Here is a 142,081-nt window from a genome sequence, read left to right on the forward strand (position 1 = left end):
TCTGTTTTGCCACCATGCATCCTTGCTCCTCTTCCTCCTCCTCCTCTTGGCTGTTGACCCTGTTCATTTCCTGGTCCATCCATTATTGGAAAATTGCAACTCTGTGTTTTTGGTCTGTCTATATATTGCCAATTGATTCTTCATGAGATGCACCTTTGAGAAATTTAGACAACTGGTTGATTGTTGGTTGAACTAACACTTTACATTCCTTCATGAGTGAGGGTCAATTTCACCTGCACGATTCATCAATTCACGTTTTTGTACAAAAGGTCTAATAGAAATGTGTAAAACTATGCTTGACAGTTTATGACAAATAGTTCAACAATTTTGCATGTAATGGCTTATGCAAGGAACTAATGCCTAGATGTTTTGAGGGGTAAGACTATTCAACAGAGAACCATCTACTACATTTTGATCAACATGACATGAGCAATTGATAATGTGGAAAAAAGCTGACACGTGTACATTATCAATTGCAATTTGCTCAAAAGGAATAAGAAATTGCTTTAATGATGTGCACAAGTGACGAGATGATTTGGAATTTGTACAAGTAGTTTCAAGAATTGCACTTTTGATCTAAGAAATGCACCGAAGCGACTGAGAAAAACTGTAAAGGGGCTCTGCCTATGTATGCAACAGTTGTACTGTCGTATTAAAGGGGCTCTGCCTATGTATGCAACAGTTGTACTGTCGTATTAAAGGGGCTCTGCCTATGTATGCAACAGTTGTACTGTCGTATTAAAGGGGCTCTGCCTATGTATGCAACAGTTGTACTGTCGTATTAAAGGGGCTCTGCCTATGTATGCAACAGCTGTACTGTCGTATTAAAGGGGCTCTGCCTATGTATGCAACAGTTGTACTGTCGTATTAAAGGGGCTCTGCCTATGTATGCAACAGTTGTACTGTCGTATTAAAGGGGCTCTGCCTATGTATGCAACAGCTGTACTGTCGTATTAAAGGGGCTCTGCCTATGTATGCAACAGCTGTACTGTCGTATTAAAGGGGCTCTGCCTATGTATGCAACAGTTGTACTGTCGTATTAAAGGGGCTCTGCCTATGTATGCAACAGTTGTACTGTCATATTAAAGGGGCTCTGCCTATGTATGCAACAGTTGTACTGTCGTATTAAAGGGGCTCTGCCTATGTATGCAACAGTTGTACTGTCGTATTAAAGGGGCTCTGCCTATGTATGCAATAGTTGTACTGTCGTATTAAAGGGGCTCTGCCTATGTATGCAACAGTTGTACTGTCGTATTAAAGGGGCTCTGCCTATGTATGCAACAGCTGTACTGTCGTATTAAAGGGGCTCTGCCTATGTATGCAACAGCTGTACTGTCGTATTAAAGGGGCTCTGCCTATGTATGCAACAGTTGTACTGTCGTATTAAAGGGGCTCTGCCTATGTATGCAACAGTTGTACTGTCATATTAAAGGGGCTCTGCCTATGTATGCAACAGTTGTACTGTCGTATTAAAGGGGCTCTGCCTATGTATGCAACAGCTGTACTGTCGTATTAAAGGGGCTCTGCCTATGTATGCAACAGTTGTACTGTCGTATTAAAGGGGCTCTGCCTATGTATGCAACAGTTCCACCTGCACAGGCCTTCATGTCTTTGTCCGTAGCTGTAACGGAATACAATTCCACAAAGGAAAAATTGAATTTCACAAACCATGAGGATCAAGAAATGTGATAAATATTTGAGTAAAGCACTTTTAAGTGTGATCAGGTGGGTCAAACCTAGAGTGTGTCTCAATAGTCTAACGAAGTGGCTTGCTGACACACTGCATTTGGGAGACTGAATTAGTGATGCACTGGCGCAATCCTGTGGACGTTGAGTGAACTACATCCACAACTCTCAACCAGGAGACCAGAGATCACTAGGTGGCCTCAGAGAGCTTTAAAGTGGTCTCTAGTACTTTGTGATTCGTTATCATCCAGAAGTTGAATGTATTTATGACAGTTAGACAGACAGACAGACAGAGACACTGTGTGTGTGTGTGTGTGTGTGTGTGTGTGTGTGTGTGTGTGTGTGTGTGTGTGTGTGTGAGAGAGAGAGAGAGAGAGAGAGAGTGACTAGATTGCTATGTGGCCCTAAACAGAGAGTACACAGTGGCAGAATACCTGACCACAGTGGCTGACCCTAAATTAAGGAAATCTTTGACTATGTACAGACACAGTGAGCATAGCCTTGTTATTGAGAAAGGCCGCCGTAGGCAGACCTGGCTCTCAAGAGAAGGCTATGTGCTCACTGCCCACAAAATGATGTGGAAACTGAGATGCACTTCCTAACCTCCTGCCAAATATATGACCATATTAGAGACACATATTTCCCTCAGATTACACAGACCCACAAATAACTATTGTTACAACACTGTATGTAGACATAATATGACATTTGAAACAAGTGTAATGTTTACTGTTGATTTTTTATTGTTTATTTCACTTTTGTTTATTATCTATTTCACTTGTTTTGGCAATGTTAATATATGTTTCCCATGCCAATAAAGCCCTTAAATTGAATTGAGAGAAAGAAAGAGACAGAAATATAATTGAGAGAGATTTAATTGAGAGAGAGAAACAAAATGAATTGAGAGACAGAATGAGAGAGAACGAGAGATAAAGAAAGAGAAATAGAGATAAAGAGAGAGATAAAGAGAGAGAGAGAAAGTCGTTTGGGGTTTTCAAAATGCGAACCAGGCGCGCGCTGAGAGAGACGTCGATTTGAGGGACGCGCGAGGGAGGGAAGGTCTCCACGCGCTGGAATAAAAGCGCTATTGATTGTTGCTTTGGATTAAAACTCCACTATCCAGAGAGGGATACAATCGCTATAAATGAGGGAAAACGACGAAAAAGATGGATATAACCAACCAGAAGTGTGAAAATTGAAACAGAAAAGTTGTCAAGAAAACCCAAACATTGATTAACCTCCAACGTTTAGGTTGAAAGATGAATATGGGTACCTTCATCGGATAATGTTTGGAGAGTCGAGCCAGGAGGAACATTCAGCAATAGACAAGTAGACTATCTGACTGATAGTTAGGCCTATGGGTTTAACGAAACTAAATTGGACTTTTCTTCGGGACAGGTGTTGGTTTTGAGCTAGAATCAGTTGTTGAGTTGTTTTTGACTAGTTGTTTAGACGTTTGAGGTGTTAGTTGCGCACAGGTTAAGGTAATAATTTATGGCACATATTCAGACCCACAAATATTTAGATAGTTTAGGCTACTGTTTGTCAAAAATAAAATAAACCTAGAACAACCTCTGTTTAATTCATTAAAAAGCTGTCAACATATCGTTAAACCTGATAGTGGTTACAGCAGCAGACAATAACTAAGTAGTCTGTTTTTCCCTGAATAATATGTGAAGCAGGGTTGTCGGAAGCAACACAACACGGTTACATTACAACGCGCCCAAGCAATACCAGTGGAACTGTGTTTTTACGGTTTTCACGGATCCCTGGGGAACACATCGAGTTGAAAGACTCGTGCCGGAGCACTGAATTTAAACGAACTCTAGGGAAATTAAAGCCCAAATCCGGAACAGAAAGAGAGATAACACGAAGCCCTTCCATCCTTTACAACATGGAGCTGCACAAATACCTGCTACTCCTCAAGTTCATAGTTCTCCTCAAAGGTAAGTTTGTAACCAGTTGTCACGTTGTCTATCATCTCAACCTTTCTAGAGCTGTTTTTTTCTCACGAATACCTTTAAATCCTTGACCCCGACCATTACCCTTTACAAAGTCACTTCAATGACAGCATTTTGAAATTTTAAGTAGCCTATACAAACATGTTCATGAAAATTAGGCATTTTCTAGTTCGAGATTCATGTGTGTGTTCGTTATCCCAGTGGCATTGTAGGACCGACAACCTCTGCAGAGAAGTCTCTGGAACTTTATGGCACAGCCAGCTAATGCACCTACAGTACATCATAGGTCCTAGAACATAAACCCCGATCCTGTAAACCAGTTGAAAGACCTCTATAACCACTACAGTGTGCAGGGTCATTCTCTATGCTGAGACTTGGCCCAGCTATTTACTGTGTGGGCATACAGCTGTTTCCCTGGTCCCCCCTGCTGCTGCTCCCCTGTCCAATTGTATGATATGGTAATCAGGTTACCTACTGGAGCTCCCTCAGTGGACTCACTCCTTATCTTCAAACAACCATGAATAATGAATCATGTGTTATATTTATACACAATATGGCTTTTCTCCAGGTTTCAAAGCTCAAAGAACTTGAAGTTTAAGTGATTCACCGAAACAACTGCAGGCATCATTCTCTAAGGTACAAAGTCTGAGGCAGGGATATTCAGAAAGCTACATATAGCCTCCCTGTAGGCCTACATCATGTGAGAGATAATGCCCAGCCACTGCCATGGGGTCTAGACCTTTATGGCACAAGAGGTTTTCCACTTTCACCTCTAACCACAGGGTTACTGGTTCAAACTCCATTTTGACTGCCACATTAATCACTACACTGGTGGCAGAAGTGGGATTCTGCAGTCTGGCCTTTTTTGCCCTCCTGCAAGGTGTAACTGTACAGTATGGTAATTAACTTACATAGCTTCCTCAATGTGTAGGGCTTCTTCTCTCCTGCTGGTTGCTGGATCAAACCCCACCCCCTCCCCTGAATTGCTACACTGGTGCCAGTGGGAGGGTTAGAACTAAATTCTATCAGTAATATCCATCTCTCCAGAATTCACCTAGAAGCTCCAGTTATAGTAATACGGTATTTCCGTCAGACGAACCACACTCATTTTCACGCTTGTTAATGTCGACTACCCCACCTCCCAACCCCTGCATGTTACCTGTACCATAACACACCTCACTCACTGACTCCTGTTGGATGGCAGGAGAGGAGAGAAAATAAATACTATTATAGTTTCACCAGGAATGAGTGTTGACACAGTCGATAAGCAGGGAGTAAATTGCTACGTTAGTGAGTGGCCATGAAAATAATGAAGATATGCTATTATTAGACAGGGCATATTCACTCCTATGGTCTATTTATTGCCTACCTCCTCATGCCTGTTGCACACACTGTATATAGACTTTCTTTTTTCTACTGTTTACTCCATGTGTAACTCTGTGTTGTTGTCTGTGTCACACTGCTTTGCTTTATCTTGGCCAGGTCACAGTTGTAAATGAGAACTTGTTCTCGACTAGCCTACCTGGTTAAATAAAGGTGAAATAAAATGAATTTTTAAAAAAAGGGCAGAATCACGGTAATCTATTGCAAGGCATGATACAGTAAAGCTAGACCCTGTAAGATTTCTCCATCCCACTCTAGTAGAGCAAGTTGAGCTCCATGATGATCCTGGACTGTTCAGACGTATGTCCACAGTGTATAACACTGTAATAAGTAGGCAGTAGACATCTTACTTAAAGGTGGGGTGTTTAGAAGTAGCTTTTTGGATCTATGAATCCATACACTGAGTGTACAAAACATTAAGAACATCTGCTCTTTCCATGATAGACTGACCAGGTGAATCCAGGTGAAAGTTATGATCCCTTATTGATTTCACCTGTTAAATCCACTTCAATCAGTGCAGATGAAGGGGAGGCAGGTTAAGTAAGGATTTTTAGGCCTTGAGACAATTGAGACATGGATTGTGGATTGTGTATGTGTGCCATTCATAGTTTGAATGGGCAAGACAAAATATTTAAGTGCCTTTGAACAGGGTATGGTAGTAGGTGCCAGGCACACCGGTTTGAGTGTCAAGAACTGCAATGATGCTGGGGTTTTCACACTCAACATTTTTCTGTGTTTATCAATAATGTTCCACCACCCAAAGGACATCCAGCCAACTTGACACAACTGTGGGAAGCATTGGAGTCAACATGGGCCAGCATCCCTATGGAATGCATTCGACACCTTGTAGAGTCCAGGACCTGACGAATTGAGGCTTTTCTGAGGGCAAAGGGGGGTGCAACTCAATATTAGGAAGGTGTTCCTGTCTGAGTGGGAAGTGGGATCCCTGTATGATGTCAAAATGATCTGAGGGAGACCATGTACCAGTCCAGCACAACACAACACTGCTGTCTGTTCAGGCCATGTACAAGTCCAGCACAACACAACACTGCTGTCTGTTCACGCCATGTACCAGTCCAGCACAACACAACACTGCTGTCTGTTCAGGCCATGTACCAGTCCAGCACAACACAACACTGCTGTCTGTTCAGGCCATGTACAAGTCCAGCACAACACAACACTGCTGTCTGTTCAGGCCATGTACCAGTCCAGCACAACACAACACTGCTGTCTGTTCAGGCCATGTACCAGTCCAGTACAACACCATACTGCTGTCTGTTCAGGCCACGTCTGTCTCCTCCTGCTGATCCTGAGGAATGAATGAGGAAGGAATGCATTGAAGTCACCGTAGTCAGACGCTGTTTGTGGTTAGTCTGTACTACACTTCATTACCTGTTTGAGACATGCATGTATTGACTGTGTGTGTGTGATGTTGATGGTTTGAGCAGGCCTCCCCAGTGTGGTAACCAGGCATACCAGTACTGTTAGTTGCTCTGTTATGTTTTACTGAGATGTAGAACACAGGTGTGTGTATGGGGGGATAGCTGGGGAATTCCTTCTCTTCTCTCTCTCTCTCCTCTCCCCAGTCCTTCTCCTACACAATCTCTCTTCTCCCAGTCTCTCCTCTCCTATCCTCTTCCCAGTCCTTCTCCTACACACTTTCTCTTCTCCCAATGTCTCTTTCTGTTTCTCTCATTGGTCCCTCTCTCTTTCCCTCCCTCTTGCTGTCCATTATATCTCTTTCCTTCTCTGTCTTCCTTTCTCACTCCCACTCTCTTCCACCCCCATACCGCACTAGGGACAGATAGAGATGGGAACAGAACATGATGGAGGTGAGTCAGAGAGCAAGAGAAATGGAGGGGGGGGGGGGGGGGGGTAGAGCGAGAAGCCTTGTAATTCAATGAATACTAGAGAAACAGCCTACTGTGGTCATCATTGCACGGACTACCAGAGAGGACCAAAGTATAAGCCAAGAGGCCACTGCAGACATGTGAAGACAACAAGAGATGAAGAGGAGAGCAGATAAAGAAGTGGACAAGATAAAATGATGGGAGTGAGTGGTAGAAAGATTGGTAGATGGTATAAGTATAAAACGTGTGTGTGTGTGGGTGAGAGAGAGAGAAGCTGTGATAGAGAGACAGTGGTCCATTTGAAATGCCATAAATCAGAGCCATATGTAGTCTCCATACTTAACACACGTCTGTGGTCAGGCTGCCATTCATCTGTAACACACGTAACACTGTGCTGTCAACTCCACTGACCTGTCATCCCGAATACATACATCATTCAGTAGCAGTACACACAAACACACACACACACACACACATAGCAGCAAGAGCATTGCGAGCCGATAGTGTGGTTGAATAGAGAGAGGAATCTGAATGTGGACGGGGTTTGGCTGCATAAATGTTTACAGTCAGTTGTCATGACGATCCATGGTCAGACAGCCTGTGGTACAGACCCATATAAACCAGCTGAAAATGGGAGCGGAAGAGCAGGAGAGGAGGAGGGGAGGGTGGTTTGGTGGTGAGGGTGAAGAGCCGGGGAGGGGGTACAGGAGGATGTGGATGAAAATGGGATGATTTGAGTGGAGAGTGGAGAGTAGGGGGTTAAGGTGGCGGGAGTAGGAGAGAGGGGTGAAGGGGTCTTGGTGATGCGACGGACAGTCTTTGAAACATATGAGAGAGTGTGTGTGTGTGTGTGTGTGTGTGTGTGTGTGTGTGTGTGTGTGTGTGTGTGTGTGTGTGTGTGTGTGTGTGTGTGTGTGTGTGTGTGTGTGTGTGTGTGTGTGTGTGTGTGTGTGTGTATGTATGACTTTGTGTGTTGGTGTCAATGGGTGGGTGTAGCTTGTGCATGGAAGTCAGGCGCAGGAGAGCAGAGATGAGTGGACAAAACACTTTACTCAGGCAATTAGTAAAACAGGTCGCAACCGTGTCACGAAAACAAATGCCCAAAGAACAAGTGAGGCAGCACAAAGTACACACAAACAAGTACAAAGTACTTGCTGCCACAAAGCCCTACGCCTTGAATCCAGTATGGAGTGAACGGAATAAGCCGGGGCCCCCTCGATGTCCATAGGGGGCGGAGGAACCTCCCGCACCTCAGACTCCTGGAGCGAGCCAGCCACCACCGGCCTGAGAAGAGACAAATGGAACGAGGGGTTAATACGATAATCGGGGGAAAGTTGTAACCTGTAACTAACCTCGTTCAGTCTCCTCAGGACTTTATGGCCCCACAAACTGCGGCCCCAACTTACGGCAGGGCAAGCGGAGGGGCAGGTTTCGGGTCGAGAGCCATACCCGGTCCCCTGGTGCAAACACCGGGGCCTCACTGCAGTGACAGTCTGCGCTGGCTTTCTGGCGCAGCACGGCCTGCTGAAGGTGAACATGAGCGTCGTCCCATGTCGCCTCCGCGCGCCTGAAGCAGTCGTCCACCACAGAAGCCTCGATCTGACTCCGATTCCAAGGCGCCAGAAACAGCTGGTACCCCAGTACGCACTGGAATGGGGAGAGGTTAGTGGAGGAGTGGCAGAGCGAGTTCTGGGCCATCTCTGCCCAGGACACGATCGCCACCCACTCCCCCGGCCGGTCCTGGCAATAAGACCTCAGAAACTTGCCCACATCCTGGTTCACTCTCTCCACCTGCCCGTTACTCTCGGGGTGAAAACCAGAGGTAAGGCTGATCGAGACCCCCAGACGTTCCATGAATGCCCTCCAGACCTTCGAAGTGAACTGGGGACCCTGATCAGACACTATCCTCAGGCACCCCGTAGTGCCGGAAGACGTGCGTAAACAAGGCCTCCACAGTCTGTAGGGCCGTAGGGAGACCGGGCAGAGGGAGGAGACGGCAGGACTTAAAAAAACGGTCCACAACGACCAGGATCGTGGTTTTACCCTATGAGGGAGGAAGATCGGTAAGGAAATCCACCGACAGGTGCGACCACGGCCGTTGTGGAACGGGTAAGCCGGTTTCAATGCACCTAGTCTTGCGACCCGGGGACTTTTTAAAATGTTGTCATTTTCGTAATGGTCAAAATGAATTGAAGTCATTGTAAATGTACGAGGTTGTTTCTCTGTCCGAGAACCTTCTAGAGCCACATAACACACCACACACTATCGACCTGAATTCTAGAACAGGTTTCTAAAGTTTCAGAACTCTAGGTCTGACGGTTCTTTAATTGTTTGAACAAAGGTAACTATTGCATGTCTCTACGCACCACACTGTGTCCCTCTGTCCAAGCTGTGTGTGTGTATGTGAGTTTTTCTTGGAAATTTTATGGGAAAATGACTGATTTACAGTTCATAAGGGTTGCCTAATCGCACATATAAAGTTTTGGAAAGATCTGACTTTTTTAACCCTTCGCAACAGACCCTATGACACCAATTATGGAACTTTCGGTTGGCATAGGAAGCTAAAAGTAAACACATATCCTCATTGGGGTATGCTTTTACAGTCTATAAGTCTATACGTTAAGAACTGACTGATTTACACAGGGTTGAATTCACTATTTCTATCAAACATCAGGTAGGGTGATTTTAACCACTTCCGGTTGCTTCAGGAAGCTTAGAATCGACACAGGTAGACCTCATAGTGGCCTGATGGACTGTCATCGAAGACAGGTTCATAGGGCATTCATAACCCACATAGGCTTCAGGTTGACTTTAGAGGAGCAGGCAATGTATTCCTATGGGCAGAAAAGTCATTGTAATCTGTGAGATCAAAAAACACAGATTTACTGTTAAGGGTTAATGCCACACGGTCAAGGTTAGGCTTGCACAGATCGGGAGGACCTCAGGAATGTACCTGAGGTTGAATTGTGCTTCTCACCCTAACGGTTCTCTCACTGTCACCCAAAAGAAAATGACATTTAGGGCCAGGCTTCATTTTGGGCCTGCTTTTTTCACGGTCGCTGCACTCAGAGCGAGCTACGGTCAAGTGGGGCATCTCGTTGAACTCGGCACAGCCTAGAGATTATAGTAATACCATTGCAGGCTCTGAGAGTCTTTAAGCACCGCACTTTTCACTCCATCCTTGCTGTGTGTGTGTGTGTGTGTGTGTGTGTGTGTGTGTGTGTGTGTGTGTGTGTGTGTGTAAGAGAGCTTTTCTTTGACATCTGTTGGGAAAAATTACTGATTTACAGTTCATGAGGGTTGCTGAATCACACATATGAAGTTCAGACCTTTTTAACCCTTCAAAATAGCACCTATGACACCATTTTAAGGCACTTTCGGTTTACACAGGAAGCTGAAAGTGAACACATATCCTCATTGGGGTAGGCACTTATAGAATTTTGAGTTTTAAGTCTTTATGTTAAGAACTGACTTATTTACGGAGGGTTTAGTGAGTGTGTGTTATTTCAGAAAATCACAGAAAATCACAGAAATCTCACAGAGCTCCGAAGCACACTTTAAAAAGGTTCGTATGAACACGCTGCAACTGGATCTGTAACTTTTTTTTAAACAACCTATTTTTGAACATCACCAATTTGACATTGTACGATTTCTCTTAAATTACGATAGATAAATGGCTGGTTCTTTTTTTATTGACACCGTAGGTTCATTAACTTTGACATGAAGAATTATTGCTCTATTTTCATTTTTGACCTTTAATCCCAGAAAAATGTCCATAACTCAAAAAACGTTGAGGCCTAGACGCCATCTTGTTTGGGGCCAACTGCCCATTATGCCAAACCTATGCTCACCAAGTTTCGTCTTTGAAATCTTTTCCGTTTAGGAGATAAGGCCACGTCGTGATTGGTGATGTTTTGTACATTTGCAATATGATTCTATTCGCCCTCTTGTGGGATTTACCGGGAGAGTGGAAAAATGACCAAAATGTGAAAAATTTATTAAACAGAAACCGAAAGTCAGAGAGAGTTCGTTTGATGACTTCCTGGAAGATCCGGCCCTGCCGCACGGCCCGACGCCGTCCGCAAATTTGAGAAACGTTGTCAGACGTCTAGTAAGGGACCGTACATTTGCAATGTGGACTTTCTCACTAACCATATAGCAAATGTCAAAATGTTCCCTTAAGGTATGGAAGGAGACGGCCTGTTGGAAGAACAGGCATTTCTCAGCCTTGACGTACAGGTCATGTTCCAACAGTCGACCAAGCACCCTGCGCACCAGGGACACATGCTCGGCGCGTGTAGCGGAGTATATCAGAATGTTATCAATATACACCACTACACCCTGGCCGTGCAGGTCCCTGAAAATCTTGTCTACAAAGGCTCGGAAGACTGATGGAGCATTCATCAACCCGTACGGCATGACGAGGTACTCATAATGCCCTGAGGTAGTACTGAACACCGTCTTCCACTCATCTCCCTCCCAGATATGCACCAGGTTGAAAGCATTCCTGAGATCTAGTTTGGTAAAGAAGCGCGCCCCGTGCATTGACTCAATCGCTGTGGCTATGAGAGGTAGCGGGTAACTGTACCTCACAGTCATCTGGTTTAGGCCTCGATAGTCAATACACAGGCGCAGACCTTCCTCCTTCTTCACAAAAAATAAACTCGAGGAGGCGGGTGAAGTTGAGGACCGAATGTACCCCTGGCGCAGGGACTCAGAGACATATGTTTCCATAGCCGCCATCTCCGCCTGTGACAGGGGATACACGTGACTCCTGGGAAGTCCTGCGTCTACCAGGAGATTTATCGCACAATCCCACCCGTCGAAGGGGGGGGGGGGTAATTGAGTCGCCTTCTTTTTGGAGAAGGCGAGAGCCAAATCGGCATATTCGGGGGGAATGTGCGCATGGTGGAGACCTGGTCTGGACTTTCCACCGTAGTAGCACAATGGAAACTCCTAAACACCTCCCCGAGCACTCCCGCGACCACCCCGTGAGAGCCCTCCGTTGCCATGAAACCGTAGGGTCATGACAGGCTAACCAGTGCAGGCCTAGCACCACGGGAAACGCAGGAGAGTCAATGAGGAAGAGACTGATTCTCTCCTTGTGACCCCCCCTGCATCACCATGCTCAGAGGAGCGGTGGCCTCCCTAATCAACCCTGACCCTAATGATTGACTGTCTAAGGCTTGAACTGGGAAGGGCATAGCCACTGGAACAATGGAGATCCATAAACTATGGGTGAATGATCTGTCTATAAAATTCCCAGCCGCGCCTGAACCGACGAGTGCCTCATGCTGGGAATGCGGGGAAAACTCTGGGTGAGGGCTCTGGGTGAGAATGGTGCCGGCTCACCTGGGCTCACCCGGGGTGACGCCAGAGTGCCCTGCCTGCTGCCTCGACGCCCAGAGGAACCAACCTGGCACCGACCGGCAGTGTGACCTCTGCGGCCACAGATGGTACATGAGATGGAACCTCCTCCGGTCTCCCTGAGCGCAGCACCTCCCAGCTCCATGGGCATCGGAGCGGTGGTGCTGGGGGATGGAACCGACAGACCCCGCTCTGGATGTCCGCGGGTAGCCAGCAGGTTATCCAGCCGAATGGACAGGTCCACCAGCTGGTCAAGGTGAGGGTGGTGTCCCTGCAGGCCAACTCCTGACGGACGTCCTCGCGCAAACTGCAGTGATAGTAGTCGATCAGGGCCCTGTCGTTCCATCCTGCGCCGGTGTCCAGGGTTCGAAAGTCCATTGCGAACCCCTGGGCGCTCCTCATCTCCTGCCTCAGATGGAAGAGACATTCACCTGCCGCTCTACCCTCGGGCGGGTGGTCGCAAACTGCCCGGAAGCAGCAGGTGAAATCCTCAAAATGGTCCAGCGCCGCATCTCCTTCTCCCCACATGGCGTTGGCCCACTCCAGGGCTTTCCCCGAGAGGCAGTTGGTGGTTTTTGGTAGCGTGTGTTGTTCACCAGTCTGCTGGTGAGTTCTGCACTGTAAAAAAAGTCCAGTTGTTTCATCTAATTATTATGAAGTAACTGGTTCCACAGCCTTTTTAAGTTTAATTCACTTTTCAATCAAAGTGTTACCTGAAATGAACACTTTTAGTTGGCCCAAACTTAGCTCCAATTTACGCAAAATGATGTGCTTGCTCAAATTTTTGCATGTTCATTCAACTAGAAATAATTATTTGGGCATCTTAATTAAGAAGGTCTGTGCAACTGGTCTGTGTTACATTTAACATACAATGTTTTAAACTTACATGATTATTTTGTGCCTGTTCATTTATACAGTAATTCATATTCAACATGTCCTCAACTGGGGGTTGAACTCACAACCTTCTGGTTCACAGCATTCCATTTTCCTGCTCCTCCACCATGTCTGTGTCAGTGATCAGTTAACCTGACTACTCTCTCATCATTGATTTGAGTTACTTATTTCAGTAATAGTCTAATGTTGGCCTGCATAGTACTCATTTTTATGTTTCTCCTTAGTCGCTATGATAATAAAATAATTTTACTTGAGTACTTTTAACAGAGCTGAGATTTACTTTGAAGTGCAAAGTGTAGCAATACAGATGAACTCAGTAATTGACATAGACACGGTGACATAGCAGGAAGCTTTGTGTCCTCAGTCCCAAGAGGTTGAGAGTTCAAAGTCCTGATGAGGATGTGTTGAATAATCATTTCTGTAGAAATGTAATCATGTGTGTCAGTTGAAAATATTTTATATGAAGGTGTAACTAGTTTCAAAGCCTTTTTTAGTTAAGTCCAAATAATAATATCTAGATGAATGAACATGTGAGGTAAGTTGAGCAAACACATCATTTTAAGTTGACTACATTTTTGTGTACATTTTCAGAAGTTGGAGCTATGTTTTGGCCAACAAAAAATGTTAAGATCAGGTAACACCTTGATCGAAAAGTTGAGTAAACTTAAAAAGGCTGTAGAACCAGTTACTTAAAGATACACTGTGCAGAAATCGCTCCGCCATTGCCTGGTTGCAAACATTCTAATAGTTTGCCCAATTTCGGTTTGTGACAAAACAAGCAAGTATTGTGTAGAGAATCATTCTACCATCCATAACCAAAAATATTGCATTTTCAGCTGTTTGAAGCCGGTGTACATAACAAAATAAAAGATGCTAAAACGAAACTTAAGAAGGGTAAGTATAGAAATAGACCACATAGAACACATCTACTGCTTTTTAGACTTGCTTACAATGAGAATGACAGATCTATAACTCACATCTATAACTGTTACTTGTTGGTCGGGCCACCCAACAAGTAGCTATAAGCATTTTTTTATAGTGTGTTGGTTAGGCCTGTATGTACCCTATGTTTGGGGTTCTAGCCTGGGTTAGGCCTGTATGTACCGTATGCTTGGGGTTCTAGCCTGGGTTAGGCCTGTATGTACCCTATGTTTGGGGTTCTAGCCTTGGTTAGGTCTGTATGTACCCTATGTTTGGGGTTCTAGCCTGGGTAACTGTTCAGTCTGTATCTCCATTGTGTTTATATGCATTACAGTTGGGGGTGTTTGCTAAAGTGTTCTGATGTCTGTGAGTCTATTTTAGTGTGGCACTCCACAGGTCTGCTCTCTTTAAATTACATCATCATAAAGAGTGTAGTGTGGCTTTTATTTTGAAAGTTGGCCTGTGTGTTTCCATGTCTGTTTTCTCAGTCACACACCTCCCCTGGGCGAGTCAATGAACTATCCTTCTTCCATTCCTTTGCTTGCACCGTCGCTCTACCTCTTTCTCTCGTTCATCTGTACCTCTTGCTTTCCCTCTACCCTCTCTCTCTCTCTCTCTCTCTCTCTCTCTCTCTCTCTCTCTCTCTCTCTCTGTGTCTGTATAAAGGGCAGGTTTGTATGGTATAACAGGGAGCTACTATACTACATAGTTTTTATAACCCACAACCCCCCCCCCCCTCTCCCATCTCACCCTCTCCTTTCCCCCCATAAACTGAACTCCCTTTTTAAAAGGTCATCTTTGGTCAGTCTGTTTATTCTTCTCCCCTCCCCCATCTCAATTCAATTCAATTTAAGGGCTTCATTGGAATAGGAAACATATGTTTACATTGCCAAAACAATGTAAACTCTCTCGCTCCCTCTGTCTTTCACTCTCTTAATTTCCCTCACCCCCAACCCCTCTCTCTAACCCCCTCTCTCCCCACAAACCCCTCTCTCCTCACAACCTCCCCTTTCCTCACATCCCCCTCTCTCCTCCACGACCCCTCTCTCATCACAACCCCCTCTCTCCTCACAACCCCCTCTCTACTCACAACCCTCCCCCTCCTCACAACCCTCTCCCTCCTTACAACCCCCCTCCCCACAACCCCAGGCCCTCTCTCGTGTCAACCCCAGCACCTCTCTCCCCACAACCCTCTCCCTCCTTACATCCCCCCTCCTCACAACCCCAGCCCCTCTCTCCTGACATCCCCAGCCCCCTTTCCTCACATCCCCAGCCCCTCTCTCCTCACATCCCCAGCCCCCTCTCCCACAACCCCAGCCCCTCTCTCCTCACACCCCCAGCCCCCTTTCCTCTCATCCCCAGCACCCCTCTCCTCACATCCCAGCCCCTCTCTCCTCACATCCCCAGCCCCTCTCTCCTCACAACCCCAGCCCCTCTCTCCTCCCACAACCCCAGCCCCTCTCTCCTCACATCCCCAGCCCCTCTCTCCTCACATCCCCAGCCCCTCTCTCCTCACATCCCCAGCCCTTCTCTCCTCACATCCCCAGCCCCTCTCTCCTCACATCCCCAGCCCCTCTCCTCACATCCCCAGCCCCCTCTCCTCCAACCCCAGCCCCCTCTCCTCACATCCCCAGCCCCTTTTCCTCACATCCCCAGCCCCTTTTTCCATCCCCAGCCCCTTTCCTCACATCCCCAGCCCATCTCTCACAACCCCAGCCCCTCTCTCCTCACATCCCCAGCCCCTCTTCCTCACATCCCCAGCCCTCTCTCCTCACATCCCAGCCCCCTCTCCTCACATCCCCAGCCCCTCTCTCCTCACATCCCCAGCCCCTCTCTCCTCACATCCCCAGCCCCTCTCCTCCACATCCCCAGCCCCTCTCTCCTCACATCCCCAGCCCCCTCTCCCTCACATCCCCAGCCCCCTCTCCTCACATCCCCAGCCCCTCTCTCTCCTCACATCCCCAGCCCCCTCTCCTCACATCCCCAGCCCCTCTCCTCACATCCCCAGCCCCCTCTCCTCCCCAGCCCCACCCCCCTCTCTCCTCACATCCCCAGCCCCTCTCTCCTCACATCCCCAGCCCCTCTCTCCTCCATCCCCAGCCCTCTCTCCTCACATCCCCAGCCCCTCTCTCCTCACATCCCCAGCCCCTCTCTCCTCACATCCCCAGCCCCTCTCTCCTCACATCCCCAGCCCCTCTCCTCACATCCCCAGCCCCTCTCTCTCTCCTCACAACCCCAGCCCCTCTCTCCTCTCTCCTCACAACCCCAGCCCCTCTCTCCTCCCTCACAACCCAGCCCCTCTCTCCTCTCCTCACAACCCCAGCCCCTCTCCTCCTCACAACCCCAGCCCCTCTCTCTCTCTCCTCCAACCCCAGCCCCTCTCTCCTCTCTCCTCACAACCCCAGCCCCTCTCTCCTCACAACCCCAGCCCCTCTCTCCTCTCTCCTCACAACCCCAGCCCCCCTCACAACCCCAGCCCCTCTCTCCTCACAACCCCAGCCCTCTCTCCTCACAACCCCAGCCCCTCTCTCCTCCCACAACCCCAGCCCCTCTCTCCTCACAACCCCAGCCCCTCTCTCCCTCACAACCCCAGCCCCTCTCTCCTCACAACCCCAGCCCCTCTCTCCTCCCCAGCCCCTCTCCTCACAACCCCAGCCCCTCTCTCCTCACAACCCCAGCCCCTCTCTCTCACAACCCCAGCCCCTCTCTCCTCACAACCCCAGCCCCTCTCTCCCTCACAACCCCAGCCCCTCTCCCCACAACCCCAGCCCTCTCTCTCCTCACAACCCCAGCCCCTCTCTCCTCTCCCCCAACCCCAGCCCCTCTCTCCTCTCTCCTCACAACCCCCCTCTCTCTCTCACAACCCCAGCCCCTCTCTCCCCACAACCCCAGCCCCTCCTCCTCTCTCCTCACAACCCCAGCCCTCTCTCCTCACAACCCCAGCCCCTCTCTCCTCACAACCCCAGCCCCTCTCTCCTCCACAACCCCAGCCCCTCTCCCCTCTCTCCCTCTCACAACCCCAGCCCCTCTCTCCTCACAACCCCAGCCCCTCTCCTCTCTCCTCACAACCCCAGCCCCTCTCTCCTCTCTCCTCACAACCCCAGCCCCTCTCTCCTCCTCACAACCCCAGCCCCTCTCTCCTCACAACCCCAGCCCCTCTCTCCTCACAACCCCAGCCCTCTTTCCTCCTCAACCCCAGCCCCTCTCTCCTCACAACCCCAGCCCTCTCTCCTCACAACCCCAGCCCCTCTCTCCTCTCCCCAGCCCCTCTCTCCTCAACCCCAGCCCCTCTCTCCTCACAACCCCAGCCCCCTCCTCTCCCCAGCCCTCTCTCCTCACAACCCTGTCCCCTCTCTCTCACAACCCCAGCCCCTCTCTCCTCACAACCCCAGCCCTCTCTCCTCACAACCCCAGCCCCTCTCTCCCTCTCAACCCCAGCCCCTCTCTCACAACCCCAGCCCCTCTCTCCTCACATCCCCAGCCCCTCTCTCCTCACATCCCCAGCCCTCTCTCCTCACAACCCCAGCCCCTCTCTCCTCCTCACAACCCCAGCCCTCTCCCAGCTCCCCTCCCTCTCTCCTCACAACCCCAGCCCCTCTCTCCTCTCTCCTCACAACCCCAGCCCCTCTCTCCTCCACAACCCCAGCCCCTCTCTCCTCACAACCCCAGCCCCTCTCTCTCTCACAACCCCAGCCCCTCTCTCCTCTCTCCTCATCCCCAGCCCCCTCAGCCCCAGCCTCTCTCCCTCAAACCCCAGCCCCTCTCCTCACAACCCCAGCCCCTCTCTCCTCTCTCACAAACCCCAGCCCCTCTCTCCTCTCTCACAACCCCAGCCCCTCTCTCCTCACAACCCCAGCCCCTCTCTCCTCACAACCCCAGCCCCTCTCTCTCTCACAGCCCCAGCCCCTCTCTCCTCACAGCCCCAGCCCCTCTCTCCTCACAACCCCAGCCCCTCTCTCCTCACAACCCCAGCCCCTCTCCTCACAACCCCAGCCCCTCTCTCCTCACAACCCCAGCCCTCTCTCTCCTCACAACCCCAGCCCCTCTCTCCTCACAACCCCAGCCCCCTCTTTCCTCTCCTCACAACCCCAGCCCCTCTCTCCTCACAACCCCAGCCCTCTCTCCTCCTCACAACCCCAGCCCCTCCTCTCTCCCTCACAACCCCAGCCCCTCTCTCCTCACAACCCCAGCCCCTCTCCTCCTCACAACCCCAGCCCCCTCTCCTCACAACCCCAGCCCCTCTCTCTCTCTCTCCTCTCTCCTCCCCAGCCCCAGCCCCTCTCTCCTCACAACCCCAGCCCCTCTCTCCTCTCTCCTCACAACCCCCAGCCCCTCTCTCCTCCTCACAACCCCAGCCCCTCTCTCCCTCTCTCCTCTCTCCTCACAACCCCAGCCCCTCTCTCCCTCACAACCCCAGCCCCTCTCTCCCCTCCAACCCCAGCCCCTCTCTCCCCTCACAACCCCAGCCCCTCTCTCCTCACAACCCCAGCCCCTCTCTCCCCACAACCCCAGCCCCTCTCTCCTCACAACCCCAGCCCCTCTCTCCTCACAACCCCAGCCCCTCTCTCCTCCTCAACCCAGCCCTCTCTCCTCACAACCCCAGCCCTCTCTCCTCACAACCCCAGCCCCTCTCTCCTCCTCCCCTCACAACCCCTCTCAGCCCCTCTCTCCTCACAACCCCAGCCCCTCTCTCCTCTCACAACCCCAGCCCCTCTCTCTCCTCACAACCCCAGCCCCTCTCTCCTCTCTCCTCACAACCCCAGCCCCTCTCTCCTCACATCCCCAGCCCCTCTCTCCTCTCTCTCCCCCAGCCCTCTCTCTCCTCACAACCCCAGCCCCTCTCTCTCTCACAACCCCAGCCCCTCTCTCCTCACAACCCCAGCCCTCTCTCTCTCCTCACAACCCCAGCCCCTCTCTCCTCACAACCCCAGCCCTCTCTCTCTCTCCTCACAACCCCAGCCCCTCTCTCCTCACAACCCCAGCCCCTCTCTCCTCACAACCCCAGCCCCTCTCTCCTCTCTCACAACCCCAGCCCCTCTCTCTCACAACCCCAGCCCCTCTCTCCTCACAACCCCAGCCCCTCTCTCCTCACAACCCCAGCCCCTCTCTCCTCACAACCCCAGCCCCTCTCTCCTCACAACCCCAGCCCCTCTCTCCTCACAACCCCAGCCCCTCTCTCCTCACAACCCCAGCCCCTCTCCTCACAACCCCAGCCCCTCTCTCCTCACAACCCCAGCCCCTCTCTCCTCACAACCCCAGCCCTCTCTCCCTCACAACCCCAGCCCCTCTCTCCTCACATCCCCAGCCCCTCTCTCCTCCCACAACCCCAGCCCCTCTCCTCTCCTCACAACCCCAGCCCCTCTCTCCTCTCTCCTCACAACCCCAGCCCCTCTCTCCTCTCTCAACCCCAGCCCTCTCTCCTCTCTCTCTCACAACCCCAGCCCCTCTCTCCTCACAACCCCAGCCTCCTCTCCTCACAACCCCAGCCCCTCTCTCTCTCTCCTCACAACCCCAGCCCTCTCTCCCTCTCTCCTCACAACCCCAGCCCCTCCTCCTCCTCACAACCCCAGCCCCTCTCTCCTCTCTCTCACAACCCCAGCCCCTCTCTCCTCACAACCCCAGCCCCTCTCTCCTCATAACCCCAGCCCCTCTCTCCTCACAACCCCAGCCCCTCTCTCCTCCACAACCCCAGCCCCTCTCTCCTCACAACCCCAGCCCCTCTCTCCTCACAACCCCAGCCCCTCTCTCCTCACAGCCCCAGCCCCTCTCTCCTCACAACCCCAGCCCCTCTCTCCTCACAACCCCAGCCCCTCTCTCCACAACCCCAGCCCCTCTCTCTCACAACCCCAGCCCCTCTCTCCTCACAGCCCCAGCCCTCTCTCTCCTCACAACCCCAGCCCCTCTCTCCCTCACAACCCCAGCCCTCTCTCCTCACATCCTCCTCAGCCCCTCTCTCCTCACAACCCCAGCCCCTCTCTCCTCACAACCCCAGCCCTCTCTCTCACAACCCCAGCCCCTCTCTCCTCACAACCCCAGCCCCTCTCTCTCACAACCCCAGCCCCTCTCTCCTCTCTCAGCCCCTCTCTCCTCCAGCCCTCTCTCTCTCTCTCACAACCCCAGCCCCTCTCTCCTCACAACCCCAGCCCCTCTCTCCTCACAACCCCAGCCCCTCTCTCCTCACAACCCCAGCCCCTCTCTCTCTCCTCCACAACCCCAGCCCCTCTCTCCTCACAACCCCAGCCCCTCTCTCTCTCTCAACCCCAGCCCCTCAACCCCAGCCCCTCTCTCCTCACAACCCCAGCCCTCTCTCTCACAACCCCAGCCCCTCTCTCCTCACAACCCCAGCCCCTCCTCTCTCTCTCACAACCCCAGCCCCTCTCTCCTCACAACCCCAGCCCCTCTCTCCTCACAACCCCAGCCCCTCTCTCCCTCACAACCCCAGCCCCTCTCCTCACAACCCCAGCCCCTCTCTCCCCAGCCCCTCCTCACAACCCCAGCCCCTCTCTCCTCACAACCCCAGCCCCTCTCTCCTCACAGCCCCAGCCCCTCTCTCCCTCACAACCCCAGCCCCTCTCTCCTCACATCCCCAGCCCCTCTCTCCTCACAACCCCAGCCCCTCACATCCCCAGCCCCTCTCTCTCACAACCCCAGCCCCTCTCCTCTCTCACAACCCCAGCCCCTCTCTCTCCTCACAACCCCAGCCCCTCTCTCCTCTCTCCTCACAACCCCAGCCCCTCTCTCCTCTCTCCTCACAACCCCAGCCCCTCTCCTCTCTCCTCAACCCCAGCCCCTCTCTCTCTCTCTCTCACAACCCCAGCCCCTCTCAGCAACCCCTCCCCTCTCTCCTCACAACCCCAGCCCCTCTCTCCTCTCAACCCCAGCCCTCTCTCCTCACAACCCCAGCCCCTCTCTCCTCACAACCCCAGCCCCTCTCTCCTCTCCCAGCCCCTCTCTCCTCACAACCCCAGCCCCTCTCTCCTCACAACCCCAGCCCCTCTCTCCCACAACCCCAGCCCCTCTCTCCTCTCTCCTCACAACCCCAGCCCCTCTCTCCTCACAACCCCAGCCCCTCTCTCCTCACAACCCCAGCCCCTCTCTCCTCACAACCCCAGCCCTCTCTCTCACAACCCCAGCCCCTCTCTCCTCACAGCCCCAGCCCCTCTCTCCTCTCTCCTCACAGCCCCAGCCCCTCTCTCCTCACAACCCCAGCCCCTCTCTCCTCACAACCCCAGCCCCTCTCTCCTCTCTCCTCACAACCCCAGCCCCTCTCTCCCACAACCCCAGCCCCTCTCTCCTCACAACCCCAGCCCCTCTCTCCTCACAACCCCAGCCCCTCTCTCCTCTCTCCTCACAACCCCCAGCCCTCTCTCCTCACAACCCCAGCCTCCTCTCTCCTCACAACCCCAGCCCCTCTCTCCTCACAACCCCAGCCCCTCTCCCTCACAACCCCAGCCCCTCTCTCCTCTCTCCCTCACAACCCCAGCCCCTCTCTCCTCACAACCCCAGCCCCTCTCTCTCCTCACAACCCCAGCCCCTCTCTCCTCTCTCCTCACAACCCCAGCCCCTCTCTCCTCTCTCCTCACAACCCCAGCCCCTCTCTCTCCTCACCCCAGCCCCTCTCTCTCTCACAACCCCAGCCCCTCTCTCCTCACAACCCCAGCCCTCTCTCCTCACAACCCCAGCCCCTCTCTCTCCTCACAACCCCAGCCCCTCTCTCCTCACAACCCCAGCCCCTCTCCTCTCTCCTCCCCCAGCCCCTCTCTCCTCACAACCCCAGCCCCTCTCTCCTCTCACAGCCCCAGCCTCTCTCTCTCCTCACAACCCCAGCCCCTCCTCCCTCCCCTCACAACCCCAGCCCCTCTCTCCCTCACAACCCCAGCCCCTCTCTCCTCACAACCCCAGCCCCTCTCTCCTCACAACCCCAGCCCTCTCTCTCTCACAACCCCAGCCCCTCTCTCCCTCAACCCCAGCCCCTCTCTCCTCACAACCCCAGCCCCTCTCTCCTCACAACCCCAGCCCCTCTCTCCTCACAACCCCAGCCCCTCTCTCCTCACAACCCCAGCCCCTCTCCTCACAACCCCAGCCCCTCTCCTCTCCTCACAACCCCAGCCCCTCTCTCCCCTCACAACCCCAGCCCCTCTCTCTCACAACCCCAGCCCTCTCTCCTCCACAACCCCAGCCCCTCTCTCTCACAACCCCAGCCCCTCTCTCCTCTATCCTCACAACCCCAGCCCCTCTCTCCTCTCTCTCCTCACAACCCCAGCCCCTCTCTCCTCTCTCCTCACAACCCCAGCCCCTCTCTCCTCTCTCCTCACAACCCCAGCCCCTCTCTCCTCACAACCCCAGCCCCTCTCTCCTCACAACCCCAGCCCCTCTCCTCTCCCTCTCTCTCCTCCTCTATCCCCAGCCCCTCCTCTCTCAGCTCCCAGCCCTCTCTCCTCACAACCCCAGCCCCTCTCTCCTCTCAACCCCAGCCCCTCTCTCCCAGCCCCTCTCTCTCCACAGCCCCAGCCCCTCTCTCTCTCCTCACAGCCCCAGCCCCTCTCCTCACAACCCCAGCCCCTCTCTCCTCACAACCCCAGCCCCTCTCTCCTCACAACCCCAGCCCCTCTCTCCTCACAACCCCAGCCCCTCTCTCCTCACAACCCCAGCCCCTCTCTCCCTCACAACCCCAGCCCTCTCTCTCCAACCCACAGCCCCTCTCCTCAGCCCCAGCCCCTCTCTCCTCACAACCCCAGCCCCTCTCTCCTCTCCTCACAACCCCAGCCCCTCTCTCTCCTCACATCCCCAGCCCTCTCTCCTCACCCCACCCCAGCCCCCTCTCTCCTCACAACCCCAGCCCCTCTCTCCTCACAACCCCAGCCCCTCTCCTCACAACCCCAGCCCCTCTCTCCTCTCTCCTCACAACCCCAGCCCCTCTCCTCTCCCTCACAACCCCAGCCCCTCTCTCTCCCTCCACAACCCCAGCCCCTCTCTCCTCACAACCCCAGCCCCTCTCCTCCTCACAACCCCAGCCCCTCTCCTCTCCTCAAACCCCAGCCCCTCTCTCCTCTCTCCTCACAACCCCAGCCCCTCTCTCTCCAACCCAGCCCCTCTCCTCACAACCCCAGCCCTCTCTCCTCACAACCCCAGCCCCTCTCTCTCCTCACAACCCCAGCCCCTCTCTCCTCACAGCCCCAGCCCTCTCTCCTCACAACCCCAGCCCCTCTCTCCTCACAACCCCAGCCCCTCTCTCCTCACAGCCCCAGCCCTCTCTCCTCACAACCCCAGCCCCTCTCTCCTCCACAACCCCAGCCCCTCTCTCCTCACAACCCCAGCCCCTCTCTCCCCTCACAACCCCAGCCCCTCTCTCCTCCTCACAACCCCAGCCCCTCTCTCCTCTCACAACCCCAGCCCCTCTCTCCTCACAACCCCAGCCCCTCTCTCCTCACAACCCCAGCCCCTCTCTCTCTCACAACCCCAGCCCCTCTCTCCTCTCTCCTCACAACCCCAGCCCCTCTCTCCTCACAACCCCAGCCCCTCTCTCCTCTCCTCACAACCCCAGCCCTCTCTCCTCTCTCCTCACAACCCCAGCCCCTCTCTCCTCACATCCCCAGCTCTCCCTCACAACCCCAGCCCCTCTCTCTCCACAACCCCAGCCCCTCTCTCCCTCACAACCCCAGCCCCTCTCCTCACAACCCCAGCCCCTCTCTCCTCACAACCCCAGCCCCTCTCTCCTCTCCTCACAACCCCAGCCCCTCTCTCCTCTCACAACCTCAGCAGCCCCAGCCCCTCTCCTCTCTCCACAACCCCAGCCCCTCTCTCCTCACAACCCCAGCCCCTCTCTCCTCACAACCCCAGCCCCTCTCTCCTCACAACCCCAGCCCCTCTCTCCTCACAACCCCAGCCCCTCTCTCCTCACAACCCCAGCCCCTCTCTCCTCACAAGCCCCTCTCTCCTCAGCCCCTCTCTCCTCCTCACAACCCCAGCCCCTCTCTCCTCACAGCCCCAGCCCTCTCTCCTCACAACCCCAGCCCCTCTCTCCTCCCACAACCCCAGCCCCTCTCTCCTCACAACCCCAGCCCCTCTCTCCCTCACAACCCCAGCCCCTCTCTCCTCTCTCCTCACAACCCCAGCCCCTCTCTCCTCACAACCCCAGCCCCTCTCTCCTCACAACCCCAGCCCCTCTCTCCTCTCTCCTCACAACCCCAGCCCCTCTCTCCTCACAACCCCAGCCCCTCTCTCCTCTCTCTCCTCACAACCCCAGCCCCTCCCCAGCCCCTCTCCTCACAACCCCAGCCCTCTCTCCTCACAACCCCAGCCCCTCTCTCCTCACAGCCCCAGCCCCTCTCTCCTCACAACCCCAGCCCCTCTCTCCTCTCTCCTCACAACCCCAGCCCCTCTCTCCTCACAACTCCAGCCCCTCTCTCCTCACAACCCCAGCCCCCTCTCCTCCTCACAACCCCAGCCCCTCTCTCCTCCTCCTCTCCAACCCCAGCCCCTCTCTCCTCACAACCCCAGCCCCTCTCTCTCCTCACAACCCCAGCCCTCTCTCCTCTCTCTCCCACAACCCCAGCCCCTCTCTCCTCCTCAACCCCAGCCCCTCTCTCCTCACAACCCCAGCCCCTCTCTCCTCACAACCCCAGCCCCTCTCTCCTCACAACCCCAGCCCCTCTCTCCTCACAACCCCAGCCCCTCTCTCTCTCACAACCCCAGCCCCTCTCTCCTCCATCCCCAGCCCCAGCTCCTCTCTCACAACCCCAGCCCCTCTCTCCTCACAACCCCAGCCCCTCTCTCCTCACATCCCAGCCCCTCTCTCCTCACAACCCCAGCCCCTCTCTCCTCACAACCCCAGCCCCTCTCTCCCTCTCTCCTCACAACCCCAGCCCTCTCTCTCTCCTCACAACCCCAGCCCCTCTCTCCTCACAACCCCAGCCCCTCTCCTCTCCTCAGCCCCTCCCTCAGCCCCTCTCTCCTCTCCTCACAACCCCAGCCTCTCTCTCCTCACAACCCCAGCCCCTCTCTCCTCCACAAGCCCCAGCCCCTCTCCTCTCACAACCCCAGCCCCTCTCTCTCTCTCACAACCCCAGCCCCTCTCTCCTCACAACCCCAGCCCTCTCTCTCTCTCCTCACAACCCCAGCCCCTCTCTCTCCTCCCCAGCCCCTCTCCTCACAACCCCAGCCCCTCTCTCCTCACAACCCCAGCCCCTCTCTCACAACCCCAGCCCCTCTCTCTCTCCTCACAACCCCAACCCCTCTCCCTCTCTCCTCACAGCCCCAGCCCCCCCTCTCCTCACAACCCCAGCCCCTCTCTCCTCACAACCCCAGCCCCTCTCTCCTCACAACCCCAGCCCCTCTCTCCTCAACCCCAGCCCCTCCTCTCTCACAACCCCAGCCCCTCTCTCCTCACAACCCCAGCCCCTCTCTCCTCTCAACCCCAGCCCCTCTCTCCTCACAACCCCAGCCCCTCTCCTCCCCACAACCCCAGCCCCTCTCTCCTCTCCTCACAACCCCAGCCCCTCTCTCCTCTCCTCCTCCACAACCCCAGCCCCTCTCTCCTCTCTCCTCACAACCCCAGCCCCTCTCTCCTCTCTCCTCACAACCCCAGCCCCTCTCTCCTCTCCTCAACCCCAGCCCCTCTCTCCTCTCTCCTCACAACCCCAGCCCTCTCTCCCTCACAACCCCAGCCCCTCTCTCTCCTCACAACCCCAGCCCTCTCCTCACAACCCCAGCCCCTCTCTCCTCACAACCCCAGCCCCTCTCTCCTCACAGCCCCAGCCCCTCTCTCCTCACAACCCCAGCCCCTCTCTCCTCACAACCCCAGCCCCTCTCCTCCTCCCAGCCCCAGCCCCCAACTCCCTCTCCTCACAACCCCAGCCCCTCTCTCCTCACAACCCCAGCCCCTCTCTCCTCACAACCCCAGCCCCTCTCCTCACAACCCCAGCCCCTCTCTCACAGCCCCAGCCCCTCTCTCCTCTCATCCCCAGCCCCTCTCTCCTCACAACCCCAGCCCCTCTCTCCTCACAACCCCAGCCCCTCTCTCCTCACAACCCCAGCCCTCTCTCCTCACAGCCCCAGCCCTCTCTCCTCATCCCCAGCCCCTCTCTCCTCACAACCCCAGCCCCTCTCTCTCCACAACCCCAGCCCCTCTCCTCACAACCCCAGCCCCTCTCTCCTCACAACCCCAGCCCCTCTCTCCTCACAACCCCAGCCCCTCTCCTCACAACCCCAGCCCCTCCTTTCTCTCACAACCCCAGCCCCTCTCTCCTCTCCTCACATCCCCAGCCCCTCTCTCCTCACAACCCCAGCCCCTCTCTCCTCTCTCCTCACAACCCCAGCCCCTCTCTCTCCTCACAACCCCAGCCCCTCTCTCCTCTCTCCTCACAACCCCAGCCCCTCTCTCCTCACAACCCCAGCCCCTCTCCTCACAACCCCAGCCCCTCTCCTCTCTCCTCACAACCCCAGCCCCTCTCTCCTCTCAACCCCAGCCCCTCTCTCCTCACAACCCCAGCCCCTCTCTCCTCACAACCCCAGCCCCTCTCTCTCCCCACAACCCCAGCCCCTCTCTCCTCTCCTCTCACAACCCCAGCCCCTCTCTCCTCACAACCCCAGCCCCTCTCTCCTCACAACCCCAGCCCCTCTCTCTCACCCCAACCCCCAGCCCCTCTCTCTCCTCACAGCCCCAGCCCCTCTCTCCCACAACCCCAGCCCCTCTCTCTCCTCACAACCCCAGCCCCTCTCTCCTCTCACAACCCCAGCCCCTCTCTCCTCTCTCCCTCACAACCCCAGCCCCTCTCTCCTCACAACCCCAGCCCCTCTCTCCTCCACAACCCCAGCCCCTCTCTCCCACAACCCCAGCCCCTCTCTCCTCCTCACAACCCCAGCCCCTCTCTCTCCTCACAACCCCAGCCCCTCTCTCCTCTCTCCTCACAACCCCAGCCCCTCTCTCCTCTCTCCTCACAACCCCAGCCCCTCTCTCCTCACAACCCCAGCCCCTCTCTCCTCTCTCCTCACAACCCCAGCCCCTCTCTCCTCTCACAACCCCAGCCCCCTCTCCTCTCTCCTCACAACCCCAGCCCCTCTCAACCCCAGCCCCTCTCTCCTCACAACCCCAGCCCCTCTCTCCTCACATCCCCAGCCCCTCTCTCCTCACAACCCCAGCCCCTCTCTCCTCACAACCCCAGCCCCTCTCTCCTCTCTCACAGCCCCAGCACCTCTCTCCTCACCAACCCCAGCACCTCTCTCCTCCCAACCCCAACCCCAGCCCCTCTCTCCTCACATCCCCAGCCCCTCTCTCCTCACAACCCCAGCCCCTCTTTCCTCTCAACCCCAGCCCCTCTCCTCCTCACAACCCCAGCCCCTCTCTCCTCACAACCCCAGCCCTCTCTCCTCATCCCCAGCCCCTCTCTCCTCACAACCCCAGCCCCTCTCTCCTCACAGCCCCAGCCCCTCTCTCCTCCCCAACCCCAGCCCCTCTCTCCTCACAACCCCAGCCCCTCTCTCCTCACACATCCCCAGCCCCTCTCCTCACAACCCCAGCCCTCTCTCCTCCTCCTCAACCCCAGCCCCTCTCTCTCTCTCAAACCCCAGCCCCTCTCTCCTCACAACCCCAGCCCCTCTCTCCTCACAGCCCCAGCCCCTCTCTCCCTCACAACCCCAGCCCCTCTCTCCTCACAACCCCAGCCCCTCTCTTTCTATAACCTTCTCTCTGTTGTAATGTTCCCTCAGGGTTGTGTGAGTGTTTCAACATCGATGTTAAGCGGCCTCGTATCTACACTGGTCCAGAGGAGGCCCTATTTGGTTTCTCTGTGCTACAGCATGACAATGCGGGGGACAAATCGTGAGTACCAACGTCTGTATGTGTGTGTGTTTGTCAAAGGTCAAAAAGGGGTGCTTATATTTGTCCTGTTTCACTGCATGTACAAGTGGGTAGCCTGTATGAGTGTACAGGTTATTAATGCCGACCATGGAGCGATTAGGGTTCACTGCCTTGTTCAATGGCAGGCTACCTGCCGTCCTCCAGGCTACCTGCCGTCCTCCAGGCTACCTGCCGCCCTCCAGGCTACCTGCCATCCTCCAGGCTACCTGCCGCCCTCCAGGCTACCTGCCGCCCTCCAGGCTACCTGCCGCCCTCCAGGCTACCTGCCGTCCTCCAGGCTACCTGCCGCCCTCCAGGCTACCTGCCGCCCTCCAGGCTACCTGCCGTCCTCCAGGCTATCAATTAGTGTATCTGTAGTAGGATGCATTGATAAAATCCTCTTACCTGATTGGCTGTGTGTGTGATTGTGATGCAGGATGCTGGTTGGTGCTCCTTGGGATGGACCTTCCAATACCAGGACAGGAGACGTGTACAAATGCATCGTGGGAGAGGAGAGGAGCTCCAACTGCACCAAAACCAACCTAGGTGAGAGACAACTACAGATCTAGGATCAGCTTACCCTCCGCTGATCCTAATCTTAACCATTAGTAGGAGAAACACTAAACTGACCATAGCTCAGCCTCTAGGGAATGTCATTAACCATCTCTCTCCTCCCTCTCTGTCTCAGGTGAGAGCACGTTACAGAATGTATCTAGAAACCTGAAGAACTCTCATCTAGGAATGACCCTCAGTCCAGACTCACCTGATGGATTCCTGGTACGTTCTCTGTCCCATTGGCTGACTGGTTGACTGATTGATTGATGAATTGATTGAGTCAGTGGGCTAACATGGTCTTGAGTCTTGCAGAGAACATGTGTTTGATCCTGGGTTACATATGGCTGTAGGAACTGAGTCAGTCCTGGAGGGATGTGGTGGGGGTGAGAGGAGGAGGTGGTGTGTTTGTTTGGTATGGACTTTTCAATGAGTCAGCTGGGGTTGGCCATGTTTAGAAGGAATTAACATTAGATGCCATGTCTGTGTGTGTTCAGAATCCCCACTCATTATAGGGCAGCTTTTCTTACCATACATTCAAGAGCACACATACACACACACACACACACACACACACACTCTGGGCCACGTTGTCCTAGCAGAGTCTTCTGATCCAGGTATCTCCAGATCTCTATGGTTACAGAGGAATTACTGGGTGGCTGTGCCAGCAAGCAGCCACTCCTGTGTGTGTGTGTGTCTGCCAGCAGTTTGCAGCTACTCTAGGTGCAGAGTCAAACACAGTTCACTAATGCCAGGGCCAGCCTGTTTTTGCGCGTGTGTGTATTTGAACCCCTGTGGTAGGGTCTAAAACAGGATCGGAATGCAGCTCCGGCCCTTTGTAATGACAGGCCTACCAAAAGCCATAGCAGCTCTCGCCCTCCTCTCCTTCTTTCCTTTCTCTCATCCCTCTCTCACCATCCCTCCCTCTGTCTCTCTCTGTCTCTGTGTCTGTACTGTAGCTGTGCTGGGGCCTTTGGTAATGACAGGGTCATGTTTTCTCTTTCCTCCCTCTCTCACCATCCCTCCCTCTGTCTCTCTCTGTCTCTGTGTCTGTACTGTAGCTGTGCTGGGGCCTTTGGTAATGACAGGGTCATGTTTTCTCTTTCCTCCCTCTCTCACCGTCCCTCCCTCTGTCTCTCTCTGTCTCTGTGTCTGTACTGGAGCTGTGCTGGGGCCTTTGGTAATGACAGGGTCATGTTTTCTCTTTCCTCCCTCCCTCCTTCACTCTTTTCATTTTTATTTTGTCTCCTAGTGTGTATGAATGTTGTTCCTTTTATCCTAGCTCTCCTCTCTCCCCACACTCCTCCTTTCCCTTCCACTCTCTTTGGTTTTAAAGCCAAATAAATAGTATGCTTTGAAGACATCAATATTGTTATGTGACTCTTCTGCCTCACCTCATTCACTACAATTGAATGCTGTTCATTGACTACAGCTCAGCGTTCAACACCATAGTACCCTCAAAGCTCATCACCAAGCTAAGGATCCTGGGACTAAACACCTCCCTCTGCAACTGGATCCTGGACTTCCTGATGGGCCGCCCCCAGGTGGTGAGGGTAGGTAGCAACACATCTGCCACGCTGATCCTCAACACTGGAGTTCCCCAGGGGTGAGTGCTCAGTCCCCTCCTGTACTCCCTGTTCACCCACGACTGCATGGCCAGGCACCACTCCAACACCATCATTAAGCTTGCTGACGACACAACAGTGGTAGGCCAGATCACCGACAATGACGAGACAGCCTATAGGGAGGTCAGAGACCTGGCCGGGTGGTGCCAGAATAACAACCTATCTCTCAACGTAACCAAGACTAAGGAGATGATTGTGGACTACAGGAAAAGGAGGACCGAGCACGTCCCCATTCTCATCGACGGGGCTGTAGTGGAGCAGGTTGAGAGCTTCAAGTTCCTTGGTGTCCACATCAACAACAAACTAGATTGGTCCAAACACACGAAGACAGTCCTGAAGAGGGCACGACAAAGCCTTATTCCCCCTCAGGAAACTAAAAAGATTTGTCATGGGTCCTCAAAATGTTCTACAGCGGCAACATCGAGAGCATCCTGACCGGTTGCATCACTGCCTGGTATGGCAACTGCTCGGCCTCCAACCAGAAGGCACTTCAGAGGGTAGAGAGTACGGCCCAGTACATCACTGGGGTAAAGCTGCCTGCCATCCAGGACCTCTACACCAGGCTGTGTCAGAGGAAAGCCCTAAAAATCAAAGATCCCAGCCACCCCAGTCATAGACTGTTCTCTCTACTACCGCATGGCAAGCGGTACTGGAGTGCCAAGTCTAGGACAAAAAGGCTTCTCAACAGTTTTTACCCCCAAGCCATAAGACTCCTGAACAGGTAACCAAATGGTTACCCAGACTATTTGCATTGTGTGCCCCCCCCAACCCCTCTTTTACGCTGCTGCTACTCTCTGTTTATCTTATATGCATAGTCACTTTACCTATACATTCATGTACATACTACCTAAATTGGCCCGACCAACCAGTGCTCCCGCACATTGGCTAACCGGGCTATCTGCATTGTGTCCCACCACCCGCCAACCCCTCTTTTACGCTTCTGCTACTCTCTGTTCATCATATCAAATAAAATCAAATCAAATGTATTTATATAGCCCTTCGTACATCAGCTGATATCTCAAAGTGCTGTACAGAAACCCAGCCTAAAACCCCAAACAGCAAGCAATGCAGGTGTAAAAGCACGGTGGCTAGGAAAAACCCCCTAGAAAGGCCAAAACCTAGGAAGAAACCTAGAGAGGAACCAGGCTATGTGGGGTGGCCAGTCCTCTTCTGGCTGTGCCGGGTAGAGATTATAACAGAACATGGCCAAGATGTTCAAATGTTCATAAATGACCAGCATGGTCGAATAATAATAAGGCAGAACAGTTGAAACTGGAGCAGCAGCACAGTCAGGTGGACTGGGGACAGCAAGGAGTCATCATGTCAGGTAGTCCTGGGGCACGGTCCTAGGGCTCAGGTCCTCCGAGAGAGAGAAAGAAAGAGAGAATTAGAGAGAGCATATGTGGGGTGGCCAGTCCTCTTCTGGCTGTGCCGGGTGGAGATTATAACAGAACGTGGCCAAGATGTTCAAATGTTCATAAATGACCAGCATGGTCCAATAATAATAAGGCAGAACAGTTGAAACTGGAGCAGCAGCATGGCATCATATGTGTGTGACTGGAACGAATTGCAAAAATCGCTGAAGTTGGAGACTTTTATCTCCCTCACCAACTTCAAACATCAGCTATCTGAGCAGCTAACCGATCGCTGCAGCTGTACATAATCTATTGGTAAACAGCCCACCCATTTTCACCTACCTCATCCCCACAGTTTTTATTTATTTACTTTTCTGCTCTTTTGCACACCAATATTTCTACCTGTACATGATCATCTGATCATTTATCACTCCAGTGTTAATCTGCAAAATTGTAATTATTCGCCTACCTCCTCATGCCTTTTGCACACATTGTATATAGACTTTTTTCTAATGTGTTATTGACTTGTTAATTGTTTACTCCATGTGTAACTCTGTGTTGTCTGTTCACACTGCTATGCTTTATCTTGGCCAGGTCGCAGTTGCAAATGAGAACTTGTTCTCAACTAGCCTACCTGGTTAAATAAAGGTGAAAAAAAAAATATATATATATATATATATATACATATGCATAGTAATTTTAACGATACCTACATGTACATACTACCTCAATAAGCCTGACTAACAGGTGTCTGTATATAGCCTTGCTACTCTTTTTTCAAATGTCTTTTTACTGATGTTTTATTTCTCTACTTACCTACACACACACATACCTTTTTTCCGCACCATTGGTTAGAGCCTGTAAGTAAGCATTTCACTGTACCAGTCACAGTGGTCAGGTATTCTGCCACTTTGTACTCTCTGTTTAGGACCAAATAACATTCTAGTTTGCTCTGTTTTTTTGTTGATTCTTTCCAATGTATCAAGTAGTGCTCTTTTTGTTTTCTCGTGATTTTGTTGCTGTCCTGGGGCTCTGTGGGGTCTATTTGTGTTTGTGAACAGAGCCCCAGGACCAGTTTGCTTAGGGGACTCTTCTCCAGGTACATCTCTCTTTAGGTGGTGGCTTTGTAATCAAAGGTTTGGGAATCACTTGCTCTTAGGTGGTTGTAGAATTTAACGGCTCATTTCTTGATTTTGAGAGTAATTTTTCTTAGAAGGTCAGCATCCCGGAGTCGCCTCTTCACTGTTGACGTTGAGACTGGTGTTTTGCGGTTACTATTTAAGGAAGCTGCCAGTTGAGGTCTTGTGAGGCATCTGTTTCTCAAACTTGACACTCTACTGTACTTGTCCTCTTGCTCATTTGTGAACCGGGGCCTCCCACTCCTCTTTCTATTCTGGTTAGGGCCAGTTTGCGCTGTTCTGTGAAGGGAGTAGTAAACAGCGTTGTACAAGAACTTCAGTTTCTTGGAAATTTCTCGCATGGAATAGCCTTCATTCTTCAGAACAAGAATAGACTGATGAGTTTCAGAAGGAAGTTCTTTGTTTCTGGCCATTTTGAGCCTGTAATCATACCCACAAATGCTGATGCTCCAGATACTCAATCAGTCTAAAGAAGGACAGTTTTATTGCTTCTTTAATCAGGAAAACAGTTTTCAGCTGTTCTAACATAATTGCAAAAGGGTTTTCTAATGATCAATTAGCCTTTTAAAATGATAAACTTAGCTAGCACAACGTGCCATTGGAACACAGGAGTGATGGTTGCTGATAATGGGCCTCTGTATGCCTATGTAGATATTCCATAAAAAATCGTCCATTTACAGCTACAAAAGTCATTTACAACACTGTATTTTGGATCAATTTTATGATATTTTAATGGACAAAATATTGCTTTTCTTTCAAAAACAATGACATTTCTAAGTGACCCCAAACTTTTGAACGGTAGTGTATGTTGAAGAGGGTGGAGCTCAAGCTGCATCCCTGTCTCACCCCACGGCCCTGTGGAAAGAAATGTGTGTGTTTTCACCAATTTTAACATTACGCTTGTTGCTTGTGTACATGGATTTTATAATGTCGTATGTTTTTCGCCCAAAACAACACTTCATCAATTTGTATAGCAGACCCTCATGCCGAATTGAGTCAAAAGCTTTTTTGAAATCAACAAAGCATGAGAAGACTTTGCCTTTTTTTGTTTGACAATTAGGGTACGGTAACCCCCCCCCCCTCTCTCTCTCTCAGTCTCCCACCCTCTTTCTCTATCTGGGTCTGCCTCCCCTTCACTCAGCCTGTTGGTGTTTATTGGTGTGTTCAGTAGCAGACCTGACCAACAGCCCAGTGGGGAAGTCAACTCTGTCCTTGTCTTGTGCCTCTCACTCTCACCAATAAATCAGTGCTAGCTAGGACCATATGACACTTGTGTACGTTATGTTACCTTTACAGGTTCACTTAAAGCAGTAATAATAATCACGTGTGTGTGTGTGTGTGTGTGTGTGTGTGTGTGTGTGTGTGTGTGTGTGTGTTCCAGGCGTGTGCGCCCCTGTGGTCTCAGGAGTGTGGTACGTCAGTCTTCAGTACGGGGATTTGTGCTTCTGTCAGCGACGACCTGGAACCTAGAGAGACCATCGCTCCTACAGCACAGAGTAACTGCACTGCACACACACACACACACACACACACACACACACACACACACACACACACAAAGAGTGGGTTGCATTTATAAACCCGAGCACACATCACAGCTGAATGGTAATGACCCAGTAGAGTTCATTTCATGGGGTTTTGGGGGTTATGTGGGTCCTTAGTACTCTCACCTTATGGATCCAATAAATGTTTTCTGTCCAGGATGTGCAACATACATGGACATAGTGATCGTTCTGGATGGCTCCAATAGTATCTATCCCTGGTATGAAGTCCAGAACTTCCTCAGTAACATCCTCAGCAAGTTCCATATCAGCCCAGAACAGATGCAGGTAAGAGGTAACATGAGGGGAGAGGGAACATGAGGGGAGGGGAAACATGAGGGGAGAGGGAACATGAGGGGAGGGGAAACATGAGGGGAGAGGGAACATGAGGGGAGAGGGAACATGAGGGGAGAGGAAACATGAGGGGAGGGGGAACATGAGGGGAGGGGAAGGGGAGAGGGAACATGAGGGAGAGGAAACATGAGGGGAGGGGGAACATGAAGGAAGAGGGAACATGAGGGAGAGGAACATGAGGGGAGAGGAAACATGAGGGGAGGGGGAACATGAGGAAAGAGGGAACATGAGGGAGAGGGAACATGAGGGGAGAGGGAACATGAGGGAGGGAGAGGGAACATGAGGGGAGAGGGAACATGAGGGGAGAGGGAACATGAGGGGAGAGGGAACATGAGGGGAGAGGGGAACATGAGGGGAGAGGGAACATGAGGGGAGAGGGAACATGAGAGGAAACATGAGGGGAGAGGAAACATGAGGGGGAGAGGAAACATGAGGGGAGAGGAAACATGAGGGGAAACATGAGGGGAGAGGAAACATGAGGAGAGGAAACGAGGAGAGGGAACATGAGGGGGAGAGGGAACATGAGGGGAGAGGAAACATGAGGGGAGAGGGAACATGGGGGAGGGGAACATGAGGGAGAGAGGCAACATGAGGGAGGGGAACATGAGGGGAGGGGAACATGAGGGGAGAGGGAACATGAGGGGAGAGGGGAACATGAGGGAGAGGGAACATGAGAGGAACCATGAGGGGAGAGGGAACATGAGGGGAGAGGGAACGTAAGGGGAGAAGAAGTAGCAGTGGGGTAGAAGTTAGGGGAGGATGGGAGATGAGAAGGAAAGGGAGAAGAGAAGGGGGAGAGGGGGAAGATTAGAGGAGAGTGGGAATAGGGGGTTTGGAGGGGGTCAGTAGCAGAGGGGTAGAGGTTTGGGTTGAGGATTGGAGAGGGAGATGGGGACAATAGAGGACAGGGGGACATGGGGTCATGTTCTATCTGTGGATATCCCACTGTATGCTCAACTACATTGGAAAGACAGCCAGACACAATTATGTGTGTGGTTTTGTTTCTACCATGACCATGGTTGTGTTCAGGTGGGGGTTTTGCAGTACGGTGAGGTTGCGGTCCATGAGTGGTCACTGAGAGACTACCAGACAACACAGGAGGTGGTTGAAGCAGCTAAGAACATCAGCCGACAGGAGGGGCGGGAGACACGCACAGCATACGCCATCCACATGGGCTGGTACGTCTGTCAATCATTCATAAGCCATTCTCATTGGCTGGTCAATGTCTCAATCATAACTCACTCTGCCCTTTAACAATGTCAAATATTTCCTTATTATTTTCTTCCCTGTGGAACATGGAATCCAGCTGAGGCTGAGGGGTATAGAGGGGTCATAGGTCAAAACATAACAAACAGCTGTCTAATATGGACACCATGGCTTTCATTCTCACTCACACACACCCGTACTCTACACACCACGGCTTTCATTCTCACTCACTCACACGCACACACACACCACACACACACACACACACACACACACACACACACACACACACACACACACACACACACACACACACACACACACATGATGATTTACATTAAAGAACATATCCGATGTAAACAAATTGAGTGGTCATGTGATAATGAACTAGAATGTATCGGCCTGAACGTTACACTGTCTCCCCAAATGTCTTTTACCCTCATTGGAATGTATAGGCCACCTTCCACCAAAAGTGTGTTTTTTGATCAGTTTAATACCATGCTTAGGGAATGTGATTTTGGGAAAGAGGTCATCTTAATGGGAGATTTTAACATGAATTATGAAGACAAGTGTTATAGGAAAACCCTCAAACGGATCACTAATACCTTTGACCTTACACAGCTAGTTAAAGGGCCAACCAGGGTGACTTGTTGCTCTAAAACACAGATTGATCTGGTGTTCAGTAATAAACCAGAGCGAGTGACTAAATCATTCAATATGGTTACTGGGCTGTCTGATCATAATCTGACACTTATAGTCAGAAAGCTTTCTAAGAACAGGTTTAACCTCTCTACTGTTAGAAAGCCGGATCAACTCAGAATACCTAAGAGTGAATTAAACTATTTTGAAAAAGCAATTAAGGGAATAAACTGGAATGATCTCTTGTCCTATACAGACGTGGAAGCTGATAGTCAGGTTTTTCTATCCACAATCCAGACTACAATAAATGGCTTCCTAAAGAAAATCAAATCCAAACCTGGCCAAAAGAGCACTCTTCCTTGGCTAAATGGAGAAATCTGGAAATTGATGAAAGAACGAGATTATGCTCTAAAAATAGCCCTAAAATCTAAATTAGAGCATGACAGACGTAGGTTTACCATGTTGAGAAATAAGGTGATAAAAGAAATCAGACAGGCCAAGGCAAACTTTTTTTATTAACATAATTGGTGAAGCAAAGGGAAATTCTAAATTGACATGGGAGAATCTAAAAAGTTAACAGGGAAAGACCATAGTAACACTGCAAAAAGACTAGAAATCATGGTGAATAACAATCTAACACAGGATGCAGTTGAAATAGCAACAGCCTTCAATTCCTACTTTATTGACTCTGTCAGGTTACTGACACAGAACCCCTCCACTGATTTCTTGGGCTCAGTGCTAGTGAATGACACTCAACCTGTCTTCATCATAAGGGAGGTTTCTGAGTCAAAGGTGAACAAGGTGATTAGCTCACTAAAGAACTCTAAAGCCAAAGATGTGTTTGGGATGGACTCTACCTTTCTTAAAAACTACAAAGAGTCACTCATTGGCCCCATTACTAAGGTCACCAACACATATATTGGTCTCGGTGTGTTTCCAAGGGTATGGAAGTCGGCCATAATAACGGCCATCTTTAAATCAGGCGACCCTGCTGACGTGAGTAACTACAGGCCCATTAGTATACTACCTGTGGTGTCAAAGGTTGTTGAAAAGTGTGTAGCAGAACAACTGATTGCCCACCTCAACAACAGCCCCTTCACATTACACTCCATGCAGTTTGGCTTCAGAGCGAAACACTCCACAGAAAAGGCCAACTGCTTTCTTCTGGAAAATGTGAAGTCCAAGATGGACAAAGGGGGTGCTGTTGGGGCTGTGTTTCTGGACCTAAGGAAGGCTTTTGATACTGTTAACCATGAGATTCTCATCACAAAATTGTCCAAGTTCAACTTTTCCCCTGATGCCTTGAGATGGATGAAATCATACCTTGAAGGCAGAACTCAGTGTGTCAGAGTGAGCAATGAGCTGTCGCCCACTCGTAGCTATGATGTGGGCGTGCCCCAAGGGTCAATACTGGGGCCCCTCCTGTTCAGCCTGTACATTAATGATCTGCCTTCTGTCTGTACTGGGTCTGAAGTTCAAATGTATGCAGATGATACAGTGATATATGTGCATGCAAAGAGCAAACAACAAGCTGCACAAGAACTCACTACTGTAATGGTCCAAGTTACAAAGTCGCTCAGTGACTCGTGTTTGCATCTCAATGTGAAAAAAACTGTTTGCATGTTCTTCACAAAGAGGGCAACAGATGCTACTGAGCCAGATGTCTATGTGTCAGGGGAGAAGCTCCAGGTGGTATCCGATTTGAAGTACCTTGGCATCATACTTGATTCCAACCTCTCTTTTAAAAAGCATGTGAAAAAGGTAATTCAAATAACTAAATTCAATCTAGCTAATTTCCGATTTATACGAAATTGTTTGACTACAGAGGTAGCAAAACTGTACTTCAAATCTATGATACTCCCCCACTTAACATACTGCTTGACTAGTTGGGCCCAAGCTTGCTGTACAACATTAAAACCTATTCAGTCTGTCTACAAACAGGCTCTCAATGTGCTTGATAGGAAGCCCAATAGCCATCATCATTGTCACATCCTTAGAAAGCATGAGCTCTTGAGTTGGGAAAATCTTGTGCAATACACCGACGCATGTCTTGTATTCAAGATCCTTAATGGCCTAGCTCCCCCTCCACTCAATATTTTTGTTAAACAGAAAACCCAGACATATGGCAGCAGATCCACAAGGTCTACCATAAGAGGTGACTGTATAGTTCCCCTAAGGAAAAGCACCTTTAGTAAATCTGCATTCTCTGTGAGAGCTTCCCATGTCTGGAATACACTGCCATCAGACACACATAACTGCACCACATATCACACTTTCACAAAATGCTTGAAGACCTGGCTAAAGGTCAATCAGATTTGTGAACATGGTCCCTAGCTGTGTGTTGCCGCTTTCCATGTTGTCTGTTGTCTGTAGCTTGTGAGGTGTGGAAACACTTTGTTGCTTTTATGAATTTTGTCTTGCTGCTTTTTGTTCTATGTTGCTCTGTCTGTATGCTATGTCTTGCTTGTCCTATGTTGCTATGTCTTGTTTGTTCTATGGTGCTATTGTCTATATTGTAATTGTTTTTAATAACCTGCCCAGGGACTGCGGTTGAAAATTAGCCGGCTGGCTAAAACTGGCACTTTTACTGAAACGTTGATTAATGTGCACTGTCCCTGTAAAAATAAAATAAACTAAACTAAAAACACACACACACACACACACACACGGCAGGTAATTGGGGAGTTCCTGTTTTCCAGCACACTTAAAGGTAAATGGTCAGGATGTGAGAAGGGCAGTTTAAAGATAAGTCAATGGAAAGTTTAAAAGCAGTTTAAAGGTGATGACTGGAAATACAGGCACCACCCCTGTAGACTGTCATTACCTTTCATCCACACCACCGCTACGTAAAACAGACAGCTTTCTTTTACTAATACTATTAACCAATGTTTTTAATCACTGAGCAAATTTCAGGTCAGCTGAGCGCAAAGTTGAATGGGAAAATTCTGTGCAACTTCCGGCATGCTTTTACTGTGAACACTGAGGCTGCACCCGTTTTAAGTTTGTTTTAACAGTGGTCAAGTAGGCTACTGTGAGTGGTCTACTATCAAAAACAATGGAGAAAATGCATCCCATAACATTTTAACATGGAAATTGCTGTTCTATCATTCAGCTTACAGTAGCAGCCGATGTGTGGTGCTCAATGTAGGCCTCCATTCCATGAGACTTGTGAAAAAACCTGCAGGGCTTGACATTAACCTGTTTATCCACTTGTCCTTCAGACAAGGTGACTGAAAATGTTGTTGTGTTGTTTGATGCAAGAGACCACTTGACAAAATAAAATGCATTATTATTCCCACACCATTATTACAGAGAATCAGACACATTATTGTCACGTTCTTCAAAATGAGCGGACCAAGGCGCAGTGTGAATTGAGTTCCACATCTTTTTAATACAAAGTGAAACTAGAAACAAAACAAAAAAAACTTACAAGGAACGTGAAGTCGTAGTGCACAAACACACTAACAGAAACAATATCCCACAACCCAGGTGGGAACAATGGAGAACTTAAGTATGATCCCCAATTAGTGACAACGATAATCAGCTGCCTCTAATTGCGAACCATACCAAGCTCACCAACATAGAAATAGGAAAAACTAGAACACCCCCCTAGTCACACCCTGACCTACAACACCATAGAGAACCAAGGGCTCCCTATGGTCAGGGCATGACAATTATGCTAGCCTCTGCCTAATGGCTACTTAGCTTATTCAAGCCTATTTAAAAATACAACACAGATTTTCAAATATGTCTAAAAATGCATACATTTTGTGCTCTTGTAGGAAGCAACCACTCCCCTATTGCTGACAACAGATTCTATATAACTGAGCTAATAACTCACTAACTAGCGAAGGATATGAACAAATGTAGAAATGTGCACACTTTGCTACGTGTAGCTCTCACTTTGATCTCAAAACAAGAACATCTACTGACGACTGCTCATGCTGTACAAACAGTCCAGTTCAAAGTGAAACGCATAGACCCATATATGGCAATGGTCTATTTGCATATAGGCCTACTGCACCTCTGATTGGTTATAGCGCACCGGTTTGTGTAGAGTATGGGCCTGAGTCGTGCCTGTTAATGCAATAGAATCCTACTCCGATGCATTCCGAATACAACAACATCTCTTGCATAGTTAGTTTTGTTTTAGTATGTTGTATTGAAAGTGGCTAATATTGCGTTGATTCGATCACAATTTTCACAGTAAAGGGAAACGTTGATAGTGTTAACTAACGGAAAACTCTAGAAAGTTGATTGAAGTTCAATCTCATGCCTCTCAGCATGCTCTGATATTTATTCTGCACGGTCCAGGGGGAGCTGCGCACGCAGTTTAGAGGGGACATTGGTATTAACCCTTGTTTATGAGTGCTGGGTCGAAACGGTCATGTCGAACATGTCAGATGGACAGTCTGTCTGTCTGTCTGTCTGTCTGTCTGTCTGTCTGTCTGTCTGTCTGTCTGCCTGCCTGCCTGCCTGCCTGCCTGCCTGCCTGTCTGCCTGTCTGTCTGTCTGTCTGTCTGTCTGTCTGTCTGTGCTGTGCTGTGCTGTTTTGTTTCTTGGGCTTCTTGTACGAATCAAACACACACAGATGAAAAGATACCAGAGCTGGCATTGGTATGAAGACTGACGGGGTTGGCTGTTGCTGGGTCAGCAAAGCTGCAGGTGTGGCCACTGTAGTACAGCCTGGTTAGCTCCTACAGCCACTGCAGCTGTACAAACACACACGCACACAGTCACGCACACACACACACTCTGGAGGAGTGTGAGAAGAGAAACATCACTGGATACGCCATCGCAGAGAACACACACATACGCACACACACACACACACACACACACACGCATACATACACACACACACACACACACATACACACGTACAGGCACACACACGCACGCACGCACACACACACACACACACACACACACACACACACACACACACACACACACACACACACACACACAGGGAGCAGTATAAGACACATAGAGGCTAAATGAGTGATATAGGAGAGTGAACCAGTCTATTAAAAGGGTATCAGCTACTGCCTCTCACTGTGTCATACACATTTTACCCTGTGACACACACACACTCATGCTGTGTCATGACCACACACACACACAAAACACACACACACACACACACACACACACACACACACACACACACACACACACTCATGCTGTGTCATGACCACACACAAACACACACACACACACACAAACACACACACACACACACTCATGCCGTGTCATGACCACACACACACACACACACACACACACACACACACACACGCGTTGTGTCATGACCACACTCCTGACAATAAAAGTGTAAGTACAACCAGACCTCCCAATTAACACCACTCTCTCATCTAGCTCCTCCCCCTCCTTTCTCTTCCCTTCATCTCTTTCTCTCATTCTCTCTTCTCTCCTTCCACAGTCTGTTCTCACATATGTCCCTCTCTTTCTCTCATTTCTCCCCCTCCTTCACTTTCTCTTTTACCCCAGTTTTATCCCCCTGTATTTCACACAATCTCTCAGCCACATCAGAGCTGGGCTCTTACCCACCTCTTTTTACTAGTGGATTTCACACTATTCTTTTATTTTTGTCTTTCTCTGTGTCTCTTTCTCGCTGTATGTCCATAGGCCCTGATCTCTCTGCTCTCTTTAATGGGTCAAGTGGCAGCACATTAATTGCTGGTTTATTCCTGCTTTATGTGTGTTTGTAATAAATGGTTTATAAAAGTGTTTTTCTCTCTTGCTCCACTAGTGTTCTAGAATGTTTATCTTCAGTCATCTCTCCTCTTCACAACCTCTCCTTATGTTACTTTTCCTTCCCTCTCTTTTTCCTTTCTTCTACTACATCCTCCTTTCCTCCAACTATCCTCTTGTGCTTTCTTCTCTCTATCATCCCTCTCTTCTCCTCTCTCCCCTCTCCTCTCTCTCTCCTCCCTCCCTCTCATCTCCTCTCCCTCTCCTCTCTCCTCCCTCTCTTCTCATCTCTCTCTCCTCCCTCTCTTCTCTCTCTCCTCCCTCTCCTCTCCTCTCTCTCCCCCCTCTCTTCTCCTCTCTCTCCTCCCTCTCTTCTCCTCTCTCTCCTCCCTCTCTTCTCCTCTCTCTCCTCCCTCTCATATCCTCTCTCTCTCCTCCCTCTCTTCTCCTCTCTCCTCCCTCTCTTCTCCTCTCTCTCCTCCCTCTCTTCTCCTCTCTCTCCTCCCTCTCTTCTCCTCTCTCTTCTCCTCTCTCATCTCCACCCTTTCTCTCTCCCTCTCCTCTCTCTCTCCTCCCTCTCTCCTCTTGTCTCTGGCTGGCTGTATAATTAGCAGGCTGTGCAGGGAAACGGTTGTTTTTAACCAGACCGTTTCTTGCGGGTTCACCACATACTTTATATTTAGCTTGGGCCAGAGTTACGCCTGAAAATGACTGAGTTCACTAACACTGGCTGCACTAGGCATTGTGTGTGTGTGTGTAAGTGCTAGCAGACTCTACCCACTAAGTGTCCAGTGGTCAAAACAGGTCACCACCAGACAAACAGGGTGTGGTTATATGTTTGTGTGTACGTGTGTGTGCACGTGTGTACTTGTATGTGTACAAGTGTGTTTGTGTGTGTGTTGTCGCTGCACATCCTTTGTGTTTCGGTTAGGTTGTGTGTCATGGTAACACCAGTGATGTGGTAGAGCTGTACTTTAAAAGGAAATTACCAACTGTATTTAATGACTAGACTGACTGACTGACTGACTGACTGACTGTCTGATTGACTGTGACTGACTGACTGACTGTCGGACTGTCTGTCTGGCTGACTGTCTGATTGACTGTTGGACTGCCTGTCGGACTGCCTGTCTGTCTGACTGTCTGACTGTTTGACTGCCTGTCTGTCTAACTCATATATGGTCAAGTCTGGCCTGATTACGCCTATGGTTATTTGTCATTTTAGGGGATTTTTCAGGGTCTGTGTCACTATTCGTATCGCACCCAATCTGTTTCGTAAACAGTTCTTGGAAGCGATCACACACACGTCTTTGTCACTCTCCCTCTCACACCCAATTTCTGTTTTTCCCAACTGTGTTATTTAACTCTGAGGATCACTCTACATGATATATTATCTTCTTCTAGCGGCTGTTTATTTTAGATGTAGGGAAACTCTGTGTATACTAACTCTACCCTAATCTTACCTCTCTCTCTTTCTCTCCTCTATCCTCCCTCTCTTTCTCTCCTCTATCCTCTCCCTCTTTCTCTCATCTATCCTCTCCCTCCCTCTCTCTCTCCTCTATCCTCTCCCTCTTTCTCTCATCTATCCTCTCCCTCCCTCTCTTTCTCTCCTCTATCCTCTCCCTCTTTCTCTCATCTATCCTCTCCCTCCCTCTCTTTCTCTCCTCTATCCTCCCTCTCTTTCTCTCCTCTATCCTCCCTCTCTTTCTCTCCTCTATCCTCTCCCTCTTTCTCTCATCTATCCTCTCCCTCCCTCTCTTTCTCTCCTCTATCCTCCCTCTCTTTCTCTCATCTATCCTCTCCCTCTCTCTCTTTCTCTCCTCTATCCTCCCTCTCTTTCTCTCCTCTATCCTCTCCCTCTTTCTCTCATCTATCCTCTCCCTCCCTCTCTTTCTCTCCTCTATCCTCCCTCTCTTTCTCTCCTCTATCCTCCCTCTCTTTCTCTCCTCTATCCTCCCTCTCTTTCTCTCCTCTATCCTCTCCCTCTTTCTCTCATCTATCCTCTCCCTCCCTCTCTTTTTCTCCTCTATCCTCTCCCTCTTTCTCTCATCTATCCTCTCCCTCCCTCTCTCTCCTCTATCCTCCCTCTCTTTCTCTCATCTATCCTCTCCCTCCCTCTCTCTCCTCTATCCTCTCCCTCTTTCTCTCATCTATCCTCTCCCTCCCTCTCTTTCTCTCCTCTATCCTCTCCCTCCCTCTCTTTCTCTCCTCTATCCTCCCTCTCTTTCTCTCCTCTATCCTCTCCCTCTTTCTCTCATCTATCCTCTCCCTCCCTCTCTTTCTCTCCTCTATCCTCTCCCTCTTTCTCTCATCTATCCTCTCCCTCCCTCTCTTTCTCTCCTCTATCCTCTCCCTCCCTCTCTTTCTCTCCTCTATCCTCCCTCTCTTTCTCTCCTCTATCCTCTCCCTCTTTCTCTCATCTATCCTCTCCCTCCCTCTCTCTCCTCTATCCTCTCCCTCTTTCTCTCATCTATCCTCTCCCTCCCCTCTCTTTTCTCTCCTCTATCCTCCTTTCTCTCTTCCTCTCCCTCTTTCTCTCATCTATCCTCTCCCTCTTTCTCTCATCTATCCTCTCCCTCCCTCTCTCTCCTCTATCCTCTCCCTCTTTCTCTCATCTATCCTCTCCCTCCCTCTCTTTCTCTCCTCTATCCTCCCTCTCTTTCTCTCCTCTATCCTCTCCCTCTTTCTCTCATCTATCCTCTCCCTCCCTCTCTTTCTCTCCTCTATCCTCTCCCTCTTTTTCTCTCATCTATCCTCTCCCTCCCTCTCTTTCTCTCCTCTATCCTCCCTTTCTCTTTTTCTTCTCTACCTTTCTGTCTTCCTTTTGTACCCACATTCCTTTGCTCCTCTCTTTCTCTGTTCTGTCTTTCCTGCTCACTCACTTGTTCTCTCATCTCTCATCTTATCATGTTTCAAGGTATGACCCAGGTGCAGACAGTGTTGAAGAAACAAAAGTTTATTCTTTCAACAGGGGCAGGCAAACGACAGGTCAAGGCAGGCAGGGGTCAATAATCCAGAGTAGAGGCAAAGGTACAGGACAGCAGGCGGGCTCAGGGTCAGGTCAGCCAGAGGTCAGTAATCCAGAGTAGAGGCAAAGGTACAGGACGGCAGGCGGGCTCAGGGTCAGGTCAGCCAGAGGTCAGTAATCCAGAGTAGAGGCAAAGGTACAGGACAGCAGGCGGGCTCAGGGTCAGGTCAGCCAGAGGTCAGTAATCCAGAGAGTGTGTAAGGTACAGGACAGCAGGCGGGCTCAGGGTCAGGTCAGCCAGAGGTCAGTAATCCAGAGTAGAGGCAAAGGTACAGGACAGCAGGCGGGCTCAGGGTCAGGTCAGCCAGAGGTCAGTAATCCAGAGTAGAGGCAAAGGTACAGGACAGCAGGCGGGCTCAGGGTCAGGTCAGGCAGGAAACCGGGAAACTAGAAAACAGGGACTATAGCAAAGACAGGAGCAAGGGACAATGCTGGTAGGTTTAAACAGGCAAAACAAACTGGCACAGACAGACAGAAAACACAGGTGTAAGTACCCAGGGGATAATGGGAAAGATGGGCGACATCTGGAGGAGGTGGAGACAAGCACAAGGACAGGTGAAACAGATCAGGGCGTGACACATCTCTCTTTTTCTCTTTCTCTGTTCTGTCTTTCCTGCTCATTCACTTGTTCTCTCATCTCTCTTTTTCTCTTTCTCTTCCATCTCCTCTCCTTCTACCACATTTCTCTCCCCTCTCTCTTTCTTCCTCCTCTCTCCCTCTCTCTTTCTTCCTCCTCTCTCCCGCTCTCTCTTTCTTCCTCCTCTCTCCCCTCTCTCTTTCTTCCTCCTCTCTCCCCTCTCTCTTTCTTCCTCCTCTCTCCCGCTCTCTCTGTAGTAGTCAAGGTCTGTGAAGCGCTTTACGTAGTGTGGATGATGAGTCAAATCAAATCAACTTCTATTTGTCATGTGCGCCGAATACAACAGGTGTTGTACAGTGAAATGCTTACTTACAAGCCCTAACCAACAGTGCAATTTTTAAGTAAAAAATAGGTATTAGGTAAACAATAGATAAGTAAAGAAGGTCTTTGACAATTTTTAGGGCCTTCTGTCATGTTATGTCTTGTCCCTGTGCTTTCCCTTCTCTTCGTTTCCCCCTGCTGGTCGTATTAGGTTACTCTCTCTCTCTCTCTATGTTCCGTTCCTGCTCCCAGCTGTTCCTCATTCTCCTAACGACCTCGTTTACTCTCTCACACCTGTCCCCTCTTTTGCCCTCTGATTAAGTCTCTATTTCTCTCTCTGTTTCTGCTTCTGTCCTTGTCGGATTCTTGTTTGCTTTGCCCTTGTCCCGTCCTGTCGTAATCTGCCTCTTCATCAGATGCTGCGTGTGAGCAGGTGTCTCTGTCCTCTACGGCCCGCGCCTACCCAGAGGGACCTGCAGTCTGTTGCCGCTAGCCCTGCAATTCTCCTCTACTACTAGAAGGAGGACTCTCCTGCAAAGATAGAGGATTTATGTTTTCCCTGTTTGGACATCTCCTGTAAAGATTGAGGATTTATGTTTTCCCTGTTTGGACATTAAAGGACTCTGTTTCTGTTGAATCGCTGTTGGGTCCTCACTCATCTGCATAACAGAAGAATCCGACCAAGAATGGACCCAGCGACTTCGGATCCTCTCTACTCAGCCGTCGAGATCCAGGGAGCGATGCTAGGCAGACACGAGCAGGAATTGTCTGCTGCTCGACATGCCGTTGAGACCCTGGCCGCCCAAGTCTCCGACCTCTCGAAACATATTCACAATCTCCGCCTCGATCCACCGGCTACTTCCAGGGCTTCTGAGTCTCCGGAGCCCAGAATTAATAACCCACCGTGTTACTCTGGGGAGCCCACTGAATGCCGCTCGTTCCTCACCCAGTGTGATATTGTGTTCTCTCTCCAGCCCAACACGTACTCCAGGGGTACAGCTCGTATAGCCTACGTCATATCTCTCCTTACTGGACGGGCTCGTGAGTGGGGCACGGCAATCTGGGAGGCAAGGGCTGAGTGTACTAACCAGTATCAGAACTTTAAGGAGGAGATGATACGGGTTTTTGATCGTTCAGTTTTTGGGAAAGAAGCTTCCAGGGTCCTGTCTTCCCTATGTCAAGGTAATCGATCCATAACGGACTACTCTATAGAGTTTCGCACTCTTGCTGCCTCCAGTGACTGGAACGAGCCGGCGTTGCTCGCTCGTTTTCTGGAGGGTCTCCACGCGGAGGTAAAGGATGAGATTCTCTCCCGGGAGGTTCCTTCCAGCGTGGATTCTTTGATTGAACTCGCTATTCGCATAGAACGACGGGTAGATCTTCGTCACCGAGCTCGTGGAAGAGAGCTCGCGTTATCCGTTTCCCCCTCTCCGCATCACTACCATCTTCCTCCACTGGCTCAGGTGCTGAGCCCATGCAGCTGGGGGGTATTCGCATCTCGACTAAGGAGAGGGAACGGAGAATCACCAACCGCCTCTGTCTCTATTGCGGTTCCGCTGGTCATTTTGTCATTTCATGTCCAGTAAAAGGCCAGAGCTCATCAGTAAGCGGAGGGCTACTGGTGAGCGCTACTACTCAGGTCTCTCCTTCAAGATCCTGTACTACCTTGTCGGTCCATCTACGCTGGACCGGTTCGGCAGCTTCCTGCAGTGCCTTGATAGACTCTGGGGGCGGAGGGCTGTTTTATGGACGAAGCCTGGGCTCGGGAACATGACATTCCTCTCAGACAGTTAGGGAGCCCACGGCCATGTTCGCCTTGGATGGTAGTCCTCTCCCCAGGATTCAGCGTGAAACGCTACCTTTAACCCTCACTGTCTCTGGTAATCATAGCGAAACCATTTCTTTTTTGATTTTTCGTTCACCTTTTACGCTTGTTGTTTTGGGCCATCCCTGGCTAGTGTGTCATAATCCTTCTATTAATTGGTCTAGTAATTCTATCCTCTCCTGGAACGTCTCTTGTCATGTGAAATGTTTAATGTCTGCTATCCCTCCTGTTTCTTCTGCCCCCTCTTCACAGGAGGAGCCTGGTGATTTGACAGGGGTGCCGGAGGAATATCATGATCTGCGCACGGTCTTCAGTCGGTCCAGGGCCACCTCCCTTCCTCCTCACCGGTCGTATGATTGTAGTATTGATCTCCTCAAGAAGCGTTTTACATCCGCTCCTATCCTTGTTACACCTGACGTCTCTAGACAGTTCATTGTCAAGGTTGACGCGTCAGAGGTGGGCGTGGGAGCCATTCTGTCCCAGCGCTCCCATTCTGACGATAAGGTCCACCCTTGCGCGTATTTTTCTCATCGCCTGTCGCCGTCGGAACGTAACTATGATGTGGTAAACCGCGAACTGCTCGCCATCCGCTTAGCCCTAGGCGAATGGCGACAGTGGTTGGAGGGGGCGACCGTTCCTTTTGTCGTTTGGACTGACCATAAGAACCTTGAGTACATCCGTTCTGCCAAACGACTTAATGCGCGTCAGGCTCGTTGGGCGCTGTTTTTCGCTCGTTTCGAGTTCGTTATTTCTTATCGTCCGGGCTCTAAGAACACCAAGCCTGATGCTTTATCCCGTCTCTTCAGTTCTTCAGTAGCCTCCACCGACCCCGAGGGGATTCTCCCTGAGGGGCGTGTTGTCGGGTTGACTGTCTGGGGAATTGAGAGGCAGGTAAAGCAAGCACTCACTCACACTCCGTCTCCGCGCGCTTGTCCTAGGAACCTTCTTTTCGTTCCCGTTCCTACTCGTCTGGCCGTTCTTCAGTGGGCTCACTCTGCCAAGTTAGCCGGCCACCCCGGCGTTCGGGGTACGCTTGCTTCTATTCGCCAGCGTTTTTGGTGGCCCACTCAGGAGCGTGACACGCGTCGTTTCGTGGCTGCTTGTTCGGACTGCGCGCAGACTAAGTCCGGTAACTCTCCTCCTGCCCCTACCCCTGGCCTTGCTGTGTCTCAGTCTGTCCCCAGCCACCGCATCTCTCCTGGTCCTGCTCCTAGCCTTGCTGTGTCTCAGTCTGTCCCAAGTTGTCACTCTCTTGGCCTGTTTGGTCCTGATAGCTCAAACTCTTACAGTTCTCTACCCGTGTCTCATTTTAATAATAATAATAGCACAATGATTCCCTCTTCATCGTTTTCCGGTACGGTCCTGAGGAAAGGAGTTGGGTTCCATCTCGGGACGTGCTGGACCGTTCGCTGATCAATGATTTCCTCCGTTGCCGCCAGGTTTCCTCCTCGAGTGCGCCAGGAGGCGCTCGGTGAGTGGGGGGGTACTGTCATGTTATGTCTTGTCCCTGTGCTTTCCCTTCTCTTCGTTTCCCCCTGCTGGTCGTATTAGGTTACTCTCTCTCTCTCTATCGTTCCGTTCCTGCTCCCAGCTGTTCCTCATTCTCCTAACGACCTCGTTTACTCTCTCACACCTGTCCCCTCTTTTGCCCTCTGATTAAGTCTCTATTTCTCTCTCTGTTTCTGCTTCTGTCCTTGTCGGATTCTTGTTTGCTTTGCCCTTGTCCCGTCCTGTTGTAATCTGCCTCTTCATCAGATGCTGCGTGTGAGCAGGTGTCTCTGTCCTCTACGGCCCGCGCCTACCCAGAGGGACCTGCAGTCTGTTGCCGCTAGCCCTGCAATTCTCCTCTACTACTAGAAGGAGGACTCTCCTGCAAAGATAGAGGATTTATGTTTTCCCTGTTTGGACATCTCCTGTAAAGATTGAGGATTTATGTTTTCCCTGTTTGGACATTAAAGGACTCTGTTTCTGTTGAATCGCTGTTGGGTCCTCACTCATCTGCATAACACCTTCCTTTGACACCGCTTGGTATATAGGTATATGGGCCCCAATGATGTACTGGACCATACGCACTACCCTCTGTACACTACCCTCTGTACACTACCCTCTGTACACTACCCTCTGTACACTACCTTCTGTACACTACCCTCTGTACACTACCCTCTGTACACTACCCTCTGTACACTACCTTCTGTACACTACCCTCTGTACACTACCTTCTGTACACTACCTTCTGTACACTACCCTCTGTACACTACCTTCTGTACACTACCTTCTGTACACTACCCTCTGTACACTACCTTCTGTACACTACCCTCTGTACACTACCCTCTGTACACTACCCTCTGTACACTACCCTCTGTACACTACCTTCTGTACACTACCCTCTGTACACTACCCTCTTGAAGCTCTCAAACCTGCTCCACTTTCTTATCCGTATCTTTTTAAACTGCATTGTTGGTTAGGGGCTCGTAAGTAAGCATTTTACTGTAAGGTCTACACCTGTTGTATTTGGCGCATGTGACTAATGTCGTGTCTTTACTATCATTAACTGAAGACTGATAGTTTTTATCAAAGATTCTCTGTAATTAGTATTACACGATTAGACTGATTAATCATGTAACCGTAATTACTAGGAAGTCGGGGCACCAAGGAAAAATATTCAGATTACAAAGTTATCATTTCCTAAAATAACTTTTCAGATATTTTATCTGATCAATTAGTCTTCGAATGAATGAATTATTTACTTTACGTCGTAAATTGTTGGTTATCTGCACGAACCCAGTCTTCACTATGAGTCATCCATACATCAATTTCCTTAAATCATTTATTTATTACTAACTAAGTAATTCACAGAAATGCATAAACAAACAAACAAGGTAAATGTGGTTAGATGAAATGAGAATGTGCCCTAGTGGGCTAAACCAGCATGGCGGCTTGTTAGACAAAAGGGGAAGTGGGGGTCCACTAAGAAGTCACTACAGAGTGATAATTATAACAATTGAAATGCTAATCCTTTGCACATGAACGCTCACTCATTCGGGAACAATTGCAATCAATATATATATTTACGCTCAGTGTGTCGTCTTGATCGCTGGTGAAAAGTTCATTTATTTTGTAGAATTGTCCGTCTCTCTCCCTCTCTCTCTCTGTCGTGGTTATAGTGGAGAGTTCAGAGTGACATTCATTAATTTCGTTATAGAATGGATGTTTCAGCGGTTGTCGTTCTTCGCGTTGAATGATACCGAATTCCTAGCTGCAGACTAGTAATTAATATCACAGACTTGTTCTTATTCTGTCGGTATCAATAGTCTAAGAGTTTAACCACGTGGTATGGTTAAAAGATTCAGATATGGTCTACAACCTTTGTACTCTTGTGATTGAGAGAAACATGGTCTGCAACCTTTAGCCATCTTGTAATTGAGGTAAGCTCGGTCTGCTGATCGAAAACCAGAGTGGGAGTTTTATTCTGAAGGCAGAAAAGGGCTGTCCCAGGAAGCCTGACCATAACTGGGCTCAGGGGCGGTCCTCTGATTTAGTTAACTCCATCCAATCCCCTTTTTGAGTTTTCCTTCATTAAACAGTCCAAAATCATATTACACAATTTTACAAACAGTATCATACTCACTCATTCATCTTATACAACAATTAGATGTAAACCTCATATCTGAGGCTATTATATAAACAGCGTTATGGTAATGTGGCCACACCGTATCCCATGAGCTTCCCCAAGTTGTGACAAACGGACCAGTTCGTAGCTGGATTCTTCACCAATCTTTTATACTTTCTCCGGAACATGAAATTTGTTCGTACCTCAAGTTCTGTGAGGTGGAAGGAATTGCTTTGTTCTCTATAAAAATGTACTCTGCCTATACTGTGTGTCCATGAGGAGATCCTCAGGAATTTACGACGTCTCTCTGACCACAGCAACCTAGTTGAAGGAGGCAAGGGGGAGGCAAAGAGAGGAGGATGGGGCTTGCTATACCCAAAGAGGCCAACGTCATGACATACCCCCCCTGGTGGTTTGGATCTTGTTTGCCCTGCAAGTTACAAATCAACATAAAATCATGAACACGTGATGTCCTGTTTGTAGATCATCGTTGCAGTCCCCTCTGGTGGTTGAACTTGGTAGGCTTCTCTGAAAGTGGAGCAGTTCACCACAAGGGTGGCTGTTGATGTCCGGTTGGTGATCGCCGTTGCGCTCCCTTCTAGTGATGTACCTTGGTAGATTCCCTGGAAACTGCAAAGTACCCCAGGGAGGGCCAGGGGTTGTCCTGGTTGGTGATCGCCGTTGCGGTCCCCCGCCCTCTGGTGGTTTATCTGGTAGGCTCCCTGACAGAGGGGCATGCCGCCACAAGCATGGGCCGTGGGTGTCCGTGTTTTGGGGTCGCCATTGCGGTCCCCCGCCCTCTGGTGGTTTACCTTGGTAGGCTCCCTGACAGCGGGGCATGCCGCCACAAGCATGGGCCGTGGGTGTCCGTGTTTTGGGGTCGCCCGGTCCCCGCCCTCTGGTGGTTTACCTTGGTAGGCTCCCTGACAGCGGGGCATGCCGCCACAAGCATGGGCCGTGGGTGTCCGTGTTTTGGGGTCGCCGTTGCGGTCCCCCGCCCTCTGGTGGTTTACCTTGGTAGGCTCCCTGACAGCGGGGCATGCCGCCACAAGCATGGGCCGTGGGTGTCCGTGTTTTGGGGTCGCCGTTGCGGTCCCCCGCCCTCTGGTCGTTTACCTTGGTAGGCTCCCTGACAGCAGGGCATGCCGCCACAAGGATGGGCCGTGGGTGTCCGTGTTTGGGGTCACCGTTGCGGTCCCCCGCCCTCTGGTGGTTTACCTTGGTAGGCTCCCTGACAGCGGGGCATGCCGCCACAAGGATGGGCCGTGGGTGTCCGTGTTTGGGGTCACCGTTGCGGTCCCCCGCCCTCTGGTGGTTTACCTTGGTAGGCTCCCTGACAGCGGGGCATGCCGCCACAAGGATGGGCCGTGGGTGTCCGGATTTGGGGTCGCCGTTCCGGACCCGTAGTCTGGTTGTCGTCCAGACTGGAAGATCTGGGCAGTAACTTAGGCAGATGTTAACAACGCACACACACTCATGAAATATAGATAATTACATTCATTCCCCAATGAGCGGCGTTGTGGCAGTAAGTGATGTTTGTATGGGGACTTTGTTTATGGCTCCATCACTTCCTAAGTGTCAAAGGAACTGAACCGAAAAGGAATGAAAGCATAAACAAAAGATATAGAAAATATATTTCTCACACAAAAATCATCTAATTGGACTGTATTCTATATATCATGGCATTGTCTCTAATGCCATATCTAGGGTTTTATAACTTGGTGTGTTGCTTAGGCACTATCCTAAGTTGGTAACTATATGATAAGTTTACAGCTGTAAGGCACTAGTTTTGGGCAGTCTACAGGGATGACCTATGGACTTCTGGGAAGAAAACTGGTGAGTGCTGTAGAGTCAAAGGCCTAGAAGTAAAAGGCTGGTATTTTGCTTGGACCCTTAAGTGATCCTAGCATAACTCCTAATTGGATGTTCCGTTGTGCATGTGCGTTTATGCTTACACAAGCTCGCATGTCATGGGAAGAAAACCAAGTATCCTGGCAGATTACAACTTGTTCAGAATGAGTCTGACGTAGTCAGGTAATTTTCAGGTCAATGCCTGGAGGTCAGTCAGAATTGGTGTCGAGGGAGTCTGTAGTAGTTTTTACTACAAGTCACTGTGTCTTCCACTATTGTAGTGGTGATAGGTATGATGTCTATTTCATAGCTATGTTATCCACGGAGGAGCTAACCTCACGACGGAAGTACTCTAAGTATTAGACCAGTCGTACGTGGTGTGATCGTGGTTAATGATTCTAATAATTTTCCTCCTGAATGGAGGATTCTATTTATTAGTGACATGTGTGTTAAGCTTTGGAAGAGTGCCCTGGAGATCCCCTTCCACGTGTTGCACTCTGAGTGACTCCTATGTCGCTGTTGTCAAGGGTAATTTGATTGGTTAGATCTCTAACCTTCTTACTAATTGTAGCTAGACTGACTGTCGCTGGTATTGGTACTGGTGCTCAAAGGGACCAGTTATCCTACCAATTTATTCTGAAATGTTATATTACCGGAACACATGATTGGTGCATTTTACTAGTTGTATTGTAGTTGAACCTACACATGGCAAGTGATTATTGTTGCCATTTGTTTTGGAGGTGGACAAGTCCACTGGACTTCCTTTACGACCAGTGTAGTACACCTCAGTACTATTTTAGATGTGTTGTAAGATAATCCCTGTCTAGGGGCCTGTCTGCTCCTCACTGTTCTCATAGGGGAGCTTACAACTAGATTTGATTTATGCTCTGGCGGCCTCGTACGTTGTTGTCCGTAGTCTCGACCCCCCCCCCCCACCGGCCTCGATGAGGCTCATCATGGGTCTGGGCTACTATTCCCCACCTTTGTGTCTCCGGACCCCCCACCAGCGGGTGTTGGTGTCTGAGGCACAAACGAAAAGGTCAGACCCTATGTACAAGTTGTCAGCGGCCGCGTTGTTATGAGGATGGCTGTAACCTTTCAACCAAATCTCCTGGTGTTTGTGCTTCAACACCCTCAGTGGCTGTAGAGGCATGTCAGTCACCACCGTGTCCGCGTGTGGCAACCTCTTCAGTACCTGCGAACTGAGACGAGGATATCGGTCTGTGATATCGCAAAGTGTTTCACCAGTGGGAGTCATCAGGTCAGTTGCTGGACTGACGCCATTAGTATCATTGTAAGGGGTGACAGTCCACAACAAAGTGGATGGTGTGTCATCGGAAGCAGAGTATACTCTGCGCATCAATGTTTTTCTTGCTGAGACGGCCGCAGTGCTTGCGGAAGTGTCCGAAGGGCAAGAGAAGTTCATCTCAACTACCGTATTGCACGACTGCAAGGAGGAGGGAAGTTGCTCATTCACAGAGACAGCTGGCTCGAAATCATGAAAAGAATGGTCAATCAAGTTTGCTGATAGAATGTGTCGAGATATCGTAATATCTCCTTGGATCGGATTCTGCCCCAAGAGGTTTTTAAACATCTTTTTCCCAAGGGGTGCTTTCGACAGATACCCCTCGTGAATGACTGCGTTGCAGCTAGCGTTAGGGGTGAACAGTGTGGTCAGTGTAGGAGGCACGGTGGCCTGTGACCATACCTGGTTGGTTTTCCAATCCATCAATGGGAGTAACCGATCCATCAAGTCTGCTCCAAGTAGCAGGGTTACAGTTTCATACACAGGGTGAACAAGCAATACGTCCTTGAAGTGTAGTTTCAGCATGACTCTCAATGTGAGAGGCAAGGTAGTCCGAGTGACCCCTCGAAGTGTAGTGTCGCATCGTTCCACTTTTAACCAACGTTTAGTTGGCTTCAAAGCCATTTTGAGATTATCAAACAATGTTTGAGAGATGAGTGATATTGTCGCACTCGAATCAATTAGCTCATGACAAGTTAAGCAGTCCTCCAGGACTGTTTCCAGGTATTGCCCTTTAGATTTGTGGTTAGTGGACATATTCCCCACAAAGTGTAGTGGTCGTTCGCAACGACGTGATGTGTCATATCTGTTCAAGGTGGAAGCAGATAGACTTTTCCGATTTTGAGTGGGCTTGGCTTTAACGAAGCGTTTGACCTTTTTCTTCGCAACCTTTGTAACAGAGTCTATAGACAAAGCCCGGGGGCTTGTTTCTTGATCAAGCGGGCCCTGGATAGGGTCTCGAGTGAGAGCGGGAGAAATTTTAATTTTAACGTCCTTGCTACGGACCTGGTGTCCGGTAATTCCCCGTCTAGTCCTTGTGACTTATCTTTTACCCTTTTCTCAAATTGTTCTCGCTTTAGTTCTTCCCGTAGAACATTGGTCTACGTTTGCATCGTCCTTTGTTACCCTGGTGCTCTGACACTTTTTGGGGGTTGGGTGCAGGAACGTAGCGAACAGGTCGATTGTAGCGGTAGTCATGTTGATGGCGACGTACTTTACAGTTAATTCGACCGCAGAGGTTATTGGAATCATGGTTTCGTGGTAGAACTGTTGTTGTGCGTCATCTCTCAACGCTCCAATACCTGATAATGCACCCTCTAACTGGAGTGAGTGCCCGTGGTCAAACTTCAAAACCGAGTGGCCAGGGCTCTTAGCGTTGTGAACTTTTGATGCCTCAAAAAGCTGTGCTTGCAAGCTCTCTGAGTTGTAAGATAGGCAGGCCAACGTGGGCGGCAGGGCCCAAGTAGGTAATGAAGTTCGACAGGAACATTTGTTTGAATGGTAACAGCTCTTCCATTCCTGTTTCAGTGAGTAGGCCAAAGTAAGCTGAACAAAGCCTATGATAGTAAGCTTGTGGGTGTTCGTTCCGAGCTTGTTTGACGGTGTTAGCCAGTAAGCTATCGTGTTTGCGAGTCGCACAACCACTGAATTCTAATTTCAAAGCTGTGGCAAGTTTAGTGTAGTCATTTAGCACGTGTTGCTGTTGTAGACGAATGAACCTTGTCACGTGTCTATTCGACGTTCGCTTCAACAGGTAAACCCTGTCAGAACCTGTAGCGTTCGGGTAGCCATCCAACGCGTCCTCTATGTCAGCTAGGAACATCTCAGTATCATTTGGCTGACCTGGAACGGGGTCAAAGGTGGGGAAATTCTTGATGAGTTTGTCAAGGTATTCTGCGCCAAGTGGGCGGAAAGGGTTGGCTTCATCCTGTGGAGAGATTGGGGCCGAAAGGCCAAGAGTAGAAGCCAAACCTTGTCGTTTGTTGGCCAAGAGGCGCAATATTACTCAGTGCCGAATGGCCAAGAGGAGAAGACTGAGGGGCACATGAGGGAGGCAATGTCTGAAACCTATCATCATACTCCTGTGAGTACAGGGCTCCGGTTGCTTGGATTCGTAGTCACGCTGTAGAGCGTGACCATTCTGGACTTCCTCCAGATGGTACCTAAGGGTGGTATTCTGCTGCATTGCAGAGTCCACTTGAGCGATTAGAGTACTGATTTTGGACACGTGAGTGTCCGGGCTCAAACTTATCTGGCTTGTAGATAGAGGTCTTGAGTACAGAGCGAGAGATTCAGTGATGAGATTTTCTCCACTTGCTTAAAAATCAATATTTCCATCTTCATCACCTGAGTTCTCTCATCATTTATTTGGTCAGCGACCTGAATGAGTTCTGCTGATTTGCCATCCAACTTTGTCATTGTGTTCATTAACTGATCGTCTTTGGTCTGCAGCGTTTTGAGTAGAACCGTGTTACTTTGAGTAACGTTCAACAAAACTGCATGCATGTTATCAAGTTGAGCGCTCCTGTTTGTAGATAACTCTTCAGATTTATCTAGTCTGGCGTGAACGTCATCGTATTTAGTTTTGGCTAAATCGAGTTCTTCCTGTAGCATATGATTTTGTTCCTGTAGAAGACGATTTTGTTGAAGAGCTTGTGCTTGTTCATCGTCATACGTTTTTGCAATTACATTTAATTGTTCAGTTTTCAAGTGCAGTTCCATAGCTAGCAGAATTTTTCCCTTTTCTGCAGGGAGAGGGGGATGGGGCTTGCTATACCCAAAGAGGCCAACATCATGACACTAATAAAATTTGATTTGATTTTGATTTACAGCCCCGTCGATGAGAATGGGGGCCTGCTCGGCCCTCCTTTTCCTGTAGTCCACAATCATCTCCTTTGTCTTGATTAAGTTGAGGGATAGGTTGTTATTCTGGCACCACCCGGCTAGGTCTCTGACCTCCTCCCTATAGGCTGTCTCGCCATTGTTGGTCACCAGGCCTACCACTGTGGTGTCGTCTGCAAATTTAATGATGGTGTTGGAGTTGTGCCTGGCCATGCAGTCGTAGGTGAACAGGGTGTACAGGTGGGGACTGAGCACGCACCCCTGAGGGACTCCAGTGTTGAGGATCAGCGTGGCAGATGTGTTGCTACCTACCCTCACCACCTGGGGGCGGCCCGTCAGGAAGTCCAGGATCCAGTTGCAGAGGGAGGGTTTCTGGGATAATGATGTTAATGTGAGCCATGACCAGCCTTTCAAAGCACTTCATGGCTACAGACGTGAGTGCTACAGGTCTGTAGTCATTTAGGCAGGTCACCTTAGTGCTCTTGGGCACAGGGACTATGGTGGTCTGCTTGAAACATGTTGGTATTACAGACTCAATCAGGGACATGTTGAAAATGTCAGTGAGACATCTGCCAGTTGGTCAGCACATTCCCGGAGCACACTTCCTAGTAATCCGTCTGGCCCAGTGGCCTTGTGAATGTTGACCTGTTTAAAGGTCTTACTCACGTCGGCTATGGAGAGCATGATCACACAGTCACCCGGAACAGCTGATGCTCTAATGCATGCCTCAGTGTTGCTTGCCTCGAAGCGAGCATAGAAGTGATTTAGCTCGTCTGGTAGGCTCGTGTCACTGGGCAGCTCGTGGCTGTGCTTCCCTTTATAGTCTGTAATAGTTTGCAGGCCCTGCCACATCTGACGAGCGTCGGAGCCGGTGTAGTATGATTCAATCTTAGTCCTGTATTGGCACTTAGCTTGTTTGATGGTTCGTCTGAGGGTATAGCAGGATTTCTTATAAGCTTCCGGGTTAGAGTCCCGCACCTTGAAAGCGGCAGCTCTAACCTTTAGCTCAGTGAGAATGTTGCCTGTGGTTGGGGTATGTACAGTCACTGTGGGGACGATGCCCTCGATGCACTTATTGATAAAGCCAGTGACTGATGTGGTGTACTCCTCAAGGCCATCGGAAGAATCCCATAACATATTCCAGTCTGTGCTAGCAAAACTGTCCTGTAGTTTAGCATCTGCTTCATTTGACCACTTTCTTTTATAGACTGAGTCACTGGTGCTTCCTGCTTTAATTTTAGCTGGTAAGCCGGAATCAGGAGTATAGAATTATAGTCAGATTTGTCAAATGGAGGGCGAGGGAGAGCTTTGTACGCGTCTCTGTGTGTGGAATAAAGGTGATCTAGAATTTTTTCCCCTCTGGTTGCGCATTTAACATGCTGATAGAAATGAGGTCAAATGGATTTAAGTTTTCCTGCATAAAAGTCCCAGGCCACTAGGAGCGCTGCCTCTGGGTGAGCGGTTTCCTGTTTGCTTATTTCCTGATACAGCTGACTGAGTGAGGTCTTAGTGCCAGCATCTGTCTGTGGTGGTAAATAAACAGCCACGAAAAAAATAGATGAAAACTCTCTTGGCAAATAGTGTGGTCTACAGCTTGTCATGAGATACTCTACTTCAGGCCATGATGTTTCAGATCCAACTCTAGAACAATATTTGTGTTTTATTGTGGTTTGGTTCAAGGGCAACAGAAAGAGAATGTACATGTAAGCAGTTTGGGTCTTGAACCAGTATGTGCTGTTTTAACATGCTGACAACAGCACTGTGATATTTACCTAATAAAGTTCTTTATATCTGTCTTTGTCCAGTACGGAGGCATTCAGCCCAGAGCGGGGGGCGAGGGAGGGGGCCACCAAGGTCATGATCGTGGTGACGGACGGAGAGTCACATGATGGGGAGGAGCTACCGGACGCTCTGGAGGAGTGTGAGAAGAGAAACATCACCAGATATGCCATCGCTGTGAGTACACACACACACACACACACACACACACACACACACACACACACACACACACACACACACATGACCCATATAGCATTGCTTGTCAGTAAAGTTTACTAGACTGGCAGCATGCTGGCTTTGATCCTCAGACTTACGCAATTAAGTCAGATGAGTTAGCTCACACACCCACTCACAAACTAACACACTCACACGCAACCAGTCTCCCAGCCTCTCAGTGCACAGCCACAGATTCATATATAGGTAGAACCTTTTTGGCTCTCACAGAGACGCATGCACGCACACACACACACTGTTTCATAGAGCACATGAATGCGGCATGCCTGCTACACCACAAAACTCACTAACCAATATGGCAGACAGTCTCACCAACCAACCCCACTCCTGAAATAGCTGTATTGAAACAGCTTTTCCACCATACCACCTCACATACCCTGCATAACGTGAGAGCTAGCCATCCTGCCCATTCAGCCTCAAACTGGCCTGAAATAATGCCTGTGGTTTTTAAAATAGCCCCAGCAAATCACTAACTGAACCCCTCTGGCTCCTTAAAATAACCCAGTGGGTAACAACAGTTATGTCTTCCTGCCCCACCCCACCCCCCTAACACACACACACACACAGACACACACATGCACACACACCATCAGTGTCTCGAGTGATGTGGTTTTGGTGGTGTGGTGGAACAGACTCCAGTGGCTGAGCAGTCGGAGACTCTTCCCCAGCCCACAATATAAACACTGGGACCTGCAGGGCCACTGTCACCAGAGGAACCACAATATAAACACTGGGACCTGCAGAGCCACAGTCACCACAGGAACCACAATATAAACACTGGAACCTGCAGAGCCACTGTCACCAGAGGAACCACAATATAAACACTGGGACCTGCAGAGCCACTGTCACCAGAGGAACCACAATATAAACACTGGGACCTGCAGAGCCACTGTCACCAGAGGAACCACAATATAAACACTGGGACCTGCAGAGCCACTGTCACCAGAGGAACCACAATATAAACACTGGGACCTGCAGAGCCACTGTCACCAGAGGAACCACAATATAAATACTGGGACCTGCAGAGCCACTGTCACCAGAGGAACCACAATATAAACACTGGGACCTGCAGAGCCACTGTCACCAGAGGAACCACAATATAAATACTGGGACCTGCAGAGCCACTGTCACCAGAGGAACCACTATATAAACACTGGGACCTGCAGAGCCACTGTCACCAGAGGAACCACAATATAAACACTGGGACCTGCAGAGCCACTGTCACCAGAGGAACCACAATATAAACACTGGGACCTGCAGAGCCACTGTCACCAGAGGAACCACTATATAAACACTGGGACCTGCAGAGCCACTGTCACCAGAGGAACCACAATATAAACACTGGGACCTGCAGAGCCACTGTCACCAGAGGAACCACAATATAAACACTGGGACCTGCAGAGCCACTGTCACCAGAGGAACCACAATATAAACACTGGGACCTGCAGAGCCACTGTCACCAGAGGAACCACAATATAAACACTGGGACCTGGGACCTGCAGAGCCACTGTCACCAGAGGAACCACAATATAAACAATGGGACCTGCAGAGCCACTGTCACCAGAGGAACCACAATATAAACACTGGGACCTGCAGAGCCACTGTCACCAGAGGAACCACTATATAAACACTGTGAGCTGTTGCCACAAGAAAAGGGCAACCATTTGTACATTGTTACAACACTGTATACATAATATGACATTTGTAATGTTTTTATTGTTTTGAAACATCTGTATGTATAATGTTTACTGTTCATTTTTATTGTTTATTTCACTTTTGTATAATATCTACCTCACTTGCTTTGGCAATGTTAACATATGTTTCCCATGACAATAAAGCCCCTTGAATTGAATTGAATTGAGAGAGAGAGAGAGAGAGAGAGAGAGAGAGAGAGAGAGAGAGAGAGAGAGAGAGAGAGAGACTTCCACAAAGCTGTGAACAATCTGAGAGACAAGGCAAGAAGGGCCTTCTATGTCATCAAAAGGAACATAAAATGTAACATACTAATTTAGATCTGGCTAAAAATACTTGAATCAGTTATAGAACCCATTGCCCTTTATGGTTGTGAGGTCTGGGCGCCGGTCACCAACCAAGAATTCACAAAATGGGACAAACACCAAATTGAGACTCTGCATGCAGAGTTCTGCAAAATATATTTTGTGTACAACCTAAAACACCAAATAATGCATGCAGAGCAGAATTACACACTAATGATCAAAATCCAGAAAAGAGCCGTTAAATTCAACAACCACCTAAAAGGAAGCGATTCCCAAACCATCGATAACAAAACCATCACCTACAGAGAGATGAATCTGGAGAAGAGTCCCCTAAAGCAAGCTGGTCCTGGGGCTCTGTTCACAAACACAAACACACCCCACAGAGCACCAGGACAGCAACACAATTAGACCCAACCAAATCATGAGAAAACAAAAAGATAATTACTTTACACATTGGAAAGAATTTACAAAAAAACAGAGCTAACTCGAATGCTATTTGAGTACACAGTGGCAGAATACCTGACCACTGTGACTGACCCAAACTTAAGGAAAGCTTTGACTATGTCCAGACTCAGTGAGCATAGCATTTAGACAAACTCCCATATATGTTTGGTGAAATACCACAGTGTGCATCCCAGTAGCAAGATGTGTGACCTGTTGCCAAAAAAAGGGCAACCAGTGAAGAACAAGCACCATTGTAAAAACAACCCGTATTTATGTTTATTTATTTTCTCTGTAAACATATGTTTCGCACACCAATAAAACCCCTTAAATTAAATTGATTTGAAGAGAGAGTGAGAAAGAGAGAGAGAGAGAGAGAGAGAGAGAGAGAGAGAGAGAGAGAGAGAGAGAGAGAGAGAGAATCTCCAGGGTCTTGATGCTGAAACGTGGTTTCACTGTGACGGCTACAATGTTTTGATGTTGTTGCTCTCTGTCCTGCTGCCAGTGTGTGTAGGACAGAAAACATCCCTTTGGGGAGAGCAGAGCAACAAGCTCTCTAAAATAACAGCCTGAGTCGTGGTTTATACATCAGCCTGCCTGCCTGCCGACTCACACAGAATTTATAGTCAACAAGGAGAGGGGTCAAAGGGGGTGTGTTTGTCTGTTTGCCAGTTTGTTTGTGTGCATGTGCCTGTGCAACTGTGTGTATACATGTGCATATACATTTGCAGTAGCTATAACTTCACTGTATGTTTTGAATAGTTAACAAGCTACCTCCCGCTGTCTGTATTTCTGTCCTCCCTCTCCGTTCGTGACTCTGAGGACAAACCAGCAGCAGCTGGCAAGACCAACGGAATTTCTCTGCTTCTATAAGATCTTCATGTATACATTTATAGTGTAGGATTCCTTCACATTAAACCCTCCCTCCCTCCCTTCCTCCCTTCCTTCCTTCCTTCCTTCCTTCCTTCCTTCCTTCCTTCCTTCCTTCCTTCCTTCCTTCCTTCCTTCCTCCCTCCCTCCTCCCTCCCTCCCTCCCTCCCTCCCTTCATCCATCCATCCATCCCTCCCTCCTTCCCTCTCTCCCTCCCTCCCTTCATCCATCCTTCGATCCCTCCTTCCCTCTCTCCCTCCCTCCCTCCCTCCCTCCCTCCCTTCATCCCTCCCTCCCTTCCTCCATCCCTCCCTTCCTCCTTCTCTCTCTCCCTCCCTCCATTCCTCCATCCATCCCTCCTTCCCTCCCTCCCCTTTGAAAACAGAGAATTTCCTTATTTAAGATGGCAGCCAGAGTGACAGGGAAGGATTGTTGGGATTGGGTTTCTGGGGAGGAATGTGCTCCTTACTGCAGTGTTTAGGCTATTCTGTATTACAGACTAGTAACTGTAGCTGTTACTATAGCCTCCTCACACTAGAGAGCCCTACCACACCAGTCATCTCTCTCCCCCTGTCTGGAACAATTCTTTCATTTCACGGTTTGCTAGAGCAGTATTTCCCAAACATTTTAGCTGACTCCATTTTTAGACAACCCCTTAGTTAGAACCCTACGTACATGATCTGTTTTTTGTCTTTTAAGGGTTGTCTCTCTGTGGTTGTCCTTGATTCAGGTTATGTCCTCTACTGTACTGTACGGGGTTGGTGTTGGCAGCTCTCTCTCTGTCCTCTCAGATTGTCCTGACTCAGTAATATCTCTCCCTCTATATAAATGTTCTCGGCCCCTGTGAAACATGGAGGAGTTATTGGCGGAAGACGTAGAGAATATGTCTGTTAATGTTATCTCTCGCTCTACCTTTCACTTTTTCTGTCCCTTACATTTAACCCCTTCTTTCTCTCCCTTTTGTTTTTCTACCCTTCACTTTAACCCCTTTCTCCCTCCCCTTTCTCTCTTCCTCTCTCTTTCCCTCTCTCCCTCCCCCTTTCTCTCTTCCCCTCTCTCTTCCTCTCTCTTTCCCTCTCTCCCTCCCCCTTTCTCCCTCCCCCTTTCTCTCTTCCCCCTCTCTTTCCCTCTCTCCCTCCCACTTTCTCTCTTCCCCCTCTCTTTCCTCATCCCTCTCTCTCTCCCTCGCCCTTCATCTCTCCCCCCTCGCTTTCCTCATCCCTTTCTCTCTCCCTCCCCTTTATCTCTCCCCCTCTCTTTCTCATCCCTTTCTCTCCCTCCCCCTTTATCTCTCCCCCCTCTCTTTCCTCATCCCTTTCTCTCTCCCTCCCCCTTTATCTCTCCCCCTCTCTTCCCTCATCCCTTTCTCTCTCCCTCCAGGTATTGGGTCACTACATCCGCAGGCAGCAGGACCCAGAGACGTTTATCAGTGAGATCAAGTACATTGCCAGCGACCCTGACGACAAATACTTCTTCAACGTGACTGACGAGGCGGCGCTCAACGACATCGTAGATGCACTAGGAGACCGCATCTTCACTCTAGAGGGTGAGACGGAGAGAGGAAGAGGAAGGGGGAGGGAGGGAGGTGAAAGTGCTGGAAAGAGAAAGGAGGGTAAAGGGTGTCTGTGTTCTGGAGACAGGGAGGGACTGCTTTCTTATTTAGCCAGGGAGATAGTTAGAAGAGAGAGGGATGTTACTCTCTTTCAATTAGGAAGAGGTAAAAAAAAGGGGGAATGGTGCCACATTTAATCCCAGACGAAATGAAAGAGGAAGGGATGGATAGATGACACTACCTTGAATAGGAAAGAAGGGCGCGAGCAGCTATCACAACACTTACAGGAACAAGGGAAGAAATTATGCCACCCTGAAGTCTGTAGGGAGCGAGGGAGGAAGGGAGTGGAGGATATGAGAGGAGGATGAGGGAGGTAGATTCTGTATACCAGCTGGGGTCTTGAGTGAGGAGGGAGAGAGAGGGCACTAACCTGTGGCATCTAGATAGTGGCAGATTGGGGAGGGGAAGGAAGGGAGGGAATGTATGGAGTAAAGGTGAAAGGGGGATAGAAGTAAAAGAACAGTATTTTAATTGAGAGTGAGTATTCATGTGTCAGAGTGGGCAGCACAGGATGTTACGTTTAGTCCCATCCCGGTATTCATGTGTCAGAATGGGCAGCACAGGATGCCACGTTTAGTCCCATCCCGGTATTCATGTGTCAGAGTGGGCAGCACAGGATGCCACGTTTAGTCCCATCCCGGTATTCATGTGTCAGAGTGGGCAGCACAGGATGCCACGTTTAGTCCCATCCCGGTATTCATGTGTCAGAATGGGCAGCACAGGATGCCACGTTTAGTCCCATCCCGGTATTCATGTGTCAGAGTGGGCAGCACAGGATGCCATGTTTAGTCCCATCCCGGTATTCATGTGTCAGAGTGGGCAGCACAGGATGTTACGTTTAGTCCCATCCCGGTATTCATGTGTCAGAATGGGCAGCACAGGATGCCACGTTTAGTCCCATCCCGGTATTCATGTGTCAGAATGGGCAGCACAGGATGCCACGTTTAGTCCCATCCCGGTATTCATGTGTCAGAGTGGGCAGCACAGAATGTTACGTTTAGTCCCATCCCGGTATTCATGTGTCAGAATGGGCAGCACAGGATGCCACGTTTAGTCCCATCCCGGTATTCATGTGTCAGAGTGGGCAGCACAGGATGCCACGTTTAGTCCCATCCCGGTATTCATGTGTCAGAGTGGGCAGCACAGGATGCCACGTTTAGTCCCATCACGGTATTCATGTGTCAGAATGGGCAGCACAGGATGCCACGTTTAGTCCCATCACGGTATTCATGTGTCAGAGTGGGCAGCACAGGATGCCACGTTTAGTCCCATCACGGTATTCATGTGTCAGAGTGGGCAGCACAGGATGCCACGTTTAGTCCCATCACGCTATTCATGTGTCAGAGTGGGCAGCACAGGATGCCACGTTTAGTCCCACAGGATGCACGCTATTCATGTGTCAGAATGGGCAGCACAGGATGCCACGTTTAGTCCCATCACGGTATTCATGTGTCAGAGTGGGCAGCACAGGATGCCACGTTTAGTCCCATCACGGTATTCATGTGTCAGAGTGGGCAGCACAGGATGCCACGTTTAGTCCCATCACGGTATTCATGTGTCAGAGTGGGCAGCACAGGATGCCACGTTTAGTCCCATCACGGTATTCATGTGTCAGAGTGGGCAGCACAGGATGCCACGTTTAGTCCCATCACGCTATTCATGTGTCAGAATGGGCAGCACAGGATGCCACGTTTAGTCCCATCACGGTATTCATGTGTCAGAGTGGGCAGCACAGGATGCCACGTTTAGTCCCATCACGGTATTCATGTGTCAGAGTGGGCAGCACAGGATGCCACGTTTAGTCCCATCACGGTATTCATGTGTCAGCCTCCTGGCACTGGCAGAACAAACATTAACCAAACATTCAACTAAACTTCCTCTGAGAGTTAGGGTAAACCTGTTCCGCTTTCACCTCAGCAGAGGTCCCATTATCTCCCCACTCAGTCACTGAACCCCCACGCCACACAGATATGTGGTTGGGCACACAAACATGAGAGGGTGAGACTCATGATTTTAATCAAATCATTTTTGAATGACAGGACACGAAATAATAGCAGAGAGATCTGCTCAACTAGATTTTTGTGTTGGATACTACAGAAAATGTGCTAGAAAGGTTTGTTAAACGTTGTTTTGATGTTTCTCTTTCGTCACAGGGACGCTGGGGTACAACGAGAGCTCCTTCAAGTTTGAGATGTCCCAGATTGGCTTCTCCACACACGTTCTCGATGTGAGTCCACCATGTGTGTGTGTGCGTAGTGTGCAGGGCGAGCGCGCGCGTCATGTCATTGTCTTGTATTTCTGATCTGTCATTGTACTGTATGTTTATCCCCCCTCTCCCATGCGTGTGTTTCAGGATGGCATCCTGTTTGGGATGGTGGGGGCGTATGACTGGGACGGAGGGGTGCTGAAGGAGGGCACTAAGGGCCGCATCATGCCCACCAGAGAGGCCTTTGAGTCAGAGTTCCCCCAGGAGCTCAAGAACCATGCTGCCTATCTGGGTGACTTAACTTACTTACATTACACTATGTACACTTTACATTACACCGTTTTACACATAATACTACTCAACTTATCACTGTTTTACACATAATACTACTAAACTTATCACTGTTTTACACATAATACTACTCAACTTATCACTGTTTTACACATAATACTACTAAACTTATCACTGTTTTACACATAATACTACTCAACTTATCACTGTTTTACACATAATACTACTAAACTTATCACTGTTTACACATAATACTACTCAACTTATCACTGTTTTACACATAATACTACTCAACTTATCACTGTTTTACACATAATACTACTAAACTTATCACTGTTTTACACATAATACTACTCAACTTATCACTGTTTTACACATAATACTACTCAACTTATCACTGTTTTACACATAATACTACTCAACTTATCACTGTTTTACACATAATACTACTACATTTATCACGGATTTACACAATAATTTTTGTTTCCATACCTAATGTGTCTCCAGGCATCTGTATGACCTGTGAGATATTTGAATCCGATGCAAATATTATTTAATTTGTGGATCTAATTAAAGTATTTGTGTGTGTTTAGGCTACACAGTGTCGTCAGTGATAGTGGGAGACTGGAGGAGGCTGTATGTGGCTGGAGCTCCCAGGTTCAAACACAAAGGAAAGGTCATTCTGTTTGAACTGAGCGACAATGGAGATGTCAACATTGCACAGGCCCTCAATGGAGAACAGGTAGCTAGTGTGTGTGTGTATATACCTCATGGGATGTATCTATCAATCAAACTCTCACTCACCCCAACCCCATCTCCCCTTCTCTTCATCGCCACCATACCTCCCTCTCTCTCTCTCTCTCTCTGTCTCTCTCTCTCTCCTCTCTCTCTCTCTCTCTCTCTCTCTCTCTCTCTCTCTCTCTCTCTCTCTCTCTCTCTCCTCTCTCTCTCTCTCTGTCTCTCTCTCTGTCTCTATCTGTCTCTCTCTCTCTGTCTCTGTCTCTCTCTCCCTGTCTCTCTCTCTGTCTCTCTCTCAATTCAATTCAATTCAATTCAAGGGCTTTATTGGCATGGGAAACATGTGTTAACATTGCCAAAGCAAGTGAGGTAGACAACATACAAAGTGAATCTCTGTCTCTCTCTCTCTCTCTCTCCTCTCTCTCTCCTCTCTCTCTCTCTCTCCTCTCTCTCCTCTCTCTCTCTCTCTCTCTCTGTCTCTCTCTCTCTCTCCCTCCCTCTGTCTCTCTCTCTCTGTCTCTGTCTCTCTGTCTCTCTCTCTGTCTCTCTCTCTCTCTCTGTCTCTCTCTGTCTCTGTCTCTATCTCTCTCTGTCTCTATCTCTCTCTGTCTCTCTCTCTCTCTCTGTCTCTCTCTCTCTCTGTCTCTGTCTCTGTCTCTCTCTGTCTCTCTCTCTCTGTCTCTCTCTCTCTCTCTGTCTCTCTCTCTGTCTCTCTCCCTGTCTCTCTCTCTGTCTCTCTCTCTCTCTCCCTCTGTCTCTCTCTGTCTCTGTCTCTATCTCTCTCTCTCTCTGTCTCTCTCTGTCTCTGTCTCTGTCTCTCTCTCTCCCTCTCTGTCTCTCTCTCTCTCTCTCTCTCTGTCTCTGTCTCTGTCTCTCTCTCTGTCTCTCTCTGTCTCTCTGTCTCTGTCTCTGTCTCTGTCTCTCTCCCTGTCTCTCTCTCTGTCTCTCTCTCTCTCTCCCTCTGTCTCTCTCTGTCTCTATCTCTCTCTGTCTGTAGATTGGGTCGTACTATGGCAGTGAGGTGTGTGGGTTGGACGTGGACCAGGATGGCATTACTGATGTTCTGCTGGTGGCAGCACCCATGTACCTGGGCCCTGGCAACAAGGAGGCAGGCAGAGTCTACATCTACTCCCTCAGTGGGGTGAGACAGGGGGGAGTAGTGGGGAAGGACTGAGCTGGTGTCAGGAAGAGGGGGAGGGGGGTGAGAGAGGGGCGAAGGGGGGAGATAGAGTTAAGGGAGGGAAAAGGGGTTGAGGATATTAGCGGATAAGAAGAGGAATGGCTGGGAGCTGCTGACTCTCTCTCTCGCTCTCTCTCTCTCTACTCTGCCTGTCTTTATCTCTCTCTACTCTGCCTGTCTTTATCTCTCCCTACTCTGCCTGTCTTTATCTCTCTCTACTCTCTCTCTCTCTCTCTCTCTCTCTCTCTCTCTCTCTCTACTCTGCCTATCTTTATCTCTCTCTACTCTGTCTCTCTCTCTCCCTACTCTGCCTGTCTTTATCTCTCTCTACTCTGCCTGTCTTTATCTCTCCCTACTCTGCCTGTCTTTATCTCTCCCTACTCTGCCTCTCTCTCTGTCTCTCTCCATTTATCTTTCTCTCCTCTGTCTTGCTCTCTCTCTCTCTCTCCCTCTCTCTCTCTCTCTCTCTCCCTACTATGCCTCTCTCTCTGTCTCTCTCCATTTCTCTTTCTATCATCCCTCTTGCTCTCTCTCTCTCTCTCTCTCTCTCTCTCTCTCTCTCTCTCTCTCTCCCTCTCAGGAGGAGGTGTTTGTGTCTAACGGTACTCTGAAGGCAGAGGATAGGTTCCAGGATGCTAGGTTTGGCTACGCCCTGGCCTCCGCCCCAGACCTCAACCATGACGGGTACACTGACCTGCTGGTGGGGGCACCCCTAGAGGACGGACACAATGGGGCCATATACGTCTACCATGGCCAGGGCATACACATCATCCACAACTACAAACAGGTAGACATACACATCATCCACATTTACAAACAGGTAGACATACACATCATCCACAACTACAAACAGGTAGACATACACATCATCCACAACTACAAACAGGTAGACATACACATCATCCACAACTACAAACAGGTAGACATACACATCATCCACAACTATAAACAGGTAGACATACACATCATCCACAACTACAAACAGGTAGACATACACATCATCCACAACTACAAACAGGTAGACATACACATCATCCACAACTATAAACAGGTAGACATACACATCATCCACAACTACAAACAGGTAGACATACACATCATCCACAACTATAAACAGGTAGACATACACATCATCCACAACTACAAACAGGTAGACATACACATCATCCACAACTACAAACAGGTAGAGAAAGAAGTGTCACCAGAAGTATAGGTGGAGTCCATCTCTGTGAAAAGGAAAGTGAAGATTTGTTTTTAAAGTGATATCATTCTTAGCTATAGTATTTCCATTGACCTCGTTCTACGTCTCTCTCCACCACTTCTCTACTCTCATCTCTCCACCTCCTTGCTCACCTCTCCTTCTCCTTGTAGCGTATCGCAGGGTCGTCCCTGTCCCCCTCTCTGCAGTATTTTGGGCGTAGTGTGAGTGCCAGATTAGACCTGGATGGAGATGGTCTGTTAGACCTGGCTGTGGGGGCCCAGGGCAGTGCTGTACTACTCAGGTAAGAAAGGAGGGATGAGGGGAGGTGGAGGAATGAAGAGGAGGGGAGGGATAAATTGTCAGACTTGGCTGTGGAGTATTTTTTTAAATGTGATGATGATCGTCATCATTGAATGATCCATTCTCCCTCCCTTCTCTCCAGTTCTCGTAGTATAGTCCAGATCAACATGAGTCTGTCCTTCCAGCCCCACTCCATCAACGTCATCCAGAAGACGTGTCAGAGAGGAGGGAGGGAGTCTGCCTGTCTCAACGCTACAGCCTGCTTCCTGGCTCTGTCCCGTTCCCCTGGAACTCACAGCACCAGCTTCGGTAAGGGAGAGGGAGGGGAGAGAGGGAGGGGCAGGGACTGGAGAAAGTAAGGGGGAGGGAGGGAGGGAGAGGGAGGGGCAGGGACTAGAGAGAGTAAGGTGGAGGGAGGGGGAAGGAGAGAGGAGGGAGGGAGTCCGCCTGTTAGATTTGATAGATTTGTTATCAACACTAACATCCCCTTCTCCCTCCTCCTCAGATCTGTCGGTGGTGGCCATGTTGGATGAGAGAAAGTTGACAGCGAGGGCGTTGTTTGATGACAGCAACCAGAGACAGACACAGCTGGGGGTCAGAGTTCACACAGGACAGACCGTCTGCCACAACCTGCCCTTCCATGTGTTTGTGAGTATGACACACACCAGAGCTCAGCTGGTATGGTACTTGCAATGCCAGGATAGTGGGTTCAATTCCTAGGACCAAACAGCGACCATACATACTTTTTTTTTAAGTATGCACACATGACTGTAAGCCGCTTTGGATAAAAGCCTCTGCTAAATGGCATATACACACAAGCACACACTACACAACTAACATACACACACACACACACACACACACACACACACACACACACACACACTAACATACACACACACACACTACACAACTAACATACACACACACACACACACACACACACTAACATACACACACACACACTACACAACTAACATACACACATGCCCTGACACAAACACACAACCAACATGTACACGCTACTGCCACAACCTGCCCTTCCATATGTCACACACAATGCCAAAACACACATCCTTCACCCCGACCGACACACACAATCTACATGCTGAAACATGATATTGACCTCTAACCCTTTGTCTCCATCTGTGATAGGACACAGCAGACTACATCCGTCCAATCAGCTTCTCCCTGCGCTTTAAGATCAACGACACAGAGAGCGGCCCAGTGCTGGACGAAGGCTGGCCCACCACCTTCAAGAGATCGGTCAGTGTGTGGGGGTGTGTGTGGGGAGCTCGTAGCATCCTGGACAAATTGTATGATGTAATGTACTGTTACTGTACATTATCTACAGTATTACTCTGGCACCTCCATTTCAAATACTGTACCTTGATGTCTCCAGATTGCGTTCTTCAAAGACTGTGGTGAGGATGATGTGTGTGTCACTGATCTGGTGCTGCAGGCTCATATGGATATCTCTGGGACAAGGTACATCTCACACACACAAACACACACGAACACATGTGCACCCACACATGCATGGACACACACGTATAGACACACACACACACCTGATCAAAAATGTTCCTCTCTTTTTTGTGTCCAGTCAACACTCAATCAGCCAAACAATTACTAAGTCAAGCGTTCCTGTTGTATTCACGTATTAATGTTTGTAGTTGTTGTATTAATGTTGTGTAGTAGTTGTATGAATGTCTGAATGTAACTCCTCTCTGCAGACAGCAGCCCTATGTGATCCGTAGCCCTCGCAGACGTCTGGCTGTAGAAGTCCAGCTGCAGAACAGACTGGAGAACGCCTACAACACCAGCCTGACACTGCACTACTCACGCAACCTCCACTTCTCTAGTCTCAGTATACGGGTACGAGACACACACACACCACACACCACACAGACACACACACCACACAGACACACACACACACACACACACACACACACACACACACACACACACACACACACACACACAGACACACACACACACACACACACACACACACACACACACACACACACACACACACACACAGACACACACACCACACAGACACACACACACACACACACACACACAGACACACACACCACACACACACACACACACACACACACACACACACACACACACACACACACACACACACAGACACACACACACACACACACACATTACACACAGATTTACAACATGAACCTGACAATTTTACTCCCCCTTCTCTCTCTTCCTCCCTCCCTCTCGATGTCTCCATCCCTATCTTTCTCTCTCTCTCCTTCTCTCTCTCTAGGAGGATACCCAGTTGAAAATTGAGTGTACATCTCTCAGTTCCAACAGTCATTCCTGTAATGTCAGCTATCCTGTGTTCCGCTCCCACTCCAAGGTCTGTCTGTCTGGCATCAAATACAATGAACAGAAATATAAACACAACATGTAAAGTGTTGGTCCCATGTTTCATGAGCTGAAATAAAAGATCCCAGAAATGTTCCATACGCACAAAAAGCTTATTTTTCTCAAATGTTGTTTACATCCCTGTTAGTGAGCATTTCTCCTTTTCCAAGATAATCCATCCACCTGACAGGTGTGGCATATCAAAAAGATGATTAAATGCCATGATCATTACACAGGTGCACCTTGTGCTGGGGACAATAAAAGGCAACTCTAAAATGTGCAGTTTTGTCAAACAACACAATGCCACAGATGTCTCAGGTTTTGAGGGAGCGTGCAATTGGCATTCTGACTGCAGGAATGTCACCAGTGCTGTTGCCAAAGAATTGAATGTTAATTTCTCTACCATAAGCTGCCTCCAACGTCGTTTTAGAGAATTTGGCAGTATGTCCAACCGGCCTCACAATCGCAGACTACGTGTAACCACACCAGCTCAGGACCTCCACATCCGGCCTCTTCATCAGCGGGATCGTCTGAGACCAGCCACCCAGACAGCTGATGAAACTGTGGGTTTGCACAACTGAAGAATTTCTGCACAAACTGTCAGAAACCGTCTCAGGGAAGCTCATTTGTGTGCTTGCCGTCCTCACCAGGGTCTTGACTTGATTGCAGTTCGGCGTTGTAATTGACTACAGTGGGGAAATACTCACCTTCGATGGCCACTGGTACGCTGGAGAAGTGTGCTCTTCACGGATGAATCCCGGTTTCAGCTGTACCGGGCAGATGTCAGACATATGGCGTTGTGTGGGTGAGCGGTTGGCTGACGTCAACGTTGTGAACAGAGTGCCCCATATTGGGGGTGGGGTTATGGTATAGTGTTTGCTGATGTCAACGTTGTGAACAGAGTGCCCCATGGTGGGGGTGGGGTTATGGTATAGTGTTTGCTGACGTCAACGTTGTGAACAGAGTGCCCCATGGTGGGGGTGGGGTTATGGTATAGTGTTTGCTGACGTCAACGTTGTGAACAGAGTGCCCCATAGTGGGGGTGGGGTTATGGTATAGTGTTGGCTGACGTCAACGTTGTGATCAGAGTGCCCCATAGTGGGGGTGGGGTTATGGTATAGTGTTTGCTGATGTCAACGTTGTGAACAGAGTGCCCCATAGTGGGGGTGGGGTTATGGTATAGTGTTTGCTGACGTCAACGTTGTGAACAGAGTGCCCCATGGTGGGGGTGGGGTTATGGTATAGTGTTTGCTGACGTCAACGTTGTGAACAGAGTGCCCCATAGTGGGGTGGGGTTATGGTATAGTGTTTGCTGACGTCAACGTTGTGAACAGAGTGCCCTATAGTGGGGGTGGGGTTATGGTATAGTGTTTGCTGACGTCAACGTTGTGAACAGAGTGCCCTATAGTGGGGGTGGGGTTATGGTATAGTGTTTGCTGACGTCAACGTTGTGAACAGAGTGCCCCATGGTGGGGGTGGGGTTATGGTATAGTGTTTGCTGACGTCAACGTTGTGAACAGAGTGCCCCATAGTGGGGTTATGGTATAGTTTTTGCTGACGTCAACGTTGTGAACAGAGTGCCCCATAGTGGGGGTGGGGTTATGGTATAGTGTTTGCTGACGTCAACGTTGTGAACAGAGTGCCCTATAGTGGGGTGGGGTTATGGTATAGTGTTTGCTGACGTCAACGTTGTGAACAGAGTGCCCCATAGTGGGGGTGGGGTTATGGTATAGTGTTTGCTGACGTCAACGTTGTGAACAGAGTGCCCCATAGTGGGGGTGGGGTTATGGTATAGTGTTTGCTGACGTCAACGTTGTGAACAGAGTGCCCCATAGTGGGGGTGGGGTTATGGTATAGTGTTTGCTGACGTCAACGTTGTGAACAGAGTGCCCCATGGTGGGGGTGGGGTTATGGTATAGTGTTTGCTGACGTCAACGTTGTGAACAGAGTGCCCTATAGTGGGGGTGGGGTTATGGTATAGTGTTTGCTGACGTCAACGTTGTGAACAGAGTGCCCCATAGTGGGGGTGGGGTTATGGTATAGTGTTTGCTGGCGTCAACGTTGTGAACAGAGTGCCCTATAGTGGGGGTGGGGTTATGGTATAGTGTTTGCTGACGTCAATGTTGTGAACAGAGTGCCCCATAGTGGGGGTGGGGTTATGGTATAGTGTTTGCTGACGTCAACGTTGTGAACAGAGTGCCCCATAGTGGGGGTGGGGTTATGGTATAGTGTTTGCTGACGTCAACGTTGTGAACAGAGTGCCCCATAGTGGGGGTGGGGTTATGGTATAGTGTTTGCTGACGTCAACGTTGTGAACAGAGTGCCCCATAGTGGGGGTGGGGTTATGGTATAGTGTTTGCTGACGTCAACGTTGTGAACAGAGTGCCCCATAGTGGGGGTGGGGTTATGGTATAGTGTTTGCTGACGTCAACGTTGTGAACAGAGTGCCCCATAGTGGGGGTGGGGTTATGGTATAGTGTTTGCTGACGTCAACGTTGTGAACAGAGTGCCCCATAGTGGGGGTGGGGTTATGGTATAGTGTTTGCTGACGTCAACGTTGTGAACAGAGTGCCCCATGGTGGGGGTGGGGTTATGGTATAGTGTTTGCTGACGTCAACGTTGTGAACAGAGTGCCCTATAGTGGGGGTGGGGTTATGGTATAGTGTTTGCTGACGTCAACGTTGTGAACAGAGTGCCCTATGGTGGGGGGTGGGGTTATGGTATAGTGTTTGCTGACGTCAACGTTGTGAACAGAGTGCCCCATAGTAGGGGTTTATGGTATAGTGTTTGCTGACGTCAACGTTGTGAACAGAGTGCCCCATAGTGGGGGTGGGGTTATGGTATAGTGTTGGCTGACGTCAACGTTGTGATCAGAGTGCCCCATAGTGGGGGTGGGGTTATGGTATAGTGTTTGCTGATGTCAACGTTGTGAACAGAGTGCCCCATAGTGGGGGTGGGGTTATGGTATAGTGTTTGCTGACGTCAACGTTGTGAACAGAGTGCCCCATGGTGGGGGTGGGGTTATGGTATAGTGTTTGCTGACGTCAACGTTGTGAACAGAGTGCCCTATAGTGGGGGTGGGGTTATGGTATAGTGTTTGCTGACGTCAACGTTGTGAACAGAGTGCCCTATAGTGGGGTGGGGTTATGGTATAGTGTTTGCTGACGTCAACGTTGTGAACAGAGTGCCCCATGGTGGGGGTGGGGTTATGGTATAGTGTTTGCTGACGTCAACGTTGTGAACAGAGTGCCCCATAGTGGGGGTGGGGTTATGGTATAGTGTTTGCTGACGTCAACGTTGTGAACAGAGTGCCCCATAGTGGGGGTGGGGTTATGGTATAGTGTTTGCTGACGTCAACGTTGTGAACAGAGTGCCCCATAGTGGGGGTGGGGTTATGGTATAGTGTTTGCTGACGTCAACGTTGTGAACAGAGTGCCCCATAGTGGGGGTGGGGTTATGGTATAGTGTTTGCTGACGTCAACGTTGTGAACAGAGTGCCCTATAGTGGGGGTGGGGTTATGGTATAGTGTTTGCTGACGTCAACGTTGTGAACAGAGTGCCCCATGGTGGGGGTGGGGTTATGGTATAGTGTTTGCTGACGTCAACGTTGTGAACAGAGTGCCCTATAGTGGGGGTGGGGTTATGGTATAGTGTTTGCTGACGTCAACGTTGTGAACAGAGTGCCCCATAGTGGGGGTGGGGTTATGGTATAGTGTTTGCTGACGTCAACGTTGTGAACAGAGTGCCCTATAGTGGGGTGGGGTTATGGTATAGTGTTTGCTGACGTCAATGTTGTGAACAGAGTGCCCCATAGTGGGGGTGGGGTTATGGTATAGTGTTTGCTGACGTCAATGTTGTGAACAGAGTGCCCCATAGTGGGGGTGGGGTTATGGTATAGTGTTTGCTGACGTCAACGTTGTGAACAGAGTGCCCCATAGTGGGGGTGGGGTTATGGTATAGTGTTTGCTGACGTCAACGTTGTGAACAGAGTGCCCTATAGTGGGGGTGGGGTTATGGTATAGTGTTTGCTGACGTCAACGTTGTGAACAGAGTGCCCCATAGTGGGGGTGGGGTTATGGTATAGTGTTTGCTGACGTCAACGTTGTGAACAGAGTGCCCTATAGTGGGGGTGGGGTTATGGTATAGTGTTTGCTGACGTCAACGTTGTGAACAGAGTGCCCCATAGTGGGGGTGGGGTTATGGTATAGTGTTTGCTGACGTCAACGTTGTGAACAGAGTGCCCCATAGTGGGGGTGGGGTTATGGTATAGTGTTTGCTGACGTCAACGTTGTGAACAGAGTGCCCCATAGTGGGGTGGGGTTATGGTATAGTGTTTGCTGACGTTTGTGAACAGAGTGCCCCATAGTGGGGGTGGGGTTATGGTATAGTGTTTGCTGATGTTGTGAACAGAGTGCCCTATAGTGGGGGTGGGGTTATGGTATAGTGTTTGCTGACGTCAACGTTGTGAACAGAGTGCCCCATAGTGGGGGTGGGGTTATGGTATAGTGTTTGCTGACGTCAACGTTGTGAACAGAGTGCCCTATAGTGGGGGTGGGGTTATGGTATAGTGTTTGCTGACGTCAACGTTGTGAACAGAGTGCCCCATGGTGGGGGTGGGGTTATGGTATAGTGTTTGCTGACGTCAACGTTGTGAACAGAGTGCCCTATAGTGGGGGTGGGGTTATGGTATAGTGTTTGCTGACGTCAACGTTGAACAGAGTGCCCTATGGTGGGGGTGGGGTTATGGTATAGTGTTTGCTGACGTCAACGTTGTGAACAGAGTGCCCCATAGTGGGGTGGGGTTATGGTATAGTGTTTGCTGACGTCAACGTTGTGAACAGAGTGCCCTATAGTGGGGGTGGGGTTATGGTATAGTGTTTGCTGACGTCAACGTTGTGAACAGAGTGCCCCATAGTGGGGGTGGGGTTATGGTATAGTGTTTGCTGACGTCAACGTTGTGAACAGAGTGCCCCATAGTGGGGGTGGGGTTATGGTATAGTGTTTGCTGACGTCAACGTTGTGAACAGAGTGCCCCATAGTGGGGGTGGGGTTATGGTATAGTGTTTGCTGACGTCAACGTTGTGAACAGAGTGCCCCATGGTGGGGGTGGGGTTATGGTATAGTGTTTGCTGACGTCAACGTTGTGAACAGAGTGCCCCATGGTGGGGGTGGGGTTATGGTATAGTGTTTGCTGACGTCATCGTTGTGAACAGAGTGCCCTATAGTGGGGGTGGGGTTATGGTATAGTGTTTGCTGACGTCAACGTTGTGAACAGAGTGCCCCATGGTGGCGGTGGGGTTATGGTATAGTGTTTGCTGACGTCAACGTTGTGAACAGAGTGCCCCATGGTGGGGGTGGGGTTATGGTATAGTGTTTGCTGACGTCAACGTTGTGAACAGAGTGCCCGATAGTGGGGGTGGGGTTATGGTATAGTGTTTGCTGACGTCAACGTTGTGAACAGAGTGCCCCATGGTGGGGGTGGGGTTATGGTATAGTGTTTGCTGACGTCAACGTTGTGAACAGAGTGCCCCATAGTGGGGGTGGGGTTATGGTATAGTGTTTGCTGACGTCAACGTTGTGAACAGAGTGCCCCATAGTGGGGGTGGGGTTATGGTATAGTGTTTGCTGACGTCAACGTTGTGAACAGAGTGCCCTATAGTGGGGGTGGGGTTATGGTATAGTGTTTGCTGACGTCAACGTTGTGAACAGAGTGCCCTATAGTGGGGGTGGGGTTATGGTATAGTGTTTGCTGACGTCAACGTTGTGAACAGAGTGCCCCATAGTGGGGGTGGGGTTATGGTATAGTGTTTGCTGACGTCAACGTTGTGAACAGAGTGCCCCATAGTGGGGGTGGGGTTATGGTATAGTGTTTGCTGACGTCATCGTTGTGAACAGAGTGCCCTATAGTGGGGTGGGGTTATGGTATAGTGTTTGCTGACGTCAACGTTGAACAGAGTGCCCCATGGTGGGGGTGGGGTTATGGTATAGTGTTTGCTGACGTCAACGTTGTGAACAGAGTGCCCCATAGTGGGGGTGGGGTTATGGTATAGTGTTTGCTGACGTCAACGTTGTGAACAGAGTGCCCCATAGTGGGGGTGGGGTTATGGTATAGTGTTTGCTGACGTCAACGTTGTGAACAGAGTGCCCCATAGTGGGGGTGGGGTTATGGTATAGTGTTTGCTGACGTCAACGTTGTGAACAGAGTGCCCCATAGTGGGGGTGGGGTTATGGTATAGTGTTTGCTGGCGTCAACGTTGTGAACAGAGTGCCCCATAGTGGGGGTGGGGTTATGGTATAGTGTTTGCTGACGTCATCGTTGTGAACAGAGTGCCCTATAGTGGGGGTGGGGTTATGGTATAGTGTTTGCTGACGTCATCGTTGTGAACAGAGTGCCCTATAGTGGGGGTGGGGTTATGGTATAGTGTTTGCTGACGTCAACGTTGTGAACAGAGTGCCCCATGGTGGGGGTGGGGTTATGGTATAGTGTTTGCTGACGTCAACGTTGTGAACAGAGTGCCCCATAGTGGGGTGGGGTTATGGTATAGTGTTTGCTGACGTCAACGTTGTGAACAGAGTGCCCCATAGTGGGGGTGGGGTTATGGTATAGTGTTTGCTGACGTCAACGTTGTGAACAGAGTGCCCCATAGTGGGGGTGGGGTTATGGTATAGTGTTTGCTGACGTCAACGTTGTGAACAGAGTGCCCCATAGTGGGGGTGGGGTTATGGTATAGTGTTTGCTGACGTCAACGTTGTGAACAGAGTGCCCCATAGTGGGGGTGGGGTTATGGTATAGTGTTTGCTGACGTCATCGTTGGAACAGAGTGCCCTATAGTGGGGGTGGGGTTATGGTATAGTGTTTGCTGACGTCAACGTTGTGAACAGAGTGCCCTATAGTGGGGGTGGGGTTATGGTGTTGTGTTTGCTGACGTCAACGTTGTGAACAGAGTGCCCCATGGTGGGGGTGGGGTTATGGTATAGTGTTTGCTGACGTCAACGTTGTGAACAGAGTGCCCCATAGTGGGGGTGGGGTTATGGTATAGTGTTTGCTGACGTCAACGTTGTGAACAGAGTGCCCCATAGTGGGGGTGGGGTTATGGTATAGTGTTTGCTGACGTCAACGTTGTGAACAGAGTGCCCCATAGTGGGGGTGGGGTTATGGTATAGTGTTTGCTGACGTCAACGTTGTGAACAGAGTGCCCCATAGTGGGGGTGGGGTTATGGTATAGTGTTTGCTGACGTCAACGTTGTGAACAGAGTGCCCCATGGTGGGGGTGGGGTTATGGTATAGTGTTTGCTGACGTCAACGTTGTGAACAGAGTGCCCTATAGTGGGGGTGGGGTTATGGTATAGTGTTTGCTGACGTCAACGTTGTGAACAGAGTGCCCCATGGTGGGGGTGGGGTTATGGTATAGTGTTTGCTGACGTCAACGTTGTGAACAGAGTGCCCCATGGTGGGGGTGGGGTTATGGTATAGTGTTTGCTGACGTCAACGTTGTGAACAGAGTGCCCCATAGTGGGGTGGGGTTATGGTATAGTGTTTGCTGACGTCAACGTTGTGAACAGAGTGCCCCATGGTGGGGGTGGGGTTATGGTATAGTGTTTGCTGACGTCAACGTTGTGAACAGAGTGCCCCATGGTGGGGGTGGGGTTATGGTATGGGCAGGCATAATCTACGGACAACAAATACAATTGCATTTTATGGATGATCATTTGAATGCACAGAGATACTGTGACGAGATCCTGAGGCCCATTGTCTTGCCATCCACCGCCATCACCTCATGTTTCAGCATGATAATGCACGGCCCCATGTCGCAAGGATCTGTACACAATTCTTGGAAGCTAAAAATGTCCCAGTTCTTCCATGGCTTGCATACTCAGCAGACATGTCACCCATTGAGTATGTTTGGGATGCTCTGGGTCGACGTGTACGACAGCGTGTTCCAGTTCCTTCCAACATCCAGTAACTTTGCAGAGCCATTGAAGAGGAGTGGGACAACATTCCACAGATCACAATCAACAGCCTGATCAACTCTATGTGAAGGAGATGTGTCTCACTGCATGAGGCAAATGGAAAAATCTTAGAAATTGTTTCATGGTGCGGTCATATATTTGTTCAGTGTAGTTCTGATACCAAAAACTCAATCCCCCCCACCTCTTATCTTCTCTCTGTCAGGTGAACTTCATGTTAGAGTTTGAGTTCAGCTGTACGTCTCTGCTCAGTAAAGTCCAGATGAAACTCACAGTTGCCAGGTAAGTCATTATAATCCTATGGAGGAATGTAAAGGGATTCCTATTGGGAGCTTCTAGAAATTAACCTGAAATTCAGCCTCCAGTAGAGACAGAAGTACTGTGTGTTTGTTTTGTCATGTGTCTGTCATATACATCTCTGTGTTCCTGGTTCCCATAGTGACAGTGTGGAGAGAGAGGCTACGTTGGGAGACAACAGTGTTCAGCTCCAGACTGTGGTTCAGTACGAACCTGACCTCTTCATCACCAGGTTAGTCTCTCTCTCTCTCTCTACAACAGTGTTCAGCTCCAGACTGTGGTTCAGTACGAACCTGACCTCTTCATCACCAGGTTAGTCTCTCTCTCTCTCTCTCTCTCTCTCTCTCTCTCTCTCTCTCTCTCTCTCTCTCATTCCCTGTATCTCTACCTTTCTTTGTAGTGACTCCAATCTGAACCGTTATGAGGTCCACCCAACCAGAACCATATCAGAGGCAATAGGACCAGAGTTCTACACACACTTCAGGGTAAGCAGTGCACACACAATATATCTGTTTCCTTAATATCCTTACTGCACAATCACACGCATAACCATACATACTGTCTTTACACACACACACACACACACACACACACACACACACCTCAGACTAATGTGTTCTGTGTGTAGCTGCAGAACCTGGGCTGTTACAGTGTGAGTAACCTGGAGTTGAGGCTGAGCCTGCCCTCTGTAGCAGCTGGAGACAGACTCTTCATGGCTGTTACTGAGGTCTTCTCTTACAACGTGAGTACTAACCCTCTCCCACTACTGATGGAATAAACAGTTATTGTCATTTCTCTCTGGTTCTGAACTGTGACCTTTGTGATGTCAGGTGACAGGGGTGAACTGCAGTGTAGACAGTGACGTGTCCCAGCTGAAGGACAGACAGAGAGATGTACGACCACTACATCCTGAAGACATGCAACAGACTGACCTACTGGTGAGAACAGACAGACACATATACACTGATGCACGCACATACATGCACACACACACAAATACCCACGCACAAGATGATCTCATTCACAATCCTAACTAGCTATATAGTGTATTTACAGTTGTAACATGTTTCTGTGTGCGGTGTGTAGAACTGCAGCAGGTCATGGTGTGTGGAGGTGGTGTGTGAGGTACAGCAGCTGCATCGAGGACAGACCGCTCTCATACGAGTCAGCCGCAGGGTCCACGACAACTTCTTCAGACAGGTACGAAGTTTCTCTCTCTCTCACACAAACACACACACACACACAGCTCTAACTATAAAAACACTCACTCTGACTTTGTGTCTCTGTCACCAGGCTAAGTTTAAGGTGGTGAGAATAGTGAGTGCCTATCGTCTGGCTGCTCAGGAATCTAACCTGGTCACTCTGGGGAGTGGCGCCATCTGGAGGGAGGTGAGAGAACAGCAGGATTAACACTAATAGTGGAGGACTGGTTTAGCCTTGTCTGTGCCTGACTCATTTACATCCAGATAGAGGAAGCTGGTATAGGGTGATGATATCTGTCTGTCTGTCTGTTGTTTACATCCAGATAGAGTAGGAAGCTGGTATAGGGTGATGATATACTGTCTGTCTGTCTGTTGTTTACATCCAGATAGAGTAGGAAGCTGGTATAGGGTGATGATATCTGTCTGTCTGTCTGTCTGTTGTTTACATCCTGATAGACTAGGAAGCTGGTATAGGGTGATGATATCTGTCTGTCTGTTGTTTACATCCAGATAGAGTAGGAAGCTGGTATAGGGTGATGATATCTGTCTGTCTGTCTGTTGTTTACATCCAGATATAGTAGGAAGATGGTATAGGGTGATGATATCTGTCTGCCTGTCTGTTGTTTACATCCAGATAGAGTAGGAAGCTGGTATAGGGTGATGATATCTGTCTGTCTGTTGTTTACATCCAGATAGAGTAGGAAGCTGGTATAGGGTGATGATATACTGTCTGTCTGTCTGTTGTTTACATCCAGATAGAGTAGGAAGCTGGTATAGGGTGATGAATATCTGTCAGACTGTCTCTACTATCAGCCTTTTTTCTCTTTCTCTCCATCAGACGGTGTTGGAGGTACTAAAGGGGCGGGCCATCCCTATTTCTCTCTGGATTCTGATAGGTAGCATCATTGGAGGGCTTCTGCTATTGGCCCTCATCATCTTCACAATGTGGAAGGTACACCAATCACACCTCACCATACAGTACCTCTGTACCTCACACTCTTTCTCCTCTGCCTTTGTGGTAAAGATCAACACTTTGGATTTCACTTCTTCCTTCTCATCCCTCCTTTCTCCAGCTGGGGTTCTTCACTCGTAAACAGATAAAGGACGAGGAACTCGAGGACTGAGCCCGCCCCTCGCCGCCATGATGTCAGTCAATGGATACAGTATCTGTGACAACCAGAGAACCACAGAAAGAGTCCACTTCGTGCCCATCCCCATGGCAACGACCTGCACAGAGACTGCTCCGCCCCCCCAGCAATAAAAACAGATGCCTTCCCTCTCTTCTAAATCGTGCCCCCCCCATAAAGAACGCACAGCCGGTATAGATGAGCGTTGCCCAGTGTGTGTCTGAACTGTCAAACACCCAACACCACATGGCACAGACTGCATCTATCATCAGACAGCCCAACATCTTGTCTGTTTCTACAGGTGAACCCATGGCTGTAGGGCTGTAGTTACACACCTGTTTAGAAACGTACAGCAGGAAGGACGTGTACATGAGTTTTCTTCAGAGATGTCCCAGACAGGAAATAATGTTGTACACTATGTGTCAAACTCATTCCACGGAGGGCCGAGTGTCTGCAGGTTCACTCCACCCTTGTACTTGATGGATGAATTAAGGTCACGGCTTAGTGAGGGACTCCCCTCAACTGGTTGTCTAGGTCTTAATTGAATGGACAAAACAAAAACCTACAGACACACAGCCCTCTGTGGAATGAGTTTGACACTCCTGGTGCAATGTGACTGGGTATGATGTTCAATGACTGCAGATTTCAAACAGCATAGATCTGTATAAGTAGATACCGTATAGGTATCAACCTGTAATTAGTACCATGTTGTATAAGTAGATAACGTATAGGCATCGACCTGTAATTAGTACCATGTTGTATAAGTAGATACAGTACAGGTATCAACCTGTAATTAGTACCATGTTGTATAAGTAGATATAGTACAGGTATCAACCTGTAATTAGTACCATGTTGTATAAGTAGATACCGTACAGGCATCAACCTGTAATTAGTACCATGTTGTATAAGTAGATATAGTACAGGTATCAACCTGTAATTAGTACCATGTTGTATAAGTAGATACCGTACAGGCATCAACCTGTAATTAGTACCATGTTGTATAAGTAGATACCGTATAGGTATTAACCTGTAATTAGTACCATGTTGTATAAGTAGATACAGTACAGGTATCAACCTGTAATTAGTACCATGTTGTATATGTAGATATAGTACAGGCATCGACCTGTAATTAGTACCATGTTGTATAAGTAGATACCGTATAGGCATCGACCTGTAATTAGTACCATGTTGTATAAGTAGATAACGTATAGGCATCGACCTGTAATTAGTACCATGTTGTATAAGTAGATACAGTACAGGTATCAACCTGTAATTAGTACCATGTTGGACGGTATCTAACCTGTAATTAGTACATGTTGTATAAGTAGATACAGGCATGACCTGTAATTAGTACCATGTTGTATAAGTAGATGCCGTACAGGTATCAACCTGTAATTAGTACCATGTTGTATAAGTAGATACCGTATAGGCATCGACCTGTAATTAGTACCATGTTGTATAAGTAGATACCGTACAGGTATCAACCTGTAATTAGTACCATGTTGTATAAGTAGATACAGTACAGGCATCAACCTGTAATTAGTACCATGTTGTATAAGTAGATACAGTACAGGCATCAACCTGTAATTAGTACCATGTTGTATAAGTAGATACCGTATAGGCATCAACCTGTAATTAGTACCATGTTGTATAAGTAGATACCGTATAGGCATCAACCTGTAATTAGTACCATGTTGTGCTATATGGAAAGCAGTTCCATCATTCAAGGAAGCTTGAATGAAAATGCACTACCTGATAATGGGGGCCATTTGTATTTCTATGAAACGTTGTTACAAACCAAACTGTCTATTTAATATTCAGAAGTCATCATGACTTTAGATTTTTCACCCATTTTCTCTACAGTAGAGTTTTTCAGTCAAATTAAAACTATTGATAATTAAAGTTTTTGAAAATGTTATTTTAGTTTCTTTCATGTTCATTTATACATACATGGGATCATTCATTCACATGAACCAAATATTTTATTACATAACTTTTTATTTGTATTTTTTATCTGGCATTTCAGACTACTTCATTCTATAAAAGAAAAAACACTTTCACACTAGCAGACATTGTTGAACATATAACTGAAATAACGACGTCTGTACGTCAGGCAGAAAAAGCACAGGTATATGAAAACCCAAACATATTGTATTGATGCAACTTCATGTCCATTGTGTTTCTCCCCTCCCTCTCACTTGGTCTTGGTAGAGAAGATGTAGGACTCCAGTAGAAAGACAGTCTCATCCACCTGGTTCTCTGTAGAGTCCAACCTTCAGGGAGAAAAGAAACAAGTAAAAGAAAGAGGTAATAAAGCTACAGTAATGTAGTAATAACAAGTATGTAGTAGTACTTGTTGATGTGATGTCGTAGGCCTCTAGCTGTTGTCTATAGATATATAGTATGGGTGTCGTAGCAGTAGCACTGGTTGCATCACTGCCTGGTATGGCAAGTGCTCGGCCTCCGACCATCAGGCACTACAGAGGGTAGTGCGTACGGCCCAGTACATCACTGGGGCCAAGCTTCCTGCCATCCAGGACCTCTACACCAGGCAGTGTCAGAGGAAGGCCCTACAAATTGTGAAAGACCCCAGCCACCCCAGTCAGACGGTTCTCTCTGCTACCGCATGGCAAGTGGTACCGGAGCACCAAGTATAGGACCAAAAGGCTTCTCAACAGCTTTTACCTCCAAGCCATACGACTCCTGAACAGGTAATCAAATGGCTACCCGGACTATTTTCATTGTCCCCCCCCCCAACCCCTCTTTTATGCTGCTGCTACTCTCTGTTTATCAATAATGCATAGTCACTTTAACTATACATTCATGTACATCCTACCTCAATTAGCCCGACTAACCGGTGCCTGTATATAGCCTCGCTACTGTTATTTGTTACTCTTTTTACTGTTGTTTATACAGTGGGGCAAAAAAGTATTTAGTCAGCCACCAATTGTGCAAGTTCTCCCACTTAAAAAGATGAGAGAGGCCTGTAATCCTCATCATAGGTACACTTCAACTATGACAGACAAAATGAGAGAGAAAAAAATCCAGAAAATCACATTGTAGGATTTTTAATGAATTTATTTGCAAATTATGGTGGAAAATAAGTATTTGGTCAATAACAAATGTTTATCACAATACTTTGTTATATACCCTTTGTTGGCAATGACAGAGGTCAAACGTTTTCTGTAAGTCTTCACAAGGTTCACACACACTGTTGCTGGTATTTTGGCCCATTCCTCCATGCAGATCTCCTCTAGAGCAGTGATGTTTTGGGGCTGTTGCTGGGCAACTCCCTCCAAAGATGTTCTATGGGGTTGAGATCTGGAGACTGGCTAGGCCACTCCAGGACCTTGAAATGCTTCTTACGAAGCCACTCCTTCGTTGCCCGGGCGGTGTGTTTGGGATCATTGTCATGCTGAAAGACCCAGCCACGTTTCATCTTCAATGCACTTGCTGATGGAAGGAGGTTTTCACTCAAAATCTCACGATATGTGGCCCCATTCATTCTTTTCTTTACACGGATCAGTCGTCCTGGTCCCTTTGCAGAAAAACAGCCCCAAAGCATGATGTTTCTACCCCTATGCTTCACAGTAGGTGTGGTGTTCTTTGGATGCAACTCAGCATTCTTTGTCCTCCAAACACAACGAGTTGAGTTTTTACCAAAAAGTTATATTTTGGTTTCATCTGACCATATGACATTCTTCCAATCTTCTTCTGGATCATCCAAATGCTCTCTAGCAAACTTCAGACGGGCCTGGACATGTACTGGCTTAAGCAGGGGGACACGTCTGGTGCAGTGGTAATTAAGGTGCAGTGGTAATTAAGGTGCAGTGGTAATTAAGGTGCAGTGGTAATTAAGGTGCAGTGGTAATGCAGTATTTGTTGATGTGATGTCACAGGGCTTCTAGCCGCTGTCTCTATAGATCTATAGTATGGATGTAGTGGTAATTAGGATTTGAGTCCCTGGCGGCGTAGTGTGTTACTGATGGTAGTCTTTGTTACTTTGGTCCCAGCTCTCTGCAGGTCATTCACTAGGTCCCCCGTGTGGTTCTGGGATTTTGTCTCACCGTTCTTGTGATCATTTTGACCCTACGGGGTGAGATCTTGCGTGGAGCCCCAGATTAAGGGAGATTATCAGTGGTCTTGTATGTCTTCCATTTCCTAATAATTGCTCCCACAGTTGATTTCTTCAAACCAAGCTGCTTACCTATTGCAGATTCAGTCTTCCCAGCCTGGTGCAGGTCTACAATTTTGTTTCTGGTGTCCTTTCACAGCTCTTTGGTCTTGGCCATAGTGGAGTTTGGAGTGTGACTATTTGAGGTTGTGGACTGGTGTCTTTTATACTGATAACAAGTTCAAACAGGTGCCATTAATACAGGTAACGAGTGGAGGACAGAGGATCCTCTTAAAGAAGAAGTTACAGGTCTGTGAGAGCCAGAAATCTTGCTTGTTTGTAGGTGACCAAATACTTATTTTCCACCATAATTTGCAAATAAATTCATAAAAAATCCTACAATGTGATTTTCTGGATTTTTTTCTCATTTTGTCTGTCATAGTTGAAGTGTACCTATGATGAAAATTACAGGCCTCTCATCTTTTTAAGTGGGAGAACTTGCACAATTGGTGGCTGACTAAATACTTTTTTGCCCCACTGCATTTCTTTACTTATCTATTGTTTACCTAAAAATTGCACCGTTGGTAAGTAAGCATTTCACTGTAAGCTGTTGTATTCGGCGCACGTGACAAATAAACTTTGATTTGATTTAGTAGTAGTACTTGTTGATGTGACGTCGTAGGTCTTCCAGTTGGAGGTCTCAACTTACTGTTGAGAGTTACAATAGTAGAATACACAAGTTGCAATTTTGACATTTGTTGTGCATCAGCAGTTTCTCTTGTTATGTCAGTCACTGACAGTCACTCCCCCATGTCAGCTAACATTCTGTACATTGTTAGTCTTATCTAAACTAGCAGTAATCATGGTTGAATTCATCCCTCTCACTCAGATAGCATATTAAAAATAGAAAACATTTCTCTCCACCTTATGGCAAAATGTGTAGAATTACAGGAAATGTACTCTAAAAAGTCAATGTATTGTCTCCTAGCTTAGGGCCCCTAAAAGGGTCGGCTCTGACTGCAAGAGTAGGTATGGATGTGGTGCGCAGACCCGCGATGTTCACATTTTTTGTGCCCCCCCCATCCCCATCAAAGTTGCCCATCCCTGATCTATAGTACGTGTGTATTAGTAGTAGTAGTAATGCAGTATTTGTTGATGTGATGTCACAGGGCTTCTAGCCACTGTCTCTATAGATCTATAGTATGGATGTAGTGGTAATTAAGGCACAGTGGTAATTAAGGTGCAGTGGTAATTAAGGTGCAGTGGTAATTAAGGCGCAGTGGTAATTAAGATGTAGTGGTAATTAAGATGCAGTGGTAATTAAGGCGCAGTGGTAATTAAGGCGCAGTGGTAATTAAGGTGCAGTGGTAATTAAGGTGCAGTGGTAATTAAGGCGCAGTGGTAATTAAGGTGCAGTGGTAATGCAGTACTTGTTGATGTGATGTCGCAGGGCTTCTAGCTGCTGTCTCTATAGATCTATAGTATGGATGTAGTGGTAATTAAGGTGCAGTGGTAATTAAGGTGCAGTGGTAATTAAGGCGCAGTGGTAATTAAGGCGCAGTGGTAATTAAGGTGCAGTGGTAATTAAGGTGCAGTGGTAATTAAGGTGCAGTGGTAATTAAGGTGCAGTGGTAATTAAGGTGCAGTGGTAATGCAGTACTTGTTGATGTGATGTCGCAGGGCTTCTAGCTGCTGTCTCTCGGGGGCAGTGATCATCTCCTCCACCTCTGTCAGCTGTTCAGGCTCCGCCCCACTGGCCTGCAGCGATGCCAGGATCGCCTCGATTCGCTGGGACTTCTCCAGCAGACGCCTGTCAATCAAACACAGGAAGTCGTGTACATGTACTAAAATTGCTGAGGATTATATACACAAAAAGTCAGACTTTTTCCATTGTGGTCCTCTATTGTCCTCTAAAAGTCAATATGCAGACCTAAAGAGACCTTAGCAGGAGACAGCAGGAATCTATCAATCCATCCACTCAGGAATCAATCAATAAACTCACTTGTTCTCCTTGGTCTCGAAGAGGCGCCTCTCAATCAGATTAGCCACTGTCTGCATGTAGTGATGGGGGAAAAATGTACAGTTACATATCACAATATTGTTTTGGACTTGTTCTCCATCTTCTTTTTATAATAGTAAGCCAACAGATTTTCTGCACTTTTATTTCCATGACTGATCAAAACAAACGTTCTCATGCTCTCGTCTCTCTGCAGCAGACGTATAGCGAGCAATATGTTTGGAACATCAAATCGCAATATCGCATTGCATATAGAAACGTGAGAATCGCAATACATATCGTATCAGCACCTAAGTATTGTGATAATATCATGAGGTCCTCGGCAACTCCCAGCCCTATCTGCAAGTCAGACGTCCACCATTAATTGTCAAGTCAGCGATGCACGAAGTAATGATGTCACAGAGGGCTTGTACAGAAACGCAGCCTGAAACCCCAAACAGCAAGCAATGCAGATGTAGAAGCAATATCAGGCGGGCTTCTGCAACAATGGAGTGTGAATTGCGACACTAAATGTCTCTGCTGTTGTGGTCCTGAAGCTCAAGTTGCAGCACCGTAAAGTACACATGCAGACATGTACACTCACCGGCCAGGTTATTAGGTACACCACCACATTCACCAAAATATATCACTCCTACAGACTGAGTCACGTGACCGTGGCTTGCTATATAAAGCAGGCAGGCATTGAGGCATTCAGTTACTACTGTTTGATTGAATGTTAGAATGGGCAAAGCCAGTGACCTAAGTGACCTGAGAGTGATATGATCGTCGGTGTCAGGCATGCCAGATCTCAGGAATGGCCAATGGCCTGGGCTTTTCACGCACAGCAGTGTCTATGGTTTCCCGAGAATGGACAAACAAAAAGCATCCAGTCAGCGGCAGTCCTGTGGGCGAAAACAGCTTGTTGATGAGAGGTCGAAGGAGATTAGCAAGAATCATGCAAACTAACAGACGGGCCACAAACAGGCAAATAACGGCACAGGACAACAGTGGTGTGCAGAACGGCATCTCGGAACGCACATCTCGTCGGTCCTTGTCACGGATGGGCTATTGCAGCAGACGACCACACAGGGTTCCACTCCTATCAGCCAAAAACAAGAAGAAGTGGCTCCAGTAGGCTCAAGATCACCAACAGTGAACAATTGATGAGTGGAAAAACCTTCAACGAATCCCGGTTCCTGTTGCGTCATGCTGATGGAAGAGTCCGGATTTGCCGTAAGCAGCATGTGTCCGTGGACCCATCCTGCCTGGTGTCAACGGTACAGGCTGGTGGCGGTGGTGTACCACTGTCCAATCTGCAGCAACCGTGTGATGCCATCGCATCAGCATGGACTAACATCCCGGTGGAACGTTTCTGACTTTGAGTCCATGCCGCAAAGAATTCAGGCTGTTCTGGAGGCAAAGGGGGGGTCCGACCTGGTACTAGATAGGTGTACCTAATAAACTGAAAGTAGATTTTTGACTCGTTCTCCTTCCGTATTTCCTCTTTATTTAGACAGTTTAAAATGTAGATGTAAAGGTACAGTTGTAGAAGAGAGAAAGTCAGAAAGAGGCTGGGGATTTAGTGTGTCAATGTGGACAATATGTGTTCAGTAAACTACAGCACTACCGCTGTGACTCCAGTGTAGGTTTGCAAATATTTTGTCCCGAGTGAGCCATCTTGCATCACGCTCATCTGCAATATCAGTGTTTCATCCTGCTGCTCAAAGTATAGCTTAGTTTGAATGTGTACCTTGTAGCAGTGTTGTAGCAGTAGCCGGGCAGTAGGCAGCTGGTTGACAGTGTACAGGTAGAAGGTACGTGAAGGGGCGTGGTCAGGAGTCTTAGGGATTTCCTAGGGTGGAAAAACACAGGTCAGCATGATAATGTATGGTTTGTATATAGTGTGTGTGTGTATTTGTGGGTTACCTGTATGGTTTGTATAGTGTGTGTGTATTTGTGGGTTACCTGTAGCTGTACCAGGTTCTCTGACAGCAGTGTGTACAGCATGTCTTTGGCCTCCTTGGCAGGGATCATAGCAAAGTCCTCCACCTGCTTCTGCTCCAGGTGACGTTTCCTTAGCAACAGACGGAAGATCCTAGCCGACCGCGAGCCAAACCTGACAATGGGAAAGGTTGAATGAGTGACACCCTACAAGTTATGTAGCCACCGTGGGCTAAACACAGTAAATGGACACAGACCAACTCTGACAAACACAGACACACCGACCTCTCCTGTACCACAGACTCCAGTGTGGCTCTCGCCAGGTTGGCCAGGGCTCTTTGGAGATCTGAGTGGTCAGTCAAGAAACGACCACTTACAACTGTATCATGAAATACTGGAAATGACCTATTATACAATAGTGTGTGGTGTGTGGATGAGAAACTCAAACAGGTTGCATCAGGGTTGAAAAAGGATACTGACCACGTACATTCCTCCTCCACTGTCACCTGATTTCCCCACAAACTCCATCTGAGGAAGAAGGAGGGAGAAACATCAGTTTACCAGCCCCCTAGGCACTGATCCAAGGTCAGTTCTGCAATTGATCTCCCAATGGTTAAGGTTGGGATATGGGGAGGGGAATCTGATCCTTGATCTGCTCCTACCGGGTCATCCACCAGAAGGGAGAGGTACTGGTCCAGTATTGGTCTGCTGATGCTGTAGTTGGGCGGGAGGGAGCGGAAGATCTCATTGGCTGAGAGGGGCTGAGTGTAGGCGGCGGTCTGTGTGGTGGTAACCTCACTCATCCTCAACATAGTCCTCACTATCTCACTACTGGTCTGTGGGGGGGAAGAGAGCGGTCTTTTTCACTCAGGCCCCCCTTCCAGCATTGGGGAACATCCCGTATGACACATCTATTTCTATGGGCACAAACACTGTTCATGATACAAACTGTTCACACCCCTCTTGTTGGTGGAGAAAACATCAGGTAGGTTTAAAGCTTTCCTGCAATTCGACACATTTTGTCTTGAAGTGCAGAACTAGGCCACGACCCTCCCTGCTAACCCCTCAGTTTGGGAATCACTGACTTAGACCACCCCCATTAAATCTCTCCTGGTCTACAAGCATACGGAGGTGGTCTGTAGGGGTCTGTGACACTGACCTGGTCCAGTTTGCTGGCCACAGCACTAATGATGGCCTGGTCTCTGAAGTGCTGATGGAACCTCTCAAAGTTCACCTGCCAGTAGATCCCCTCATCACCACACGACTGGAAAGAGAGGGAGGGAGGAGATAGAAGGAGGCACAAGTCATTCAAAACGGTTCCATTCCTTATTGAGAGGAGTAAAAGAATAACAGAACAAGATTCTCTGATTCTCTATAGCAGCCCATTATCTCTGAGTGTCAAGAGTAGAGGGTCTGACCTCTGAGTCCATCTTGGCTTTCTTCCCTCCTCTCTGCTCCTCACTGTCGTCACTGGAGCGTCTGCGCTTCCCACGACCTGCCCCACAAACACAACAAGCGAGTGTATAGCAACTATTTACTGAATTACATATAGCAGGAGGTTTACATGTGGGTAAGCACACAGGTGAAAAGGTACTACGTGTTATATGAGACAAAGTGTTTGCGGTACCTATGAGTGTGACATGGGGCAGTGTGTAGCAGTCGGGGTTGCTCTCTGCTGTTGGGGGGGCAGTGGAGGCGGGGGCGGCAGGGGTGCCGGGGTCGCCGGGGAAGTGGAGGTGGCTGCAGTTCCCATCTCGGCCACCGGAGGACAGCGCTGCAGGAAGTGAGTCTCCACCAGCTTAGAGAAGGCTGAGACCACCTCACTGTACTCCATACTACGACCCTCTACAGAGAGAAAAATCATGAGGACAGAAGGAGAAGAAAATATAGAATAATCATACATCTTGTAATCGCTCTCTCACACACCCTCCATGTTATGAGTGAGTCGGTCAGCTACAGTCTTGACCGTGTTGCTCATGGTCATATGGCCTCGTTGTAGGACCTCCTCCACGATGAGTTCTCCTGTGTCTCCATACAGGGTCTTAGCTGTGTAGATGTACCGCGGGTACCGCAGAACCCTTAGAACCCGCTCACAGCTGGCCCGGTACTCCACTGGGCTCCCGGGGCCTCGCCGGCCCGACCCGAACTCACAAGCACCGTGCTGTACCAACACACACAGAGACTTCTTCACCTGCAGAAGAGACAGGGTCACCACCTAGGTTGAACAATATGTTTTATGTTTGTGTGTGGGTGTATATGTGTTTGTTTGTGTAGTACCAGGTCCAGTGGTGTGTTGGTCTCATTGGCGATGGTCCTGAGGTTCTGTGCCCCTCCTCTGAGCAGGTGAGTGCCTATCCTCTCCACCACCTCTCCAAAGTGCTCCTGTAGCAGCAGGCCACACAGCCGCACCTCCTGGGCAGTCATATGCTGAGACAGGAGGAACCGGGGAACAGGTCAACAACACGTTTTTGGACTGTTCATCGAAATATACTTATGCTGAGAAGTATGATGACACTAACAACCGGTAACCAAATCACGGCTTTTCAACAACGTTTACTAACAACTTTAATTTTAAAACTTAACTGCCATGCTCACAAACCTTTGCAAAACACCCTTTTCAGATCATGAAATAGGTTTCGGGAGAATCCTCGCAAAACAACTTCAGAATCCCAAACACATGTGATTGCCAGCGCCACAACACAACGAATTTCCGCACTCACAGGTAAGCTTATTTTCCCAAAGAGTTGCGCATTGCATGAAGGGATGTTGGCGGACCACCCTCTTTGGTATGCAGGAGGACCGACGTCACTGTTTGTGCTATTCTGGGGAAGATGGCGGAAGCTGCGGCGGTTCCCCCGCATCGGTTCTTCTGTCATTGTTGTAAGGGAGAAGTAAGCCCCAAGCTCCCGGTAAGTCAGTCGTTTCACCGTGTCCCGATCATGTCTGTTCAATGCAGGTCTTGTTATTTTCCGTCGGTTGACAACCGAATCTGAGTCCAGCAAATAGCAGAAGTTGTTTAACTAGCTAGCTGCTAACTGTAGACGGCTAGCCAGTAGGGCCCTCGGCACTGGCTCTAACTAGCTAGCATACAATGTTGATGTTTGTTGTTGCTCGCTTTAACAATAGGGTTTGTCAACTAATTTCTTTAACAAAGACATTATGTACAGTAATTGTTAAAGATTATACTGGCATGGTTGAATAACCGTACCTGTAGTTACTGAGTAGCTGGTGTTATTTGATGTGATGTTAACCTTATTCGAGGTGGGTTTTGTGTGCTTTTCCTGAATTCCTCGAGGAGGTAGCTATATGGAAATCTGATGGATATTTTAACCTAACTCTGCCAGTCTGGCTACTCCTTGGCCTACAAAAGCAGAGGGAATACGGGGGTTTCCTTGGCCTGGGGCGCGTTCAGCAGGACACAACGGTTTGGCACTTTCAGATAGAACATATTATGTAGAACAATAAATCATGTAGGCTCTATTTACGCATTCTATCTGCGACGTTCGTGAACGTTTGGCAACTGAATGTGGCACAGTTCAGTTTCACAATCAAACTGAAAGTAAAATGTAGAAAGACATTGCACAATATTTTGACTGCTTGACCCAAATTATTTAACTACATTAATCTGTATTGACTGCGTTCATTCTAGAAGAGACGTTATGACGCTTAACGTTTTGCAATTAGCTAGCCAGTCGTGTAGCTAGCTATCTGTTAGTTATTGACTCCCAGTCTCTGGCAGCCAGTGTGTCAGTAAGTCACTCAGTCTGCTTGTCTAAATCAACGTTAGCTAGGATACATTTGTGTATGTTAGGCTGGTCAGTGAGAGGCAGGCTGGTAATCCCGTTTATTCCCTTCCTGCCATTGAAGCTACATCTGGGAGGAGGCTGAAGTAGGCCTAGACAGGGACATAAGGCTAGTTTTGAGATTTCCCTCTTATTGGGAAATATATCTGTGCCTATGGGTTCGATCCATCTAGCCCAGGGTTTCCCCAAACTCGGTCCTGCCCCCCCATCATCAAGAATGGGCTCCAGAGTGGCGCAGTGGTCTAAGGCACTGCATCTCAGTACTAGAGGCGTCACCACAGACCCTGGTTCGATTCCAGGCTGTATTACAACCGGCCATGATTGGGAGTCCCATTGGTCCAGTGTAGTACGGGTTAGGGTTTGGCCAGGGTAGGCCGTCATTGTAAATAAGAATTTGTTCTTAACTGACTTGCCTTGTTAAATAAAAGCTTTGATTATTTAGCTGTGAAGCTCTCAGGCAAGAAACTATTGTACTGGGGTTGGGGGAGAATTTGGGAAACTCTGATCTAGCCTGCCCACAGGCTAACCCTGCTTGCTGGTCTCACTGTCTCACAATCTCTCTGTGCTGCTGAGGCATTTTTCAGCCATGCCCACTCACTGACTGCATATAAGCAGTTAATCTGTCTCACCTCCCCAAGAGAGAGGGTGCATGCCTCAAACATACATGGCAGAATCCTGTGCTTGTCCGTCTGAAGCAGTCTTCTTTCAGGCATAGTATCTGTATGTTTTCACCAGATGACAATATTGCATACAGGGTTTGAACAATTTTGGAATGAGGTTCACTTCATGTTCAAGTGTCCTTTTGTTTTGTGGAATAAAGAACATGTCTGTGTCATAGGCCTAATCCCATTGTGAGTGAACTCGACACGGGTGCCAGGGAAGAATACGTCTCGATGACAACTTCCACTTTACATGTTTATGTTCCTGCCTAATGCTATGTTCAAATAGGCTATATCCTGACTCTGCCACAGATCTCTACTAGACATTTCCCCATTCTACAGACAGAAACCCCTGCATAGCTGCCTCAGCAGCCCTGTATAGAACACAGTACACAGCTAACGTGTATACTCTCTGAGTTTGTGGTGTTGTGTGTTTTTGCAGGAGTACATCTGTCCCAGGTGTGAGTCTGGCTTTATAGAGGAGGTAACAGAAGATTCCAGGTGAGAATATCTTGTTTCTTATGTCTGTAGCTTTAATGAATCGACCAGACATAGGCTAGGCAGAGTGAATGGAAGGTGGTGGAGAATGACTGTGTATAGATGTTGGATGTTACTAATGCTGTGTTCTGCCTCCTGTGTGCTGTTTCCCCTCAGTCTGCTAGAGGGTGGCACTAACGGGACAGATGACACAGCCACACAGTTTGCAGAGGTATGATATGCAGTGCACTGTGTCCTGGAGGGTACAGGGGTGGGGGGGTGCAAATGTCGACTGTGATCTCATCTGTACTAAATGTATTATCCCATCTTTCTTTCACATGCTTTCTCTACCTCTCTCTCCCTTCCACTGTCCCTCTCTCTCCCTTCCACTGTCCCTCTCTCTCCCTTCCACTGTCCCTCTCTCTCCCTTCCACTGTCCCTCTCTCTCCCTTCCACTGTCCCTCTCTCTCCCTTCCACTGTCCCTCTCTCTCCCTTCCTCTGTCCCTCTCTCTCCCTTCCTCTGTCCCTCTCTCTCCCTTCCTCTGTCCCTCTCTCTCCCTTCCTCTGTCCCTCTCTCTCCCTTCCTCTGTCCCTCTCTCTCCTTCCTCTGTCCCTCTCTCTCCCTTCCTCTGTCCCTCTCTCTCCCTTCCACTGTCCCTCTCTCTCCCTTCCTCTGTCCCTCTCTCTCCCTTCCACTGTCCCTCATTTCTCTCTCAGCAGCTGTGGCACCTGTTGTTTGTAGAGAGGCCTTTCACAGTGGATGGTGACAGTCCAGACTCAGAGCCCCGGGTCCCTGGTGGAGGGGTTGGGGTAGGATCAGGGGGGTTAGGTCTGGGGGGGCTGGGAGGGCTAGGAGGCCTGGGAGGAGGTCCTATCGGAGGGTCCGTCCCTGCTGGGCTAGGAGGACCCCTGGGGGGTCCTCTGGGAGGGGGGGAACACTGGGGGCCCGGTCGCCCCCCTCGCCTGCACAGTCAGCGGAGGTACCGCTCCAGAGGGAGCAGCAGACCTGACCGCTCACCTGCCGTAGAGGGGTGAGACTCCTCTCCTTACGATGCCATGTTGATATTCATATGGCTGTTTTGATCTGTCAGGATTTGCAGGTTCTAAATGTTGTCTTTTTTAAAATGTTTTCAATGTTCTGCTGATCTCATTCCTGACTGATGTGTGTGCCTTCTCTCTCTCTGTAGGATAGTACAACAGTTTCTGGCTGGTCTATTTGCCAACTCTGGAGTTCCTGGCTCACCTCCCCTCTCTTGGTAAGAACCTTCTTACTGCCATGTAAGCAGTGGTTATACAGTATGTAAGTCCATAGTTTGACTTACACACTTTCTCTTGTGGATTCCTTACAAATAGTGAGGTGGATCAACATGAATATTTGAAGGTTCCCTGACTTGTTATGGGTGTGCCTCAGCCAGCACCCCCGGGACCCTGTCATTTAAACCCAAACTAAATCACAACCCATATTGTTGCTGTTCATCATGTGTGAAACAGGATATTTCCTGAATGTTTCATCTTTAACTGTAATTGACCTCCTCTCTCTGTGTGTTAGGACGGGGATGCTACACTCTAACCCAGGGGACTATGCTTGGGGACAGGGGGGACTGGACGCAGTCATCACACAGGTACGCACGCACAAACTCCATTCACTTGATTTGGTATGGATGGCCACTAACCAACTATTACTTCATACTACGTAGTATGCTATATGGATGTTGGTAGACCCAGAATGCTAATGAAGGTTTAGCAGTTCTCTTGTTATTTTCTCTCTATCTTTTCCAGGATGTTTCTGATGGTTTTACTCTTTTGTTGTATCATGCTAGGTTAGCACACAGTTTACAGCACAAAGCTGTTCTTATAGTTGCTGCAGCAACCATTGTGATGTATCTTCTCTGTCTACCTGTGTGTAGTTGTTAGGTCAGTTTGAGAACACGGGCCCTCCTCCTGCAGAGAAAGAGAAGATCTCCTCCATACCTACAGTCAACGTGTCTCAGGATCAAGCAGGTCAGTCCTTTACCTCCTCTCCAGTTTCTCCATAGTGCCGTGGCCTATACACTACCAGTCAAAAGTTTGGACACGCTTATTCATTCAAGGGTTTTTCTTTATTTTTACTATTTTCTACATTGTAGAAAAATAGTGACAACATCAAAACTATGAAATAACACTTTATTGGTTGTAACCAAAAAAGTGTTAAACAAATCAAAATCTATTTTAAGTCTTAGATTCTTCAAAGTAGCCACCCTTTGCCTTCACAGCTTTGCACACTCTCTCAACCAGCTTTACCTGGAATGCTTTTCCAACAATCTTGAGGAGTTCCCATATATGCTGAACACTTGTTGGCTGATTTTCCTTCACTCTGCGGTCCAACTCATCCCAAACCATCTCAATTGGGTTGAGGTCAGGTGATTGTGCTCCCGACTGGCGCAACGGTCTAAGGAACTGCATCTTAGTGCAAGAGGCGCTAAGGACATATTCAATCAATCCCTATACCAGTCTGCTGTTCCCACATGCTTCAAGAGGGCCACCATTGTTCCTGTTCCCAAGAAAGCTAAGGTAACTGAGCTAAACGACTACCGCCCCGTAGCACTCACTTCCGTCATCATGAAGTGCTTTGAGAGACTAGTCAAGGACCATATCACCTCCACCCTACCTGACACCCTAGACCCACTCCAATTTGCTTACCGCCCAAATAGGTCCACAGACGATGCAATCTCAACCACACTGCACACTGCCCTAACCCACCTGGACAAGAGGAATACCTATGTGAGAATGCTGTTCATCGACTACAGCTCGGCATTCAACACCATAGTACCCTCCAAGCTCGTCATCAAGCTCGAGACCCTGGGTCTCGACCCCGCCCTGTGCAACTGGGTACTGGACTTCCCGACGGGCCGCCCCCAGGTGGTGAGGGTAGGCAACAACATCTCCTCCCCGCTGATCCTCAACACGGGGGCCCCACAAGGGTGCGTTCTGAGCCCTCTCCTGTATTCCCTGTTCACCCACGACTGCGTGGCCACGCACGCCTCCAACTCAATCATCAAGTTTGCGGACGACACAACAGTGGTAGGCTTGATTACCAACAACGACGAGACGGCCTACAGGGAGGAGGTGAGGGCCCTCGGAGTGTGGTGTCAGGAAAATAACCTCACACTCAACGTCAACAAAACTAAGGAGATGATTGTGGACTTCAGGAAACAGCAGAGGGAACACCCCCCCTATCCACATCGATGGAACAGTAGTGGAGAGGGTAGAAAGTTTTAAGTTCCTCGGCATACACATCACAGACAAACTGAATTGGTCCACTCACACTGACAGCGTCGTGAAGAAGGCGCAGCAGCGCCTCTTCAACCTCAGGAGGCTGAAGAAATTCGGCTTGTCACCAAAAGCACTCACAAACTTCTACAGATGCACAATCGAGAGCATCCTGGCAGGCTGTATCACCGCCTGGTACGGCAACTGCTCCGCCCTCAACCGTAAGGCTCTCCAGAGGGTAGTGAGGTCTGCACAACGCATCACCGGGGGCAAACTACCTGCCCTCCAGGACACCTACACCACCCGATGTTACAGGAAGGCCATAAAGATCATCAAGGACATCAACCACCCGAACCACTGCCTGTTCACCCCGCTATCATCCAGAAGGCGAGGTCAGTACAGGTGCATCAAAGCTGGGACTGAGAGACTGAAAAACAGCTTCTATCTCAAGGCTATCAGACTGTTAAACAGCCACCATTGAGTGGCTGCTGCCTACACACTGTCATTGACACTGACCCAACTCCAGCCACTTTAATAATGGGAATTGATGGGAAATGATGTAAATATATCACTAGCCACTTTAAACAATGCTACCTTATATAATGTTACTTACCCTACATTATTCATCTCATATGCATACGTATATACTGTACTCTACATCATCGACTGCATCCTTATGTAATACATGTATCAACTATGCCACTTTGTTTACTTTGTCTACATACTCATCTCATATGTATATACTGTACTCGATACCATCTACTGTTTGCTGCTCTGTACCATCACTCACTCATATATCCTTATGTACATATTCTTTATCCCCTTACACTGTGTATAAGACAGTAGTTTTAGAATTGTTAGTTAGATTACTTGTTGGTTATCACTGCATTGTCGGAACTAGAAGCACAAGCATTTCGCTACACTCGCATTAACATCTGCTAACCATGTGTATGTGACAAATAAAATTTGATTTGATTTGAAGAGGCGTCACTACAGTCCCTGGTTCGAATCCAGGCTGAATCACATCTGGCCGTGATTGGGATTCCCGTAGGGCGGTACACAATTGGCCCTGCGTCAGCCATCATTGTACAATTTGTTCTTAACTGACTTGCATAGTTAAATAAATAAAATAAAAATAATTGTGGAGGCCAGGTCATCTGATGCAGCACTCCATCACCTCTTCTTGGTCAAATAGCCCTTACACAGCCTGGAGGTGTGTTGGGTCATTGTCCTGTTGAAAAACAAATGATAGTCCCACTAAGCTCAAATCATATGGGATGGTGTATCGCTGCAGAATGCTGTGGTAGTCATGCTGGCTAAGTGTGCCTTGAATTCTAAATAAATCACAGACGGTGTCACCAGCAAAGCCTCCTCCATGCTTCACGGCGGGAACCACACATGCTGAGATCATCCGTTCACCTACTCTTCGTCTCACAAAGACACAGGGGTTGCAACCAAAAATTTGTCCATTGCTCATGTTTCTTGGCCCAAGCAAGTCTCTTCTTCTCATTAGCGTCCTTTAGGAGTGGTTTCTTTTGCAGCAATTCAACCATGAAGGCCTGATTCACGCAGTCTCCTCTGAACTTGCTGCAATCTGAGGTGCAGTTAACTCTAATGAATTGATCCTCTGCAGCAGGTAACTCTGGGTCTTCCGTTCCTATCAAATGACATTTTATTGGTCACATAAACATGGTTAGCAGATGTTAATGCGAGTGTAGCGAAATGCTTGTGCTTCTAGTTCCGACAGTGCAGTAATATCTAACATGTAATCTAACAATTCCCCAACAACTACCTAATACACACAAATCTAAGTAAAGGAATAAGAATATATACATATATGAATAAGCAACGGCAGAGCGGCATAGGCTAGATGGTATAAAATACAGTACATATGAGATGAGTGAGGCAAGATATGTAAACATTATGAAAGTGGCATTATGGCAGTCCTCATCAGAGCCAGTTTCATCACAGCGCTTGATGGTTTTTACGACTGCACTTGAAGAAACTTTCAAAGTTCTTAAAATGTTCCGGATTGACTGACCTTCATGTCTTAAAGTAACGATGAACTGTCATTTCTCTTTGCTTATGTGAGCTGTTTTTTCTATATTATGGTCTTTTACCAAATAGGGCTATCTTCTGAATACCACCCCTACCTTGTCACAACACAACTGATTGGCTCAAACGCATTAAGAAGGAAAGAAATTCCACAAATGAACTTTTAACAAGGTACACCTGTTAATTGAAATGCATTCCAGGTGACTACCTCATGAAGCTGGTTGAGAGAATGCCAAGAATGTGAAAAGCTGTCATCAAGACAAAGGGTAGCAACTTCGAAGAATCTCATATAAAATATATTTTGATTTGTTTAACACTTTTGGTTACTACATGATTCCATATGTGTTATTTCATAGTTTTGACTTGTAGACAATTGTAAAGCTAAAGAAACTCTTGAATGAGTAGGTGTGTCAACTTTTGACTGGTACTGTAAATAAGCTAGTATAGCTGTGCTGCTGACTCATTGGGGTAAATGAGGACTCCTCTCTCTCTAGCTGCTGTCGCCAGTCCTCCCTGTCGTTGTCTTTCTCACACATCTGTCCTCTGTCTCACTCTCTCTCTTCCTCTCTGTCTGTCTCTCTGTCCCCCCTGGCCCAGGGCCCACATAGCTGTTGTCTCTCTCTGTCCCCCCTAGCTCAGGGCCCACATAGCTGTTGTCTCTCTCTGTCCCCCCTAGCTCAGGGCCCACATAGCTGTTGTCTCTCTCTGTCCCCCCTGGCTCAGGGCCCACATAGCTGTTGTCTCTCTCTGTCCCCCCTGGCCCAGGGCCCACATAGCTGTTGTCTCTCTCTGGCCCCCCTGGCCCAGGGCCCACATAGCTGTTGTCTCTCTCTTTCCCCCCTGGCCCAGGGCCCACAGCTGTTGTCTCTCTCTGTCCCCCCTGGCTCAGGGCCCACATAGCTGTTGTCTCTCTCTGTGTCCCCTGGCCCAGGGACCACATAGCTGTTGTCTCTCTCTGTCCCCCCTGGCTCAGGGCCCACATAGCTGTTGTCTCTCTCTGGCCCAGGGCCCACATAGCTGTTGTCTCTCTCTGTCCCCCCTGGCCCAGGGCCCACATAACTGTTGTCTCTCTCTGTCCCCCCTGGCCCAGGGCCCACATAGCTGTTGTCTCTCTCTGTCCCCCTTGGCTCAGGGCCCACATAGCTGTTGTCTCTCTCTGGCCCAGGGCCCACATAGCTGTTGTCTCTCTCTGGCCCAGGGTCCACATAGCTGTTGTCTCTCTCTGTCCCCCCTGGCTCAGGGCCCACATAGCTGTTGTCTCTCTCTGTCCCCCCTGGCCCAGGGACCACATAGCTGTTGTCTCTCTGTCCCCCCTGGCTCAGGGCCCACATAGCTGTTGTCGCTCTCTGTCCCCCCTGGCTCAGGGCCCACATAGCTGTTGTCTCTCTCTGTCCCCCCTGGCCCAGGGCCCACATAGCTGTTGTCTCTCTCTGTCCCCCCTGGCCCAGGGCCCACAGCTGTTGTCTCTCTCTGGCCCCCCTGGCCCAGGGCCCACATAGCTGTTGTCTCTCTCTTTCCCCCCTGGCCCAGGGCCCACATAGCTGTTGTCTCTCTCTTTCCCCCCTGGCCCAGGGCCCACATAGCTGTTGTCTCTCTCTGTCCCCCCTGGCCCAGGGCCCACAGCTGTTGTCTCTCTCTGTCCCCCCTGGCCCAGGGCCCACAGCTGTTGTCTCTCTCTGTCCCCCCTGGCCCAGGGCCCACAGCTGTTGTCTCTCTCTGTCCCCCCTGGCTCAGGGCCCACATAGCTGTTGTCTCTCTCTGGCCCAGGGCCCACATAGCTGTTGTCTCTCTCTGTCCCCCCTGGCTCAGGGCCCACATAACTGTTGTCTCTCTCTGTCCCCCCTGGCCCAGGGCCCACAGCTGTTGTCTCTCTCTGTCCCCCCTGGCTCAGGGCCCACATAGCTGTTGTCTCTCTCTGTCCCCCCTGGCCCAGGGACCACATAGCTGTTGTCTCTCTGTCCCCCTGGCTCTCTCTGCCCCCTGGCATAGCTGTTGTCTCTCTCTGTCCCCCTGGCTCAGGGCCCACATAGCTGTTGTCTCTCTCTGTCCCCCTGGCTCCAGGGCCCACATAGCTGTTGTCTCTCTCTGTCCCCCTGGCTCCAGGGCCCACATAGCTGTTGTCTCTCTCTGTCCCCCCTGGCCCAGGGCCCACATAGCTGTTGTCTCTCTCTGTCCCCCCTGGCCCAGGGCCCACATAGCTGTTGTCTCTCTCTGTCCCCCCTGGCCCAGGGCCCACATAGCTGTTGTCTCTCTCTGGCCCCCCTGGCCCAGGGCCCACATAGCTGTTGTCTCTCTCTGGCCCCCCTGGCTCAGGGCCCACATAGCTGTTGTCTCTCTCTGTCCCCCCTGGCCCAGGGACCACATAGCTGTTGTCTCTCTCTGTCCCCCCTGGCTCAGGGCCCACATAGCTGTTGTCTCTCTCTGTCCCCCCTGGCTCAGGGCCCACATAGCTGTTGTCTCTCTCTGTCCCCCCTGGCCCAGGGCCCACATAGCTGTTGTCTCTCTCTTTCCCCTCCCACATAGCTGTTGTCTCTCTCTTTCCCCCCTGGCCCAGGGCCCACATAGCTGTTGTCTCTCTCTGTCCCCCCTGGCCCAGGGCCCACATAGCTGTTGTCTCTCTCTGTCCCCCCTGGCCCAGGGCCCACAGCTGTTGTCTCTCTCTGTCCCCCCTGGCCCAGGGCCCACATAGCTGTTGTCTCTCTCTGTCCCCCTGGCTCAGGGCCCACATAGCTGTTGTCTCTCTCTGTCCCCCCTGGCTCAGGGCCCACATAGCTGTTGTCTCTCTCTGTCCCCCCTGGCTCAGGGCCCACATAGCTGTTGTCTCTCTCTGGCCCAGGGCCCACATAGCTGTTGTCTCTCTCTGTCCCCCCTGGCTCAGGGCCCACATAGCTGTTGTCTCTCTCTGGCCCAGGGTCCACATAGCTGTTGTCACTCTCTGTCCCCCCTGGCTCAGGGCCCACATAGCTGTTGTCTCTCTGTCCCCCTGGCTCCAGGGCCCACATAGCTGTTGTCCCTCTGGCTCAGGGCCCACATAGCTGTTGTCTCTCTCTGTCCCCCCTGGCCCAGGGCCCACATAGCTGTTGTCTCTCTCTGTCCCCCCTGGCCCAGGGCCCACAGCTGTTGTCTCTCTCTGTCCCCCCTGGCCCAGGGCCCACATAGCTGTTGTCTCTCTCTGGCCCAGGGCCCACATAGCTGTTGTCTCTCTCTGTCCCCCCTGGCTCAGGGCCCACATAGCTGTTGTCTCTCTCTGTCCCCCCTGGCCCAGGGACCACATAGCTGTTGTCTCTCTCTGTCCCCCCTGGCTCAGGGCCCACATAGCTGTTGTCTCTCTCTGTCCCCCCTGGCTCAGGGCCCACATAGCTGTTGTCTCTCTCTGTCCCCCCTGGCCCAGGGCCCACATAGCTGTTGTCTCTCTCTTTCCCCCCTGGCCCAGGGCCCACATAGCTGTTGTCTCTCTCTTTCCCCCCTGGCCCAGGGCCCACATAGCTGTTGTCTCTCTCTGTCCCCCCTGGCCCAGGGCCCACAGCTGTTGTCTCTCTCTGTCCCCCCTGGCCCAGGGCCCACAGCTGTTGTCTCTCTCTGTCCCCCCTGGCCCAGGGCCCACAGCTGTTGTCTCTCTCTGTCCCCCCTGGCTCAGGGCCCACATAGCTGTTGTCTCTCTCTGTCCCCCCTGGCTCAGGGCCCACATAGCTGTTGTCTCTCTCTGTCCCCCCTGGCTCAGGGCCCACATAACTGTTGTCTCTCTCTGTCCCCCCTGGCCCAGGGCCCACAGCTGTTGTCTCTCTCTGTCCCCCCTGGCTCAGGGCCCACATAGCTGTTGTCTCTCTCTGTCCCCCCTGGCCCAGGGACCACATAGCTGTTGTCTCTCTGTCCCCCCTGGCTCAGGGCCCACATAGCTGTTGTCTCTCTCTGTCCCCCCTGGCCCAGGGCCCACATAGCTGTTGTCTCTCTCTGTCCCCCCTGGCTCAGGGCCCACATAGCTGTTGTCTCTCTCTGTCCCCCCTGGCCCAGGGCCCACATAGCTGTTGTCTCTCTCTGTCCCCCCTGGCCCAGGGCCCACATAGCTGTTGTCTCTCTCTGTCCCCCCTGGCCCAGGGCCCACAGCTGTTGTCTCTCTCTGTCCCCCCTGGCCCAGGGCCCACATAGCTGTTGTCTCTCTCTGGCCCCCCTGGCCCAGGGCCCACATAGCTGTTGTCTCTCTCTGGCCCCCCTGGCTCAGGGCCCACATAGCTGTTGTCTCTCTCTGTCCCCCCTGGCCCAGGGACCACATAGCTGTTGTCTCTCTCTGTCCCCCCTGGCTCAGGGCCCACATAGCTGTTGTCTCTCTCTGTCCCCCCTGGCTCAGGGCCCACATAGCTGTTGTCTCTCTCTGTCCCCCCTGGCCCAGGGCCCACATAGCTGTTGTCTCTCTCTTTCCCCCCTGGCCCAGGGCCCACATAGCTGTTGTCTCTCTCTTTCCCCCCTGGCCCAGGGCCCACATAGCTGTTGTCTCTCTCTGTCCCCCCTGGCCCAGGGCCCACAGCTGTTGTCTCTCTCTGTCCCCCCTGGCCCAGGGCCCACAGCTGTTGTCTCTCTCTGTCCCCCCTGGCTCAGGGCCCACATAGCTGTTGTCTCTCTCTGTCCCCCCTGGCTCAGGGCCCACATAGCTGTTGTCTCTCTCTGTCCCCCCTGGCTCAGGGCCCACATAGCTGTTGTCTCTCTCTGGCCCAGGGCCCACATAGCTGTTGTCTCTCTCTGTCCCCCCTGGCCCAGGGACTACATAACTGTTGTCTCTCTCTGTCCCCCCTGGCCCAGGGCCCACAGCTGTTGTCTCTCTCTGTCCCCCCTGGCTCAGGGCCCACATAGCTGTTGTCTCTCTCTGGCCCAGGGTCCACATAGCTGTTGTCTCTCTCTGTCCCCCCTGGCTCAGGGCCCACATAGCTGTTGTCTCTCTCTGTCCCCCCTGGCCCAGGGCCCACATAGCTGTTGTCTCTCTCTGTCCCCCCTGGCCCAGGGCCCACATAGCTGTTGTCTCTCTCTGTCGGCCCAGGGCCCACAGCTGTTGTCTCTCTCTGTCCCCCCTGGCCCAGGGCCCACATAGCTGTTGTCTCTCTCTGGCCCCCCTGGCCCAGGGCCCACATAGCTGTTGTCTCTCTCTGTCCCCCCTGGCCCAGGGACTACATAACTGTTGTCTCTCTCTGTCCCCCCTGGCCCAGGGCCCACAGCTGTTGTCTCTCTCTGTCCCCCCTGGCTCAGGGCCCACATAGCTGTTGTCTCTCTCTGGCCCAGGGCCCACATAGCTGTTGTCTCTCTCTGTCCCCCCTGGCCCAGGGACCACATAGCTGTTGTCTCTCTCTGTCCCCCCTGGCTCAGGGCCCACATAGCTGTTGTCTCTCTCTGGCCCAGGGCCCACATAGCTGTTGTCTCTCTCTGTCCCCCCTGGCCCAGGGCCCACATAGCTGTTGTCTCTCTCTGGCCCAGGGCCCACATAGCTGTTGTCTCTCTCTGTCCCCCCTGGCCCAGGGACCACATAGCTGTTGTCTCTCTCTGTCCCCCCTGGCCCAGGGCCCACATAGCTGTTGTCTCACTGTCTCTTGTCATTAAGAGTGCTACTTATTACTCTTAAATCATCTCAACCAGCCACTCAGGAATTTGGCATCAGATGCTAGGCTTCAGTTATTTTAATATCTGATAGTCCGTCATTGTAAATAACAATTTGTTCTTAACAGACTTGCCTAGTTCAGTAAAAACATCTAATGTAGCCCCAGCTTCATCATCCCTTCAGTCTTCCCATCTCTCCCTCTCCTCCCCCGTTCTCTGTATACTGTAATATGGAGTATTTCTCCTGCGTGTAAGATAGTTCTGATCATTTATAACAGGAATGTAATAGTAGATAATAAAAAGGTGTGTGTGTGTCTCCAGACTGCAGTATGGAGTGTCCGGTGTGCAAGGAGGACTTTGCAGTGGGAGAGCCCGTCAGACAGCTACCCTGCAACCACTTCTTCCACTCAGACTGTATAGTACCCTGGCTGGAAATGGTGAGGAGGAGGAGGGTCATATTTAGTAGGAGGAATGTTCTGAAGACATTTGGAACTGATTTTCTCCTCTCTCTTTCTGCAGCATGATACGTGTCCTGTGTGTAGGAAGGGGTTGAATGGAGAAGACAGCAACACCCAGAACCCCCCAGAATCCCCCTCTCTAAATACGGACCCCCGCACACAGGAGAGATGGTCCTTCTGAAATACACCTCCCCCTCATCCCTCCATCCCCTTACCTCCTTTTAATCTCTCATCCGTCCTTCATTCCACTTTTTTGACCCCCCCCCCTCCCCTTCTCTACAAACTACTGCACACGGGAGATAAGGACTTTCTGAAGGATAGACCTCCTCCATCTCTGCCTCATTCCTCCATGTCATTCCTTCATCTCACTCCTCCTCTCTGAATCATCTCTTCATCTACAGTGATAGGATGGTCATCTCAGTATGGCTGTTCCTGTCTCAATGCCCCTGGAACCATGTTCACACAGAGTACACACACACATATCATGATTCAGTAGAACCCCACACACACATCATGATTCGGTAGACCCCCACACACACACGTCATGATCCATTAGCTGTCCTCTGCCTCATCATGACCAAGCACTTGCCTTTACCTCGCTTCAAACATCAACCACATCTCGCCTTTTCTACTCTTTTCTCCATATTCCTCTTTTTCCATCCTTCTGAAAAGCACTGCTGTAAAACAATGTCTCTCCCTACCTCTCTACTCCTGGGATGCATCTCAATAGTCTAGTGGCTTCCTCTCCTCATCATCTGCACTGAACATGGCGGATGCTCACCAGGAATTTGGTTTTGCCTTTCTAGCTCTGTCACATCAGTGCAGAAAGGAGACATCATTTTGACTATTGAGACGGGCCCCACAACAATTTTTCGCTGTCATTCTGGTGTATATATTACAAACAGATTGCATCGCTCTGTCATTTTACTCTTCCGTTGATGACTTGTCTTTTGTTTCACATTTCTATCACTCTATTTTTTTAATGTAAATACTTTTAGTCCAACATCTTCTGGTTTGAGAAGAGAACAACAAAGCATATTGAGAATGGAGACAAATGTGAATCCCTGGGTATTAGTCTGTGTATATTATTATATATATGATGTATTAATAATTCAAAAAATATTAAAAACCATTAACATTGATTTTTATCAGGTCTGTCTGTCCATTAAAACGTCCCGATACTTGTGTGACGACGTAATAGAGACAAATCATTTATTCAAAAGGCAAATGGTTTAAACGGCATTAATAGATTCGGTACATGACCTCTTTTCTAAACCAGATTTCAGTTTAGAAACGGTTGTTAGCAGTGTAATGGTCAGACCGTCTCAAACAGCAGCAGTGTCTGATCATAGTAGTTAGTGTACCTGGTCCTGGTCCGATCACATGCTATATTCACACATTCCAGAGCTTCTCCCAGCGCGATAAAGATCAGTGCAGATAGTCACAGCATACATAGGAACACGCAACATATTTGGCTGTATTGGCTAAACCACACACACATTTCAAGCTCTGATCCCAGAAATGCCAGAGCCCACGATGCTGCAGGTTATCTATTAGATATGCTGTTCTGAGGAGGCAGCACATTGGGCTTCGGATGGTGGTGGGAGTTGAGTGTGTAGTGGTGGAAATGTAGCAGACCTGGTAGTGAGGACTGACAATGCTTTGGCCCTGGCAGTAAAGGTGTGTGTTCCATTCCAGTGCGGTCAGAGTGTGTTCCAAGCGAGTGTGAGCAGGGAGTGGGCTGGAGCACTGGAGGAGATGAAACCCACAGCAGGATCATACACCTCAAACTGGACCTCTGACGACGACCTGCAACACACACACAATCTCACATAACACACATGCAAACACACACAAAGTGTTAACACACACACTTTCACCCACCTGTTGAGGATGGTAAGCACCACTGACCCGTCTGGCCTGATGAAGGCAGAGCTTTCCAGTTTTGTTTCCTGACTGAAGGACACACCCACTCTCTGAGACTCCTCCCACAGGAACTTACTGTGTAGCAGAGTTAATTTACTTGTGTTATATGTACTTCAAAACACATACAGATCACCAAGTAAGTTAGGGGTTCATTTTATAAAGTATTGGTACAGGGTGTCAGACCCTCCCAGGTGGGACAGGTCAGTACCTGAAGTGGGTCATGCTATAGAAGGTGGGACAGTACAGTACCTGAAGTGGGCCATGCTATAGAAGGTGGGACAGTACAGTACCTGAAGTGGGTCATGCTATAGAAGGTGGGACAGTACAGTACCTGAAGTGGGTCATGCTATAGAAGGTGGGACATTACAGTACCTGAAGTGGGCCATGCTATTTTTTAAATTTTATTTTACCTTTATTTAACTAGGCAAGTCAGTTAAGAACAAATTCTTATTTTCAATGACGGCCTAGGAACAGTGGGTTAACTGCATGTTCAAAGGGAGAACGACAGATTAGTACCTTGTCAGCTCGGGGGTTTGAACTTGCAACCTTCCGGTTACTAGTCCAACGCTCTAACCACTAGGCTACCCTGCCGCTATAGAAGGTGGGACAGGACAGTACCTGAAGTGGGCCATGCTATAGAAGGTGGGACAGCACAGTACCTGAAGTGGGCCATGCTATAGAAGGTGGGCTGTTTGTAGAAGATGTCTCTGCTGTGGTCCACGATGATGGGGCTGTCCACGAAGTTCTTCACCCAGTTGGGCCCTCCTCCTTGGTCCAGAGCCAGGTTCCAGTCTGTCCAGCCTACCACATAGTGGTTCAGGTCCTACAGCAGACGAGAGGGAGAGTAGAGAGAGGAAGAAAGTGATTCATTCACTGTCTAGTTTGTGTTGTTGTGTTACCTGGCATTGCATCAGCATAAACAATCCTGTGATTCTCAGGAGAGCGACTGTCCCAATGCAAAATGAATGGAGAGGGAACAGTTAAGAGAGTCCTGTTTCAGTCCTGCAGAGTATTCAGAGAGAGAGGGGGAGGAAGAGCGGGAGGCATGGATAAACCGAGAGCACCATTCTAGCTTGTTCCCTTGGGCAACATAACAGAGCAGCAGTTTGAGCTGTAGAGTTCAGTACAGTATGAATGTGTTTAACTCGCGCTGCAGGACATGACACAGAACTGACTTCACGAGGGACGAACAAAGAGACAAAAACAGACAGCTCACAGACACACCTTCAGTTCATCAGTTGGCCCCTGTAACATTTCACCACCAGCACCTACGCTACTCACGAGATCATACACAGGAATCTGACAAAACATTGAGGTCACACTCAACTTCTCTTTGTCTGATGTTATGCTGACCTGTTCAATTACCTGCCGCAGTAACACATTCACTTGTACACCTGTACGATGTCATTCTCACCCGTTAGCCATGTGACTATGAAAGAGTATTGACTCTTGTGTGTCTGACCTGTATGATGCTGTGTGCGTACTGCTCAGCTCTCTCCCAGCTGCCCAGCCGTACTCCTCTGTCTGAGGGGCTCCAGCCAGCGCAGGCCTCCGTTCCAAACAGGTAGTATTCTGGGTACAGGTGGTGGGTAGTGCCCAGGGAGAGCTCTGCCGGCACCAGGGTGTCCAGGTACCAGTGGACTCCAACACCATGGATATACCTGCCAGCACGCACATCACTGAGGACCTGGGGGGAGGAGAAGCATACTTCAATATTGTCCAAATGTACACTTTCAACATTTCTTTATGGACTTCTCCCCTTTTCCCATGCATCCTTTTGTTGACTCTCTCTACTCTCTGTCCTTGACCCTACCTTACCCCATCCCTTCATCTCTAATTCCTTTCCTCCCTCTCTCAAAGCCCCCCCTCGTCTTTCAGAGTCCCTCTCCCTCACCACTTTAGCCCAGTGTGGCAGTAGCAGTCTGTTGTCGTCCAGGATGAGGAGGTGTGTGTGGGGGTGTGTGGAGGTGTGCAGGGCGGGGCCAAGGTCCAGGCCCACCCAATCCCTCTGCTCCTCTGCTGTGAAGCCCAGAGCCTGGAAACTGGAGCAGAGAAAACAGATTACTGTTATAATATATGCCATTTAGCAGATGCTTTTATCCAAAGCGTGCATAGATGCATAGATTTGAGGTATTTTGGTGGTTCCGGGAATCTCACCCACTACCCTGCGTTACGAGCTCCATACATTACCAACTGAGATAAAAGAACCTGTAACATGGACTTCCTCTATAACCAACTTCATTACCAGAATGCAACTACTAACTAAATATCACTTTTTCCTGTTGTCAATTATGTACCTGCCTTAGATACACATGTAATATAAAGTGAGATGTGACCTGTAGTTGGTCATCTGTCCAGCAGAGGGCTCGTTGCCTGTGGTCACAGCCCAGAATGATAGGTTGTATTTGGCATACTCCTCCAGGAACCTGAGGGAGAGGAAGTAGAATGAATACTCAGAGAGAGGGGGGTTAAAAGTCCAACTCCCTCTAGTATTTAGCCCAGGTTAAGGCTCTGTATGATACCTGATGTGCCCAGTATGATACCTGACATAGTATTTAGTCCAGGTTTAGGTGTGTATACTGTATGATACCTGACATAGTGTTTAGCCCAGGTTAAGGTGTGTATACTGTATGATACCTGACATAGTATTTAGTCCAGGTTTAGGTATGTATACTGTATGATACCTGACATAGTGTTTAGCCCAGGTTAAGGTGTGTATACTGTATGATACCTGACATAGTATTTAGCCCAGGTCTTGTGCTCCTTGCCCCCAGGCTGGCCCTTCAGAGAGCCCTTGCCAGTGAGAGCACCGTTGGTCTTCAACCATGCGGGGGCGCTCCAGGCACTGGCCAGCAGAGACAGGGGGCGGGGCGACAGGGCCTGGGCTCGCTGCAGCAGGGGGATCTGGAATTGGGCCAACAACAGGAAGTGGTGTTGTGAGTACATACATCCCTATTCCTCCATGACTGCATGGCCATGCACGACTCCAACTCCATCATCAAGTTTGCTGACAGTGGTAGGCGTGTTCCCCGGCTACCGTCTGACATTCGAAGACATTACAGGTGCATCAAAGTCAAGACAGAGAGACAAAAACCTGCTTCTAATACCAGGCCATCAGACTGTTGAACAGCCATCACTAGCTGTCTACAAGGTGATGCACACACACTGACACCGCATACTGTCCCATGTTATAGAGACATTGAACCACTAGTCACTTCCTGTTTCACACTGTGTATTTACATACTGTATCTCCGACATAGATGAATTATTCTGCAGCATTGAAGGTCCCCAAGAACACAGTGGCCTCCATCGTTCTTAAATGAAAGACGTTTGGAACCACCAAGACTCTTCCTAGAGCTGGCCCCCCGGCCAAACACCACTTCACAATAACAGCACTTACAGTTGACCGGAACAGCTCTAGCAGGGCAGAAATGTGACAAGCTGACTTGTTGGAAAGGTGGCATCCTATGATGGTGCCACATTAAAAGTTACTGAGCTCTTCAGTATGGGCCATTCTACAGCCAATGTTTGTCTCTGGAAATTGCATGGCTGTGTTCTCGATTTTATACACCTGTCAGCAATGGGTGTGGCTGAAATAGCCAAATCCACTAATTTGAAGTGGTGTCCACATACTTCTGGCCATGTAGTGTACCACTGCTGTAAATACCATTCTTAGTTTAGCTTGTGGAAATCCCCTCTATGGGTTTCATTTTGATACTGATACAGTGCTATTTAGGTTGTTCATTGGATTCAGACGTTCTTGATGTCTTGCCTTTTTTCTTTTAATTGTTTGACATCTGACTGCAGTGTTTGGAGCTAGTAACATAAGCATTTCACTGCACTGCTATAACACCTGTTAAACTGTTTACGTGACCAATAAACTTTAATTTGATACGTTTACGATCTAACAAGTCAAAGGAGAGAAAGAGCTGAAAAGAGAGAAACAGAGAGACTATCTAAGCCACCTTCATGTTCGTGTCCTCTGGTGATAAGGTAAAGTTGTCCAGGTTGTAGTCGCCAGGTGAGTCGGCGTAGGTGTACAGATGGGTTGAGAAGTCACAGCTGGCAATGGGCACCCGCACCACACTGTACCCAATACCTGGGAAGCAAAGCAACAGCAGTATACACACTTAACTCAGCCTTTATTTGGCCAGGTTTGTCCCATTGACATAAAATGTCTTACTCAAATAAAATAGGCATGACTATTCTAGTTATTATGATTATAGCTATGGCCCTTAGTGACACCCTGACCTCTCACCCTGAGCAGAGAAGTATTGTCGTAGTAGCTGGTCCTGTGTTCTGGGGGACAGAGACAGGATGTTGATGGCAGCTGAGTCTGTCATGGCTCCTCCAAACCCTCTGATCCTCTGGTACTTCTGGTAGGGAACCACTGTCAGCCTGAGAACTGGGAGAGATGGAGGGAGAGAGGGGGGTGGTCAGTACAGGTCCTGAAGGGTAACAGTGTGTGCAGGCTTTTGTCTTTTTTGTTTCCCACCCTTGGGCTAGTGGGGGTTGTTGTTTTCAGCCCAGGCTATTCTCACCTGGTCCAGTGCTGTTCTTCTGTACCTGTCCCTGTCCTCTCTGCAGCCTGCTGCCAGCCTTACTGCTGGTGAAGGACAGGAACTGACCCAGTGCAGGCAGTGTATCCGACCCAATACTGTCACAGTGGGTGGAGTTACACTCACACACCACCGAGCCATGGCCAAAGTTACGGGCCACACACTCATCGCTGCCTGGGGAGAAAACACACACAGGGTTATAGAGGGACCCAATACTGTCACAGTGGGTGGAGTTACACTCACACACCACCGAGCCATGGCCAAAGTTACGGGCCACACACTCATCCCTGCCTGGGGAGAAAACACACACAGGGTTATAGAGGGACCCAATACTGTCACAGTGGGTGGAGTTACACTCACACACCACCGAGCCATGGCCAAAGTTACGGGCCACACACTCATCCCTGCCTGGGGAGAAAACACACACAGGGTTATAGAGGGACCCAATACTGTCACAGTGGGTGGAGTTACACTCACACACCACCGAGCCATGGCCAAAGTTACGGGCCACACACTCATCCCTGCCTGGGGAGAAAACACACACAGGGTTATAGAGGGACCCAATACTGTCACAGTGGGTGGAGTTACACTCACACACCACCGAGCCATGGCCAAAGTTACGGGCCACACACTGATCACTGCCTGGGGAGAAAACACACACAGGGTTATAGAGGGTCGTTTAGAAGGGAAATGAGGAGAAGGGAAGCTATGGGTCTTGGGTCATCAGCATCAATAAATGACATGACTGACAGTGGTAAACATGCTGATTTAAACAATGTAGTTCAGAAACATGTGTCATAAAGCTTTATGTATGTGTTAAGTAGTTATAAACATGGTCATGGCTAGTTCCACATTTAATTCGACTGGTTAGTTCGTTCCCATGTGAAAGTGGCCATACATAACATACTGTACCTCTGGATCGTGTTGCTACTCCAATGAACAATGCGAGAGTGATGAGTGCTGTTGACAATGGCATTCTATCTGTAAAGAGAACAGAGAATAACAACAGCATGCTGACAGGTGCTGTAGGCTAATAGCCCCTGGTCATGACTCCGTTCCATTACATTATACATACGGAGTAACGTTAGGCTCCTTTAGTCCATGAACTAGTGTCATTTTAATCCGCAACTGTAACATTCACTGTCACCAGTGCGCATCAGAGGTTCGTTCTTACCTAGTTTTTATCAGGATATTTGACATAAAGTGCACGTCAAGTATTGAGTCGCATGTCCAACTGATCGATTTTCTCTGCTATATCCGGATTGTCCAAAATTGTATGGACCTCGACAGTCATATGACAAGCGCACTATGGTACGTCACTTCAATGTAAATTGTAGTTTACCGCTAGAGGTCGTCAGTGACAAATACAAGGTTGGGAACACTGCCCACCATAGTAGTGTAACCAATGTGTAGCATAAACAGTTCGGGACGATCATTTTCCATGAAATAATCAAGTTGAAGTGTATTTGGATGAATATAGTGCCTACCAACATCCACCAACCCGTACCCAACGCACACAGGCGCTACTCAAACTGACTGGCCCAGCGTGCCCCAGACAGCGTCATCACATACAGAAATGCATTTGCATAACACTGTGTGATAGGCTGAGAGATATTCAAACGTATACACACATTAGTTTACGTTACCCATGTAAATAGAATCCATGGATTCTATTTCTGTGACATTACATTCTTAGACCGAAACACATCAATTAACTGACTAAACATAAACCAACATACATGTAATCCACTGAGACATTGTACAGTGATCACACAGATAGAACAATAATCTAGTGTGGGTTAGTTCTGACGATCTTTGTCAATGCTTTCTGAATGTACCAGTGTTAAAAACAAAACCCTCTTGCCAAGCGGGCTTCCTAACCGTTAATATATAGTTCAGTGCTCCTAACAGTTCTTTGGGGTCCACCCCCTGACCTTCTGCAATTGACTCAGGTGCTTGACACTTTCTCTTGTAGGTGCACAGGGCATCTCAGTGTTTACGTCCGTTTGTGTTGTATGTCTCTGTGTCTTTGACTAGCTTTCAGTCCTGACAGTGTCCCATTCCCTTTCAGCTGACACATCAACATCCCTTGGAGCCCACAGTTTACCATTTTCCTCCACCCTTTTCCTGAAGGGTAACCTAGGCAACACTGGTTTATTTTTCTCAGATCACCCCATTTCCTATTGTGCTCTGAAACAACCCCAAAGTGAGGTTGGAGTATAAGTAAGGTTATAGTGTACAATGGAATAATAATGCCCATTCCACTGTACTACAGGACTTCATACAGCACATCTGACAGTTGTTTTTGCAATTTAAAAGTAAGCTGACAACCTCTTCTTCTGGTATTCACTAAGCCACACATTCATTATTCTCATACCTGGGGGTGTCATCTTTAGATCAAACACTGTGGCCCTCCAGGATTATCTCTCTCTCGCTCTAATCATGTCGACTATTTCCTAGCAAATCCTTTTCAAACTTTGCGCAATGAAGAAATACAGAGATATAACTTCTCTTGGTGCTCATCAGCCACTTAACATTACATAAAAACATGGCAAAAAAGGATTCATCCAGAGTTGTTTGGATGGAAGCAGTGGTTAGCAACTGTACTGAGGTAGCGAACGTTAGCTAGTTAGGATGTATCTTTGTTGATGTTTGATGTCATACCGATGCTGAATTTGATTCTGAACGTAAAATACACTTTACTCTTTAAAAGTAAATGCTAAGGTCCTGTGGTCTTTAGTGCACTAAGAGCTAAATATAGGGGGAGTAATTTGCCTATAAACGGATCATAACTCAAATGTCAGAATGTTTGTGTGGCTCAAAACTCATTTCTGGCATTGGTGCATTCAATTTGTAGTGTAGTGGTTTTGACGCATATTCGTTTTATGTATGTGACAATAAGACGTATCTTATTTTTGCCCTACCAATATTTACATGTTACCATCACCACTGTCAAGGCATAACACCCCATTCTTCACATGTACATGCCTTCACATGCCTCCCCACACTTGTTTGAATGGCTTGAAATTCGTCTCAGTTTGCATTTCAACCCGGCGCTCTGCTCTACCCTCTTTTTTCAATTTCCTTAACTGGGAGACTACTGGGTCTCTCTATCCTGTGCTTCCAAAAGGAAAGCTGCATTTGTTTGAACTAACTGGCTTGTTTGACCTCTGACTGTAGGCTCAATAGCGACACCCTGAGGCTTGTTGACGATGGCTCTCAGATTGACAGTAAACTCCTGTGGGTTGGCTGTGTCTAAAGGTCATTACCTTCCCTTAACCCTAATAGCCCAGATCTAAAGACACCAAAGAGTTGGAGTTTAGACTGGGACTGGACATAAAATAACATTAATCAGGATTTAATCATGGCCCCAGGCAGCTCCTGGGGCAGGAAGGCTTGGAGCGTAGAGACACCGTCTGAGACAGAGTGGCGATGACCACCCCTCCACACGGAGGAGCGACAGAGGGAAAGAGAGAGACCCATATACTGTAGGGGTGTTGGTGTAAATGACAATCAAATATTTATTTTTTACCTTTATTTTAACAGGGAGTCTCATTGAGATCAAGGTCTCTTTTGCATCTCACAATTACACAACAAATGACACATAGGAAATACACCAGAAAATAAATACAATAAAATAAAACACTCTCATGAAAACCAATCACATTCCTCAGCAGAGGTCCTCAATAAACACTGAAATGCCTGAAAGGCACCAATACATCCATTGTAGGGAACTCTGAAGACTGTTCCATACTGTACATGGGGTGCAAAGAAACAGATGGAGTTTCCAGAGTTAATCATCCCTATGATCGGGTATAGTAACTACTTCTATGGGTAAGTAATGATGTCAGGTAATGTGGGGTATAGTAACTACTTCTATGGGTAAGTAATGATGTCAGGTAATCTGGGGTATAGTAACTACTTCTATGGGTAAGTAATGATGTCAGGTAATGTGGGGTATAGTAACTACTTCTATGGGTAAGTAATGATGTCAGCGAACGGTTGAAAAGCATGCATTTGGTTTTACTAACGTTTAAGAGCAGTTGGAGGCCACGGAAGGAGTGTTGTATGGCATTGAAGCTCGTTTGGAGGTTAGATAGCACAGTGTCCAAGGACGGGCCGGAAGTATATAGAATGGTGTCGTCTGCGTAGAGGTGGATCAGGGAATCGCCCACAGCAAGAGCAACATCATTGATATATACTGAGAAAAGAGTCGGCCCGAGGATTGAACCCTGTGGCACCCCCACAGAGACTGCCAGAGGACCGGACAGCATGCCCTCCGATTTGACACACTGAACTCTGTCTGCAAAGTAGTTGGTGAACCAGGCAAGGCAGTCATCAGAAAAACCAAGGCTACTGAGTCTGCAGATAAGAATATGGTGATTGACAGAGTCGAAAGCCTTGGCAAGGTCGATGAAGACGGCTGCACAGTACTGTCTTTTATCGATGGCGGTTATGATATCGTTTAGTACCTTGAGCGTGGCTGAGGTGCACCCGTGACCGGCTCGGAAACCAGATTGCACAGCGGAGAAGGTACGGTGGGATTCGAGATGGTCAGTGACCTGTTTGTTGACTTGGCTTTCGAAGACCTTAGATAGGCAGGATGGATATAGGTCTGTAACAGTTTGGGTCCAGGGTGTCTCCCCCTTTGAAGAGGGGGATGACTGCGGCAGCTTTCCAATCCTTGGGGATCTCAGACGATATGAAAGAGATGTGGAACAGGCTGGTAATAGGGGTTGCAACAATGGCGGCGGATAATTTCAGAAATAGAGGGTCCAGATTGTCAAGCCCAGCTGATTTGTACGGGTCCAGGTTTTGCAGCTCTTTCAGAACATCTGCTATCTGGATTTGGGAAAAGGAGAACCTGGAGAGGCTTGGGCGAGTAGCTGCGGGGGGGGAGCTGTTGGCCGAGGTTGGAGTAGCCAGGCGGAAGGCATGGCCAGCCGTTGAGAAATGCATGTTGAAGTTTTCGATAATCATGGATTTATCGGTGGTGACCGTGTTACCTAGCCTCAGTGCAGTGGGCAGCTGGGAGGAGGTGCTCTTGTTCTCCATGGACTTCACAGTGTCCCAGAACCTTTTGGAGTTGGAGCTACAGGATGCAAATTTCTGCCTGAAGTAGCTGGCCTTAGCTTTCCTGACTGACTGCGTGTATTGGTTCCTGACTTCCCTGAACAGTTGCATATCGCGGGGACTATTCGATGCTATTGCAGTCTGCCGCGGTGAAGCTGTTATCCAGGCTGGCAGGGCGTATTCAAAGAGGGATCGGATGTAGCTGATGTAGACTTTCAGCACTGTCTGAGGTGAGGCTCCATATTTTCTTCCGCACAGCGTTTTTAGGTGGTTTAGTCTTTTTCGTCCCTCTCTCTCTATGTTCACTATTATATGGGTTGTCCAGCGCATGTTCTTCTGGAAGGTGACTCCAAGGAATTTTGCTTCTTTTTCTACTTTTATTGTTTTGCCGTAGAGTTTGAGATCTATGGGTTTCCTGTTTTTTGCTGGTGCTTCTTGTGAAGAGGACACATTGGGTCTTTTGTGGGTTCAATTTTACTCGCCACATGTTAGACCACGACTCGATCATTTCAATAGACTTCTGGAGTTTTTTTGCAGCAAGTTGAGGACATTTGGAGCTGGACCAGTAGCAGAGATCATTGGCAAACTGTGAGACTTGACCTATGGTGGGTGGAGGGTAGTAGATATCTGATATGTAGAGTAGAAAAAGTAGCGGGCTTAGAACTGCCCCCTGTGGGACACCTGCCTCCGGGGTGAAGGGTGAGGATATTGCTGTGGAGACCTTCACTTTAATTGTACGGTTGTGGAGAAAGCTGGTGATGATGTTTCTGATGGAGAGCGGTAGTTTGAGATTGGAGTCTGCGAGCCGGTAACACAGTCCATTGTGCCACATCTTGTCAAATGCTTTCTCTATGTCAAAGAAAACCGCCAGGGTAAGTTATTTTTTCTTGAAGTTCCGAAGGATGTCCTCTGACAGTCTTAGAATGTTATCGGTGGTTGATCTTGCTTTCCTGAAGCCAGCTTGGTGGATTCCAAGGAGGCCCATTTCCTCGGTGTGGCCGCTCAGTCTTTGAGTGAGTACTCTCTCGAACAGCTTCCCGACATGACTGAGGAGGCTGATTGGTCTGTAACGTGTGACGTTGTATGGGTCTTTGCCAGGTTTGTGGATCATTGTGACAACTGCAGATTTCCAAGGTAGAGGAAGTAGCCTTCCGTGAGACATGCTGTGAAGAGGTTGGAAAGGAGGTGCAGGTATTCGTCAGGTGCTTGTTTGATGAGTGTGCTGTCAATGTTGTCTTTGTTTTTTGTTTTTTCAGGTGGGTCTTGATTTCTTCAATGCTAACAGAGCGGGTGAATGGATGGTCTACTGGTGTCGGATTTGAGGTGTACACTGTTTTCTGCATTTCTCTGTCGACGATGGTTTTCCAGTCTTTGTCAAAGAGAGGATCGTCGGGACAAGAATTAACATTTTGTAGGTGGATTCTGAATAATGTTGCTTTTGTTTCGTTGTCTTCGATGAGTTGGTTTTGATACTTTAGCACAGGTATGATGTTATTGGTTTTGTCTCTGTTGATTGTTTTGATTTTTTGCCAGAAGGTCCGGGGGTTGGTGTCTGTATCTAGCTGGTGATAAAAGGCAGTCCACTGTTTCTGTTTGTGGAGGGTGAGTTGATGTCTGATGTGATTCTGCAACCGATTAACTTCTGTTTTCAGGTTGGGTGCTCTTGTTCTAATAAAGTCTCTCCGGATCTTTCTTTTCTGCTTGATGAGACTGAGGATATGTGGTGGGAGTTGTTGTTGTGGTGGTCTGGTGGTGGTAAGTGAGATGGTCTCTTCCCGGGCCTGGATGAGGATACTCCCCATTCTCTCCGCCAGCTGGTCCAGATCTTTGGGGTTCTGCGTTGTTACTGCAATATTTGTTATCTTGTCTGTAATGCAATTTCTGTATTTTTCCCAGTCTGCATCACCCACCTGTAGCACGCGCTCCAGCAGGTATATCTCTCTGGTCACCCCCAAAACCAATTCTTTCTTTGGCCGCCTCTCCTTCCAGTTCTCTGCTGCCAATGACTCGAACGAACTACAAAAATCTCTGAAACTGGAAACACTTATCTCCCTCACTAGCTTTAAGCACCAGCTGTCAGAGCAGCTCACAGATTACTGCACCTGTACATAACCCATCTATAATTTAGCCCAAACAACTACCTCTTTCCCTACTGTATTTATTTACTTTTATTTATTTATTTATTTTGCTCCTTTGCACCCCATTATTTTTATTTCTACTTTGCACATTCTTCCACTGCAAATCTTCCATTCCAGTCTTTTTTTTGCCTTTACCTCCCTTTGCTCACATTGTATATATATTTGTTTCTACTGTATTATTGACTGTATGTTTGTTTTACTCCATGTGTAACTCTGTGTCGTTGTATGTGTTAAACTGCTTTGATTTATCTTGGCCAGGTCGCAATTGTAAATGAGAACTTTTTTTTTTTAATTGGTCAGTCCATTGATACCTGCCATTGGTCAGTTCATTGATACCTGCCATTGGTCAGTTCATTGATACCTGCCATTGGTCAGTCCATTGATACCTGCCATTGGTCAGTCCATTGATACCTGCCATTGGTCAGTCCATTGATACCTGCCATTGGTCAGTTCATTGATACCTGCCATTGGTCAGTTCATTGATACCTGCCATTGGTCAGTTCATTGATACCTGCCATTGGTCAGTTCATTGATACCTGCCATTGGTCAGTTCATTGATACCTGCCATTGGTCAGTTCATTGATACCTGCCATTGGTCAGTTCATTGATACCTGCCATTGGTCAGTTCATTGATACCTGCCATTGGTCAGTTCATTGATACCTGCCATTGGTCAGTCCATTGATACCTGCCATTGGTCAGTCCATTGATACCTGCCATTGGTCAGTTCATTGATACCTGCCATTGGTCAGTCCATTGATACCTGCCATTGGTCAGTCCATTGATACCTGCCATTGGTCAGTCCATTGATACCTGCCATTGGTCAGTCCATTGATACCTGCCATTGGTCAGTCCATTGATACCTGCCATTGGTCAGTCCATTGATACCTGCCATTGGTCAGTCCATTGATACCTGCCATTGGTCAGTTCCATTGATACCTGCCATTGGTCAGTTCATTGATACCTGCCATTGGTCAGTCCATTGATACCTGCCATTGGTCAGTCCATTGATACCCATTGGTCAGTCCATTGGTCAGTCCATTGATACCTGCCATTGGTCAGTTCATTGATACCTGCCATTGGTCAGTCCATACCTGATACCATTGATACCATTGGTCAGTCCATTGATACCTGCCATTGGTCAGTCCATTGATACCTGCCATTGGTCAGTCCATTGATACCTGCCATTGGTCAGTTCATTGATACCTGCCATTGGTCAGTCCATTGATACCTGCCATTGGTCAGTCCATTGATACCTGCCATTGGTCAGTCCATTGATACCTGCCATTGGTCAGTCCATTGATACCTGCCATTGGTCAGTCCATTGATACCTGCCATTGGTCAGTCCATTGATACCTGCCATTGGTCAGTTCATTGATACCTGCCATTGGTCAGTTCATTGATACCTGCCATTGGTCAGTCCATTGATACCTGCCATTGGTCAGTTCCTGCACTGTCCCACGTTGTTTATAGCAAAGAGACTTACAGATTTCCGATGTGGGAAAAGTAGCTCATGTTAAAGTCATTTTTAAAATGTATTTTACCTTTCCTTAACTAGACAAGTCAGTTAATAACAAATTGTTATTTACAATGACTGCCTACACCGGCCAAACCCTGGGCCAACCCTGGGCCAATTGTGCGCTGCCCTATGGTACTCCCAATCACGGCCAGTTGTGTGTGTAAATGCCCACTGCCCCATTATGTAATGTCTGCTAAAATGTTTTATTTGGTTCTTCAGTGATAGATTAGGTTCACTTCTATTCAATACAAGTAAATACCAACAAAATCCAACTGATCACATGGAATGTGCACTGGCAACATGATGGAGGGTGAGGGGGGTTCTCGAACACTTAAAGAGATTGTCAGCAGATGTGGTTGCAAGTGTTCCATTTAAGAAAAGGGCAATTGTCATATTTAAAGAGGAGCTGGGTTGGAGAGGCCTATGCTGCCACCTACTGTATTAACAGCAGAGGTGTAGGCATACTGACAAATAAGAATACACCATTTTCCCTTATATCCTAGCACATGGACCAAGAAGGCCTTTTTTTCTAATGTTGAATTGTACCTTACATGGTGTAAAATACACATTGATTTAATTGTATATCACACCAGGGGCAAATCTGGTGTTTTTAGATTGAATTCAAGCTATATTAGATCAAATCCAGATATGTAACTATTATTTTAGCAGGTGACCTAAATCATACATTCGATAAGATTGACAGACTTAGTAATAAAAAAGTCACATTTAGGGAGCCTCTAAAGAGGCTGAAAAATGTAATCTCTACAAATAATCTACAGGACACCTGGAGATTACTAATCCCAACTACAAATTACTATTCCTTTTTTTTCTCTAAGTAAGAAACGCTATTCAAGAATTGACTACATGTCTTTCTCTCCAAAAATACATTCAACAATTTACTGGATAAAAAAAAATGTGATATACAGTTGAAGTCGGACGTTTACATACACTCAGGTTGGAGTCATTAAAACTAATTTTTCAACCACGCCACAGATTTCTTGTTAACAAACTATAGTTTTGCCAAGTCGGTGAGGACATCTACTTTGTGCATGACACAAGTAACTTTTCCAACAATTGTTTACAGACCGATTATTTCACTGCAGTGGGTCAGAAGTTTACATACACTAAGTTGACAGTGCTTTTAAACAGCTTGGAAAATTCCAACAAATGATGTCATGGCTTTAGATGCTTCTGATAGGCTAATTGAACTAATTAGAGTCAATTGGAGGTGTACCTGTGGATGTATTTCAAGGCCTACCTTCAAACTCAGTGCCTCTTTGCTTGACATCATGGGAAAATCAAAAGAAATCAGCCATGACCTCAGAAAAAATTTAGACCTCCACAAGTCTGGTTCATCCTTGGGAGCAATTTCCAAACGCCTGAAGGTACCACGTTCATCTGTACAAACAATAGTACGCAAGTATAAACACCATGGGACCACGTAGCTGTCATACCGCTCAGGAAGGCTACTCGTTCTGTTTCCTAGAGATTAACATATTTTGGTGTGAAAAGTGCAAATCAGTCCCAGAACAACAGCAAAGGACCTTGTGAAGATGCTGGAGGAAACAGGTACAAAAGTATCTATATCCACAGTAAAACGAGTAGTATATCAGCATAACCTGAAAGGCCGCTCAGCAAGGAAGAAGCCACTGCTCCAAAACCTTCAAAATGTCCTCTGGTCTGATGAAACAAAAATAGAACTGTTTGGCCATAATGACCATTGTTATGTTTGGAGGAAAAAGGGGGAGACTTGCAAGCCGAAGAACACCATCCCACCTGTGAAGCACGGGGATGGCAGCATAATGTTGTGGGTGTGCTTTGCTGCAGGAGGGACTGGTGCACTTCACAAAATAGATGGCATCATGAGGCGGGAAAAGTGTGTGACTATATTGAAGCAACATCTCAAGACATCAGTCAGGAAGTTAAAGCTTGTTCGCAAATGGGTCTTCCAATGACCCCCAAGCATCAACATATTTTTTCAAACAGCACAGGCTTCATAAAATCACGAATAGCAATTAAATAATCACTTACTTTTTGAAAATCTTCCTCTGTTTGCAATCCAAAGGGTCCCAGCTACAACATGCATAGGCATTTTGTTAGATAAAATCCTTCTTTATATCCCAAAAAGTCTGTTTAGTTGGCACCATCGATTTTGAGTAATCCACTCGTTCAACATGCAGACAAAGGAATCAAAAAAGCTACTGCTAAACTTTGTTAAAACAAGTCAAACTACGTTTCTATACAATCCTCAAGGAACCCTAAAATGTAATTCAATTACAATATTTAATACGTAAAGAAGTATGTTCAATAGAAAAGTAAAATTAGCAAGTGCGTGTCCTCTTCATCGCGGGCACACAGACTGATTTCCAAGTGTGACTCCCGGTGCCAAAACTACAAATTCTTCCTGTTTGGGAAGAAACAAGCCTGAAACCTTGAACAAAGACTTTTGACATCTAGTGGAAGCCATATGAATTGCAATCTGGGAGCCGGATTTAACATTGCCCCTATATCGTTGTAATGGAAGAGCATGGGATCTCAAAACAATCAATTCTGGTTGGTTTTTCCTCCTACCATATCAATTTTGTTATAGTCTCATGCATTATTTTAAAATTTCTACAAACTTAAAAGTGTTTTCTATCCAATGCTACCAATTATATGCATATCTTGGCTTCTGGGTCTGAGTAACAGGCAGTTTACTTTGGGCACGTCAGTCAGACAGGAAGTGGAGAAAATAGGGGCCTAGCCCTAAGGTGTACATTGGGGTGGCAGGTAGCCTAGTTGTTAGAGCGTTGGGCCAGTAACCGAAAGGTTGCAAGATCGAATCCCCGAGCTGACAAGGTAAAATTCTGTTTTTCTGCCCCTGAATAAGGCAGTTAACCAACTATGCCATCATTGTAAATAAGAATGTGTTCTTAACTGACTTGCCTAGTTAAATAAATGTTTTTTTAAAACATTAGGGGAATGATAATCTCATACTCTGCAAAAAGTTAAATCTGATTTAGAAATTAAAATGAAAGAATCACAATCTTAGAAAAATACCATAAAAAATCATTACAAGGTAAAGAAGAAAATAACATTTCTGAATTTAAGCAGGAATACGATCTTTTACTTTTGAAGAGAGCCAACAACTCAAATAAAGCATACTACTTAATGGAAAATAATCCGGGTAAATATCTCACAACGAATACACGCTAAACCAGTTATCATTGTAAAAGATAAAGATACAAATTCATGTTAATTAGAAATAACAACGCAAATAATGACAATTTTAATAACTTCTTAGGGCTGCAATCCCATTAACGGGATAGATATGACAACAGCCAGTGAAAGTGCAGGGCGCCAAATTCAAAACAGAAATCTCATAATTAAAATTCCTCAAACATACATGTATCTTATACTGTTTTAAAGGTAATATTGTTCTTAATCCCACCACAGTGTCTGATTTCAAATAGGCTTTACAGCGAATGCACCACAAACAATTTAGTTAGGTCACCACCAACTCACAGAAAAATTCTGCCATTTTTCCAGCCAAAGAGAGGAGTCACAAAAAGGACAAATAGAGATAAAATGAATCACTAACCTTTGATGATCTTCGTCAGATGACACTCATAGGACATGTATGTTGTGTTTGATAAAGTTCATATTTATATTTAAAAAATCTCAGTATACATTGGCATGTTACGTTCACTAGTTCCAAAAACATACAGTGATATTGCAGAGAGCCACATCATTTTACAGAAATACTCATTATAAATGTCGATAAATACAATTGTTAGACATGGAAATATAGGTATACCTCTCCTTAATGCAACCGCTGTGTCAAATTTTTTTTAAACTTTACGGAAAAAGCAAACCATATAATAATCTGAGACGGTGCTCAGAAAATAAATAAAATCATCCGCCATGTTGGAGTCAACAGAAATCAGAAATCACATTATAAATATTCCCTTTGACGATCTTCATCAGAATGCACCTCCAGGAATCCTAGTTCCACAATAAATGCTTGATTTGTTCGATAATGTCCATTACTTATGTCCAAGTAGCTACTTTTGTTAGCGCGTTTAGTACACAAATCCAAACGCTCGTCCAGGTCCATCCGAACGTTGGATGAAAACTTTAAAAAGTGGTATTAAAGGTCGAAGAAACTTGTCAAACTAAGTATAGAATCAATCTTTAGGATGTTGTTATCATAAATCTTCAATAAAGTTCCAACCGGAGAATTCCTATGTCTGTAGAGAAGCTATGGAACGCAGGTCGCTATCATGTGAAATGTGCTCAGATTTCCCACTTCCTGTTTGGATTTCTTCTCAGGTTTTTGCCTGCCATATGAGTTATGTCATACTCACAGACATCATTCAAACAGTTTTAGAAACTTCAGAATGTTTCCTAACCAATACTAATAATAATATACATATATTAGCAACTGGGACTGAGGACCAGGCCGTTTACTCTGGGCACCTTTCATCCAAGCTAATCAATACTGCCCCTGCAGCCATAAGAAGTTTTAAAAGCTTTATGGAAATTGATATAAATCAGAATTAAACAGTTGGACGAATCCTATAGCCTTCTTAGACTCAACAACCCTGAAGCAATTATCAGCAGACGAAAAATAAATCACTAAAAACAGAGACCACCAAAAAGGAAATATTAGATTATTTTAAAACATTCGCTTGGAGAAAAAGCACCAGGAATGGATAGCTTTCTCATCGAATTACCTGCTGAATGGACTTATATTTTTATTGTCCAGGTTCATGATCAGATGTAGTTTTGGTAGTTTTCTTTAAACAATCAGTATATATTAGGGATTTTGTCATGCCCTGACCGTAGAGATCTTTTTATTCTCTGTTTGGTTGGTCAGGGTGTGACTCGGATGGGAAACTCTGTTCTTTATTTCTATGTTTTGGCCGGGTATGGTTCTCAATCAGGGACAGCTGTCTATCGCTGTCTCCGATTGGGAATCATACAGTGCCTTGCGAAAGTATTCGGCCCCCTTGAACTTTGCGACCTTTTGCCACATTTCAGGCTTCAAACATAAAGATATAAAACTGTATTTTTTTGTGAAGAATCAACAACAAGTGGGACACAATCATGAAGTGGAACGACATTTATTGGATATTTCAAACTTTTTTAACAAATCAAAAACAGAAAAATTGGGCGTGCAAAATCATTCAGCCCCCATAAGTTAATACTTTGTAGCGCCACCTTTTGCTGCGATTACAGCCAAGTCGCTTGGGGTATGTCTCTATCAGTTTTGCACATCGAGAGACTGAACATTTTTCCCATTCCTCCTTGCAAAACAGCTCGAGCTCAGTGAGGTTGGATGGAGAGCATTTGTGAACAGCAGTTTTCAGTTCTTTCCACAGATTCTCGATTGGATTCAGGTCTGGACTTTGACTTGGCCATTCTAACACCTGGATATGTTTATTTTTGAACCATTCCATTGTAGATTTTGATTTATGTTTTGGATCATTGTCTTGTTGGAAGACAAATCTCCGTCCCAGTCTCAGGTCTTTTGCAGACTCCATCAGGTTTTCTTCCAGAATGGTCCTGTATTTGGCTCCATCCATCTTCCCATCAATTTTAACCATCTTCCCTGTCCCTGCTAAAGAAAAGCAGGCCCAAACCATGATGCTGCCACCACCATGTTTGACAGTGGGGATGGTGTGTTCAGGCTAATGAGCTGTGTTGCTTTTACGCCAAACATAACATTTTGCATTGTTGCCAAAAAGTTCAATTTTGGTTTCATCTGACCAGAGCACCTTCTTCCACATGTTTGGTGTGTCTCCCAGGTGGCTTGTGGCAAACTTTAAACAACACTTTTTATGGATATCTTTAAGAAATGGCTTTCTTCTTGCCACTCTTCCATAAAGGCCAGATTTGTGCAATATACGACTGATTGTTGTCCTATGGACAGAGTCTCCCACCTCAGCTGTAGATCTCTGCAGTTCATCCAGAGTGATCATGGGCCTCTTGGCTGCATCTCTGATCAGTCTTCTCCTTGTATGAGCTGAAAGTTTAGAGGGAAGGCCAGGTCTTGGTAGATTTGCAGTGGTCTGATACTCCTTCCATTTCAATATTATTGCTTGCACAGTGCTCCTTGGGATGTTTAAAGCTTGGGAAATCTGTTTGTATCCAAATCCGGCTTTAAACTTCTTCACAACAGTATCTCGGACCTGCCTGGTGTGTTCCTTGTTCTTCATGATGCTCTCTGCGCTTTTAACGGACCTCTGAGATTATCACAGTGCAGGTGCATTTATACGGAGACTTGATTACACACAGGTGGATTGTATTTATCATCATTAGTCATTTAGGTCAACATTGGATCATTCAGAGATCCTCACTGAACTTCTGGAGAGAGTTTGCTGCACTGAAAGTAAAGGGGCTGAATAATTTTGCACGCCCAATTTTTCAGTTTTTGATTTGTTAAAAAAGTTTGAAATATCCAATAAATGTCGTTCCACTTCATGATTGTGTCCCACTTGTTGTTGATTCTTCACAAAAAAATACAGTTTTATATCTTTATGTTTGAAGCCTGAAATGTGGCAAAAGGTCGCAAAGTTCAAGGGGGCCGAATACTTTCGCAAGGCACTGTACTTAGGCAGCCTGTTTTGCCACCTTAAGTTTGTGGGATGTTGTTTTTGTACAGCTCTTGTAGCCTACAGAACGGTACCTTCGTTTTGGTTTCACTTTGTTATTTTGTTGCTGGTTCTCATTGAAATAAATATGATGACCACAAATAACGCTACGCCTTGGTCTCCTTCAAACAACGTACATTACATCTTTCCTGTTTAAGATGATTCGATACGTAGGCCTATCTATATACATGGGCTCCAATAGGACGCAGAAATTATATGTTTTAGTTTGAAACGATACGGTTTGATTAGAGAACAAATGAATGATATTCAGTTTGATGCGATATGATTTTATGCACTAACATTGGTTGCATAAACACATTCATTTCCCATTCTAAATGAATATCTGCTGCTGGTGGAGATCATGGGCTAGTCCTCTCTGAGCTGGATCTGTGCGTGTAAATTATGGATGTCTCTATAGGCACCTGAGCTGAGCAATAATGGAGACTAGGAATCTACCACCCCACTCAATGTGGTCTCCGAGCATTTCGTATTATTCTGTATGTAAATCCGAGACACTGCATTTAGTATGATATGCAGAGGCGATTTTAGCATGTAAATCTTGATGGTTGAACCAACAAAAAATGCTTTAGATGCATGACAGCAAAGTCACTACACAACACTAAGCAATACACAAATTGCACTATATAACGGTGACAAACTCTTAAAGCCGACATAAAACTGTCCCAACAGCAGAGCATTCTTTTCAGCACAATGGAGTAAATCCTTACCACTGCTACACCTGGCTATCAGTGGAGCCTTGTCTGGCAGCAACACAGTTAATTCATTCTCATTCACTGCCTTTAAAAAAACATAGCTGTTATGGTTGACTTGCTTAAACAAATGTGGTTTCTACTGACAATTGAGTTGTACAAACTATGGCCTAAGGGGACAACGAGCGGATAAGAGGCAATCCGTAATTTCGATTACGACATTAATGAGCGATCTAGGACTGACGTAGTCAGTGTAGCTATTTGTTCAGCACTTTTGAAATGTACAGCGACAGAATTCAGAACATGGGCCGTTCTTACAGTATTCTCCCTGTACAACAAGTCAGTACCGTAGGATAAAGGGGGCATATAAGCAGGCAATGAAAGCTCTTACAATATTCAATGATTACATTTCTCTAAAACAGGCTATAAACATGTGCACCACCAAGTCAGAACAGTAGGGGGGAAAGGGATCAAATTATTAGGGTGAGGCACATGGGCTACTAACAGCTTACTACAGTAGTACTTTCTTAGCTACAGTATACATATCTCCCTGCATATTACATCATTTATGCAGCAGCAAACAAGACATTTTTGGACTCCCCTTGTTGTGCTCACTTGAACAGGAAGGTGGCGCGGCGGTCCTTTTGGGCAAAAAAAATTCATCAAACTTTGTCATCAAAGTCTGGCATTCTCTGGATTTATGGTGCTTTCAAGACAATTGGGAACTCGAAAAAAACCAAGGTTGAATCATGACGTCAGTGATCTTCAGGTCGGAGCTCTAGATAGAGGCCCGAGTTCAGAACTTTGAATTCCGAGTTGAACGACTGTTCAAAACGTTTTTTCCCAGTCTGAGCTTGTTTTTTTTTCAGTTTCCAGTTGTCTTGAACTCACTAAAGTCTGAGATTTCCAAGTTTCCAGTAGTTTTGAACGGGGCAGAAGGCATGTTGGATTGACAGCATGGCCAATGTATTCAAACTTTTCTGGCCCATGGTGTTGAATGTTTATCCTTTTAAGCTTGGAATTAGAGACCCTTAAACCCAGACTTTGACCACACACCCTCTCCACTGAATAGCAGGCTAGTGATTGCTTTGCAATGCTTGCAGTTAGCCACTGATTCCTTCCAAACCACTCATTGTTGAATTTGCAATTTAAAACTTGTTGTGTAATGTTTATGTCAAATGGCCGATGAGCACCAATACATTTTATCTATAATTTATCTTCATACGACAAGGATTTGCTAGCAGATTGTCACTGTGATTCATGATGAAGACTGTTTGTCTAAAGTATGATGTTGACATAATCAGTCCAATCAAAGCTACTGTAGACATAACGTGATTTGACTAATTATCTTTGTCTAAAGTATGATGTTGACATAATCAGTCCAATCAAAGCTACTGTAGACATAACGTGATTTGACTAATTATCTTTGTCTAAAGTATGATGTTGACATAATCAGTCCAATCAAAGCTACGGTAGACATAACGTGATTTGACTAATTATCTTTGTCTAAAGTATGATGTTGACATAATCAGTCCAATCAAAGCTACTGTAGACATAACGTGATTTGACTAATTATCTTTGGCCAATGACATTGAGCCTTCTTGGATGGCCACTTCTAATGTAACTCTATGGCAGCACCCATGGGGCTTGAATTTGAGGTCTCCCTGAGTGACAGAACACTGAGCCAATCACGGCACAACTAGAGAACATTACCAACCCCTAAGCTCTGTATTTTCCAATGGCTGCTCCACCACCACAGAAAGCACTGAACTAGGCTGAAACACCTGCATTTTGAAGCTGCCTTAAGAAAGCAAAAAAGAGACCACGTTTGTATGCGGATTTATTAACTAAATGTATATATATATATTTTTTTTTACATTGTTTGCAAACTGATATGTGACACGTATTAATGCCAAAATAACATGCTAAACAGGCTCTGAATGACGGGTCACCCACCATTGATATGTTACATTTCCTAATGTGTGTATTCATTTGTGGATGTCCATCATACATTTCGATTGATATGTTACGAATTGAAGATTTTAATTTAGAATGGGAAATGAAACAAATCTCAGTGCATCAATTTACATTGATTCATTCTCTAATCAAATCGCACCGAATTGTTTCAAATGAAAACGTATCATTCCTGTATCATATCGCAGACCAAATATCTAGATACGTATCAAATCGTCTTGAATGGGATACATTTACATTTAAGTCATTTAGCAGACGCTCTTATCCAGAGCGACTTACAAATTGGATAGATGCACACCCCTAATATTTTTATTTAGCTGACGAACACTTGCCGCGAATATTGAAAAATAATTTGAGAAATATTATCACCCTATAACTTATTTATTTTTTAAGTAATCATTTATAAATGGATGTTGGGAATGCAACAATCAGTACAGAACAGAGGCATCCTGAACAGAGGTCATCTTTGTCTAACATGTTAGTATGCTAATTAACGGTTGGGGTCAGGTTGTCTGGGCATCAAACACTGAGAACAAAGATGCTCAGAGGCTCATCCTCCAACAGGATGGCAACCTGGTCATCTACACCACACAGGACCATCCCATTTGGGCAAGTAACACTGGCCGTTGCAACAATACACTAAAAGGTCACCTCACCCTCACTGACAAAGGTACCCTGGAGCTCTACAAAGAACGAGAGGTGATCTGGACATCATAACATCATTGCATCCTCATACCTGTCTACTGTAACATCGACCGGCCCAACAATGCACAAAGAGGTCACCTCACCCTCACTGACGAAGGTGCCCTGATGCTCTACAGTCCCAGAAATGTGGTCTGGTGCTCTCGTGAGGACACTAGTAATGAGGCAGAGTAACATCTTCACTTGACCATACCTGTCTACATCTACCACTAAACTGTATTCAAAAGCCTTGAGGCTTTTTAACCCTTTGATTTGGTCCAATAAAAATGTATCGACTTTAAAAGAAGTTGTTTGTTGTAATTAAGTGCATTGTGTCAGATACTCTCTATATTCAAAAGACAAACATCACTACTAACTTTTCACCATGAAGAGAATAGCTTTATTGGCTCATAAAAGAGAACATGAGATCTGACTGTTTTTCATGTACATTTTTATTATGAAAAAGACACACTATCATGCATCACAACAGAATAATTTATGGAGGGACACACACATATACATGGATTATAACATTGCAGTTTGTATGAGCCTGTATTGGCGGTTGTCCCATAGAGAATGATAGAGGCCGATAGTGGCCTTGATATTGCGTGGGCAGCACCATCGAAGGCTTCCACCATCTTATAGTAGTCAACTGAGTGGGGATTCCTATGGGTTGTAGTCTCAATGGCGCTGCCCATGCTGTCACAGATGCTGTAAAGGCACAGATATAAAGATGAGTCCTCTATCTATCTCTATGGTTTGTCCATGATTATGGGTGTGTGTGAGTGGGAGGGTGTGGGCCCATGTGATGTTACAGGAAGGCACACAGTCTCTCCAGTACAGAAGGGTTTCTGTTGCTGAGGAAGATCAGTTCTTTCTTCCCTTCCTCAGTCTGACCTTTATAGAGAAATCTCTCAATCAGTTCAACATGTCATAATCTAAACCATCACAAACAGTGGTGAAAGTGAATATCTCTTACTGTGTGGGTGTTGTAGCCATTGGCGGTCCAGGTAGTAGAGGTAACTGCTCTCAAACTCCTTCTCACTGTAGAGGGAGACTGGTACTGGGATAAACGGGTCCATGCTGTCAAAGCCCTCCTGTAGGAGGAACACAGAGGATGAGGATGTTTTTAATAGGTGAACTTCCGTTTCTATTTGACTGATGATGCATGTAAACACATCAGAAGGGTCTTGTCCAAAAACATCTAGATCATTCCCTTGTTAGCCCAGATCAATAGACACCAAGGGTTAGAGGTAGTTTTTGGACTGGACATATAACATTAACCAGGATGTAATCATGACCACTGACCTCTCCCAGCAGCTCCTGGGGGAGGTAGGCAGAGCTTGGAGCGTAGAGAGATCCTGTCTGAGACAGCGTGGCGATGACCGCCCCTCCACACTGAGGAGAGAGAGAGAGAGAGGGACAGAGGTGTAAATCACAATCATGTAATTTTCTAATGTCTTTTAGACACAGTTCTCACCCAGTCATTGTTGATCATCTTCCTCAAGTTATGAACCAACGTCAACTCCTCTGGAGCCACCTGACAGACAGGGGAGAGGAGAGAGAGACACAGAAAAAGTAGAGAGAGGGGAAAAGAGGATGAAATGGAGGGGAGAGAAAGAGACAGGTCAGTTAAGTAAGAAATCTTTACACAGAAATTACAAAGACAAAAATGGAAGCAATAGAAATCAACATATATTTTTTATAGATCCACAGTGAGGTGAATGAATGTATAAGTGTATAAGTACAGGGCTCTTGTCCTCCTTCTTGAGCGTGGTCCTTCCCCAGAGACCGTTGACTCCATCAACAGCCACAGCCAGCCTGAAGCCCCCCTCTGTCCCCCCAGCCTGTAGCCTCAGCTCCTTTAGAACTGCCCCCACCACATCACTGCTGCTCTTCACACGAGACACTCCCTGGGGTGAAAAACACAGCTTAACAATTATACGTGGTATGAGATTCTTAAGAGAAGTGCACTGAACCATTTATGTTTCAGAACTGGAGCCCAGACGCAAGGCGTCCACATGATTCCCAGCCAAAACAGGTCGGAACAGTTTGAGCATATATTATGACATTGTTTGTGTTCATTTTTTTCTGGAGGCAAGCCAAAGTCGGTAGCTGAAGTCTACACCCCTTCGTTGGTGATTGGTAAACAGTAGGGATTCTGCAATAGTCTTTGTCATTCAACAAGAGATTACTTGTTTTCATGCACATTTTTTCATAGAAAAATACTGCACAATACATCTTAGTTAGATATACAATTGCATGACTAAGATCTCCTTGGCAAAAACGTCATAACAGATTAAGTTATTTTAGATTAATTCTGACTACGGCATCTCAAAAATGGACAAACAGCACTATTAACACTCTCATTTTTCAAGTGAAGGTCTTTTAAGGGAGCATGCGAGCACACTCGTTCGGTTCGCCTAGCCAAGTTCGGCCAAACTGAAGGATGCTGACGCCTTAATAACACTGGACTCACCATGTCCACCAGCTCCCCTAGTGGCCGTCCCTCCTCAGTGCTCTCTCTCTTAGTCCACACGTACCGCTGCCTCAACTTGATCTAAAACAACAAGGGGAGACAGTCACAAATACAGGATGCCTCAAGGAGTAAAAATATGCTTAACAACTGTGTGCAATAGTATTTCAAATGACATCTCTGTACCCCACAAACACAATTATCAGTCAGGTTCCTAAGTCAAACAAAGAATTTCAAGCACAAATTCAACCAAAGGCCAGGGAGCTTTTCCTATGGTTCACAAAGGGCACCTATTGGTAGTTGGGTAAATATACAAATAAAACAGATATTGAATATCCCTTTGAGTATGGTGGAGCTATTATTGATGCACCAACCAAAGTGTAAAATGAAACCCACTTTGCCACAACGATACAGGCGGCAATCCTAACGTAGTTTCCGAAGAGGCAGGAACCGCTCAGGGATTTCACCATGAGGCGAATCGTGATTTAAAAAAAGTTTGAGTTTAAAGGCTGGGATAGGAGATAACGGAGGATGGATCAACATTGTAGTTATTTCACAATACTAACATAATTGATAGAGTGAAAAGAAGGAAGCCATCCTGTTTGCAATAAGGCACTAAAGTAATACTAAAAAAATGTGGTATGAAATTAACTTTTTGTCCTGAATACATTGTGTTACGTTTGAGGTAAATCCAACACAACAAACACATCACTGAGTATCATGTCATATTTTCAAGAATGGTGGGGGCTGCATCATGTTATGGGTATGCTTGTCATCGGCAAGGCCTCTGGAGTTAAGGAAAAAATGAAACAGACACTGGGAAACAAACAAAGCCAAATATACACTGGAATTGCTTACCAAGATGACATTGAATGTTCCTGAGTAGCCTAGTTATAGTGTTGACTTACAATCAGCTTGAAAATCTATGGCAATACTTGAAAATGGCTGTCTAGCAATGATCAACAACCAACTTCACAGAGCTTGACAATGTTTTTTAAAATAATAATAGGCAAATATTGTACAATCCAGGTGTGCAAAGCTCTGAGACTTACCCAGAATGACTCACATCTGTAATTACTGCCAAAGGTGATTGACATGTATTAACTCAAATCATAATATTATTTAAAAAATAAAATGTTTCTTCCACTTTGAGAACTTGTTTGACTGGCACTGTACCTGGAGCTCACTATCTATCTGAGGAGGAGGAGCTACCTTGGAGAGGAAGTGTTCATTGGTGGTTCTGAAGTTGCGTAGCCAGTTGGAGGCCTGTATTGGCTGGTCAAAGCGGGAGGCGTGGTAGGAGGAGGGCAACAGCTCCTTACAGTTCTTCACCCACAGGTGGGCTATAGAGAGGAGATTATTATCACAATCATTATTATCATTATTTTGTGTGTCTGTGTGTATGCCATGTCGGGGTGTGTGTGTGTTACCATCTGGTATGTGTAGTACCAGCCATCCCTGTGTGGAGCAGTAGTGGACAGTATGACAGAGAGACATGGTCTTCCCACTGCCCTTCACCCCATCTACACAACCAGTCAAGGTCAACACCAACATAATTCAACACAATACAGGTAGACAACACTGGTCAGAGAGGTACGGGGATGACTGTGTGTACAGTTGTGGCCAAAGGTTTTGAGAATGACACAAATATTAATTTCCGCAAAGTTTTATGCCTCAGTTTGTATGATGTAAATTTGCATATACTCCAGAATGTTATGAAGAGTGATCGGATGAATTGAAATGAATTGCAAAGTCCCTCTTTGCCATGCAAATGAACTGAATCACAAAAAAAAACATTTCCACTGCATTTCAGCCCTGCTACAAAAGGACCAGCTGACATCATGTTAGTGATTCTCTCTTTAACACAGGTGTGAGTGTTGACGAGGACAAGGCTGGAGATCACTCTGTCATGCTGATTGAGTTCGAATAACAGACTGGAAGCTTCAAAATGAGGGTGGTGCTTGGAATCATTGTTCTTCTTCTGTCAACCATGCTTACCTGCAAGAAACCACGTGCCGTCATCATTGCTTTGCACAAAATGGGCTTCACAGGCAAGGATATTGCTGCAAGTAAGATTGCACCTAAATCAACCATTTATCGGATGATCAAGAACTTCAAGGAGAGCGGTTCAATTGTTGTGAAGAAGGATTCTGGGCACCCGAGACAGTCCAGCAAGTGCCAGGACCGTCTCCTAAAGTTGATTCAGCTGTGGGATCGGGGCACCACCAGTACAGAGCTTGCTCAGGAATGGCAGCAGGCAGGTGTGAGTGCATCTGTATGTACAGTGAGGCGAAGACTTTTGGAGGATGGCCTGGTGTCAAGAAGGGCAGCAAAGAAGCCACTTCTCTTCAGGAAAAACATAATGGACAGACTGATATTCTGCAAAAGGTACAGGGATTGGACTGCTGAGGACTGGGGTAAAGTCATTTTCTCTGATCAATCCCCTTTCCGATTGTTTGGGACATCCGGAAAAAAGCTTGTCCAGAGAAGACAAGGTGAGCGCTACCATCAGTCCTGTGTCATGACAACAGTAAAGCATTCCCAGACCATTTATGTGTGGGGTTGCTTCTCAGCCAAGGGGTGGGCTCACTCACAATTTTGCCTAAGAACACAGCCATGAATAAAGAATGGTACCAACACATCCTCCGAGAGCAACTTCACCCAACCATCCAGGAACAGTTTGGTGACGAACAATGCCTTTTCCAGCATGATGGAGCACCTTGCCACAAGGCAAAAGTGATAACTAAGCGGCTCGGGGAACTAAACCTTGATATTTTGGGAAACTCCCCAGACCTTTATCCCATTGAGAACTTGTGGTCAATCTTCAAGAGGCAGGTGGACAAACAAAACCCCACAAATTCTGACAAACTCCAAGCATTGATTATGCAATGCTTATGATTATGCAAGAAGTTAATTGACAGCATGCCAGGGCGAATTGCAGAGGTCTTGAAAAAGAAGGGCCAACATTGCAAATATTGACTATTTGCATCAACTTCATGTAATTATCAATAAAAGCCTTTGACACGTATGAAATGCTTGTAATTATACTTCAGTATCCATAGTAACATCTGACAAAAATATCTAAAGACACTGAAGCAGCAAACTTTGTGGAAATTAATATCTGTGCCTTTCTCAACATTTTTGGCCACGACTGTATATTAAATGTGTAAAGGTACACTGAGGTGTGATCAGGTATATTAGGTAGGGTAGGATACAGAGTAGGTAGCGCAGGGTGGGCTTGCTGTAGTCAGCTCTCTTCAGGTGAGATATCAGCTCCAGAGCAGGCTGCCTCACCATCACACAGCCCTCGTTAAACGTCTTCACCTGGACACGGGTACAGACAGTCAGTCATACTGTAATACACACACACACACACACACACACACACACACACACACACACACACACACACACACACACACACACACACACACACAACCTGTTGTTGGTATCGTGGAGGCAGGCCATGGGGGAAGACAGTGTGGAAGTGGGAGGGGGGCACAGTGTAGTACTGCCCTAGGTGCTGTTCTGACTGACAGGCCTGGGGACAGAGGGAGATGAAACATCAGTACTCTCCACACTTATAACCACATGCTACAGAATAAAATGTGGTTGATTCTTCCACCTACCGGGTCATTCTCCTTTGTTCTGAAGACGGAGAATGTCTCCGGTCTCGTCTCCATGCCAACCGCCTCCTGCTGCTGGCCACACCCACTGCCATGGAGCGGCCGCACCTGCGCTACCTGTCCGTGACATCATCACATTCCACAGGTAAGAGGCAGGTGTAGAGCGTCTATCATAGTCCAAAACGTGTACGCCTAAGCACAGCAGTGTTCTAGAATTTAGAACTGTTAGAATGAACTACAGTACAGTGGTGAAGCACAAAACACATTTTTACTAGTACCAGAAAGACATCTCCAGAAAGACATGTACTGTATATGTATAGTGCTGACTTTTCAAAATGCATTGATCACATGGAAACTGACAAACCCAATGCAGCCAAAACCTCCATCTAAACGCCAATCGATTCTCAAATGCGATACTAGAAAAATAAAGCTCTTTACTTTTATATCACATACTGTACACCACAGGAGGATGGTGGCACCTTAATTGGGGAGGACAGGCTCGTGGTAATGGCTGGAATAAGTGGAATGGTATCAAATAAATAAAACATGGTTTCCATGTGTTTAATGCCATTCCATTAGCTCCTTTCCAGTCATTATTATGAACCGGCCTCCCCTCAGCGGCCTCCACTGCTGTATATTGTTTTTAACATTTTTATTTCACCTTTATTTAACCAGGTAGGCTAGCTGAGAAGAAGTTCTCATTTTTAACTGCGACCTGGCCAAGATAAAGCCAAGCAGTGCGACACAAACAACAGAGTTACATATGGAATAAACAAACATGCAGTCAATAATACAATAGAAAAAAGTATAGTGTGTGCAAATGGGGTAGGATAAGGGAGGTAAGGCAATAAATAGGCCATAGTGGAGAAATAATTACAATATAGCAATTAAACACTGGAGTGATAGATGTGCAGAAAATGGATGTGCAAGTAGAGATACTGGGGTGCAAAGGAGCAAAATAAAAAATAAAAATAACAGTACGGGTGATGAGGTAGTTGGATGGGCTATTTACAGATGGGCTATGTACAGGTGCAGTGATCTGCTCTGATAGCTGGTGCTTAAAGTTAGTGAGGGAGATATGAGTCTCCAGCTACAGTGATTTTTGCAGTTCGTTCCAGTCATTGGCAGCAGAGAACTGGAAGGTGGTCAAATGAGGAATTAGCTTTGGGGATGACCAGTGAGCTATACCTGCTGGAGCGCGTGCTACGGGTGGGTGCTGCTATGGTGACCAGTGAGCTGAGATAAGGCGGTGCTTTACCTAGCAAAGGCTTATAGATGACCTGGAGCCAGTGGGTTTGGCGACGAATGTGAAGCGAGGGCCAGCCAACAAGAGCATACAGGTCACAGTGGTGGGTAGTATATGGGGCTTTGGTGACAAAACGGATGGCACTGTGATAGACTGCATCCAATTTGCTGAGTAGAGTTGGAGGCTAATTTGTAAATGACATGGCCGAAGTCAAGGATCGGCAGGAGTCAGTTTTACGAGGGTATGTTTGGCAGCGTGAGTGAAGGATGCTTTGTTGCGAAATAGGAAGCCGATTCTAGATTTAATTTTGGATTGGAGATGCTTAATGTGAGTCTGGAAGGAGACTTTACAGTCTAACCAGACACCTAGGTATTTGTAGTTGTCCACATATTCTAAGTCAGAACCGTCCAAAGTAGTGATGCTGGACGGGCGGGCAGATGCGCGCAGCGATCGGTTGAAGAGCATGCATTTATAGTTTTACTTGCATTTAAGAGCAGTTGGAAGCCAGGGAAGGAGTTGTATGGCATTGAAGCTCGTCTGGAGGTTAGTTAACACAGTGTCTAAAGAAGGGCCAGAAGTATACCAAATGGTGTCGTCTGCATAGAGGTAGATCAGAGAATCACCAGCAGCAAGAGAGACATCATTGATGTATACAGAGAAAAGAGTCGGCCCGAGAATTGAACTCTGTGGCACCCCCATAGACTGCCAGATGTCCGGACAACAGGCCCTCCGATTTGACACACTCAACTCTGTCTGAGAAGTAGGTGAAACAGGCGAGGCAGTCATTTGAGAAACCGAGGCTGTTGAGTCTGCCGATAAGAATGTGGTGATTGACAGAGTCGAAAGCCTTGGCCAGGTCGATGAATACAGCTGCACAGTATTGTCTCTTATTGATGGTGGTTATGATATCGGGATTCGAAATGGTCGGTGATCTGTTTAACTTGGCTTTCGAAGACCTTAGAAAGGCAGCGTAGGATAGATATAGGTCTGTAGCAATTTGGGTCTAGTGTGTCTCCCCCTTTGAAGAGGGGGATGACCGCGGCAGCTTTTCAATCTTTGGGGATCTCAGACGATACAAAATAGAGGTTGAACAGGCTAGTAATAGGGGTTCGCAACAATTTCAACATAATTTTAGAGAGGGTCCAGACGGTCTAGCCCGGCTGATTTGTAGGGGTCCAGATTTTGCAGCTCTTTCAGAACATCAGCTGTCTGGATTTGGGTGAATGAGAAATGGGGAAGCTTGGGCAAGTTGCTGTTGGGGTGCAAGGCTGTTGACCCGGGTAGGAGTAGCCAGGTGGAAAGCACGGCCAACCCTAGAACAATGCTCATTGAAATTCTCAATTATCATGGATTTATCGGTGGTGACAGTGTTTCCTAGCCTCAGTGCAGTGGGCAGCTGCACCGGCTTTATCACAGATGCAGTATTTTTCAGTGACAACACGTTTCTAGCAGCCTTCTTCCATTACACACAGGGGATCAGAGCATACTAAACAGCACAGGTGGTCCGGTCCGGGTCTTCTGTAAACACGCGCTATAATGTGGGAATACTAACCCTATAAAAAGGTGCTTAACAATATACAGTGGGGGGAAAAAGTATTTAGTCAGCCACCAATTGTGCAAGTTCTCCCACTTAAAAAGATGAGGCCTGTAATTTTCATCATAGGTACACTTCAACTATGACAGACAAAATTAGACAAATAAATCCAGAAAATCACATTGTAGGATTTTTTATGAATTGATTTGCAAATTATGGTGGAAAATAAGTATTGTACCTATGAAGTGTACCTATGATGAAAATTACAGGCCTCTCATCTTTTTAAGTGGGTGAACTTGCACAATTGGTGGCTGACTAAATACATACATACAGTGAGGCAAAAAGTATGTATGTATGTATGTGTACACACACACACACACAGTACAAGTGTATATGTATATAGTACAAGTCAAATG

At 48.1% G+C, this 142,081-nt stretch overlaps 5 protein-coding genes and 1 long non-coding RNA gene across 9 annotated transcripts in view; 3 read left to right on the forward strand and 3 right to left on the reverse strand.

Moving 5' to 3' along the window:
- The first annotated feature begins 2,741 nt into the window (after positions 1-2,741).
- Positions 2,742-84,529, forward strand: itga10 (integrin, alpha 10). Of its 2 annotated transcripts, XM_065027824.1 has the most exons (30): positions 2,745-3,632; positions 27,770-27,881; positions 28,336-28,445; positions 28,588-28,676; positions 33,952-34,066; positions 34,272-34,399; positions 35,495-35,643; positions 59,190-59,340; positions 64,090-64,255; positions 66,475-66,548; positions 66,675-66,819; positions 67,412-67,560; positions 68,554-68,697; positions 69,317-69,523; positions 70,108-70,238; positions 70,380-70,546; positions 70,743-70,885; positions 71,393-71,503; positions 71,640-71,725; positions 71,974-72,115; positions 72,543-72,635; positions 80,817-80,893; positions 81,051-81,140; positions 81,309-81,393; positions 81,537-81,650; positions 81,739-81,846; positions 81,995-82,108; positions 82,202-82,297; positions 82,949-83,062; positions 83,184-84,529. In XM_065027824.1, the coding sequence occupies exons 1-30, from the start codon at positions 3,581-3,583 to the stop codon at positions 83,232-83,234; spliced, it is 3,513 nt and encodes a 1,170-aa protein (XP_064883896.1). In that variant the 5' UTR covers positions 2,745-3,580; the 3' UTR covers positions 83,235-84,529. The 2 variants fall into 2 exon arrangements, 1 of the variants encoding a protein (XP_064883896.1); XR_010465744.1 differs by lacking the exons at positions 81,739-81,846; positions 81,995-82,108; positions 82,202-82,297; positions 82,949-83,062; positions 83,184-84,529 and having other exon boundaries at positions 2,742-3,632; positions 81,051-81,220; positions 81,537-81,625.
- A 605-nt stretch (positions 84,530-85,134) lies between these two features.
- On the reverse strand, positions 85,135-93,978 carry polr3c (polymerase (RNA) III (DNA directed) polypeptide C). Its single transcript, XM_029652033.2, is given in 15 exon segments — positions 85,135-85,510; positions 89,012-89,161; positions 89,354-89,403; positions 91,098-91,199; positions 91,313-91,463; positions 91,574-91,634; positions 91,765-91,816; positions 91,951-92,124; positions 92,448-92,552; positions 92,707-92,783; positions 92,916-93,012; positions 93,015-93,133; positions 93,215-93,479; positions 93,566-93,715; positions 93,888-93,978. Coding segments are annotated over 14 exon segments (1,629 nt in total). The 5' UTR covers positions 93,713-93,715; positions 93,888-93,978; the 3' UTR covers positions 85,135-85,431.
- Positions 93,979-94,084: 106 nt separating this feature from the next.
- rnf115a (ring finger protein 115a) lies at positions 94,085-108,712 on the forward strand. 2 transcript variants are annotated; one of them, XM_029652038.2, is made up of 9 exons: positions 94,085-94,197; positions 96,193-96,251; positions 96,405-96,459; positions 96,946-97,259; positions 97,416-97,484; positions 97,778-97,850; positions 98,136-98,229; positions 107,434-107,549; positions 107,632-108,712. In XM_029652038.2, exons 1-9 carry the CDS (start codon positions 94,120-94,122, stop codon positions 107,749-107,751), a joined length of 978 nt encoding a protein of 325 aa, XP_029507898.1. In that variant the 5' UTR covers positions 94,085-94,119; the 3' UTR covers positions 107,752-108,712. The 2 variants fall into 2 exon arrangements, with proteins under 2 accessions (XP_029507898.1, XP_029507900.1); XM_029652040.2 differs by having other exon boundaries at positions 94,090-94,197; positions 96,949-97,259.
- A 56-nt stretch (positions 108,713-108,768) lies between these two features.
- gba1 (glucosylceramidase beta 1) lies at positions 108,769-115,353 on the reverse strand. Its single transcript, XM_029652037.2, has 12 exons — positions 115,230-115,353; positions 114,968-115,036; positions 114,038-114,229; positions 113,755-113,901; positions 113,462-113,595; positions 112,228-112,400; positions 111,833-111,922; positions 111,391-111,538; positions 110,959-111,183; positions 110,156-110,319; positions 109,455-109,571; positions 108,769-109,379 (listed from the first exon to the last, which is right to left on the reverse strand). The coding sequence occupies exons 2-12, from the start codon at positions 115,029-115,031 to the stop codon at positions 109,274-109,276; spliced, it is 1,560 nt and encodes a 519-aa protein (XP_029507897.1). The 5' UTR covers positions 115,032-115,036; positions 115,230-115,353; the 3' UTR covers positions 108,769-109,273.
- LOC135575188 (uncharacterized) lies at positions 112,396-113,396 on the forward strand. The gene is made up of 2 exons (XR_010465745.1): positions 112,396-112,647; positions 112,757-113,396. It is a non-coding gene; the product is annotated as an uncharacterized LOC135575188 (long non-coding RNA).
- Positions 115,354-133,217: 17,864 nt separating the features above from the next.
- dap3 (death associated protein 3) overlaps positions 133,218-142,081 on the reverse strand; it is an 11,536-nt gene continuing 2,672 nt past the window's right edge. For both annotated transcript variants that reach the window (XM_029652031.2, XM_065027827.1), the window contains 11 exons: positions 138,889-139,002; positions 138,699-138,800; positions 138,475-138,583; positions 136,690-136,782; positions 136,472-136,602; positions 135,263-135,343; positions 134,532-134,696; positions 134,264-134,323; positions 134,092-134,181; positions 133,763-133,880; positions 133,218-133,680 (listed from right to left, as the gene is read on the reverse strand). In XM_029652031.2, the coding sequence (XP_029507891.1) occupies positions 133,595-133,680; positions 133,763-133,880; positions 134,092-134,181; positions 134,264-134,323; positions 134,532-134,696; positions 135,263-135,343; positions 136,472-136,602; positions 136,690-136,782; positions 138,475-138,583; positions 138,699-138,800; positions 138,889-139,002 (1,149 nt within the window). In that variant the 3' untranslated portion in view covers positions 133,218-133,594. The remainder of the gene's footprint in view (positions 133,681-133,762; positions 133,881-134,091; positions 134,182-134,263; positions 134,324-134,531; positions 134,697-135,262; positions 135,344-136,471; positions 136,603-136,689; positions 136,783-138,474; positions 138,584-138,698; positions 138,801-138,888; positions 139,003-142,081) is intronic.

This window comes from Oncorhynchus nerka, linkage group LG14 (genome assembly GCF_034236695.1).
Source record: "Oncorhynchus nerka isolate Pitt River linkage group LG14, Oner_Uvic_2.0, whole genome shotgun sequence".
In the NCBI taxonomy this organism is placed as follows: Eukaryota; Metazoa; Chordata; class Actinopteri; order Salmoniformes; family Salmonidae; genus Oncorhynchus; species Oncorhynchus nerka.

Coding starts and splice junctions, on each gene's coding strand:
- itga10 (XM_065027824.1), top strand. CDS start 3,581: ATGGAGCTGCACAAATACCTGCTACTCCTCAAGTTCATAGTTCTCCTC. Junction 35,644..59,189: donor TACGCCATCCACATGGGCTG/GTACGTCTGTCA, acceptor GTCTTTGTCCAG/TACGGAGGCATTCAGCCCAG. Junction 70,886..71,392: donor ACCTGCCCTTCCATGTGTTT/GTGAGTATGACA, acceptor CATCTGTGATAG/GACACAGCAGACTACATCCG.
- rnf115a (XM_029652038.2), top strand. CDS start 94,120: ATGGCGGAAGCTGCGGCGGTTCCCCCGCATCGGTTCTTCTGTCATTGT. Junction 96,252..96,404: donor GAGGTAACAGAAGATTCCAG/GTGAGAATATCT, acceptor GTTTCCCCTCAG/TCTGCTAGAGGGTGGCACTA. Junction 97,260..97,415: donor CGCTCACCTGCCGTAGAGGG/GTGAGACTCCTC, acceptor CTCTCTCTGTAG/GATAGTACAACAGTTTCTGG.
- gba1 (XM_029652037.2), bottom strand. CDS start 115,031: ATGCCATTGTCAACAGCACTCATCACTCTCGCATTGTTCATTGGAGTA. Junction 114,230..114,967: donor AGTAGCAACACGATCCAGAG/GTACAGTATGTT, acceptor TTTTCTCCCCAG/GCAGCGATGAGTGTGTGGCC. Junction 109,380..109,454: donor GTGCTTACCATCCTCAACAG/GTGGGTGAAAGT, acceptor TGTGTGTTGCAG/GTCGTCGTCAGAGGTCCAGT.